Source organism: Pogona vitticeps, chromosome 3 (assembly GCF_051106095.1).
Source record: "Pogona vitticeps strain Pit_001003342236 chromosome 3, PviZW2.1, whole genome shotgun sequence".
NCBI classification, from domain to species: Eukaryota; Metazoa; Chordata; class Lepidosauria; order Squamata; family Agamidae; genus Pogona; species Pogona vitticeps.
In genome coordinates, this window is record NC_135785.1 from 115,374,050 (window position 1) to 115,485,199 (window position 111,150).

The following is a 111,150-nucleotide window of genomic DNA, read 5'->3' on the forward strand; positions in this document are numbered from 1 at the left end:
ACCTCACAGAAGCAGAAGACATCAAGAAGAGGTGGCAAGAATATACAGAGGAATTACACCAGAAAGATCTGGATGTCCCGGACATCCCAGATAGTGTGGTTGCTGACCTTGAGCCAGACATCCTGGAGAGTGAAGTCAAGTGGGCCTTAGAAAGCATGGCTAACAACAAGGCCAGTGGAGGTGACGGCACTCTAGTTGAACTATTTAAAAGATGATGCTGTTAAGGTGCTACACTCAATATGCCAGCAAGTTTGGAAAACTCTGCAGTGGACAGAGGATTGGAAAAGATCAGTCTACATCCCAATCCCAAAGAAGGGCAGTGCCAAAGAATGCTCCAACTACCGTACAATTACACTCATTTTACATGCTAGCAAGGTTATGCTGAAAATCCTCCAAAGGTAGGCTTCAGCAGTATTTGGTCCAAGAACTCCCACAAGTACAAGCTGGATTTCGAAGGGGCAGAGGAATTAGAGACCAAACTGCTAACATGCACTGGATTATGGAGAAAGCCAGAAAGTTCCAGAAAAACATCTACTTTGCTTCATTGACTATACAAAAGCCTTTGACTGTGTGGACCATCCATAACAACCTATGACAAGTTCTTAAAGAAATGGGAGTGCCTGACCACCTTATCTCCTGAGAAACCTATATGTGGGACAAGAAGCAACGGTTAGAACTGGATATGGAAACAGTGATTGGTTCAAAATTGGGAAAGGAATACGACAAGGCTGTATACTGTCCCCCGGCTTATTTAACTTATATCCAGAATACATCATGCGGAAGGCTGGACTGGAGGAATCCCAAGCCGGAATTAAGATTGCCGGAAGAAATATCAACAACTTCTGATATGCAGATGATACCACTCTGATGACAGTAAGTGAGGAGGAACTAAAGAAGCTTGTAATGAGGGTGAAAGAGGAGAGCACAAAAAATGGTCTGAAGCTCAACATCAAACAAACTAAGATCATGGCCACTGGTCCCACCACCTCCTGGCAAATAGAAGGGGAAGATATGGAGGCAGTGACAGATTTTACTTTCTTTGGGCCCCATGATCACTGCAGATGGTAACAGCAGTCACGAAATTAAAAGACGCCTGCTTCTTGGGAAGAAAGCGATGAAAAAAAGCAGAGACATCACCGTGCCGACAAAGGTCTGCATAGTCAAAGCTATGGTTTTTCCAGTAGCGATGTATGGAAGTGAGAGCTGGACCATAAAGAAGGCCAACAGCTGAAAAATTGATGCTTTTGAATTGTGGTGCTGGAAGAGACTCTTGAGAGTCCCCTGAACTGCAAAGAGAACAAACCTATCCATTTTGAAGGGAACCAACCCTGAGTGCTCACTGGAAAGACAGATCCTGAAGCTGAGGCACCAATACTTTCGCCATCTCATGAGAAATGAAGACTCCCTGGAAAAGACCCTGATGTTGGGAAAGTGTGAAGGCAAGAGGAGAAGGGGACGTTAGAGGTCGAGATGGTTGGACAGTGTCACCGAAGCTACCAACATGAACTTGACCCAACTCCGGGAGGTATTGGAAGATTGGAGGGCCTGACATGCTCTGGTCCATGAGGTCACGAAGAGTCGGACACGACTTAACAACTAAACGACAACTGCTATCATGAGGACAGCAGTTACAGTGCAGTAAGATATGAAGACTCACTCCTGTGTTCTAAAAAACACTATATAACGATGAATGGTGACTTTTACTGGCATCACATTATTCAATTATGAAAACTATTTTCTAACAGCTGAAAGCAGAGATGGGCAATGTGTAAAGGCCCAGAGGCTACACATGCCCATTCTCTGACTGTGGAGGAGTGTCCCTGCAGTTGCTCCCACAACTCCCAATTTTTTTCGCAAAATATCCTTCCTACTGGAAAGCACATTTGGATTCTCTAGTGGCCACATATACATATATGTATACATATACGTGTATATATACGTGATGAGGAGGTCTCCAAATGACACTCAAAACATGGCAGGATTGCATCCCAGGACCTATAAAGGGCAAAAGAGGACTTTATGAGATAGAATGTTTCAAAACATTCAGGGTCTAGGGGCTAGATTTGGGTCCATGGGAGCTGTACAAGAAGGTGACTTAAGTCGAAATTACCTCTGACTCTGATGAGCAGCGTAAGAATGTCTGGATCTCCTCAGCACAAGCTATGTCACTGAACTCATTCTGCTTCCAACAGGCCATCATTAATGACATCTCTGTGAGACATTCTGGTTCTGTAAAAAAACAGGAATCTGTAGTTAGTTTAATAGGTATGAATCAATCACATAACTGTTAAGTGAAATAGGGAGGGGCATAAAAAGAAAATAGGACAGGAAGGTGTTCTGAGACTTGTTTACTACTACTAGCTAGAGAGAACATTCAACCTACGACTTTTTCTATTGCTGGTGTTTTATGAATAGGGAGAGAACGATTGCCATGTTTTATAGTGTTCCAGTTGTGAAATTCACTCCCTCTGGCTTTTGGCCACAGACATGATTTGCTGTCCCCAAGAGCCCTGTACAAGCAAAATTATTCAAACATTCACATTTTATCTGTTTTCATACTTGTGCATGTATATACACATGTCTGTTTTAAACAATGGAGGCTGCAATGGAAGTATTATTGCAAACTTGGATCTAGTTTCAGTTAATGGCATGTGGTCAATATATATTGCAGATGAATGCAATGTTTATGTGTAAGCATAATATAACTGTCAGCAAACAATTTGGGTGCAATTGCATGCACAGTTATCTGGGAGTAAGCCCCACTGCACTCAGTGGAACTCCAGTCAACTGATCAATCTCTATTTGCCTAAATGAAAGGTAATCACAAAACAAAACTTTTATGCATAGGATTTTACTGTTAAAAACATAGTTATCAGTATTTGTTCATTAAAAAATAGATCGCTAGCAATACAATTATTTATTAAATGTGACACTCTGCACTTTCAGGATACCTACTACCAAATGATATCTTAAAATAATCAACCATATTTAAAACACTGAAGTCTTCAAAAAAAAGGAGGGGAGAGAGAAATAAAATATAGAATACCACTATAAAAGAAAATATTTGCAATCTGACAGCTATACAGTATTCTGAAAGCTCAGAGGAACACAGTTCTCAGCCAATCAATGCATGCACACAGCAACCATTAAGACATGTATGTACAAGAGATGGTATTCATGACAATCACTTGTTTTACAGGAAAACTTTAGGCAATCTAATTTAGTCCATTATCACTTCAAAATAGCCAACTAGTTGCACTACTAGGTTTCTAATAGCATTTGAAGGAATTCAAAAGCACACTAGTTATGTATTGAAGGGATAAGGCTGACACCCATGATTAAGAGCCATGTTCAGTCGGCCTGTTTATACTGTATAGGTCTTCTCAAATCAATAAGACACTACTCTGAGTCTATAAGAATCTTCTACTGAATGGATGAACTTCATGCAGATAGATCAATAAACATGCAGAGCTTCTGCTTGTGTGAATATGTGGTCATGAGAGATGGCAAGACTAGATCACATGGCTCTCTCTTATATCCTCTAAAACTGTGAGGGTTTAATCTTTAAATTGTTATATGTGACACTAATATACTTACAAAACAGCAATGCATTTCTTATTTGCCATCTCTGTTACTCAGGTGGGAAAACAGTGCAACACATGGAACATGGCTGCATAACGTTTCCCACTGGAGTGAAACAATTTTAAGCAGTTTCAAGACTCTAGTTAGTGGCTACTTGTAAATCACTATGTATTTACTGCAATGTAATCACAAAGAGTGATTTTTAAATGGAATAGTTTGTATTTTTAACTCTTAAATCTGTTTTATTAATGTTTTTCACTAACATTAAATAATGTTTATTTAATTCTTAAAATATTTAATTAGCTTTTAATATTATGTTTTTAATGAAACAAGCTGTCTTGGATCCTTTTTTAGATGAAAGGCAGGGTAGAAATAGTTTAAGTAAGTAAGTAGGTAGCATGGTTACCAACCTGACCATAATTTAACATGACAGAACAAAATGGAGAGATGCAAATGGATAGTCTGCAGACTGACCATGAGACACATATATAACTGGCCAACAAGCCACATCCCTGCCTCCCCCCCCCCAAAGGCAATTACTGTATGCTGTATCCAACCAATTAGGGAAGCAGTAGGCAAACTAGAATGTTGTAGGAAAAACATGAGCATTCAACATTGTCAGATTTATTTGGTGCAAACATATTCACGGGTTAACACCCACTTTGTGAGATACACTGAGTGTTGCACTCAGTTAACAAATACATTTATATTTTAAAGAAGCAATAAATACATAATATATAAAGCAAGATGTTGCCTCTTAAGTTTCATAACCTGTTGGTCTCACTATTTGCAAATTTTCTCTCTAAACATATGCATACTGTGCTTATTAATAAACCCTACACATGCAGGTTCAATCTGTGGCAGTTCTAGTAAAAAAGACTAAGGGCAGGTGCTGCCACAATTTAAACTTTTTTTTTTTTTAAATGGATGGTAGGAGTCTCCTGGCGAAGTGGTTAACCTGCCTCTCCGAAGAGGCAGAGGAACTCGAGACCAAATTGCTAACTTGCGCTGGATTATGGAGAAAGCCAGAGAGTTCCAGAAAAATATCTACTTCTGCTTCATTGACTATGCGAAAGCCTTTGACTGTGTGGACCACAGCAAACTATGGCAAGTTCTTAAAGAAATGGGAGTGCCTGACCACTTTATCTGTCTCCTGAGAAACCTATATGTGGGACAGGAAGCAACAGTTAGAACTGGTCATGGAACAACTGAGTGGTTCAAAATTGGGAAAGGAGTACGGCAAGGCTGTATATTGTCCCCCAGCTTATTTAACTTATATGCAGAATACATCATGCGAAAGGCTGGACTGGAAGAAACCCAAGCCGGAATTAAGATTGCCGGAAGAAATATCAACAACCTCCGATATGCAGATGATACCACTCTGATGGCAGAAAGTGAGGAGGAATTAAAGAACCTTGTAATGAGAGTGAAAGAGGAGAGTGCAAAAAACGGTCTGAAACTCAACATCAAAAAAACTAAGATCATGGCCACTGGTCCCATCACCTCCTGGGAAATAGAAGGGGAAGATATGGAGGCAGTGTCAAATTTTATCTTCCTGGGCTCCATGATCACTGCAGATGGAGACAGCAGCCCTGAAATTAAAAGGCGCCTTCTTCTTGGGAGGAAAGCGATGACAAATCTGGACAGCATCTTGAAAAGCAGAGACATCACCTTGCCAACAAAAGTCCGAATAGTCAAAGCTATGGTTTTTCCTGTTGTGATGTATGGAAGTGAGAGCTGGACCATAAAGAAAGCAGACCGCCAAAGAATTGATGCCTTTGAATTGTGGTGCTGGAGGAGGCTCTTGAGAATCCCCTGGACTGCAAGGAGAACAAACCTATCAGTTCTAAAGGAAATCAACCCTGAGTGCTCACTGGAAGGACAGATCCTGAAGCTGAGGCTCCAGTACTTTGGCCATCTCATGAGAAGAAAAGACTCCCTGGAAAAGACCCTGATGTTGGGAAAGTGTGATGGCAAGAGGAGAAGGGGACGACCGAGGATGAGATGGCTGGACAGTGTCTGCGAAGCAACCAACATGAACCTAACACAACTCCGGGAGGCAGTAGAAGACAGGAGGGCCTGGCGTGCTCTGGTCCATGGGGTCACGAAGAGTCGGACACGACTAAACGACTAAACACACACACACACTGCAACTAAAACTCTGCTCACAACCCAGGATTCAACCCCAGGTAGTCGGCTCAAGGTTGACTCGGCCTTCCATCCTTCCCAGGTTGATAAACTGAGTACCCAGCTGGGGAGGGGGGGGCAATGCAAAATTAAATTGTAAACCTCCAAGGAAGTACTTTAAGCACTATGGGGCGGTATATAAACAGCATACTTCGCCCTAAAATAAATCCACTTTACAGGAGGCCCGTCGATTCAATGAGGTTCTGCCCAGGAAAATACCATGATAATTAACTGCACCACTTCGGAAATAAGTGCTTTTCTACAAGTTATGCAGTCAGTTTCCTCCATAAACCTGCATTGATTTTATTGCAATTGTAACTTGCTACTTACTGAAGTAAACTGCAACGAGAGTCCGCCTACTTAGAGCGTCAAAGGGGCCTACTCTAGCTGAGGCTTAAGCAGCAAGACCTCAGCGGTTACCCGTTGTTGGCCGGTGCCCTTCTGCTCATATATTGTACCCCAGGCTAGCCCGCTGTCGGGTCTTGGGAGGAAAACACTGCAGGAGCCAAAAGCGCCTGTGCTCAGAGCCGCGGTCCTTGGCGCAACCCGCTGCCCCCCACCTACCCTGCGAGTACTGGGGAGGGCGCCGAATCTTATCGGCCAGCGCCAGAGGATGAGTACACCGGACCCAGTGCCGCTTGTACGGGATCTTCTGACCCTGGGCCAAGTAAAGCGCCCAACGAGGGTACGTCGGCGGCGCGGCCGCCATGAGGGCGCTTTTGCGACAGCCGAGAGCCCGAGTCGTAAAGCAACACGCACACCGCGACCATCATGAGACGAGGCAGAGATAGAAAATAAGAGAGTCGTACTCTTGTTTCTGAAGAAGGGACGATTCGGGTACGCTTCCCTTTTTCATCTCCGCGGTCAAATGTGACCGGAAAAAAAAAACACAACATCGGGCAGAACAGGACCTTTTCCTTTTTCGAATGCTAATTTGTTACGCTTTTTTGTACGTTTTTATGGAAGATGTGATGAATTTTAAAGAAGTTTTTAAACAGTTTGAACAATTGCTCTGCCCGTGCAAATACCATGAAAATTAACTGTACAATATTAGTAGTTTCTGAGGCAAGCGCTTTTTCTACCTCTTATTCAGCAAGAGGTCTTCACGCACACCCCGGGAACGTGTGGTCTTGACAACCTCCAGCAGAGAGTGGGGCTCCGTCTTCCTGTCTCCCCCCGCCTTTAGAGTGCAGTAGATAACGTGTTTGAATAAAATTAATATCTGTGTGATTAATCTATTAATATCTCATTTATCTTATATACTTCAATGGGATGCAAAGCATTCTATGATCCTAAGAAATTACAATTCTCATGTTAATTGTGAGCATGAAAAATTAGACTAATAAAATAACAATAATAAAAATACTTAAACAGATACCCTTCTTGATGGCCAGTCTATCAGATTATCAAGAGATTTGTCTTGTAAATTTAGGTAAAAGATAAAGGTTCCCCTTGACATTTTTAGTCCAGTTGTGTCGGACTCTAGGGGGCGGTGCTCATCCCCTTTTCAAGCCATAGAGCCAGCGTTTGTCTGAAGACAGTTTCCATTGTCACATGGCCAGCACGACTAGACACTGAACGCTGTTACCTTCCCACCGAGGTGGTACCTATTTATCTACTCGCATTTACATGCTTTCGAACTGCTAGGTTGGCGAGGAGCTGGGACAAAGTGACGGGAGCTTTGTGGATTTGATCTTATGACTGCTGGTCTTCTGACCCTGCAGCACAGGCTTCTGCGGTTTAGCCCACAGCGTCTGCTTATACTGGCATAATTAAGCAGCTGACACTACCATCCCATACATGTCTACTTAAAGTCCATGGGGATTTGTTGTTATTATGTAATGTGAAATTATTTCCATCTTACGGTGACCCCCACAAATGAGTGACCTCCAGAAGGTCCTGTGCTTGCCCTCAAGGCCATGGCTTTCTTTGAGTCAATAAACCTCTTATTTGTCCTTCCTCTTTTCCTACTACAGGATTCAACTTTTGTTACATTGGTGGACTTTCCAAATTTCAATAAAGTTTTTGTCTTTTTCTACATGTATGTGTTCATTTTCACTACATTCCAAAAAGAACCTTAGCAAGACAAGGTCAAGAAGGCAATGAAAAGAAGAGAGGACATGAGGTGCCTCAAAAAAGATATAGTGGAACTGGAAAGGGTGCAGAAGAGAGTAACTAAAATGATGACTGGGCTGGGGCACCTCCCTTCTGATGATAGGCTACAGCATTTGGGGCTTTTTAGTTTAGAGAAAAGGTGCCTGAGGTTGGACATAACTGAGTCATATAAAATTGTGCAGGGGATGGATAAAGAGGATAGAGGGAATCTCTTTTCCCTCTCACGCAATACCAGAACCAGGGGAAATCCACTCCAACTGAGTGTTGAGAGAGTAACAACAGACAAAAGAAAGTACCGGTATATCTTTACCCAGCATGTTCTCAGTCTGTGGAACTCCTTGCCACAAGACGTGGTGATGGCATCTGGCCTAGATGCATTTAAAAGTGGGATTGGACAGATTCCTGGAGAAAAAGTCCATTGCAGGTTACAAACCATGATGGGGATATATAATCTCCAGGCTTCAAAGGAAGGTACCTCAAAATGCCAGGTGCAGGGGAGGGGTACCAGGAGACAGGTATCTAGTTTTCTCGTGTGCTCCCAGAGGCATCTGGTGGGGACACTGTGAGATACAGGAAGCTGGACTAGATGGGCCCGTGGCCTGATCCAGCAGGGCTCATCTTATGTTCTTATGAGGTTAGCAATCCTGAGAATATCTGTCTAGATTGAAGAAAGGTCAGCAGCAGGGCAGAGTAGGAAACCCATGATCCTTCCCTTCCTATCATCCCTATGCAAATTGCAAACTTCATCCTGAAGTGATGACTTGCATATGTGAGGGTTCGTATAGAGCCTCTTTCTCTTTTTCAAATAAAGCAGAAGTGATTTTTAAAGTTAAATCAAAACTTGGGTTTATTGAGTCATTTAACTGTAAACCGTTGTTCAACTGTTCATCCTGTAACTTCTCTCTTGTCACCAACGGGCGACGCAAGGGCAACCAAACATCTGGATCAAAGGAGTTCAATGATTTGTTCTCCCATGGCCCGGGCAAGAAGGGGTCACTGTCTTCATTAGGGAGCTCGCTTTCTTCAATCCCTAGTAACGGTAGGGTCTCCTCATCTCTGGTCTCCCCCCCATAAGGGTTCCCCTTCTCTCTCAAAGGGTGCCCAAGGTCCCGGAGGTATTCCCTCCTCCAGACTTCCTCCGCACACCATACCCGGCATTCCTCCACTTCCCTCTCTACCGCCTCCTTCTCTTCCTTCAGACGTCGTCACCACTCCCAGGCTGCAGACTCACCCCAGTACTGTATGATGGTCTTTGGGGTAGTCCTCTCCTCCGGCAAGAGTTAGCCTCCTCGCGGGGCATCTTCACCTTTTCCCATCTGCCCATCTAAGGATCTTCCACCCAGATGAGCTCCCAGCCCGCCCCCCTGGGATTGGGTCTCTCTCCCCTTTGATTTCTCCCATTCCGCCTCTACCACAGACCTCCTCCATTCTTCTTTTCCTACCAATTCCCACTCAGTTTGTGTGGCAACTGTTATTCTTAATAATCTCTCCTCCAGTTCTCGGGTGTCAATTCCCTGATGGACAGTCTCTTGGGGTGGTGGAAGCACAATGGTTTGAACCTCCTGGGAAACCTTAAGGACGGACGGTACTCCCAAAGGGAGCCTCTACGCTCTCGTCTTGCATCTCACAGTATAGGATTACTAAAAATGTACAAAAAGTGTGTAGAGAGATTAAAAAGGATGAAAGTTTTCAAAAACATTTCCCCTTAATCAGATGTTAAAAACAATCACTGTGTTGGGGAGGGACTGGAAAGGAGAAAATTTAAGCTTAAGTTATTTTCAGCAACATAGTCTTCTGAGGTAAGATGGAGGATGGATGGGGCAGACAATGGAATAGATCTCATCAAGTGATCCACCAGTGTTAGGTTTCACTTGGGGCAGCCCATAGATTTACAGATGAATGGAAATTTAGAAGCTTTATCTCGCAATAAATTCAGAATTGCATCTGTCCCATGTCAGCACATGGACTCCTTGGCTGTGTATAGAATAACTTTTTCCACATGATTGATTTGTAAACATATCAGGCAAAATCCAAAGAAACAAAGACAAAAACATTTGGCACCTTAAAATCAATGTAATAAAATTATGGAGCTTTGCCTAATGACGTACTGTAAAGTGTCTGGTGCCCTAAATTCCTGCTATAATTGCACTGCTGAATTAGGTTTCCAGAAAATCACTTTGAAAAGCATTATTATCTGTGTTGACACAATATAAATCCCAAAGTACATATGGGGTTGGTACTGTTAGAGGCCAATCAAAATTATACAAAAAGTGTGTAAAGGCTGCACTGGTTCCAAATTGTATTTTGTACATAGGTACATATTGGTATCCATGGTGAATAACTGGATTTGTTGGAAGGGGCTCTGATTCAGTTTTCAATTGAGAAAGAGCGGAAGGATTAGAGAGGCAGACATTGTGCTTCCCTTGGGAATGATTAGGCCCTTATTGTCTTGGTTTAGGTAGTAGAATCTCAATATCTTTGTGTTGGAGAGGCACTGGAAGAGTGAATCCATGTATGATCTTATGAATTTCCATTTGTATTTTATTTTAAGGCTTTGAATACTGTACACTAGGAGCTATTTCCTTAATGTTGTGGATCTCTTACCTAATTCCCATCTGGGAATTAATTTTTATTTTGCTTCAGAGAGACATTTGCATTCTTCCTTGTTTCTTAACATAATTCCTGCTCTGGTGCTGGTGAAAAGAACTTGGGGTGTATGAATTGTAGCATCCAGTATAGGGATGTGTTTATATCACTGTTATTATATATAAGCTGGCTGAATAGCTTAGTGATTTAGGTACCAGGATGCATATTTGCAATACAAGTATAAAGTATATATATATATGACCCCAAAGAGTGTTACAGTCACATCCTTATTTTATTACTTTAATTTATAAATCCTAAATTTTATAAATTTAGTTTTATTATGTTTGAAAATCAGCAGTCATGAGATACTATATCACACATACTGCTGGCCTACACTGGGACACTTAATGAAGGCTGTGTCACCAGAATAACACAGGCTGTTTATGCTTCATCAAAAGTTCTTACTCTTTAAAAACACAATGTAACTTTAGCCCTTTGCTGTGGCTGTGTTTAAGTAGCAGTGAAACAGGATTTTTCTGTGTGCCTGGGACTGTTTGGGAACTTAAACTTTCAGGCAAGAAATCAGACAGAAATAGCTTGTTCACACCTCCTGTTCCTGTATGCCTGTCCTTGGGCAACGTCAATAAAGGACTGAGATCAAAGCAGGAGTCTAAAACCTTGCCTTTATCTTTTGTATATCAAATAATTCATCAGTTGTATTTATGGAATAGGAATTAGCTTGCTTCCTTGCCTGAGGGTTATGTAGATTTCAAAGCTGGTAAGAATGATCAAAGTGGATTAAGAGCAATTATGTGGTTTGCCTCAAGTGCTAATGGCAGATTCATTTGTATAAAACAGGAATTAAGAAACTGAATTTTTGAGTCTAGCATATCTCTATAGAGACTGTGCCTTACTGCCCAGCTACAGTGTTACATATGATGAAAATATCTACATACTGTGCACAAAATATGTCAGGGAACACTTGGGAGTATCCCCCAGACCTATTCCATCTCTCTCTTAAGTATGAGTAAATTAAATAGGGTAAATTAGCATTTATTATTTTCTGATGTTTCTGCTTTTGAATGCTGTAATCCTGTAACCACCATTGCTTTGTACAGTATATGTACCTGTTTCCCTTTTTGAATTGTCCTTCCCACACTATTTTTCTTTTTAAATAAATTACAAAAAACCAGTTGTTTGGAGGGTGAATGAGAGAGAGGTGTAGTATTAAACATCCAGTCCTGTCCTCATCTAAGCTACAGAAATTTTAAATGTTTTTATGGAGCTGATGGCAACCTATTGTTTTGCGTATTGAACCCCCTGAGCATGCACTGCTAAGAAGGCTGATGCACGCACCCTCCACCTGTATGCTAAACCGCTCTACGGTGCCAAAAAGGTTGAGGCCACTGCTCTAACATAATCAATATTAGCATGTGAAGTTATACATTTTTTCACAATAAGCAGAGTTGGACCCAGCCATCTCCACTCTTCATAAAGACTCTGAAGATGTGCAAGAGGATAGGAGCTCCTCTGACAGTATATTCCTCTCAGTCGTAAGTAGAAAACACCGTTGTTTCATAATGTAGCAGGTGCAGTAAGAAAATAAACTGTTAGAAGAATTGATATAAAACCCATCAAATTGCTGCTTGGATTTTAATGTCTGCATGAGAGGCACAGCTCCTAAAGCTATACCTGTCAAATGATTCTCTGCTTCAGAGTTTTAAGGTCACAGGGATCTCCTTTGGGCTTGGAGCTTGCAAAGAGGTCCCCACAATGGATTTGACAATGCTACCTCCATTAAATACAGCACTTCTAATGGAACCTTAGATGACCAAGACAAAGTTTGAATTTCCATGCCAAACCATCCCCAGATAAGACTCGCTGCTGCCTCTCTGATCATGCTATTCATTAGACATGTCCCACAATTCTTTCTGAGCTATTCTTCCACATTAGTCTTTCTTCCAAGCTAACCTGTCATTTCCATGTCAGGAAAATAAATGTTTTGGTGGAATGTAGGCTAGAGAATAATAGTCTATATTATCTGAACAGATCTAGCTTTTCTTTGATATTTCTGTACTATTTAGAATTCTGAAAGCCACAATAATGGCATAGTGGATGCCTGAGGCAGCTAGAATATCTACAGTCCCATCACTTTCTCTCTCTGTGTGTCCTTCAACGGCTGATTTATCCGTGTGCCTTATGGTGCCAGGTATGAGATAGTGTCTGGGTCCATCAGTAAAAAGCACTTCATTATGGTATGGCCTATCTTGGCTCAGAGCATTAGTCACTAAAAGGGTTCAATGTCTGATAAATTTCATCTCATCGGTGGAGGTCTTCAAATGGAATGAGAAACACTATCCTCACCAATTAATCTACTACCTTTAATGTTATTCCAGGTAAAGTAGCTCTCTAGAATTAAAAGACAATCCACTAGTTACTGGAGTGTCTCTTCGAAGAAAAGGAAATAGTGTGCAGTACATTAATACAGTATGGGAGAACAGTGGCTAATACAGCACAGGAACAGAACATTTTAGACTGAGCAGGACATCTGTTAGCTCAAAACGGAACCAGAGTGGTAGGCAGATATTTGTGAGTAGCTGGCTAAAATCCTGTTGCTTATCACAGGAAATAACACCAGAGATGGCTCACTGAATCAATGGGGATTTATTGAGTCAATTCCTCTGTAAGTTCCATTGATTCAAATGAGCCTACTTTAACTGCAACTTAATTCAGTACAGTAAGTCAGAGTGAAAGTAAGCCTATTTGAATCAGTGGAATTTATGGAGGAACTGACTCATTAAATCCCCCCTACTTTAGTGTCATTTACTATGTTAAGCAACAGGATTTTGGCCATTGTTTCTAAATCCTCTTAGTTTTGTAAGAAACAAAAAGAACAAATCAAATTAAAATAAAAACTTATTGGGCACATACTTTATAGCCCTTTTCCAGTCCCATAAGGGGATCAGCTATTTTAGATCTGATCTTAACCAAGAGGGATGATCTTAACCCTTGTTAATGGGGTTGAAGTGGTGGAATCTTTAGGTGGGAGGGACCACGCTTTCTTGGAATTTGTTATATAGTGGGAAAGGGAAGCCAACTGCAGCCAAACATGCGTTCTAGACTTTAAGAAGGCCAATTTCAGTAAACTTAGGGAATTACTGGTTGTAATTCCATGGACAAAGACAGTGAAAGAGAAGGGAGTTCAGGATGGATGGGAATTTATTAAAAGGGAGATACTAAAGGCACAATCTAAAACTGTTCCAATAAGAAGGAAAAATGGGAGATGTCTAAAGAAACCAGAATGGTTGACTAAAGAACTTTCAACTGAACTAAGTGTTAAAAAAAACATGTACAAGAAATGGAAAAATGGGGAAAACACCAAAGAGGAATACAAGCAAATAGCCGATATATGTAGGGGGAAGTTAAGAAAAGAAAAAGTGCTGAATGAACTCAGGCTTGCCAGACAGATTAAAAACAATTAAAAGGGATTTTTAGTTATGCCCACAGCAAAAGGAAAAACAAGGAAATGATAGGGTCACTGCGTGGAGAAGATGGCTAACTGCTAACAGAGGACAGGGAAAAGGCTAAACTTCTAAACACCTTCTTTGGCTCAGTTTTCTCCAAAAAGGAAAATAGTGCTCAACCTGAGCGGCAAAGAGCAGGTGATGTAGTGAGAGAAATGCTGCACAGATTATAGGTAGAGAAGTACCGGTAGTACAGGAATACTTGGCTACTCTAAATGAATTCAAATCTCCAGGGCCAGACGAATTACATCCAAGGATATTAAAAGAACTGGCAGAAGTAATTTCAGAATCATTGGCAATAATATTTGAGAATTCTTGGAGAACAGGAGAAGTCCCCACAGACTGGAGGAGAGCAAATGTCCCTATCTTCAAAAAGGGACCCTCCCCCCAAAAAAGAAGAGCCAAATAATTATTGTCCAGTCAGTCTGACATCAATTCCTGGAAGAAATTCTAGAGCAGATAATTAAACAGACAGTTTGTTATTACAGTACTTAGAAAGCAATGCTGTCATCACTAAAAGTCAGGACAGGTTTCTCAAAAACAAGTCATGCCAGACTAATCTGATCTCTTTTTGATAGAGTTACAGGCTTGATAGATGAAGGGAATGCTGTGGATGTAGCATATCTTGATTTCAGTAAGGCCTTTGACAAAATTCCTCATGATATTCTTGAAAGGAAGCTATTAAAATGTGGGCTACTGTTTGGTGGATTTGTAATTGGTTGACTGACCGAACCCAAAGGGTGCTCAGCAATGGTTTCTCTTCATCTTGGAGAGAGGTAACTAGTGGGGTGCCTCAGGGTTCTGTTCCAGGCCCTGTGTTATTCAACATCTTTATCAATGACTTGGATGAAGGAATAGAGAGTATGTCCGAGACCTGCTCGGGAAATGTGTGGGTGCTGTAAAAGAATCACTCATGGACACAAGAAAAACTTTTGCTTAAGTTCTTTGTTAGTTCTATCCAGCATGGCCAGGGAAAAAGACTTTCTCTCTGTCTCCCTGTCTCTCATCCTCCCTCCAGCAGCTTTTTTAGTTAGCTAGGAAAAGACTGAGTCTGACTCTTAGCTTCTCTTTTCAGCGTCTCCTTTGCAGCTCTTTGTTCTCTCTGCTGCATTCCTTCGTCTCCCCTTTCTCCACACACTGTCCGAGAGTGATTTATTGCCTCCATAAAACGCCTCCAGCAGATTACAGCCTGTTACAGTTTCTAGGCATACATATGCCCGCCTACTAATCTACACCACACAATACAAGAAGAAATGAGAAAACACTTCTTCCTGTTCCCTTAAGGACAGGCCCACATGGCACATAGATATATGGAAAGTACATAGACTAAGGAAAAATACTACACTAATTAATAATATGCTCTCTGTTCTGCCTACAGCAGAATCATTTCCCTACAAGAGTATGCCGATTAAATTTGCAGATGATACCAAATTGGGAGGGGTTTCTAATTCCCCAGAGGACAGGATTAAAATTCAAAATGACCTTGACGATTAGAGCCCTGGGCCAAAACTAACAAAATGAATTTCAACAGGGAGAAATGTAAGGTTTTATACCTAGGCAGAAAAAATGAACTGCACAGATATAGGATGGAAAACACCTGGCTAGACAACAGTACCTAGGAGTCTTGGTAGACCACAAACTGAACATGAGTCAGCAGTGCAATGGGGAATGCCAATAAAGCCAATGCAATTCTTGGTTGCATCAATAGGGGTACAGTGTCTAGATCAAGGGAAATAATAGTACCACTCTATTCTGCTTTGGTCACATCTCACCTGGAGTATTGTGTCCACTTCCGGGAACCTCAATTCAAGAAGGATGTTGACAACCTTGAACGTGTCCAGAGGACGGTGACCAAAATGGTCAAAGGTCTGGAAGCCATGTCCTATGAGGAGCAGCTTAGGGAGCTAGAAATGTTTAGCCTTACAAAAAGAAGGTTAAGAGGGGACATGTTAGCCATGTTTAAATATTTGAAGGGACATTGTGTCGACGAAGGGACAGGTTTGTTTTCCACGTCTCCAGACACTAGGACAAGGAGCAATGGTTTCAAACTACAGGAAAAGAGATTCCACCTGAATCTCAGGAAAACCTTCCTGACAGTCAGAGCTGGTTGACAGTGGAATATGCTGCCTCGGATTGTGATGGAGTCTCCTTCTTTGGAAGTTTTTAAGCAGAGGCTGGATGGCCATCTGTTGGGAGTGTTTTGCATGGCAGGGGGTTGGACTTGATGGCCCTGTGGTCTCTTTCAACTCTGTGATTCTATGATTCTTAACTAGGTGGCTGCCTACCTGGGTCTAGATGGGGGTCACACTCCCTCTGAAGGATCAGGTACACAATTTGGATGTGCTCCTGGACTTGGCCTTCTGTACAAGCATAAGAATGAACTGATGCAAATCGATCAAAGTGCAAATGACAATGAACAAACTGCATTACAAAAGTTCATCAGCAGAGTTGTGCAAAATGACATAAAAACAAGAAGGATGTAGTTGCAGTTAATATTAATTAAAACTGAAGATGATATTATTTACCAAGTGGACTGAATTACTGTTTACCAAGTATTTATTATTGTCCTTCTTTCTCTGTCTTTTGCATACACAAACACATATAAACAAAGGCTAGTTTCTGTTCTGAGGGGACATACTGTTCCAAGTTTAGCTTAGTCAGGATTCCTTCCTGACAAAGAACTCCGTACAACTGAAAATATTATTTGTTTATTGCTTTTCTACTTAACTAGGGCACCTAATGTAATGCACAATGAAATAGATACACATATTATTTTAAATTAAAAAAAAACCCTCTAAAAGCAAAATTCAAAATCAGTGTTAAAAATCAGTATTTGCATAGAATAGTACAATTTGGACACCAGCCCAAAATTCTACAAGGAGGGAGCCACCCTGAATGATCATGGAAAGGGGGTTCCACAAATGAGGCACTGTCACAATCATAGCCTGTCATGAGTACCACCAAACTAGACTCTTTGGGGCTTATGGACAAATACCACAACCACTTTATTAACAAACTCCTTTATTACCAGCATAAGAATATAGCATTTGATTCACTAGGACTGAATCATCAGCTGGTTTCTACACAATAAATCCAGCAAAAGAAAGTTTACAGCTGGGCTAGACTAAATCAAAAGTGAACAACCTCCATTCCTTCAACATTTTCTTGTACTACTCGATCTCATCTCATCACTACTTTGATGCCCACCCCTCAACCTGATTTGTCCAATCTTTGTTCTTCTTCTTTCACATAGCCGTTGTGACCCTTAAATTAGGGACAGCAAGCTTGTCAGATCTAGGGGCCAATTCCCCCCCTCTCCACTGTACCCTCAAATTTTGGTGGCAAATCACAAAGCCTTAAAACAAGAATGACAAGGATGTATTAAAGTGATATTTGATGTAGTTTGTTGCCAGATTTCAGCACAAGAGTTTGTGGGGGCCTAGGTCCAGTAAAAGCAGTTGGGGAGGGGAGCTGCATGCTGTCAGTTCCTACTCTAAATATAAGATCAATTACATGTTTATCTGTAAAGAAGCATGAACAATACTTGCCCCAACTGTAGACATAGCAAAGAAACAGTTCACAGGGTCACAAAATTAAAACGGACCAATTTTTTCTATGAAATGCTTCAGTGCCCTGCAAACAGAATTATGTTGTCTAAATAGCTGCCCAGTTCTTGCAAGGATGGAGAATATGTGGTCCTCCAGATGTTGCTGAACTATAGTTCCCATCATCCTTTCACTGCTAGGTGTGCTGAGTGGGGCTATTAGGAGTTGTAGCCCAACATCTGCAGGGTTATACTTCCCTCCTCCATTCTTTACCATCTCCAACATATTTCCATACTGTCCCCACCCATAGGCATACATACTTATTTTAACCACCTGAGGAAAGAAATAAATCCAAATATTATCTGACTATAAATACTTGGGTTCAGAATAATACTTATATATAATGCTGTGTATTTATACTTTAACGTATATTACTAAATCTTTGACTTTGCAACACAATCTGAGTTGATTTACTTTGGCAGAAAGTATAATCTGATAATACTATTATAAGAGCATCTGACAAATTTGGCAGAAAAAAATGAACTTTAATGTATTTACAGTTTTAGGAAGGCCACGGAGTGATCTGTGCAAAGGGAAATGCATATCTGTTATGGAAATAATACTTCCCAGAGAGAACAATCCAGTCAACAGTTTCAGAACCAATTATCGTTTTCATAGTAACAATTCCTTTCTTGAAACAATTCCTCAGTATCACTCTGATAAAAACTCTGTATGAAGTTTTTGGAAAACTCCACTGATTAATGTAGAATATTTATGAAAGGAAGAAAAGTCCCTGAAATATAGCTTACTGTAAGCACAATAGCCCATGTTCAAAGTAATTCAGCACATGTGTAAAAATAATACCATTTTTACATCACCATATGCACTAGATCTTTTTCTTAGGCTGCAAGGTGATGTTGCCCTTTTGGAAGCACCAGGAAATGAAACAATGACAAAATCTGGTCTGAAGTTGAACTCTTTGAAGCCATGAAAAAGGTAGTCTCCAAAGTCAGAAAAACATGTAAGGGATTATCTCCATGTTGTCCCAGAACTTCAGTTTTATTATGGTGACAGTTGTGCATATCTTGCTCACTAAGATTTTATTTGTTCATTGATGTTCCAAAATGGCTAGCTTGTTTTTAATATGAAAAAGAATATTTCATTGATAAAGGGTCAGTTTTGCCCAGTTCTCTTCAGAAAGACTTTGTGCATGTAATCCCAAAATTTCCCTTGTTGTGATTCGTTGTGGTGAATCATAGCCGTGAGAGCTTCACCTTGATCAAGGCTCTGCCAATAATCCTGGAGCCACATTTCCTTCCAGCTGAAATACAGAAAAATATATGACTGCAACAAAACACTCTTACCACCTCTTTCTCCTCCCGAGAAAAGGAGAAGATGAGAAGACTGCATTGTCAGAATACAACATTGTTTATAACCTGAGAAAAAGGAGCAAGATAGTCACAATTTTTGCCATTCATGAATTTTCCTATTGAAATCTATTAAATAAATATAATCCCTCTTCGCTCTTCTCCCAATACAGTGGATCCTCGACTTACAGACGGCTTGACTTACAGATTTTTCGAGTTACAGACTTCTCTGGCCACACAATTTAGGTTCGACTTGTAGCTGGAGAATCAACTTACAGACCAGGAAAAAAACAAAATGCAACAAAAACGGCCGGTTACGGATTAATCAGTTTTCAATGTATTGTAGGTCAATGGAGATTCGACCTACAGACTTTTCGACCTGCAGCCACCATTCCAATACGGATTAATTCCGTAAGTAGATGGTCCACTGTACATTCTAGTTTATTGAACTCTCCACTGCCACCAACTGTTCAAGATTTCACCAGTTCAGCTGCCTCAACTAAGAAAAGAATAAGGTAAGCAAGAGTTGTAAGCATATGACTTGGCAGGAATCTGACAGCTAAGGAAAAACACTTTGTAAGATAAACAGATATTACAACACATTGCATACAATGTTACAACTTCAGAATGTGGGTTATATAGCTAGGGATTTGGTTTTGTACTCAGCACGTACATGAGTAGGTTGTGGTGCTAAAAATACTGCTGATGTAAGATGTAATCTTTTCTACAGAGATTGTAAATTGCTTAGTCCTGGAAGCCGAACAATTAGTTCGACAACATCCCAATAGTTTTAATTAACGAGTCTGCAGTGCCTGCAGATATTTTGGTGAAGTAATAGAAACCCATCAGAAGTAAACTGTGAAAATCCCAAACCGTTTTCCTAAAGGGCAACATTTCATGTCATAAGCAATGCACGGGCAGACAACTGTTAGGCTTCTGTATAAGCAAGGTGACAGGAAACCATAAGGGTTCAACAGCACTTCTTGCAAAACTCTGAAATTAATTCTGAAGTGTGCTTGCCCTTCATTGTGCCATTTTTGGCCTATGAATCTGGAGGATAAACAAAAGTCAAGCAACTTTCTCTTCCTGACAGGTCAGGCATCTATCTGCTCAAGCCCTTGTGAACCAAAGTTCAAAGACAGAAGATCCACTCTCATTTGTTCCCTTCTCCCACCTACTCAAATTAGCTTAAATATTTTGGGAGAAACACAAAGTGCAGTTTTCAAAACTGCTTACATTTGGCTTGAGCAATCCTAATAGAATAAAACAGTATTGTAACATTGGCTTTAACAAGTATATAGCAGTTAAATCTATAACAACCAACAGTTATAAAAGAAACATCTTCACAGGGAAATATTAAAACTGCTCTAAGTAATTGCATTTTCATTTTAAAGATAAATACCAGGGTGCGTAAAGATTAACGGAAACGTGGATCCCAGCTCTTTTTTCCAATGTCCATAAATATACAACATTCACGCACAAAAATGTTATGTGTACAATATACACTTACATGTTTTCAAAAAACATATAGGTGCATACAGTGTATGTATATTAAGTCATCTGATCACTGTTTATTACCAGGATATTGGTATTAGTTTCTTATTTTGTTCCTGTGGTCACGCATGCAACTCTCTTTAAATGTGCTAAAACTTCAAGGCAGGGAACAGCTGTATTAGCACAAGGGGGTTGCCACCAGTGTGGTGGGAGGGCTGTGTGTTTTCATCCTGCTGCTCTGTCTTTGAGCTTAGTCTTTGGCTCCTTGTTCCCCTGGTGGGTGGGAGAGAGGGATGACAGCTGCCCATAGAGAAGCCAGCAGATGAGGGACCTGCAGAGGGAGCGGGCAGTGGCCAGAATAAAGGGGAAGGAACAGGAGTACTCAGGGGCTTCCTCAAGAGGGTTGGAGGAGGATGTAACAACCCCGGAGGAGGAAACCTGGGGGGACGCTGTTGAGGATTGGGACCCCCACTTCTGCTCCTTGGGAGAGGTGGAAGGCAGGTTGCAGGAGGAACCCCAGGCACAGGTCTCCACATCCCACCAATTCAGCAAGCACTATAGCTGAGAGGCCCTGTGCCAGGACTGCCAGAGCCCTCAGCACTGCCACCATGATCCTGGCACCCTTGTTGGCCAACAGGGGCAGCAGTGCCTATTCTGACCCAGCTACAGTGATGGCTTTGAAAATGTCAGCACAAGAGGCAGAGAAGGCTCCAGGAGGGCAAAGGAGTGGAGTCCGGTACCCACTGTGCACTTCTATCGGCTGTCATTACAAGGGCTCTGCCCCGAAATTTCAGAGACCCCTGTGATGTTAACAGAGGCCCCTCTGGAAAGGACACTACTTGGAGAATTAAGTGCAGGAAACTCAATCCACTAGGAAGCTCACAGAATGACTCGGAATCTCTGATTCTCTCCTGTCTGTCCACCGGGGGAAATAAAGGCTGGTTTTGGTCATCTACTCACAACCTGGTGCAATGGAGTTATGGCACCACCAGGGATGGGACTGAGAGCATTCACAACTGGTTTGTTTCTGCAAAAGCAACAAAGAGTTTTCTAACATCATATAGACTAACAGATGTACTTTGGTAATTCTCACCAAATATTACAGATTGTTGGACACAGAGAGTGGCTTGCCAGTGAGTTCATTGCTGGTCTGAAATCTAATTCACAAATAAAACCTGCTCCAAGAGTGACGGAAAGTAAGGAAAATAGCTGATCTCTCTGAAAAGAATTTTAAAAAGGGGAAGTAAAGTTGAAAACAGCAGCAGACTCAAAACACAGAAAATATTCTGAAAATAAAATCAGCCATTTACAACACCCTTGGATTTCACCCCCCCTCCAGTTTCTTCAGAGATGAGATCTGAATTAGATTTCCAGGTCATGATTCATATTCATAGCCATTAAACTACAGCTATTCCACCTCTTTTTCTAGATAGCTGAAAAACTGTAGGATTCCTGACGGTTTTTTTTAAAAGATGAACAAGAATAAACTGTACAATAACCTCATTCGCAATGTATTCATTCATGCACCACATATAACTATATCAGGACCGGCAAAACATAACCATAAGAAAAATCAAATGAATTTTTTTCCAGGGCTTGCATTACACATTGTAGTTGTGCTAGTCTTGGCTTCAGAATGTTAAAGATACCACAAAATGATTTATATAAGAATTTTCATAAAGCATTCAGAAAATCGTAACAGCTTAGTAATATATGCAGTTATTAAAATTGCTTACAAGAATTAGTACCTGTCTCCTGCAGGAATATCTTCAATGTTTCCATATCCAGGTGCAGGCGGGGGACACCCCATGTGTGTGAACTGGGCTATATGAGGTTCTGGAGCGGGCAGTTTCCCATGAGTCCTCTTATGGTCCTTCTCCGCATTGATTCTGGCATTCTCCCTGTCACAGACAAAACACTCAAATCCATTCAAATAATTAGGCAGTGTCATATCATTCACGCCCCATTCACGTCTCTCCATGTTATCTATCAAGAACTGGTTTGTAAAGCCACCTGGATTCTTGTACTCTAGATATTTCAAGTACTCATCAGGATTCCTGTCCAAGAAATCAATATATTCAGCTAGTTCTTTGGGGCTTTCAAAATCATCAATGAGAATGATGGAATGGTCATTAGGCATCCAGTCTCGTACTGATGGTGAACCACGATAGATTGGAACCGCTCCGACATGCATCGGCCGCCAAAGTTTCTCTGTCATGTAATCGTGGCATATGGCATTCTCCATCGCTAGATGAAACTTGTACTTAGAAATAAATGTCATAAATTCAGAATCCTCTGTAGTTGCTGTAGAAGTGTCTCTCAGCCTCATACTGGGAAACTCCCGATTGTTCAGGCATTTACCATAAGAATCCACCTACAACAGGAATAATTATCCTGTTAAAAAGTTGGTTTTTGCCTCATTTCTCTCCCCACATCCAATCATGTTCCCAAGAAGGAACCTTTGACTGTCTTTCTGCTGAACAAGAAGTACTGTACTAAGAAAAGCAGCAGCTAGAAAAGTTTTATACATTCTATTTTTGTTTCTCTCATCTCATAAATCAAACCATAATTCAAACCTGGGTAAGCAACTGAGTAAATTCAACTCATCTTCATATGCAAATATTTTGTCCCACAAATTTTGTCCATAGTTATTTCCCAACAGTTTAAAAATAACAACGGAGAAAAAATGCACAACAGGGAAGCAAAAGAGGAATCTACTAGGAGGTTGCCAATGATCTTCTTTGTGCTTAGGCTGGGGGTGAGGTGGGGAGTCACAGGGAAGTCACACAGGAGAATCTGGGTGTGTTCGATTTAAGTGTCACAATTCAAAGGAGTTTCCTTAACAAGTTGCAAAGAGAATAAGAAAGCTTTTTCCCTGTCATTTCCTCATCTGATCAGCTAAGACAGCTGTTAAAAAGTCAAGTTGTAGACCTGCAGCCTTTAAGCTTTGCTGGAGAGTAAACACCATCAGACTCTATGCATAGATTAGGTTTAAGGCTTTGCATGTCAGAGAAGTGTCTTGATTTGACAGGGAGAATTGGCAGAAAATTTGCCTTACAGGAAAGAAAGATCTGGTCTCACTGTTTTTAACATTTTATTTTAATTCGGATAATTATGATAGTTATGGGAAATGCTTCCTCATCCCCCCCCCCCCACTACAACTCTGTTTCATCTCTTGCTATTCTCACATACCCACCCTCCTTGCCTGGCTTTTTTTCCTGCAGAGTTTTGCTGTGAAGAACAATGGATAACCTGGACTGAAAACGATACAGGTGAAAAAAAAACCTTTTTTACACTGTCCTTTCCCCTAAAATAAACACCCTACTTAGCTATTTGTTTTTTAAAAAAAGCTTTGCTCAAAGTTCCTAGCAGCTTGATGAATGGATGTGAATTGACTCAAAGTAAAAAAAGAGACGCCCCACTGGGGGAGAGAAAATTATGGATTTGGGGAGAGGGGACTCTGGATTGATTCTCATTTCCCTTTGCATCACTTGATCACAGGGGAAGAAAAGTGAACCAGCCTCTTCCAAATCCATAGGATTTCCCACATTCCCCCTCCCTTGTAGTGGCTGGTACCAAATTTTCCCCCCAAAATACCACTGATTTCTAGTTTGGCATTTAGGGGTTGGGATTGTGCTGATCACTGAGACTGAGAAACAAACTGTCGTTTGGTGAATGAAACTGCCATTTGGTGAAAGAGTGTATGAATGAATTTTAAAAACCCAAGAGAATACAGTGGTGCCTCGCTAGACAGCTACCCCACATGACAGTTTTTTCGCTAGACATTGGCTTTTTGCGATCGCTATAGCGATTCGCAAAATAGTGATTCCTATGGGGGAATTTCGCTGGACAATGTTTGGTCCCTGCCTCGCAAACCGATTTTCACTAGACGACGATTTTGACAGCTCCATTTGCGATCACAAAACAGGTGTTTTCAGGACCTAAGCTTCGCAAGACAGTGATTTAAACAGCTGATCGGCAGTTCGCAAAGCGCCTTTCCAATGGCCAATCTTTGCTAGACGACGATTCTTCCCCATTGGAACGCATTAAACAGGTTTCAATGCATTCCAATAGGGAAATGCTTTTTGCTAGACAATGATTTCGCTAAACAGCGATTTCAGTGGAACGGATTATCATTGTTTAGCGAGACACCACTCTAACTCCTACTAGCATCACCCTTCAGATACATTTCTGAGCAAATACGATAAGGAATTCCCTTTGAGTGAAGAACCAAGTCCATTATTTAAACTGTAATGTTGAGCCACAGGGATGCTTACACGGTCTGGTAATTTTTCTGCAGTTACTTGGCAAGGCTCTTACAAAACCAGGCCCTCCACCTGATACCTCTTTCGAACACCTGGGCCACTTGCCCACCTTGCCAAAAGCAGCGACGGCGGTCGATGGTGCTGGAAGGGAGGGAGGTAGGTGGTGGGGAGGTCAGCGGCACCAATGGAGGCACGGGCTCCCGGAGGAGGAGGAGGAGGGGCCCACCGTCGCCTTTCCCTCCCAATCTCCTGCCGTGGAGGCACCTGGGCCCTCTCCTGCTCACCCCCTCGCCGCTCCTGCCGCCTCCCTGCCTCTCCCTCCCCCCCCCGCTGTTTTGCCCTCCGAGGGTGGGGGCTTCTTTCTCTCCCGGGCCCCCCTCACGTCCCTCTCCTGCTCGTCCCTCCCGCCTTGCACCTGCCGCCTCCCGCCGCCTCGTCTCTCCTCAGGAGCCCGCCGGCGCCGCCACCTTCATCCTGCCCGCCCGCCCGAGCTCCGTTAAGCGGTGCCAAGAGGTACAAACCGGGGAGAGCAGCCGAGCGGCCGGGCCCTACTGGAGAGCGGGAGGCGAGGAAAAGGAGCAATGAGAGGCACCCCCGGGAGAAGGCTGGGGTTTGGGGCTACAACGCCCATGACCCACCCAACCACCCAGCCCCCGACGCCCGGGTATGCAGGCTGGGGCTGGGAGGGGGGCGTGAGAAGCCACCGCCGGGGCCCTCCGCCAGGCTTACCGGGATGTATTTCATGAGCTCCCGCACGTATCGGTCTCGGTCCGAAGGCACGTCGCAGTGGGACTGGGCGTAGAGCACGGGGGCCAGGCCGCCCTCCCTCCTCGGCCGCCGCCGCCAGCGCTCTTTCTCGGCCAGGCTGAAGGCCGGCCTCCGGCGCAGGTAGGCCAAGTCCGGCAGCCACTGGAGGCTCAAAGGGTAGTCGGACTCCCGGCGGAAAGTGGCCGTGTAGTTGAAGAGGGCGATCCCGGGCCGGTGGGAGAGGAGGTAGTTGTTCATGGGCGACTCCTCGTGGAACAAGGCCCAGGTCTGGTGGGGCAGCCGCGGCAAAGGGGCCTCGTAGGCCCGGAAGTCCGTCCCGTAGAAAAGGAGGGCCCGCGTCCGCCGCTGGAGCCTCACCCGCCGGTTCTTGGTGGACAAGCAGGAGCTGCGCGGGCAGTCGAGGCGCTCCGTGTCGCCGGGGAAGTGCGGGAAGAGGCTCCCGCTCCACCACAGCAGGATCGGCAGCTCCTTGTTGCGGCGGGTGTCGTTGTTGCCCGGGCCGCGGAAGGAAGGCGCCGCCGCCGCCGCCGCCGCCGCCGCCATCAAGAGGCCCGGCGTCACCTCGGCCGGTTGGAAGAAATACGACGACGACGACGCCTCGTCAAAAGCGCCCACAGGAAGCTCGGCCGAGGGGCCGCTGCCGCCATCGTCGCCATCCCACACCGATGGCCCGGCCGGTTCGTTCCCCTCAGACGAAGCGGGCCTCCGGTCGCCCTTTCGCTCAAAGTCGGCCAGGCCGGGCCTTCCTCTTTCTTGCAGCGCCGAGACCGGCGGCAGAGCCCAAAAGCAGCAGTGAGCGAGGAGGGCCAGCGAGGAGAAGGGTCGGAGGAGGAAAGCCATTCTCCTCTGGTCGCCTTGGGCCCTTCCTCCGCGGCCCTCCCTCCTCTTTCCGGCCGCCTAGGCAGAGCCGTGCCGGGGTTCGGACGTTTTCCCGGCACTGTTAAATCACATCTGGGCAACCTTGCGACGCCGCCTCTGGCCGGCTGGCTAGCGGGGCGTCACGGCCCCAGTGGGGGCTGCCTTGGCCGGATGCTGTTTCTGCCACCGCGACCTAGTTGAATACCTAGGTGGACTCACGGAAATCAAAGCAAATTAGTTGAGAGTAATTACCATTGATTTGCTTTTAACTCACTTCTCATTAACTCTATGATTATCAGTGATCTCCCAAAGCCTTGATCATTTTCTTCTTTTAGAACATTCAGGCTTGACCTGCTCTGGTAGTCCATGATATTTATAAAACTCTCCTACAATACATTTTGAATAAATTCAATTTTTTACTTCAATTTCTTCACTGTCCATCTTTCACATCAATGCAAAGTAATTGGGAGTATCACAGTATGGGTTATCTCCAGCGACAAATCCTCCAGTTCTTTCATGGATGGCCTTCCAAACCTATTCTCCCGATTTCTTGATAGCAGTCTATTTGCATTGGTGATTGAAGTGAGGTACAGAAAATCTTTCAACTGCAGTATTTTGAATTTTCATTGTCACCATCAAAGTTACATACTTTTTCTGTAATCCTTTTTGTTGCCTTAATAACTGTTGTTGCTTTTGCATTCATTTTAAATTTAGCTAAGGTTGCTGCAGGTGCAGAAGGTCTTTCTCGGCCAGGGTGGTGGCGGCGGCGGCGGTGCCTCAGTCTCCCTGCTGAGGCTGGAGCTGCAAGGGGTGGAGAGAGACAGGAAGCACAGCTGATGGGTGGGGCCATGGCAAAGCCCCACCGATCAGCTGTGCTTTGTCTTTCTATGGGCAGCTCCAGCCTCAGCAGGGAGACTGAGGCGTTGCCGCCGCCGCCGCCACCCTGGCTGAGAAAGACCCTCTGCGCCTGCAGCAACCTTAACCTAAGGTTGCTGCAGGCGTAGAGGGTCTTTCTCGGCCAGGGTGGTGGCGGTGCCTCAGTCTCCCTGCCCACGAAGCACAGCTGATCGGCGGTTCCAAAATGGCCGCCCGCTGTTTTGCCTTGCTTTAGAGACACCGAAAATGGCCACCGCTATGGAGGATTTTTGCTTAAGGTGAGTTTTAAAGCCCTTAGGAACACATTAAACGCGTTTTAATGTGTTCCTGTGGGCTTTTTTAAATCGCTTAGCGACGTTTTTCCTGGAACGGATTAATATCGCTAAGTGAGGCACCACTGTATTTGGAAGTAGTTCTCCATTGCTGCCTTCTGTTCAGTGTTAACAAGAGAGTGTCACTGCAGTTATTTGTGAAAGACTGCTAGTATCACCTTCTAGTGCTGCTGCCCAGTAGGTGCCTTTCTTTCAACTTCTCTGTCACTGTCAATTCTTTTCTGCTAATGTGACCATTCATTCTTGAAGAATAGATGTATCTTAGTTTGGTATCTCAGCTTTGACCATTCCATCTTGGATCATCATACTAATAATCTACACTTGTAACAGAATTTAACGTCCTGATACCATTGCCCTCAGCTTATGACTCACTCAGGTGCCACTCCAAATTAAGGTATGCACACCCTAGGTAGTGGCTCCACTCATAGGAGGACCAACTGAAGTACTCATAATGGAAGACTAGCCTGTTCAGTCATTCCCTCCTGTCAGTCACCTCATAGATTTCTCATGTTTTAGGGTTCTGCAGGCTTCATGTATCCCTTGTCTCTCCATTGCCTTCTTTTGAATACTGTATAGCCAATCTGCTTGAGTCTCTTTGCCTCCTGCCAGTTTCTCCTACTCCAGTCGACACCTGTCTTCTGTCATCCATTCTGACTGGGCCATTTAAGGAGCCCATACTCCCAACTCCCCCCCTTTCACATAAGACATAGCCAAGGTTCAAGCCCGTTGCTGGGTGATTGTGCAGTGCCAATCAGTGGCATAGTTCACAGACATCACAGATTCCTATCATCTTGCCTATATGAAGACTTTATAGGGAAAAGGGCATTCATCCAGATGGACACGAATGTATTTTTAAGTGCAAGATGATGTCTTCACGACGATCCTATTGACAAAGGATAGCTTTTCATAGAGATCATCGAAATGCCTGAACACAGGTTTCCTTTCAATATAGTGTTAACATGCTACACCCTTTCAACAAAAATTACTAACTGTTCAAGCCATCGCTAATGAAAAATGATTTCAGAAAACTGAAGGCCAGAATATGTTTGCTTAGAAAGAAACAAAAGCTTATTAAGCACCTTACGGAATTCTTTTCACAGATCATTGCAAATAACATTTTTTATTTGCCATTACTGAATTTGATTTAGTCACCTGCACACCAGTTCATTCCCCTCCCTAAAATACAGGGCTTGGAAAAAATAATCAGTATTTATTTACTAACAGTGACATAAAATACATCTTCATATAATTTCTTTACAAATTAAAAGATGAATTGAAAAAGGTGAAGACAGTTATGATTTTTTTTCCTTTTATATACTTCTAGAAATTAGTCATCTGAAAGTCTGGGTACTGAACTGTGTTCTGGGGAGTGAGTTCTTCACTGGTTTAATGTCTACATTTTTGGTGGAAGAGAGTATGTATGTTTGGGGATGGGAAGAAGCTCAATTACACTTACCCATGTGTTATGACAGTACTGAAAACTCTTGATATCTAGTCACTTTCAGTTCTCAAACATCCCCTTTTACTGTGAAATGAAAGAAATGAAGGGGAAGACAAGCTAGGTGCAATAGAGGGGAAAATATTTACAAATGCACACACTAGAGGTTATGGGATGGAAACCACACTCCTGGATTATTTAATCGGTCATGTACATAAGGTTTCAATTTCAGTTTTCAGTGCCAGATGGAATAAATGGTTTACCACAATTCAGTCTTAATCATCCATTTGCCTAAGCAATCTCTTTTCCTTTTTCAAGTTTTAATGGTGTTGTTCCCTCACTATATCTTGGGCATTACAAGAATACTTGGATGTAGCATTCTTTTTTCTAAAAAAGCCTCTTTTTAAAAATTAATGAGCCCTTTGACAACTTGAATTCTGAAACACACCCTGTCTTTGCAAAATACCTTTGCTTATCATTGGAGCCATAAGATCACAAGCAGTCTTGCAACAGATATGACATTGGTAGGCCAGTAAGAATTACTTGGCATGTCATCATTTTAATTGCCGTATGTGATTGCTTCAAATCTGTTAAGGATTTGAACTCTAAAAAACATTGTGGCATGATCTGAACTTTACATTATATGAACTATTTCATCAACGTGTTGCTACAGGTCTCCTCAGTACACATGGGTACAAATCAAACAGGTGCTCTCCAACTATCCTCAGTCATTTCTGACACTTGGTGTAAACATTACTTTCTACAGGATGAGAAAGGGAAAGCACAATCACCTAAAGAGGATATTCCAATAAAAACTTTGCATTTGAATGGAAAGAGACAGCAAAACACAAAGCAAGATGGTACTGGCAAAAGGGGCCAGGGGAAGGGGTGCTGCTTTTCCCAGAGGGGTGGCAGCAATACTTATTTATAACAGCGCAAGGTACATTTAACTTTCCCAGACGTCTCATCTTTCACTGATCCCAAGGCAGACTTGCACAGCAGTACAGCTACAGTGAAGGCATGTTTACTCTGGAATCCTGGCTCAGAGTTCAGGTGCTGTTTTCTAGAAGACACCTCTCTCACAGGCTTACAGCATCTTCCTAGCTCAGGTGGAAGCAAACTGCTTGACTATGCAACATCCACTTTTTATCTGAGCAGAACCTGCCATCCACTTCATATCTGGCTCCTGCTCTTACAGAGTATCACATGAACAAATACAGCAGCCACTGTGCAGTTTGGAGAAGCACTTTTTCACCTTATACTGAGTTGTGTACAATGACCTCAACATACATTTCTTATAACAGATTTGGGGTGGTGCAAGGCAGGGGTCCTGCCAATAAGAGACACAGGTCTAAGACCTGAAGTCAACAAATCTTTTTCTTTCTGCCACAAGGAAGTGTTTTGTTTGTCCAAGTCTCACTCAAAGGGTTTGAGAGATGCTGTAATTGTTTATGCACAGTGTATTAAAAATTATGGAATTGTACAGGTTTCTATATTGTCCTTGAAGGAGCTGGGCTCATTCATCAGATGGTTAGTGAATATAGAGGTGTCAGTGCTGGAATCCAGCATTACTCCAACTCTAGCTCAGTAACTGGCGGATTTCCTTGTGCATGTGACAGAGGAAGTCCACATATGAAGCTCCTCCATTCATGCTCTTATCTTCCACTAAGAAGTGCTTGAATAGCAGATCCAGTTTGTCCTCTTGCTTCACAATCACGAGCTGCAACCAAAGAATAGAAAAAGAATTAAGGCATGAGATAGTGGTGACTTCAGTGCAAAATATTATTGGAGACTCGGGAACGTTTACCCCTATTTAGCTTCTCCACAAAGAAAGAGCTGTACAATCAAAAAGATAGCCAATGCAATACATTAATGCTGTTCTGGATGCCTGAATGTAAAAGATGTGCTGTAAAAGATGTGTGGAAAACACTGAGTCAAAGACCAAAGAAACAGCAGCCACTACAATCCCATTCTTTAAGAGCAGTACTGTGCTATTTCTCCTCAAAATTGTCCAAACACAAATTTATATAAACACCTGAAACTCAAAGGTAACCAAAAGAAAGTGATAATTTCCACAGATTTAAGCAGGAACCTGTTACCTTCATGTAGCGTGGCCTTTGAGACTGGAACATATCAATGATAGATCGCACTCTCTTTGAGAAGGGATGGTCCAAAATCGGCAGCGTGCACTACAGTATAAAGAAAAACATTTCAGAAAAGACCAAGAATGGTTTACCTCATTGACTTGAATTCTCACCAAACACAGCAGATACGTTATGTACTAATCATTACAATCCAAATCATGGAAGCGCTAAATAAACCCATAGCTTGGAACTTTCCATAGCTGGCAAGAAAAATCTCTAGTCCACACAGGATTAATGTATTACAATTTTTGTTCTGATTTATAACCCACTTTAACCTTGAGGAAGGATTGGGTTTTCCAATAGCATTATCTACTCCAGCCATTGAATATGATTATCCAGATCTTGGCAGGAAACTGGAAGCAGCAAAGATCAGATTTGATCATACTAAAGAATACAACAAATTATCCATTCCATTTCATTTTACTCACCATAGAGCTGCTAATCTGGCTAAATGATGAAACTCCAAAGAGGTTTTGGATCAGTCCCTGCTGAACATTTACTCCTATCCACAAAAACATATTCAGCCCATTTTCTAGCAGGTATATATCACCCTTGGAAAGACGCTCTTCAGAGTTTCTGATTGCGGTTGGTAAGGAGTCACTGTTGAGGTCTAATTTGGTCTGCAGAGAAAGAATGGAGTCATCACTGGCTACATACTTCCATATCATAGGAACATTTAAGCAGGGCTTATACTTCAGTGTACATCCACTGAACTTCTTACAGACCGGGGCAGAACCGGAAAACTGTTGGAAAACATGGAGACCTTGCTTTAGTTTTGAAAAACAAATTAATGACCTTTATGCTTTCAGAGTGCAAAAAATGGTCTGAAGCTCAACATAAAAAAAAACTAAGATCATGGCCACTGGTCCCATCACCTCCTGGCAAATAGAAGGGGAATATATGGAGGCAGTGACAGATTTTTCTTTCTTGAGCTCCATGATCACTGCAGATGGAGACAGTAGCCACGAAATTAAAAGACGCCTGCTTCTTGGGAGGAAAGCGATGACAAACCTAGACAGCATCTTAAAAAGCAGTTGTAGTGTGCCTGCAATTCTGCATTTTTTTTTTTTTTTTTTGGCTGCTCTTGCAGTAGCATAAGCAGCACATGATTCCGGAAAAACTGCCAGGCTCAGAAAGTAGGAAGTATGTGCAAATGCCTCTTATTTGTAGACATTTTAGAGATAATTAAGAATAGTTCAGTGACTTAGGTATCTAGATGTGGACCCAGAGGTTGGGGGCTTGATTCCCCATTATGCCTCTTTGACAAGGGCTGGACTTCATGATCCATTGGGTTGCTTCCAACTCTGAAGTTCCAAGATGGTTTGGCATTACATGAATTAATGGTTATGGGTCCCAGTTATACCTGCTTCCTCCTCCTCCTCAGAGACCACAGTTTGAGCTAAATTTTCAAATTTGTATACAAAGCAGATTGCAATGCCACAATTTAGTCCCACTTTGAAAGCAAGAAATTGTTCATTGGATGCAGGTGAACAGCAAAGTACAGTTTACACCTAAAGATGGAAGTTTCCCGACACCGTACCCAAGTACAACCAGGGAGGTGTTTGTTTGCTTGCTTGCTTGCTTTGGAAAGGAGGGGAATCAAATTTCTACCAAAACTCAATCAAAATATACACAAGTTAACATGCAGAATCAAAAAGTGCATGCATGAACTGTATTAGCTATATTCAATGCTCTGATATATTTGCATTTTCACAATTTAATCCACATAGAGGTTTCTCTTGAAAACATTCTAGAGGCTGCAGTTGGTACAGAACGCTACTGCCATGGTAATATCAGAAGGAGAAAGAGGCAAACACTTCACATGTTCTGAGATGGCTGCACTGGTTGCCAGTAAGTCACTACAACCAATTCAATGAATAGCAGTAGTGTACAAAATTCTGAATGGCCCAGCTACTTTGGGGACTTGCCTTCACCAGTATCCACCTAGCTAGAATTTGAGACTAGCTGGCGGACTTTTCTTGTCCCCTAGAGTAGCATATCCTCCAGCCACCACACATGACAAGAGGTTCAATTACCAGAGATCCAATTGTCACCTATACTATTCTCATTCAGGTGCCACTCCAGAATACATTTCATTGCATGAGTTTCCGTCCCCCCACCCAATTTCTTGCAATGTGTTTGTACTGTTTCTGCTCTACGTTATTATATATTTGCTAAATCAAATATTTGAAATTTAGTATTTTTATGACAGCTGTCTGGAACCCCTGTAAAGAAAGGCAAGACATAACCCTAAACCAAAGCTCCACAAAAGCATTCTGCACTTTTTCGCACTCTAGATGAAACAGCCTCATCTAACGTTTATTTCCTTGTATGCGTATTTTTTTTGTTTTTTGCTTATTTTATGGCCTACGCGTTTAAGCAATCAAAAATTTTCAATGTGTAGTAGCACTTACCAGTGGTAAGAGTCTGGGGTAAAAGAAAACATTTGTTTCTGCCACATCCATTGAGGTGACTAGCTGGCGGATATAGGAGCGGTCATCAGTGGTAACTTCTGACCCAGGCTGAAGAACATCACTTTTCAAAACACAGTTCAAATACACAGGGAGAAGTTTCATGCATTCTGGGAGAATCAACTGCACGTAGAAAGACAGGAAATTACAGAGAGAGAAGTGTTAGAAAAGTAATATGTATATAAAGAGTAATCATATAGGACTACTGCATTCCGGACTGGAAGAAGTGTTTCTGAGGGCTTTTCCTATGTGAGAGAAGAAAGGGCAGATGGCCTTATAGCTGAGGAGAAGGAACTGAATGTTCTTAATATTTTAATAGCTGAACTGACAGGAAGACTTGAAGTTTTATGTAGGAGCAAGGCTAGGCAACTTATCTGATGACCAGAATTTTTCACAGGTCAGATAGGCAATAATCACAAGTTGTGGTGTGGCAATGTTGAAGCATAAAAAGAGTAAGTCACTTACATACAAAAAGATTCAACAAGAAATACATTATCAGATTTCTAGATTTCAAACATTTTTCTTCCTAAGGAAGCTGCTATGCATTACATTTGAGACTTCACTTGTTTGACAAGACTGGCTGTCAAAGTGTTCTGAAACAATTAAAATTTATCTCAGAGCCACAATATACAACATTAGGAAGTAGCAGTAAATGGATGAGGGTGCATGAGAAACACAGCACATCTGGCCCCTGGCAGCTGTCACAATCAACCATTCAAGCATGTATCCAAACATTTTTTTCTTCGAGAGGCCTAAATAATGTTACTGAGGCTGGGGACAAAACATGCATGCATGCCAGAGGGATAACGTTGATAGAGCCTTTAATGGGTATGTAAGGCTCAGCACAAAGTCTGACATCCCTAATGTCTTCCATGCCGAATGCAGACCCTTGGAACTCCTATTTCAGACAGGGGTGTTACCTTGCTGGAGAGGCAATTCTGTGGAACTGGCTCTCCTTCCATTTTTGTGTAGTTACATAAATCTTTTCTAATTATTTCTAGTTGACAGTTCTATGTATCCTACAACCGAGCTAAAAAAATTACCTGTCCAGCAGAAGAGGGGCTAGCACAGTTTTTCCGGTAGCAAGCCAAGATCTGGGCACACTGGTTGATCAGTGTATCTCTCACTGTTTTGACTGGATTGTTCAGAACTCCACGATATGCTTCAGGAAGAAGTAAAGCAGCAACATTAGGATTTACATGTTGATGTACAAAGTTTTTAAACAGCTTCCTGACCTGTAAAAAATCTCATCAAAAAGCTGAGGAAAATATTCTTGCTCTCACTGTACTGCTTTGCAACATGAAAATGGGAGCTGCATGATACAAACTCAGTCCAGTGATCTTTCTAATTCAATGCTATCTATTAACTGGCAGTGGGTTTCCAAGGTCTCTGGGCTTTTAAAAACATCATAAAGGCTTGTGGCACTTCGAACACTAAATGGTTTGTTACAATACAACTTTTGTGGACAACAGCCTACTTCATCTCATGTACTTAAAGATCTACTGTACCCCCATTCACGTATTTCAAGTGAGGATGTGATAGCAAACATTCCATTAGCTGGGTTGAAAGTTACTCTAATAAGGACACCCAGTTTCCACATACAGAAAAAAGTGAGGAAAATGGAGAAAGACAGATATTTGTGCCCAGGGAATATTCCCCTGCACAAGGTTAAGAATCTGATGAATGATTTAATCATTCTGCAGGTGGAGAGCAAGGTGTCCAAAACACAATTATTAGGCTACATGCTCTTCTACAGCCAGAAGAGATGCAGTAGCATCACCTCAAAAGACTGCTTCCTGCTCCAAATTCTGTTAGTATATGTAACATGAACATGTATACTACAATCTCATTAGATTAGTTCATTGCAGCAATGTAAGAAGTCTATGTACACTTCCTCATTAGTTCTCTCTTAATGAGCTATTATTATATAAGTCAGATGGCATATAAACGAGTCAAAGGTAGAGATGGGCACAAACTTCGGTTCAGAGGTTTGTGCTGGTTCGGCGCTGCACCCACACAGGTGGTTCTGCGGGTGCCACGGACTTCACCCTCCCGCCTCCTCTGTGTGCTCACACATTCCCTAGGCAAAATGTGTCTCCCTCCCTCCCTCCTCCTCATGACCACCCACTCATCCTTTGCAGGCCTTTCCTCCTCTACCTCTTCCAGCTGCCACCCACTCAGAAGAGGAGGTGGGGCAGAGATACTTTGGAGTGGGCAGCTGCCAAAGGAGGCGGAGGAGGGAAGCACAGTTTTAAATGGTGAGAGGCCAATCATGTGGAGAAGGCGGGAGGGGGAAGTACGAGGTGTCCGCATAACTTCTGTGCAGGCACAGTGCTGAACCAGCTCCAGTCAAAGGCCTCAAAGAGAGTTGCTATTTTTCATAAAGGATAGACAAACTAAAAGAGAATGAAAGATTCTGTGTAATTCTTATCTGGAAACAATTTTTCAACTTTGAATTTAATAATTATTCTATAAAAACTTTTGTTGGAAATGAAGATTATGAATAATGCCATCTGAAGCACGATAAATGCATTCTATGTGCTCACTTGTAGCCATCTCAATATATTAATACATCCCACATACTGAAACCATCTGCAAATGTCCTTACAGTACAATTTTGTACATCACCATACCATAGGTCTGGGTGAATACAGACAAGGTGCATTGTTTATAACCACAGTGTGAAGTCAATTATATTAACCAGTGTTATGTAGCATATATTTCTTTACTGCTGAGCACTTCTGTACTGAAATCATCTAGTCATAATACAATCTGTCCACATAATTCCATCAACATAGAGGGTAAGGTCCCATTTACTTTCAGCCACATCTACAGCAGGATAAACGATGGTAGATATTTTCCTGTAACCTCTCCCATACGAGACCTGTTTGGGACTCGAGGCGTCCTCTCCGGGAATCCAAATGCCCTTACCAAATTTGGCTAAGTAGTTGATAAGTGTGTCCGTCTCACAGTTTCTGTAAAGATCGGCCAACTGTGTGCAGCAGTTCAAGGATAGGTTGTGGATACGCAGTCGCCTTTGTCCTGCACAGCTTGTATACAATACAGCACACTAGACAAAATATTACAATCAGAGGTATTAGAGTCTATGTGCGAAATACTTCAATCATTGCAAAACAGTCCCCACTGTTTTCTGTTTGACTTAACAAGGGTCCTTCAACTCTTGCATGCCCGAATACCACAACATATCTTAAGGCTGGAAATATTTAATATCTCAGCACAAAACTATATTCCTAAAGAATGGCACCCACTCCCCTTTATTACACTTCTCTGCAGTTCACCTGAATAAGTGCTCCACTTTCTTCATTCAGCTTATCATCATGTTTGAACTCCACTGTGATTGTTTTATCACAGTCTAGCCCTGCTAGCTCCACATCTGTTGTATTGCTCATATAGAAAGCTCCAAAGAAATCTGTTGCTCGAATACCTAGGAGGCAAGAGAAAACCCTTGGTTTTTTTTTGAAGGCATCTAAAAGGCTATGACTTGGCAAAAGGTGCTGATAGTACCAAGACAAACTGCACCCTAGCTTCAGCAGGTCTGAGCACCCCTGTGTGCTCTTAAGACACTGAGCTGCATATACACTATATGTTTACGTGTACTCACCGGTGCTCGTGCGCACCCTCATCACAGCATCAAAGCCCACTTCTTTCTGAACATCTCTTCGCAAATCATTCAAGAAGCGATCCTGATCTGTTTCCACCTAGTGTACACAAACAACAAATGGGTTGAAACTGCTGGCATGGAGGTGTCCTATGGACATTAGAGTCTTAGTGGCCTTCAGAACCAATATCTATCAGTTAAATACCCAGATAACGCACAAACACACTTGCAAATTTAAAGATCCTTAACAAGAACATCACTGCTCTATATTGCCTGCAAAAACAAGACCAGGAAAGAACGACAACACAAATGGTCAATATCAAAACTCAAGCTATCAATATCAAAACTCAATAGTAGAGTTAGAGATGAACTTGCAGTTTTAAAAAATGAAGTGAAAGCTGCTCTGAAAGCACTTGGAAGGAATAGATTACCAGGGTAGATCAAATACCTACAGAACTCAACCTGCCAAAATCCTAACAAGAATATGCCAACAAATACAGTGGTGCCTCGCTTAGCAATGTTAATTGGTTAAAAAAAACATCGCTATGGGAAAACATCGCTAAGTGAAACACCATTTCCCATAGGAATGCACTGAAAACCGGATAATCCATTCCAATGGGAACGGATTACCATCCTTAAGCAAAAATTGCCATAGGAAACATTGCTAAGCGAAATGCGGTTCCCCAATTGGAATGCATTGAATAGGTTTCAATGCATTTAAATGGTTTTGACAGGTCCGTTTTCGCTATTTTAAGTGTGTCTTAAAATGTTCAAAAACTGTTTAAAATGCTTGGAATCGTTAGTGTGCCCTGTAAAACCTTTGCAAACTTAATTTGGCTTTGTTCTGAGTCTTCGTTAATTTTTGGTGAATTTGTCCCCCCATTGGAATGCATTGAACTGTAGGATTGACAGCTGATTTCGCTAAACAGCTATTTCAATGGAACGGATTATCATCGTCTAGCGAGGCACCACTGTATTAAAATATTTATGAAATGTGAGGGGGTGTACTCACTTCTGTGATATACGTACTGTATGATAAAAATGTCTTAATGATTGCTTACTAAGCTAGTTTGGATTTGTATTTAAGCATATCAACCTGCACATGTCAGAGCAATCTTCAGGCAGGCCAATGTCTAAAAAGGTCACAAGAAAACCGCTCTTACTATAAACTGAATGCAGCCTGCGTAATCCCACATCAGACCAAGTTGGTTTAATAAAAAAGATTTTTACCTAGCTTGTTTTTTTTCCTTCTTCAAGATCAGCTATGACTACTGTCTACCAAAAATAACTTTTATTGAGCATGCATCAAAACTCAAGCAAACTATACCTGGAAAAAGGTGTACTTATAAAGGGAGCCACCTGTCTGGTAAGGAACCACTCCTAATGTAGCCACATCCAAATACTGATTTGGAAAAAGAAACAGATCCACACAGCAGCCTTGTGCTACGCATTCCTTGGCTAAATTGCTGTAGAAGCTTGTCTGAGGCTGAAACAATGTCTAGGAAATAAAAACAAGTAGACACAGAAATCAGAAAGGCTGCTGAGCAATTAGCATATACTTGTTTCTCAACTTCTGACAATATAACAGGTTCAGGACATCCCCCCAGTTCTTGCCATGTGACCAATAATAGAAAGGAAAATCAAGCATAATTTTTCCCCAGTCATTCTGCAACATTCACATGCTTCTGCCACATTTGGAAGCAACATACTCTGTCAACATTTGGATAAATATCTCACACAGACCAGGTTCCAAAATTCTTGATGACTATGCAACAATTCGGTTTTAGCAAAGTTCTTTAAAGTGGCCAGGCGAAAGGGAAAGAAATTTGGATGGGGACACCACTGGAATGTGTTTTTCTAAACTGTGTTTTAGTCCAAACAAGCATGTCCTCTCACAGACAAAATGGGGAAAGTATTTAAAAGCAGGAGTCACAAGCCAAAACAAAACAACTGATAGCATAGCTTGACTGGCTCAAATCCTGTTGCTTAGCATAGTAGGTTGCAACAGTACAGCTGCTGAATAAGTGGTACTTTGAAGGAGCCATCTCACCAAATCTCCACCAATTCAATGGAACTACTTTAGTTACAACTTACCATGCTGAGCAACAGGAATCCAGCCATTGTTGTAAATTGCTGTGCTTTAATTTAATAAGCTAACCTTGGGTGAGTTAGCTTGATTACCAAGAAAATGATCATAAAGAGAAGGTGAAAAGGACTAAAATAATGAAAAGCCACAACATGAATTTTCAAAGAGCAGATGTTGGATCTGTACACAGATGCCCTTGCTCAGAATGAGAGCCAGAAGTCTACACATAACCCTGTTGTGAGAAAAAGTAAGGTATCTACAAATTTTCTCTTTATAAATGCTATACAATGCAAGGTGATAAACAAAGCCTTTAGTACTACAGTAGCCAAGAGACACTGACTTGAAATCCTGCTGCTTAGCGTAAGAAAATTTATAACTTTCAGTCCATTCTTAACTAGCAAATAAAAACTATGTGGTGATTCCTGGGAGTGCACATGTCTGCATTAAGCCAATAGTGCACCAGGTACTTTCTATTTGACATTTAGGAACAGACTGAGATGTATTCATTTTCATATGCTAAGCAACAGGATTTCAGCCACTAATACTTAGAATGTTTACACTTGAAATTTGCTTCTCAGGTTTCATCTGCTGCTCTATTCTTCATAAAGTTTTTATTGTTGTTGCTTATCTCTGGTCGTCAATGGAGGAAAAAGGCAACCAAATATTTCCCTACTACCGTTTTCTTACTATAGGAATCCCCACATTGCTGTGTGTTTCAACAGGAGTTACAGCTGACAAAGGAATCCCTATAGCTTCTTGAACTGACAAGTTCCTTTGATGTTAAAACTGACTGTGGTGTTGAGAACCTCAGTCAGTTCTTGGAAAAGAAAGTAAGACGCTGGGAGTTGCTGGATACTAAAAGTACAGATTCTGTGCAGGCAGGAGCAGAGTGGTTAGGGAAGAAGGAATAATTGTTACTTAAGAAGGCATTTGGATCAACTCTGCAGTGTTTTCTCCCATCTTTCCAGCTGATAAAGAAAACCAGGTACAATCCACAGAGCACAGAACCCTCACCTTTTCTTTATCTGTATTTATCAGTTTCTTGTCATCTCTGTTCTTCAGCTTCCCTGGTGCCTCTGCAATAGGCAGGGATGTATGAAATATGAAGAGCTTTCCAGCACACTCTGCTGCCTGTAAGCAATCAAAAGGTCTTTGATTAGAAATAAAAATGGCAGATGAGAGACTCAGGGTTTTCAAAGATCCTTCTGTACATTTCCACACCATTAAAATATTAAAGATCTGTTTTATAAAAAGCTATTTGGTTTTTTACCTCATTCATCTTAAACGACAGCAGAACTATGGCACAAATTGTTCTAAAAGTGAGCTATAATATTAATGGTTTCCAAAGTGGTTGCCATGTTATCTATCTCAGCAAAAACAACAAAGTCCTGGGACACTTTAAAGACTAAATCTTTAAATCTGCTAGCCAAGCAGAGTAAGGATACTCATTCAACTGCTAAATAATATGTCAAAACATATGCAAATCCCACAGGTTCAATGGGCTTACTCTAGTTAGGCCATATCATCATATTTAGAGAGCCTATTAAGATGTAGCACATTTATTAAGATGTAGCACATCATATCTAGTTAGATGCCATATCATCATATTTAGAGAGCCTATTAAGATGTAGCACATTTATAAAACTATATTTATGCACTGTTGTCAGCTATGTAGATTTTTTAATTGTAACAATCTTACTGGTTTTCAACAACCCATATAAGATCACTACATAGTCTTCTATATGTTTCAAGAATATTTGGAAGAAGGTGAAACTCATAACAGATTCTAGTTATCACAAGCTGCCTTTCCTGATAATTACTGATGTCCACTGAACACTCCTTAGACATTAGATAGAGTAACTTGGTAGGTTTGCCAAGGTTACAGTTGACTCTTGAAAAGTGACACTGTTATGAGAAGTTGTATGTATGTATGTATGTATGTATGTATGTATGTATGTATGTATGTATGTATGTATGTATGTATGTATGTATGTATGTATGTATGTATGTATGTATTTATTTATTTATTTATTTATTTATTTATTTATTTTTACCCCGCCCCTCTAGACAATGTCTACTCGGGGCGGCTAAAGAAATATAGCACCACATTCTTGACTACTTTTCACCAACAGATCTGAAAGGGCCCAATGTAATAAATATTAGATAATTTACCTCTTTAAAGGGGAAAAACAAAAAACAAAAGTCTTATCATAACTTAAAGACCAATGCATTTATCACATCATATATTTTCATGGACTAGAACCCACATTGTACAATGCATGTTTTCCTTAGTTAGCAGATATACATTACGGGTACATGTCGCCAGTAAGAATTTAAAGTGCTGTAAGGTGCAACAGGTACATCAGGTCCACTATTCCTCTTTAAAAATTCTTACATGATGTGTACAACTGCAGTCCACAAAAGCTTAGATGGAAGAGTATTAGTTCTGTAATGAGCTGAACTCTAGTATTTGTCAGTTTTTAAACAGATTATTAGAAATAACATTAGGAAAAATGTTTAGACTGATGATTAACACCAAACATACCTTTAGAGCCTCCATGCCTGCCTGAATCACTGGTCCAAATACTGTTTCTGTCTCTCTTGTATCAGCAAACATTTCTGGTATCTGGTCCAGCAAACTGCAAGTCATGAAAATGAAAGTCGCACAGTATAATAAGTTTCACCATGTAAACTTCAGACAGAAACTGGCATTGTACTTTGTGGATTCAGGACAGTGCTGTGGTTATTTTGTGGTGTTGAGGAATCTTTTTCTTTCCTTCATCTATGTAATAGAACAGATCTCAAGGCAGGTACTTAACCTTGCAGCCTGCCTAATATTTTGTATATTCAAGGGCTAATAGAGTTCAGTTTCACTGTGTAAACTGTTCTAGAGAAAAGTCACTGTTTTATGGAGCTGTATCTTGGAATTCTTCTTCTCCTTGGTTTATCAGGGAGCTATGTGCTATGAGGTACAACAAGAGAAAACTAGAATGCTGATAATGGAAATGTCAAAACAAATTCAAGTGGCTACAGGAAGAAACACATTACCAAGCCTCCTTTTTTTGGTGGTGGTAACACTGAGGAAGCAACCACTTCTTCCTCAAGATGCTATCCAGCTGAGCTTTTCCTAAGTTGTCCAAGTCTACCTCAGCTTTGCTGATAGGCAGACATTAAAAAAACAAACAAACCTCAAAGCCCAATTGTAGCATTAAGGCTAAAGTCACTAGTATCTGCCTCAATCTTCTTCAGTAACTGTTTGGAACAGCTGTCAAATGAAGTGAGACAGGAAGTCATGAGAGAGAGGGCCTTTTTGATATTGCCACACCAGTCATGCACAATTTTCCCAGAGAGGTTTCCCTGAATGTGACTGTTTGCCCAGGCCTTTTAAACCCATACAGTTTAGACTCCTCAGTTTTAATTTTATCTGCTCTGGAATTTTGCTCCCTGGTCTAATGATGCCACTTCTGATTTTAGATTTATTTTGTACATAAATTGTTTTTATATTTATTTTTTTGAGAGAGGGAAAAAAAGTAAAGCAGAGCTATGAGAACAACTGCTTCACTTTCCCCCAACTGCCACCAGACTGCAGAGTTGAGGGACAGAAGAGATATTTCCTTTCTTCACCCACCTATACCCATACATTGATTACTATATGTTCATGCACATAATACACTGTCTTTCTGTAGCTTAAAATCAATAAAAAGAGAGCAAGAGCTACTATAAAGAGCATGGTAAGATGCCAACTTCTATTTACCTGGTAAAAACTGTGCGAGACTCATTCACATTCACCAAGAAACCATCAAGCAGAGGTACAAACATGTCTGCTACATCTGACACAACCATCATTTGTGGCTGTGCCAGGGAGCTCTTCACATTATAGAAGTGCAGAACTTTGTTGTAGGTGACAAAGCCCACACGGATGGCTGACTCTTCCATGTTTCCTTCTCTGTTTAAAAACAAATACATGAAGTTATTAAGTATACCCTGAAATGGCCCCGTATAGTCAAGCAGAATAAGTTCAATCATATGGGGGGGGGTGCTGATAAGTACTGAGCCTTTCCCAGAAAAAATTGAGCTAGGAAGCTGTAACTGCCACACTATTCTACATATTCCCCCAGGAAGTCAATGCACTTGCAACATCTGTCCTGCAGCTTCTAAAGTCCCTGCAAATAAAATTCTTCTGACTGCTGGTGTAACCACTCATTTGCAGCATTAGTTGCCTCCAGAATACTCCCAAATTGTTGTCCCTTTAAGTGTTTTTTGAGTTTGGGGAACAGATAATAGTCAGAAGGAGCCAGGTCAGGAGAATAGGGTGGATGGGGCATCACTTGAGAGCCTAAGGACATCAGTTTTGCCATTGTTTCACCTGCAGTGTGTGACAAGGCATTGTCATACATCAGGATGACACCTTTGGAGAGCCTTCCTCAACGTTTTTCCTTGATGTCTTGCCTCAACTTCGTCAATAAAACACAGTAATATTTTGCATTGATGGCTGAACCCTGTTAGAGGTAGTCCACCAGCAGAACTCCCTTCTCACCCCAAAAAACTGTTGCCATTTGCTTTCGCACCGACCTTTGCACTCAGAACTTATTTGGCCTGGGGGAACCACTGTGCCTCCATTCCTTAGACTCTTCCATTGTCTCAGGATCAGAATAGTAGATCCATGTCTCCTCACCAGTTACCAGTTTTCCCAGGAAATCTGACTCATTTGTTGCAAAAAGTTCCCAAACAGCCACCGATGACTTCACATGTTTCCTCTTTTGTTCGGTTGTCAAACGTTTGGGGATCCACTTTGCTGCCAGCTTTCTCATTTCCAAGTCGTTGTGGATAATGGCACCAACTCTCTCACATGATATTCTCAGATATATAGCAATACTTTTGGCTGATATTTGACGGCCCTCCATGATCATGTCATGGATGGCATTCACATTTGCAGGCACAGAGACAGAAAAAGGCCTTCCACTGGGTTTCTCACTTTCAACACTGAAATGGCCAGTTTTAAAATTGACAATCCAACGTTTAACTGTTGCTTAACACTTAAGGGCCATTGTCACCCATAGTTTGTGACACTTCATCCTGGATCTGCTTTGCACCTTTCCCTTGTAGAAACAGGAACCTCGTTATGGTCCTATGCTCTTCCACACTGAACTTTTCTGGAGGTGTCGCCATGTTCAATCTGGACCGGAAAATGAAAGATGTTAAAATAATAGGTAGTTGATTTTGCACCACTGAATATAGGCAAATTGGCCAATACAGCCTGCAATGTATAGCTTCTTAGCTCAATTTTTCCTGGGAAAGGCTCAATACTTATCAGCACCCCCTTGCAATGGCATCAAGAGATGGTTTGGTTTCTGCCTCTACTGAACAAGTTCTACAACAAGAGCTCAAGTGAACTCACAGCAGAGAATAGAACTGCCAGATATCTATTCCAGATAACAATTACTATTCCAGATAACAATTCTCTAAATTAATTAATGATCTGTTGTTGTTTAGTTGTTTTCGACTCTTCGTGACCCCATGGACCAGAGCACACCAGGCCCTCCTGTCTTCCACTGCCTCCTGGAGTTTGGTCAAATTCATGTTGGTAGCTTCAATTACACTGTCCAACCATCTTGTCCTCTGTCGTCCCCTTCTCCTCTTGCCTTCACACTTTCCAACATGAGGGTCTTTTCCAGGGAATCTTCTCTTCTCATGAGATGGCCAAAGTATTAGAGCCTCAGCTTCAGGATCTGTCCTTCCCGTGAGTACTCAGGGTTGATTTCCTACAAAATGGATAGGTTTGTTCTCTTTGCAGTCCAGGGGACTCTGAAGAGTCCCTTCTAGCACCACAATTCAAAAGCATCAATTCTTCATGGTCCAGCTCTCACTTCCATACATTGCTATCAGAAAAACCATAGCTTTGACTATGCGGACCTTCGTTGGCAAGGTGATGTCTCTGCTTTTTAAGATGCTCTCTAGGTTTGTCATCGCTTTCCTCCCAAGAAACAGGCGTCTTTTAATTTTGTGGCTGCTGTCACCATCTGCAGTGATCATGGAGCCCAAAAAAGTAAAATCTGTCACTGCCTCAATATCTTCCCCTTCTATTTGCCAAGAGGTGATGGGACCAGTGGCCATGATCTTAGTTTTTTTGATGTTGAGCTTCAGACCATTTTTGCACTCTCCTCTTTCACCCTCATTAAGAGGTTCTTTAGTTCCTCCTCACTTACTGCCACCAGAGTGGTATCATCTGCATATCAGAGGTTGTTGATGTTTCTTCCAGTAATCTTAATTCTGGCTTGGGATTCATCCAGTCCTGGTCTTTCGCACAATGTATTCTGCATACAGTTTAAATAAGCAGGAGGACAATATATAGCGTTGTTGTACACCTTTCCCAATTTTGAACCAATCAGTTGTTCCATATCCAGTTCTAACTGTTGCTTCCTGTCCCACATATAGATTTCTCAGGAAATAGATAAGGTGGTCAGGTACTCCCATTTCTGTAAGAACTTGCCATAGTTTGTTGTGGTCCACACAGTCAAAGGCTTTTGCATAGTCAAAGAAGCAGAAGCAGATATTTTTCTGGAACTCTCTGGCTTTCTCCATAATCCAGCACATGTTAGCAATTTGGTCTCTAGTTCCTCTGCCCCATGAACAGAAACAAAAGGCTAAAATTAATGATTACAATTCTCTAAATAAATTAATGGGGAATCAAATATGGAACTTCTGCTCAAGATCTCCTAGGAATCTTGCTTCACAGTTTCATCCTGTTTCAAGCTCTCATCACCTCAACCTCATCTACAGTTACCTGGGCAAGTAATCTAGGAGAGTCTTCAGCTCTTCACAGATCAGCCTTACCAGGCCGCTTCTTATCGCGTTGTACGATACATCAATCATGAAAATAAAAGCAGGGGGGTTGGGATACTTGTTGTTCTGAAGAATAGGGAGGGGGGGAAACACTGTTAGTAAAGTTATCATCCTCATCATGTATTACTAACATAATAATGTATTTCAGTGCTAGCATAACGTACACATGTCACCATTCAACAGTCCTATTTGCAGTGAGTTACACAACATGGAGATCTTTGGGCTTCTAATCTTGCCCTAATGTACCAGTTTGTTAATCTGCAAAATATACTCAAGCAATTTGAATCAATGTTATCACCAAACTGTAACAAAGCAATATGAAGAAAGCTGGTAGAACATATGTCACAAATAAGAGTCTACCTTATGAGCTAAAATGCAGAGGATGGCTTTTTAAATCATTTGAGCTCCCCTCCCAGGAAAACTGAAAGGCTGAGGATCTTTTAAAATATTTAAAGATATTTGGATTGGGTGGGGAAAGAAATTAGACAAAGGTGGCACTCAAGATTTTTGAAAATGCACATTTTTGGCTGTTTTAAGCAGTTAAATGTTAATAATAATAAAAAAGTGTAAAATGTTATACTATCTACACATGATGTTTTTGGGATGGAATGGAGAAATCAAAAAATAGAAAGAGAAGGAGAAGTGGCTAGATGCCCTAGAAACAGAAACAATAACAAGAACTTTCCACAGCTCACATCCTGAAAGGGATTATTTGTGTTTAAAACTTCAACACAGGCTGAATTTAACAATGGGTAGTCACGCTATTAGGTAGTAAACAGAAAACCACTTTCTGCTTGTACTTCCTCAGGTTCTAGTTTGAAACAGCCAACAGTGGCAACTTGGTACAATATTAAAGATTGTATTATATTATTTCAGCCAACATAACAATCATGAAGATATTTTTCCCCTTGGACAGATAATTGATACAATCCTGTTTTGTCTGGTGCTTGAAACATTTAGTTTAAAGGAGAAAACTGTTTATGATCGGAATGATATTCTCCAAAGAAACACAATATTGAGCAAGAAGGTAAAAAAATAATCACTTGAAGGATATTTGAAGGGTAATGAAAGGTGAGGAAAGAAGATATTCTTACTTTTCAGCAGTATATAATAGTTATTCCAGAATAGATTTCATATTCACATCTCAAGATCTAATTCCTAAGATAGTTAATACTGAGATTGATTCTATAAAAATAACAAATCATGCTCTGAGGTCAATGGAGATTGAGATTAAAAAAGATTATAAAGACTCTAAAAGACGGAGAATGGATATTTTCCAGTACCCAGAGGTAACAGAAAAGAGAAAGAAAGAAAGGTTAAAATTATGGACAATAAATGAAGCAGGAGGTACGAAATTAGGCCTGTTGTGGGACGACACGATGAAAGCAATTTCAAGAGGAATAAGAATAAGGGAATCCTGTAAATTGAAAAAAATTGAATATGAAAAAACTGGAAGAATTGAGAAATTTAGAAAGCAAGTTTTAAAAGAAAAAGATAGAAGGATATAGGCAGAAATTCATGCAAAGAGAAATGAACTAGAAAACTTAGAGATAGAGAAAGTTCAGAGAGATTTGATGTATATAAAGAGGATTTGTTTTGAATTTAGCAATAAAAATACAAAATTATTAGCTAGAATGTGTAAAAATAGAAGATTAAAAACACGATTGGGGTCATTAAAGAGAGAACAGGTAAGAGGTGTAATATAATGAAAGATAAATTGAAGATTTTTCAAGAATTTTATCAAAAATTATATAAAGGAAACAATGTACTGAAAGAGAATATAGTAAATTATATAAATGAGAATTTAAAAACTAAATTATTAGAATGTGATAAAAGAATATTAGAAAAAGAAATTAAAGAAGAAGAAATTGCTGAAGTCATTAATAAACTGAGAAATGGATGGATGGATGGTTTTATTTATTTATTTATTGGATTTATATCCCGCCCTTCTAGACAAAAGTCTACTCAGGGATTGGGTCCAGAATATTATAAACATACATCTTAGTTCCATTTTGATACCTAAGCTAAAAATGTTTTATAATAAAATATTGGAAGGAGAGACAGGGTCATCTCGGAAACACTCATTAATGATTCTTATCCCAAAACCCAACAAGGATCTAACAGATCCGGGATCTTATAGGCCTATATCTCTAATAAATCAAGATGCTAAGATTTTTACTGCTATATTAGCAAATAGATTAAGCAGATTTATAGCAAATTATATTAAAGAGGATCAATGTGGTTTTATAAAGGGAAGACAAATGGATAATTTAACTAGGCAAATTTTGAACATTATATATGAGGTAGAAAAAGAAAAAAACAAAGGCAACTGTTTTATCACTAGACATATTTAAGGCCTTTGACTGTGTGGAATGGCCAACATTAAAGCTGCTTATAAAGGGTTGGGGATTTGTATTCGCGAATACTTTCACGGATCTAATGATTGTTGGGGGTTTTTTGGGCTCTTCGGCCATGTTCTGAAGGTTGTTCTTCCTTGGGGATTTTGTAGAAGATTTATTGGGGTTACAGATCAATTATATTCAGATAATTTTTCAGAAGCAATAGTTAATGATGGTTTAACAGAACAGATTTTTAATTGGGCCAAGGTACAAGACAAGGCTGACCACTTTCACCAATATTGTTTTGTATGGTTATAGAACTGTTAGCTAATGCAAAAAGAAATGAATTAATTAAAGGATTGGGTAAAAATGATGCAAGTGAGATTAATTTATTTGCTGATGATTCATTATTAACCATTAAACCCATTAGAAAGTATGGATAAAATTGAAAATCATTTAGAAAAATTTGGGGAAATAACAGAATTAACTATTAACTGGAAAAACACAAATAATGATATTTAATTACAATAAATATGAACAAGATGGTTTTAAAATGTGTAACTATATTAAATATTTAGGTATAAATATAGTTAAAGTGACTCAAAAATTAAAGGAGCAAAATTTTACCTAATTAAAAAACGATATTAAAGATAAATTGCAGAAATATTCTAAATTGAAACTATCGTAGTTTAGGAGAATCGCTATGATCAAAATGAAAATATTACCAAAATTACTTTTTTATTCAGGATGCTCCCAATACAATTAAAAGAAGATTTTAAGTACTGGCAGGGATTAATTAATGGATTTGTATTCAAGGTAAAAATCAGGAATAAATAAAAGGCTCAAAAATGGAGATTTAGGTATTCCTAATATAAAAATTATTATATAGCGAATCAACTAAGATTTATTGGCGATATTATATATAACAAAGGAAGGTTAATTTAGTGGGATATGGAATCTTCAGAAATAAATGGGAATATTGAAAAATATTTTTTAATGTAGTAAAAAGAAATCCAATAAATCAGGTGAACAACCCTTTTTTAAGAAACATGTTAAATGTCTGGAATAGATATAGAAAGAAGTTACATCCCTTTACTTCACCACTAAAATTAGTGACCGAAATAGAAACTTTCCCAGCAAACTTGAAGGGTTCAGCTGATTTGTTTAAGGATAAGAAAGTTGCCAGTTGAAGGATTGGATGATTAAAATGAGATCGAAGATCAGATTATAGTTAAACTTCAAACTAATAAACTATCATGGTATGATTATATCCAATTAGATAATTAGATAAATGAATGGTTGAAAACTAATGGCAAATGTAGAGAATGGACTAAGTATGAAGAATTTCTATCATCACATGAAGACATGCAGAAAGATGCTTTGAAGAAGGGAGAAGTAAGTAGAATTTATAAACTAATTTTGGAACAAGAAGAAAAAGACTGAAATAGAAGGCTTGAAATCAATTTGGGAACATGATTTAAAAACAGAAATTAAAACAGAGGATTGGACTAAAATTTGGAAGAGGAGCGTTTTAAGATTAATGTTGGTAAGAATAAAGGAACAAATTTTAAAAATTAGTTTAAGGTGGTACATAACTCCGGTGAAATTGAACACAATTCAGACTATTCTAAGGCCTGTTGGAAATGTGAGGAAGAAATTGGCATGTATTATCATATGTGTTGGGGAGTGTAAATTGATTCAGAAATTTTAGAATCTGATTTTTAAGGAAATATGTGATATATTTGGAAAAGATATCGAATTTAATTCTAAAATTGCTTTGTTGTCAATCAATTTTTTATAAGATAGAACTTGATTATTCCTCAAAGGAATTGATTTCCAATTTTATGACAAGTGCTAGACTATTAATAGCTAGATTCTGCAAAGATAAAAATGATGTTAAATTAGAAGATTGGTATAATGAAGTTTGGGACATTGCATTAAATGATAAATTGACTACTGAACTTAAGATGAAAAGAGGGGAAATAAGTTTAAATGTTTCATGCTATGTGGGCTGGATTTATTGAATTTGTATTAGTGAAAGGAAAGGGTAAAACCTCTAAGCAACAATAAATACAATTTTAAAAAGGAAGTTCGTAATAAAAATTATTCCTCCAAATGGTTCCGTAGGTTTGGGGGTGCGCTGTGTTTTAGACTGTATTAGTAAGCATTTTGTATTTTTGTATTTGTTTTGAAAAAATTTTTAAAATGCCAATTTTGGACCTTTAAAAGCTCCCCTGCCCCAAACCCTGAGGCTCCCCAAAGCTTTCCAAGGGCAAAATGGGGCCCAAGGGAGCATCAGAACATAAAACAACAGGAAGCTTTTAATGAGTGTAAATTATATGTTTTTGGTGTCTGATCCAACATGCACCAGTTACACATCAAGATTTTGCCCAATGAGATAGTATCAAAAAAGCACCAAAACCCGAACCATAAATATGAATTATTTAGTGTTTAGCTTGAGCAGCAGTCCTATACAGTGGTGCCTCGCATAACGAGCGCCCCGTTTAACGACAAATCCGCACAGCGATGCGGATTTTGCCATCGGAAAAGTGATCACATTGCGATGGTTTATATGGCTAAATATTGCATTGCGATGATCAGTAAGCGTTTCGCTTACCGATCTTCACATTGCGATGTTTTAGAAACAGCTGATTGGTGGTTCCAAAATGGCCACCGGAAGAAAAAAATGGCCACCCGCAGCATTTTCGCACCCTTTCCCTCGCATACTGGGTGGCGAAAATGGCGGCCGTATGGAGGATTTCTGCATAGCGGTGAGTTTATCCCCCATAGGAACGTATTAAACGGGGTTTTCCGTTCTGTATAGCAACGATTCCGGATAGCGACAATTTATCCGGAACGGATTATCGTCACTTTGTGGGGCACCACTGTTCCCAATCTGTCTGGGTAGCTACATTTAACCCTTTCTTTACCACTATCAGATCCCAAGTATCTACCCCTTGATGTTTCCACCCTTTACTTCTGTTGATCTCCTCCAGCTCCTGTGTATCTGTGCTCCGGTGTTCTTTCTTAGGAGGAGAAGGTGGTGGGGTTGTCTGAGTCTCCCTATTAACCGCGGGGAGCGGCGGCACCCCTAAAAACGCCTCCTATCTCTGCTCTGGGGCTCCACAGTAAGTTGATACAGGACTGCAGGCTTACTAACCACTGCCATGTGCTTATAAGTGGTCCTACCTTGCAGTAGTCAACGGTTGCCAAGAACTCATAGGATCCCAAAGATAACTCAGGTCTGTCATAGTAGTCCACTCGCCTCCCTGTGTGATCCAAGTGCTGGAAGTAGTGAGATGGCACTGGAAAAGTGGAGGAGTTCAACAGCTTAAATAAAAATACATTTTCCTATAGGGGTTAACGATACTTGTACAAGTTCAATCAGAAGGGGCAAAAACTGCTCAACAACAAAATCAGAAGCATATGTAATCTTTGGGTCAAGTACCAAAATTATCTGTCCAGAATATAAGACAGAGGGCAATGCAACGATCAACATTTAAACTTATAATAGTCCATCTTCAGGGTCTGTTATGTGATTATGCCACTGGATAACCTTTCGGCACTCCTTTGCAACAGACACAGAACCACTTCCCTCCTCATCTTCCCAACATGCATCTTAGTAGAAAAACCTTACCCTCAGTGATACAGCTACAGAAACAGCACTGAAATCTTCTTCCACCTTCAATAAATTGCATAAAGGGACACATATAGGCTTTGCACCTATTGCACCGGATGGGGCCTGATTCTCCATGGTCTACCAAATAAGGAGGAGTCTGGAAAGAAAGACAAAATAAGAATACTAGGGCTATTTAAAGCAACTTTCCTTTTCTTCTCCAACAGATGATATATCAAAGCATGCCTCCTGCACTTTGCTCTAACATTCCTGTGAGCTAAACAACAAGCCTTTCACTACATCTGTCCCATAATGTATGATCAGCCATGTAAAACTATACCAAACACTAAAGCCTACATCTTCTTCGGGTGAGGAAAAGGAGAGGAGAGAGAAAAACAACCCTTCTCTGAAAATCCTATTGCCACCCCAAAACTAACAACCGTTAAATTAATCCCATTTAGGGAAGTAAACCCATTTAATCTTTTATCACAGGAAGCTGTGTGACAAAATACACCTTGGGAATAAGACACAAGCATCAGCATCATTCTTACAAATGGCTCTGATGTTTTGCTATTTAGCACCTCTTATTTACAGGTGACCAGAAAGATCATACATAGTGTGATCCATTTAGTTATGTTTAACAAAGAGAATGATAAAAACCTTTACAGAACTTAACTTCCGCAGACACAAGAAAATTTAGTTTCACACAGTTGTTCATTAGGGCACAAGTTATATATACAAGCTCTTTCTGAACCAGTTTCTATATGACTAAACACTGGACAAAAGAAACACAAATGTATCAGTTTTATTCTTACTGGAGAACTAAAATCAAAGTTTCTAGAAAAATGTAGTGTAGTATCATTGCTGAGGCTACAGAAGTAACCCAGGAGGCAACATGCTACCCCATTTTAAGGCCTCCAAAGTCCACTTGCACTAAGGAACAAATATCTCAGAAAGACAGGTGCTACATTTCAACCATTCTGAAAGTTGTTTTTTGCTTCAACACCCTTCCTTCCATATACTTCTAAACATTAACTCATTTAGAGTGTCCAATTTCCCTTAGCAGGTGCAGGACACAGCTGTCCAACAAGTTCCTGAACGCTGGAGGCAAATGTAGCCAGTTTTAAAAAAGGCTCGTGTAGCCAGGCTTTGTTTGAAGATAGCTGAAGTCTTCTGGCTAACCATCACAAATTGCTTGTACAGTGGTGCCTCGCTTAGCGATTGCCTCGTTTAACGATGTATTCGCTTAGCAATGAGGTTTCTGGAGCGATTTTGCGCTCCGTTTAACGATGTTCCCTATGGGGAAAATTCGCGTAGAGATGTTCGGGACCTTGCCTCGCTTAGCGATGATAGTTTTAGGTCCCCTGTTTCGCTCAGCGATGTTCCGTTTTTGCTATTTTTAAAGTGTCTTAAAAGGTTCAAAAACGGTTTTAAATGCTTGGAATCGTTAGTGCACCTTCTAAAATGTGTGCAAACTTAATTTGGCTTTGTTCTGACTCTTCGTTAATTTTTGATGAATTTTCCTCCCATTGAAATGCATTGAACCCGATTTTGACAGCTGTCAAACGGGCACTTCAATGCTTTCCAATGGGGGAGAAAAAAAATTCACCAAAAATTAACGAAGAGTCAAAACAAAGCCAAATTAAGTTTGCACACATTTTAGAAGGTGCACTAATGATCCCAAGCATTTAAAACCGTTTTTGAATCTTTTAGGACACACTTAAAATTGCAAAAACGGACATTGCAAAACCTTTGAAATGCATTGAATAGGCTTCAATGCATTCCAATGGAGGATACATTATTTCGCTTAGCGATGTTTCCTATGGGGATTTTCGCTTAATTAACCGGTTCTCAATGCATCTCTATGGGAAAACGTGTTTCCCTTAGCGATGTTTTCCCATAGCGATGTTTTTTTTGGAACCAATTAACATTGTTAAGCGAGGCACCACTGTATCTCTCCCCAGAAAGCATCTAGTTTCTACACCAGCAGATTAGCAGACTGGGACAGTTAATTTTTAATTCAATATCACTTTGTGCTAATGAAGAATCTGTATATCACATTTTTCTACGGAAAACACTTTCTGCAAATATGATGGCAAAAATCCAGTAGTAACTCACAACTAAAGCAGTCCCATTTAATCAGGGCACTTATGGGAGAGTCCAATCACCAAATCATCATTGATTCAATGGGTCTACTCTAGCTGTGACTTACTACTGGATTTCCACCAATGCACTGAGTAGATAAAACAGACGGCAATTATTTTGCACATCAAAGGTGGCTAATGCATTTTATTTTGTTGTTGTTCTGTAGCGTGACCCATGGCAAAACAATGCAGATACCAAGTGCTTCATTCATCACTCATTTCTATGAAAGACAGTAAAGCCAGGGATTCACAAGGTCAACGTAAATTTTGATTCAACGTAAACCAGCCTCCATATAATGTGAGCACAAGAAACATGGACAAAACAGGAACTGCCTATTATTTCTAACATTTAATATTCATGGCTATCAACATACCCATGATCTTAAAAACATGCATGCGTACATACGCACACCGTCCACTGCCTATGAAGAACCAGGCACAGGAAATTGTTTTTTTTCCTCCCTCCCAGAAAGAACTCAGCTTTTCTCCTTACTTCCTTCTCCACTTCTTTTTCCTTCTGTACTCTGTATACTAAACTGTGAGCCTGTAAGGATGGTCTTGCCTTCTAATCACCCTATAGCACCGATAAAACTGCAGCACTCTGATAGTGACAACTTATCAGCCTCACCACAACCATCACTGTCCCATCTCCTCAACTGGCAGCAAAAGCATAAAGTTGTGTTCAAAAATAAAACCTCCTCCTAGTACAGAGTTTATTTCTTTCAATGGCTCTTTTCAAAAAGAACAGCAAATAAATTCAGCAAAGTCCTCTTCTTCATTTATAGATTCAGTAAGTGCCAGGAGACACCAGAAACTACAAGGTTTGTGCCCTATGAAATATGACGTAAACTACACAATCAGGAAATGGCTATTGTCTTGTGAAACTTCACATTAATGGGTTTTCATCATAAAACATAGCACTGTGAAACAGAAGAAGAAATGAAATAGAAGGAAATGAGACAAATCTACCAAAGTGCAACTAACAATAGATTAATTATATTATGTAAAACCAGTAAAAAATAACGCTAATATAGATAGTGCTTAGCTAATAATTTTCTTTGATCAGATACAGAAAATTCTATCACCTATAGTTTGGAACATATCTATGTGAGTTATTTAGGGAAGTTCAACAAATAAAAATTAAAGATAAGCACCAAAAATTGAAACAAGCAATACTTACTGTATACATAAATTTTTAATCTCCTGTTCATTCACCCTTACCTCTTCTGTAGGAAGTGTGGCCAATGGTTTTATGACTGCAGCAAGAGGAACTTGAGACTGTTTAGCCATATCTGAAGTGCAGGGGATATTATAGGACGTACATCTTATGTAGCGGGGACTTGCATTACCTGAAGAAGTAAAAAAAAATCTATCTATACATCTGTATCAAACTGATAGGATTTATTTATGTGACTACTACTAATCCATAAGAGCTAACAGTCACATAAAAATCAATATAGGCCAGAAAATTTGCTCAATCAAACCAAGTAAAGCAGTAAGGTAATAAAACTCAACAAACATCAACAAAAGGTTTCTGCTTGATTCCATATAGATACTGTTTTGAGATTTCCTTTTAGATTTGGTGATGGATTTGTCACCCAATGTGAGTGGTGGACCAGGACACAGGAGACCTCGTTTGAAATCCCCACTTGTATTTATTTTTATTTATTTATTTATTGTATTTATGCCCCGCCTATCTAGTCATTTCGACCACTCTAGGCGGCTTACAACATAAGGATAACAAGTTCTAAAAAAGGATAACAAGTTCTTGGCCATGGAACCTCACTCGGGGCTGTGCAGCACTCCCGAATATCTCACTTAATTTGAAAACTATTAGGGTGGTTATAATTCAGATGTGATTTGTCAAGACATCACACACAGGCAGAGGATGTCTCAGGAAATAGCAAACTGCAGTACTGCAGATTTTATTAGATTGCAACTCCCAGCATCCCTCTCCACTGGCTATCCTGGTTAGTGAAGTTTCAGGCCGACAATATCTGGACAATCCCTGCATACAGAAATTGTTTTAAATAAATAAAGAGCTGGGACAGAGCAAAATCATTTTAAAAAGGGAACAATGCCATTTTAAAAAAGGGAACTACTACCCACTCAACCTCTTGGCAAACAGAACCTTTATCCAGGAGAAGGTACTCCTATATGAGCACATTCTGTGGGGACATTATGTTAAGATTTCCTGATGTTTCATAGCTAAGACAAATCTGTTTAAATCAAGAGATGTCAAACATGTGCCCATAATTTAAAGCAGAAGCAGAAGGTTGGTTATTGCCACCAAGTCACCAGATTTTGGCAGGCTTAGGGTGACTGTGGTCTCCAATAAGTCCGGATTGGTGAAACAGCCTTCAGACATACCAACATTACCTTTTCTGGTCTAGAAAAGTTCCATCCTCTGATGGCTAACAGAAAAATTAGAGCTGGCCAAAGGAACCGTAAAGAACAAGCAAATCTACCTGCAAAAGCAACTTGGAGCATTCATAGTTTCCAATTCATGCATCAGACTGTAGCCCTACATCATATCATAAACATTTTTCAAAGGTTCCTGAAATCAAGATCAGCAATGGCAGGATAGTACAAAGTGATGGAAGAAGAAAAACCCCATTCATTGAACTAAATTCCATTTGAAATTTGTTGGATCTAAGCCTAGAAATTACGCCTTTCGCCTTATTTGTCCATAAACACAGATGAATTTCACATCCAATCAAACTTCTTTGAAAACTGAGTTCTTGGGTTGGATCAATCAATTATAATTTGGGGGATGTCATCTGAGCTGACTTCTGACCAGAAGTTCTCATGGAATTAAAAAATAGCGAACATGAAACTGAACACTAAAAATGCACTAAGCACCCAAACCAGAAATCAACTATCAAAGATAAAATAGCCTATACAATTCTTCATCACAAAACCAATGCTATCTATTAGCTGAATAAAAAGGGGTCCAGCAAGAAATATGTGGATAACTTGGAAAGTTTTGACTCTGTGACTTTAGGGAAGGGTTCAAGCAGTCATGTCTCAAGCTGCCATCCAGTTCATAAAGAAAATAATAATCCTGTAATCAAAACAGCTTCTTGTACGCAAAATTATTGTGTACTGTAGATTCCAGTATAGCTTCTGTCTGTGTTGATCACAACAATCTATGGATAATTCTAAAAGCAGTGGGATTCCATAGTATTTGATTGCCTTGACACTCAACACAAGAGGTGCTCAATCAAATGAAGCCTGAACTTCCATAAAAACTAGAATGACTAAACTGATGTTACTGTACATTGAGCATAGCATGTGAAGACAAGACTTGCTGGAAAAAAACAATAATGGTTGGAATCCTCTGGGTATTTGCATAAAGTTTATGTAACTTGCCACACTTAACTGTGGCTGACCAACAAACTGCCCAGGTGCATTTTAGTGGTGCAGTGCAGCTGGGCTCATGCCCAGTCATGCAAACAAGATGTGATCCCATACTTCGATTAGCAAGTTACGCAAACCTTGTCAAAGTTAGGTAGACAGTAGGAACAGCATAAAAGCCAGTGTGATACAGTGGACAGAATGTCAGACTAAGTCTCAGGAGATCTGGATCCAAATCCTTCCTCAGCCATGAAAATTCACTGGAGGGTGGCAATGTGGTAAACCACTCCTTGAACACCTAACATACCTCGAAGATTCCAGAAGGGTTGCTAAAGGTCAGATGCAACATGACAACACTAAGAAAGATGAAGACCTAATGTGAGATGGATTTAATAAAAGCAATTATGGCTTTTAATTTGCAAGACCTGAGAAAGGTTGCTAATGATAAGATTATTTCAGAGAACACGAATTCTTTGGGTCATCATAAATCAGAAATGACTTTGTGGCAATGTTGAATTTTATTCAAATTTTAGCCAAAGGCCATTGAAACACCGAGTCAATACACAAAACCAATGACAAGTCTTGATTATAAAAAGTTCCTAAACAGCTAGAATTTAAAATATACAACATACAGTGGTACCTCGCAAGATGAATGCCTTGCGGGACGAAAAAACCTGCAAGACAATTGGTTTTTGCGATTGCTATGGTGCCTCACAAGACGGTTTCTTCTATGGTCGTGCTTTGCAAGACTTTTTTTTCCCCAAGACCGATGCCTCTGAAGACTAAAAAAATTCATTCATCTTGCAAGGTTCCCATAGGGAACCTCACAAGTCGATTTTTTCGCAAGACAGCGCTTCTTGCAGAACGAATTACATTTGTCTTGCTAGGCACCACTGTATAGCTATAATACTATTATAAAATTGAGAACTCTATTTTTATACTGTTGTCCTTTAAGGACGTAGTGGCGCTGTGGGCTAAACCACAGAAGCCTGTGCTGCAGGGTCAGAAGACCAGCAGTCGTAAGATCTAATCCACGCGACGGAGTGAGCGACCGTCGCTTGTCCCAGCTCCCGCCAACCTAGCGGTTCGAAAGCATGCAAATGCAAGTAGATCAATAGGGACCACCTTGGTGGGAAGGTAACAGTGTTCCGTGTCTAAGTCGCACTGGCCATGTGACCATGGAAGATTGTCTTCGGACAAAACGCTGGCACTATGGCTTGGAAACGGGGATGAGCACCGCCCCCTAGAGTCGAATACGACTGGACAAAAATTGTCAAGGGGAACCTTTACGTTTTACCTTTAGTGACCTGAGGGGCCTTTGCTAGCCTAAATGGCCTTAGTCACCATACACTACTCAATGGGGTCTTTATCCATTTGATTAATCCAAACTTGCCTTAGCTTGATGGCTAGCCGGCCAAATTTGGCCACATTGTAAGTTGTGGCCTTATTTCTATCTTCTAGCAAGGTCTGAAGACAGCTCTTCCTGTCACCTCCATCCATGTCCAGAATAACTGGACTGATGTAGCTTTCCCAGATCTGTTCATAAATTTTGCAGTCCAAGAGTACATGCTCCAAGGTCTCTATACTTCCTTCACCGCATAACACAGACAATTCAAATATGGAATTTTCTTATATCTGCCCTCCAAGATGGCAGAAGGAAACATGTCCATATGGATTAGCATAAACATTGGGTGTTTATGCTAACCCTTCTACTTTCAGAATTTTTAAGTTCGCTTACGTAAGGCATTGATGTGTTTCTACTGATACCAATGATATCCCTTATATGTGCTTTAACTCTATTTAGATCATGCTGCCTTTCTATGTCTAAGATCTTTTGTTTGATCAGACTTTTGGCTTGGCCGTAACTCATAGAATTAGATATTGATGTGAGAATCCATAGTACTCCAATTTGTTCTCTAACAGTTCCATCCACGGGGAGACAGAGTTGTCCTTTAATATCAAATGGGCAAGCCCAGAGTTAGTGTGGTTCAATTTTATCCAATATGACAGGACAATTATCCAAAGTCTAGTCTCTCTAATTACTAGTCCTGTTTCCAGACGAACCATTGCATTTGATGCTTTGGTTGGCAGCAATAGTATGGCTTTTAAAAATTTAGTTTGAAGTTTTTCCATTGTGGATCTGTTTGCTACAATTCTAAAAGGAGCACCATAGGTCAATTGTGCCAAGGATTTTGCCATAAATAGTTTGATGGCTGTTGTCACATTTCACCCCCCTTTGGTCCAAAAGAATTTTTGTATTGCACTAGCACTTTTTTGAGCATTAGATACAACATACTTTATATGCAAGGTTTTCTTCCCATTTGCATGTATTGTTGTACCAGGTATGCCTCTTTGGTCTATTAGCAAAGGATATGACCTTTGTTTTATCATAACTTATCTCCAATTGGTTTTGTTGGCAATAGTTAGAAAGTGTCCACATCATTCTCTTAAGCCCTATTGGTGTCCTTGAGAGAAGCACGGCATCGTCCACGTACAACAGTATAGCAATGTGATGGCTTGCCAATTTAGGGGGTTGATGTTCCAGAAGATTTAACTGAGTTGCTAGGTGATTTATATAAAGCTTGAATAACAGGGGAGCCAATATACATCCCTGTTTTACACCTTTCTCAGTCTTAAGAGGAGCTGTAAGATGGCCTTGTGAGTTGGTTTTAACTCATATTGTAATATTTTTATGTAGAGCTCTAATCAAAAATGAGAGGCGTTTGTCACTAGTAGAACCTCTTAATTTTGCCCATAGAATATTCCTTGAGATTGAATCAAAGGTGGCTCTAAAGTCAATAAAAGCTAGTTTCAGATCATTACAGGAACCAATGGAATAGGCCAGTGGTGTCAAACTGTGGCCCTCCAGATGTTCTTGGACTTCAACTCCCAGAAGCCTTCACCACCACCTCTGCTGGCCAGGCTTTCTGGGAGTTGAAGGCCAAGAACATCTGGAGGGCCACAGTTCGACACCACTGGAATAGGCAGTGACTATCAATACACTCATTGTTAATTTCTGGATCTCCACAGCAAATTTGATGTTACAATCAAACCTGACTATTCTTTGAAAACGAACCTCTTTTTGTTAAAAAAAAAAAAAATTTAAAAAGAGCAACTCCAAAAGGTTAACCATTTACAATGATTTGCAGCCAACCAGCACTTAATCTTGTTTAATTTTCATCTCAATTATGGTCTGAATCTCTTTATTTCATGACTCAGTTTAAGATAGCATACAATGAATTCTCAAGCAGTCTTCCATCCAGACAGTGACCACACCCAGATCTGTTCAGAGTAGAGTAGCTGCTGCAGCAAACCATGCCCTGGGACTTCTGCAGGTAGAATATACTTAACAAATTTAAAAGGTTTCTATCCTTTGAAGCACAATTTAAAGCAATGCGATCCAAGAGCCAAACAGCCATGCTACACCCCCTTCTCCAGAGGGATTATAACTTATTTTTGACTTTATAAACATTAAATTACCTTGATCTTTAACCAAGAAATTGGTAGTGACAAGGGGTGGCACTTGCCCACGGACTCCTGTGACAAATGGCTCTGACCCACGATTATTTCTGTCATCTTCAATTACCTGGATCTAAAATAGGAAGCAGCAGATTAGCAATGCGACCGATGCTGATAACAATATGACTAGTTAGATTGCAACTGAAGAGGATTTGCAATCAATCTCTAAACGAAAGGTTTATATTAAACAAAAGACATTTATATTAATTTTCTATGGATTTGCTTTTGGCAGCTTCAGGAATAAATAAAAGCAACCTCTTAAAGTCAATGGTACGGACAGGCATATTCCAGCCTATAATTCAAGATATTGGCTGATATTCTGCTCGTAGCATAAACCAAGCCTAGAGAAGCAGGGCAGGGGTGCTTGTTTACTAGGGAGGAAGGGATGGAAAATTACGATTTGATTTATGCTATGAACTGGTTTTCAGCTAATATGCTTTTTAACCTGAAACCAAGGAATCAAGAAAAATCCTTCTCACTGGTCATTCAGCTGAGTCCAACAATTTCATGCCACAGCACTATGTTAATATTTTTGCAAGCAGTAGCTTGTCATCTCTTCCTTGTGTGTGGATTTTTTATGAGGCACCAGAAGTTTCAGATTAGATAATAATAACAACATGAAAAGGCTTCTATAAACTACAGTCTGGGACTACAAATTCTCAATGAGATAACAAAAGCTATTTCTCTATTTCAGACTACAGATGGGAGCTCATATGTTGAAACATTATAAACAAACAAACAAACTGATCTAAAATCAGATGCCTGAGAGAAAGTTAAAGTGGATGCTACTTCACATTCAGCTGCCCCACTTCCTTTCTTCCTGCATTTCATACTGTACAATCTGGACACGCTAATCCCAATGCCTGGAAAATAAATCCTCTCTCAGTCTTCCAAAAACTTCCTCAAAAAATTCTTATCTGCAAATTAAGTATAACTGTCCTGGGTTATTAATTAATATAGACACGCTACTCCTTTATCAAATTTCTGTCTCACTTTTACCCTGTCATTCTTAGATCACAGTCTTCTGAAATCATGATCCCTATTACTTTGAAATCCTGTTCAAAGCAAAGAAGAGGGGCAGCATTATATAGTGGTTAACTAGTCATTCTTGTAGTCATCAGGAGTGGTTGGGAGAGAAACACGCCATAGAAATATTTTAACTAAAATAAATAAATAAATTTCAGGGACCAAAATAATTCTGCTTCTAAGACCCCAACGTAAAAGTAGTAGAGGAGTTTTTTTTCATTGTATTCCATGCAGCATGGATTTGGTAAAAACTAAATCAATTTAAATCAAGATTTAAATTTTTTTTTAAAAAAATGACTTTGACAATTAAACCTGGCAGATATGCTTTGATTGTATTCCTGCACTGAGCAGGGGGGGGGGGTTGGACTTGATGGCCTTGTAGGCCCCTCCCAACTTCACTTTTCTATAATTCCTATGATTTCTAAATCAAAATTTGTATTTTTTTTTAAATTTCAATTGTGATTTAAATCATTTTTTAAAAACAGATATCCACCTTGATTCCATGAAACTATTTTACTTGTGCCTCCAAAGAAATTATGAAGCCTATAGCTGTGGTGAGCTAATTTAAATCCCTTTAAATAATATTGTGGCATTTTCTTTCCTATTAGAACAGTTAGCCCTCCCCTCCTCTGATTAATATACAGGCATGAACATAGGAGGATAAGACAGCTTACATTTCAAGTTAAAACACAACAACTAAGATACCATGTACAAACAGTGAGTGACCATACTAAGAAGATTTTTTTTTCTGTTCTAGATCTGCAGAAGAACTGAAGTTGGTAACACCACCTCTGTGTTGTAACTAACTTCAATCTGTTCTCAAGACAAAACAGAATAAAGACAGTAGGCAAGTGACATTCACATATCTATCACAAACCAAGGTATTTTCTCTTCTATTAAAATAATACTGCTATGCAATATTCTTGTATTAGAAAACTTTATTTAATAGCTTGCTGTTGTGAAAAAATACAGCAGATAATTAAACATATTAATGATTTCCACCTTCTCTCTTAAGATTTACTCATGAATTTGTATTAGGAGGAAGCATTAACTGAATGACAACTTAATCTTACTAAAAATTAGACCTGGATAGCTTTTTCTTTAGAATGAGTTCAAACTGAACACATATTCAATAAAATTTTTGCTAAGGCAGAAGTCATACATATATAATATAGGCTATATACCTTTCAGTGGCAACTTCTTTTTATTACAATAGGTGAAACCGTATGTTCAGAATAATTCGACAAAGCAGAAATTCTTAGCTGATTAGACTAAATTCATAGAACAAAACAGATAAATTGAATATCAAGACATATTTAGTTTGTGAACAACGCGATTTCAGGAAGGGAAGATAACCATATGACTAGGTTACATCCTGAAATGCCAAGCTTCTATTATCCCTTGATTTGAGATGTGAAGAAGATTTCAGAGTATGTGGCATTTTATTTGGTTTATTATAAGGTTGTGAGGAGAAAGGAAGGTGGGATAAGGATGAAGGACTAACACCACAGAGGAGAGGGGTAGCAAGGGAGAAATTACTTTGCAGACAAACACATAGGCAGCCACCAACATGCAGACAATAGGAGACAGAGAGACACTGAACTTACTGGGCTAGGAATTGCATCTGGATCTATTCTGTGTCTGGGTTTCTGCTGAGGTGGCAGCTCATTGAGTTGCTTTTTTGTTTGTTTGTTTGTTTAAAAAGAGAAGAAGAAGAAGTAAAATTGCCACAAAAAAAGGAAAAGAGATAAAAAGAGTAAAACAAAAGTATCAAGCAGCGTTGCTCCTATCTGTCCCTACTTCCATCACTGTTAGATACAAGCATACTGGACAACAATTCATGCAACAAGGAGGAAAATAATACCAGCTTCAGTTCTACACATTATTTCTATATCTTGCTCCCAGTCTGGAAGTGGCTTAAAGTGAGCACCATCTGGACCTAATGGGCAGCTCACATGCTTATTTCACTTGGGGCAATGCTGCAACATCTCTGAGATTACACTTAAAAGAAGCATACAGAAGAAAGGAAAGCTGCTAGCATACCTGTCAGCTCCAGACTTTACTATAGAGAAGTAAATCCATTTTCCAGAAGCTAAGTTAGTGTGATAACCAGAGCTAGACATACAAGAGTTACTTTGAAGAAAGAGCTGCCCCAGTGACCACCCAAACTTATGGCTTTTGGAATAACAATTTCATAAATCCCACAAGAATCGAGCGGCCAATTCTTCAGAATCCATATTATTCAGTCAGTCCCAATCAAGGCAAGTCAGGGTGCCATTATCTTTCACAAACTAAAGCAATGCAGCTCTTGCTTCTGGGATGTAGCCAGCACCTAAAGCTAAGGCTTACGTTACACAGACTCTGAGCTCCTATGTATTATGCTGTCATACTGAATGCAACTGAATACACAGGCAAACAAATCCTCATATTTTGTACCAGGATTTCTACCAATCTTGTATTCACTGGTTAAGATAGAATAAAGCGTTTTGACATGCCAAATTGAATTTTTGAGTTTCTTTTGAATATCTAAGCTTTGTGACATATGCCAAGTTGCTTCTGAACTGCTTTAACTTTTAAAAGGTTTTCCACTGAGGACTGCTGTTCAAGGTAAGTGAGTCCAAAGCTTTGCAGGATATGTGAAATTAGTACATGGTTGTTTGGCGCTGGTGCATGTTGATCAACATACTGTAAAGTTAGCCAGACATAGAAATCTGATACACTGCCATTATGCTTCATCTATACAAGTAGCCTAATAAGCAGTTAAGATATTGTCAGCCTCTATTTTATACAAACCTTTCATCCAATTAAAAAAAGTTTAAATCACCTTTCCTTTTTATGCATGAGCATTTTGGTCAATATTATTCATATGAAAAAAAATGAGTCAGGCAATCAGAGACATAATTCACTGTGATGCCTGTGATCTTGTTCCAGAGCTGCAATTGTAGAAGTACTGTAAACAAAACCTATACTGTAATATTCCAAATGACATACTAAATTTGTCTATAGGACCGCATTCCAAAAGATAAGGACTACCGACAGACAAAAAGTAGTGTGTGAACATGCCATAATATCACTAAACAAAAGTGAGTGAAGCAAATGGACAGAAGATACAAAGAAGAACATTTTTTCCTCCACCATTGTTCACTCCCTAGACCAGGATTTTTAGTTATCAAACTGATGCTACTAACTTACTGGACTAGGAATGGAATCTGGATCTAGACGTTTCGGTGGAGGTGCTGGAGCAGGCTGACTTCCATAATTTGCTGGCCCAGAGAAAGCTGCACCATAATTTGGCTGGTTGCCTCTATTCTGTCCAAAGGACCCTGAAAGACAAACATACAAAATTAATTACAGTGGTGCCTCGCACAACGAGCGCCCCGTAGAGCAATGAATTCGCTCTACGATGACGCTTTTGCGATCGCTAATGCGATCACAGAGCAATGGCCCCAATGGGCGAAAATTGCAGAGCAAAGGTCGGTAAGCGGTTCGCTTACCGACCTTCGCTTTGCGACCCGCCGATCAGCTGTTCCACGGCTTCAAAATGGCCGCCGGAACAGCCGAAAGGGCCGGGCGCAGCGTTTTCGCGCCCTTGGTAAGCAAGGGGAGGGCGCGAAAACACTGCCAGAACAGCCGAAATGGCTGCGCGCAGCGTTTTCGCGCCCTCCCCTCGCTTACCAAGGGCGCGAAAACGCTGCGGCCAGCCATTTCGGCTGTTCCGGCGGCCATTTTGAACCCGCCGGACAGCTGATCGCAGCCATTTTCGCGCCCTCGTAAAGTGAGGGGAGGGTGCGAAAATGGCTGCCAGCCATAGAGGAACATCGCACAACGGTGAGTATTCGGCCGAATTGGAACGCATTAAATGCTGTTTAAATGCGTTCCAATGGCTTTTTACTTTCCGCTGAGCGATGTTTCACACAGCGAGGGTTAATCCGGGACGGATTAACCTCGTTGTGCGAGGCACCACTGTACATAATAGACTTAAAATTAAATATATGCACATTTGATAAGCAAAATATCTTATTTATCTTATGATGAAACTTTCCTGAGAAAATTACAGTCATATTTCAAGACTAATAAATCCTGTATGCTATTCCAGTGGTTCCCAACCTTGGCTCCTCAGACATTCTCCAAAGTACATAAATCTAAAAGTATAAAACACTTGGATTCTTCTGCAACAGATTGACACTCTTTCATTGTTTGTATGAATGGAATAGATCAGTGGTTCCCAGCCTTGGGTCCCAAGACATTCTTGTATCACAACTCCCAGAAGTCCTTGTGATCACAGCTAGAGGTGAAGCCTTCTGAGAGTTGCAATCCACGAATGTCTCAGGTTGGGAACCACTAATCTATTCCATTCATACAGACAATGAAAGAGTGCCAATCTGTTGCAGAAGAACCCAGGTGTTTTATCTTTTTAGATTTATGTACTTTGGTGGTTAATTTTTCCTAAAGTACTATCTGCCATTCTCTAGAATACCATGCTGCAATTGATACCCTCTGCATATTCTTGCACCCTTTAGCTATAGTCTGACTAGCAGCTGCAGGAAGATAACTTATATGTTTATGGTTTATGTAAAAGTTATTCATTCTCCCCTAAAAAAAAGATAGGTGGTGCTAATTCCAGGGATTTAGTAATGAACTGATTTTTAGCTATGAAGACTCTTGGATATTTAAAGTCTTTATTAGTAAGTGGGACTTTTACCTATGAGATATTAAACATTTGTAGCGATGGGGGTATATTGAAGCACATTAATCTAATTTCTTGAAAATGACTTGGGAGGCCTGAAATCTCAGATAATTTCACTAATTCCTTTAATATATGGTGGACTGCTTTTACATGATTCCTTAATATCAGTATCACGTCATCAGCACATAAACTAATGACATGAATTGAGTTCTGATATGCCCTTAAATGCTCTCAAGCATTCAGTAATATCAATATTTTAATTTAGGAACGAAAAAGCCCATAGGAACACATTAAACAGGACAGAAATTACCTGCAATATTAGGAAGGAGGACAACCCTTTAAAATCATAACAGAAGCTGTTTTCCAAGATGTATATAATAAAGGAAACACGATTTCAGTAGTCAATTATACTACTTCAGTGGTTTCCAACCTTGCGTCCCCAGATGTTCTTGGACTAAAACTACCAGAAACCTTCAGCACTAGCTGTGCTGGCCAGGATTTTTGGAAGCTGTAGTCCAAGAACATTTGGGAGACTCAAGTTTGGGAACCACTGTACTACTCAATATATTTCACAGATAAATAGTACAATTAATTAATACAGTGGTGACCCACATAGCGACGATAATCTGTTCCGGAAAAATGGTCGCTATGTGGAATCGTTGCTATACGGAATGAAAAAGCCCATAGGAACGCATTAAAACCCGTTTAATGCGTTCCTATAGGCTTAAAACTCACCGTTATGCGAAAATCCTCCATCTAGCCGCCATTTTGGCTGCCCGGTAAGTGAGGAAAGGGTGCAAAAACACAGCGGGTGGCCATTTTTTTTACTCGGCAGCTATTTTGGAACCGCCGATCAGCTGTTCTTAAAACATTGCTTTGCGAAAATCGGTAAGCGAAACAGCCTACCGATCATCGCAAAGTGATTTTTTGCCATTAGGAACATCGGAATGTGATCGCTTTTGCGATCGCAAAAAACAAATCGCTATGCGGATTCATCATTAAGCAGGCCGCTTGTTAAGCGAGGCACCACTGTATAACTATTATTAAAATCCTACAGGCGTTTACACACCGCCAACATACTAAACCTACCATTTTGTTGTAATGCATATCCTGGTTGGGGAGGATGAGTTGGAGGTGGTCCTTGCAATCCTGTCATTGGTGGCCCAGGAGGTGGTGGTCCGGGGGGAGGTCCTGCCATAGGTTGTTGAGGTGGTGGTGAGGTCACATGATTTGGTTGGGAAGTGATGATCAACCCAGTAACAGCATGACCAGGTAATGATGTGCCCTGTATTGTGGGAGGCCTTGAAACACCTGCAGCAGAAGGGTAACTGGAAGATCCAATTCCAGCAGACGTAGGTGGTGGTGGGGCAAAGCCAGGAGCTTGAGAAGAAAGGTGCAGGGCAGGTGGAGGACCAGAAACAGAAGGCTGAGCCATGGAAAGACCCTGAGCCAAGCTGGTGGGAGGCAATCCATGGGGCATATTAGGTGGTGGTGGTCCTTGGCTTGAATATGACATGTATTGCCCAGATCCGATTGTAGTAAAACTTCCTGAGGCAGGTGGAACTGATGTGGTAGGGCCTGAGGAACAAAAGTTAAATTATACACACATTCCACATCTAATTCTTGAAAATCTTCCAGCATCTATACATTCCACACTACAATATCTATAATATTGCTTCACTTCTATTCTGAAACGTTGTATTGGTAAATTCATCTTGTGGGAGCCAATGTGGTGGAGAGGCCAGATTAGTATTCAGGGAAACTAGGTTCGCATCCCTGCTCTGCTATGGAAACTGTCAAGTGGCAATGGTCAACCTAAAACATTCAACATGCCTTAAAAACCCTATGCATATCACCATTGGTTGGAATGGACTTGATGGTTCATGTTCACACACAACTGGACATGAAGATGGCATAGCAAGTTAAGCAGGCAGATAATCTCCTATATTTTAAACAATTATTTGAAAGATCTATTGTTTAAAGAATTCTACTTCCATTTGGAACCAAAGAATGGACATATCAAAGCCACATGGTTTCTATCATGCAAATCTTAGCACAAGGAAAGTCAACCCTCTCTAGATATTTTAGACTGGACTAAGGAGTATCGAGGGGTTAATGAAGATCGCAGGACGGGCTTCAAAGACAACTACTGGACAGTTTGAGACTTGGTGATTGTTGTTTTGTTTGTCGGATTGCGGACTGCATGTGAGTCTGATAATAGAGCTTGCTGAACTTAGGAGAAGAAGGAAAAAAATTGTGCCATGGTTCTATTTGACTCTATCTGCTGGGTTAAAAGTTAATCTTACATTATAATATTTGGATAAAGATTGGAGGGAGATCTAAAGGGAGGTTTATGATGAGGGGTTTGGATTGTTGATAAAATTGTGGAAACTGTGGGAGGATATCTAAGGGGTGATTATTGTAGTTAAGGGTATAGTACTATCTATACAAACCCCAAAACCTGAGATGGACTCCAGAAATACAAGAGAACAAATGGAGACTTGCTCTGTTCAATCCCAAAGCTCTGGAACAGTGGTACAAGAAATAGGAAAGGAATGGCAGATTAATATGCAAAGGATAATAATAATAGGGTTTCAGCAAGTGAATGAAAGTCTTAGCAAAACAGAAGATTTGATGAAAGGGACGAAAGAGGGGACAGTAGATGCCAAACAAAACTTAAATGAAGCTGTACAAACTTTAGAACCGTCTGTATTAGGCATGACTCCAGCTAACATAAATGGGATAGAGAGTTACCCAGTGACCTATGCAGGTTCCAAAATGAAAAAGCATTATGTCAAAAATCTCAAGGAAGCAGAGATACTGAAACCAGAGAATCTTATGGTGAAAATATGGGAAGTGAAAAAAATGGATACTCTGTCAGATGGGCTGAAAGACTGTTTAATTCAAAAGAAAGCTAAACGATGGGCTGTATGGTATAAATGGCAGCAGTTACCAGACAGTGTTGGCGTAATATAGAATAAAACTAAAATTAAATGATAAGATAAAAGCAGGAGGGTAATCAAATGGTGAAAAAGCAAAAAGTTGATTTGTATTTGTAATATGAATTAATTGGATGATGGTATATTTTATGTTCTCCTATCCCCCAAACCCTTTTTCCCTTTTCCCTATTCCCCCTTACTTTTTATATTCTCCATCCCTGTTCTTAAATAAATACTTAAAAATGAAAAAAATATATAGATATTTTAGACTACAACCACCATAAGCCCTGTCAGCCATGCTGTCTGGGGAAGATGGATTATAAACAGTGTAGTTCAAAACTTCCAGAGGATACAAGGCTGCCTACCCCTGCCAGCACGAGGGACACAAACACATTGAAGCAATGAGGCATTGATGTGATGCTGTCACAACTAGTCCCACTCCTTAGCCTGTGCAGGGCTTAGTACAGACAGAGCTGTAGCAATGCCAACACATAACCTCCAAAGTCAGTGGAAGCAGAAATTTGGGAAACAGTCCAAGAGAGAGATGGAGGAGCCTTATGTGTTGTTTGGAATGCCCAGGGACAACAGCCTAGTTTGGTTTAATCAGCAGTTACCATCACATAGACTAGGAGGCAGGGCGAGAGTCCTTTTTGTTGTAGCCATATAACCAAGAGCACAGGTACTCCATCTCAGTATTTTTTAAAATCTCAAAGCAAATGTACCAGCTGGGCAGGGGCTGAGGAGGACAAAATAGGACTAAGAGCTCCATGGATGTTTATCATTTTTGCTGTGGCTGTGAGCCAACATAGTACTGAATACATTTCTTAATTCTTCATACACACTGTATGTTTGATATTATGAAATGTTCCAGATATATACTCCTAGACCTTGAATTTTTATTTCTGTGATCTCACCACGTTTACAATGGGTGAGACCTTAAAACACATACTTAGGGAGGAGCTTTATAGTAGTTGAAATACAGATCAAACAAAATAAAATCAACATGCATCTTACTGGATTATCTCTGTACTCTTCTGTGGTTTTAAATACAAATACAGTGGTGCCTCGCAAGACGGGCGCTCCGTTTAACGACGAATCCGCATTACAACGAGGTTTTTGTAATCACAAAAGTGATTGCAAACTGACGTTTTGAATGGGGGAATTTCGCTGCACGATGATCGGTTCCCTGTTTCAGGAACCGATTTTCGCTTCCCGACAATCAAAACAGCTGATCGTCGGGTTTTCAAAATGGCCACCGGGTACTCAAAATGGCTCCCCGCTGTGTTTAGGAGCCATTTTTCGCTTCACAGGCACCCGAAAATGGCTGCCCCTATGGAGGATTTTCGCTGGACGGTGAGTTCTTAGCGGATTGGAACGCATTAAACAGGTTTTAATGCGTTTCAATGGCTTTTTTTATTTTCACTTTACGACGTTTTCGTTCTACAGCGATTTTGCTGGAATGAATTAACGTCTTAATGCAAGGCACCACTGTACTATGACTACAATGTTAGCCTCTTCCAAAGTCAAATTAATAACTGAAGGCAGGTTTAATATCTTCCATCTTTAAATACTCTACTATAAACTTCAGTCAGAACTTGATATTATAACATATAGTATTTGCAATGTACAGTATAGATCTGTTTTATATATTGTATGCTATTTGTAAAATCAAGAAGCAACTGATTTCTAGAATCTTAGAGGCAAGAGTCTACCCAAAGAAACATCCAAGTGAATCTATCCACACAAGCAAGCACTATTCATTAACTCACCATAGCCCAGTCCAGCTGGGCTGGGAACCGAGGATGAAACACTGCCGATCTGCATTGCTGCCATGTGATTCGTCAGTTGCTGTGTACCTGATGGAGGTAGCCCATAATGCTGGAAAGTAGCTGGCTGGGTAATAGGAGCAGGGGCTGTGCCAGGCATGAACTGCTGAGGAGAAGGTCTGGTGGGGAGGAGTAGATAGATAACTCTTAAGTTACATGAATCAATCTCCTGTTATTGTTCCGGTGCAATCTTGGCTAGAATCAATAAAGAAGGGCTTCCCACTGCTTCAAAGGCTTTCTCTGAAATTGCCCTGTACTTCAGGGATGGGCAATGTCAGGGTTTTTCTACTTCTGGATTGAGGACATGCCACACCATTCTACCCATTTTTAAAATTATTATTTTACCAAAACAGGACATTTAAGGTCCGTGTACATTTAATTCAAAATACTATTTCCCCCCCATAAATACAATTTTCAACATTTTAAAAACTTTATTCAATACATTTGGTACTTTTGTTACAAGATTAAAACACTTAACATTAAATTCTAAGTCAAGGTATATATCTACTGGTTTCCAATAATTTAACTAAGGTAAATTACTTTTCTGAAATCCTGATGCAACATCACCACTGCAGTAAATGAGTAAACACAAAAATATAGCAGCTTCTGTGCTGACAGGGGAGTGACATTAAATCTTTTTCAGCACAAAACTTGATACAGATATACACATGCTCAGAGCTGGAATTAGTTTCTATTCTTGTTACCTGTATGTGCCTTCACACATGAAGAGCATTTAAAACTGGCTTTTGGTACTGTTTAATTTATTCTGATTGTTTCAGCTATTTGTAGACTTGACTGCTGAAGACCAATTGTACAACTTAACACTGCAGAAGATTGATGACATCACCAGCATTGCATGTCAGAAATTAAAGCAATAGGACTTCAGCCACTTACTTAAATAGCTTTTATGGACAAGTTTTATTTAAATTCATTTCAATCATTCCACACTTCAGTCTGTTTTTCTTGTTTTTATTAAGTTCAATGACAATTATAAATTACCTTGATCACTACCTAGGGCTGGAAATGTATGTTAAAAATGTAAAAAATAGTAATAATTTTAAAGGTTTTTGAAAATATCTTGGTAGCATTTACTCAATCCACTCCTGTTCCAATCTCTTTGCTTGATAAAAGTTAGTTGTGAAGTAGCTTAGCTGCAACATCAGTTTATTTTCTCTATCAAGTAAAGTAACATCATGAAGCATGTCTGACTCTTGTTTATCTTCTTGGATACCCTATGCATTCTTATTCCCGATTCTAATTCTACCGTATAGTAATTGTCAATTGGCACAGAGGTATCAATCATCTGGTACACTCTGTGTTTTGTCTCTGGATGTTCATGTAGTAACTTCATACTTCTTTACTAAGTTTCTGTTTAAACCTCAAAGTAATTTTTCAGCTAGACATTTGCTTCCTTTCCTTCCTGCATTTAAATTTGCTTCAGTGATATTCTACAGATCTGAACTGAAGTGAGGAAATCATCCAGAACTCATTCTTCCTAAATCCTTATTTTCCAGTTTTCCATGGAAAATGAGCCACGATTTCCACAATCTGTTGAGGCTTCTTGAAACATTTATCTTCTTCAAATTTTAATAGGTCTTCTAGGTGCATATTGTTTTCAAAGAATCTGTCTCTAATAAGACAGAGGACACCCCAAAAGCTGAAGAGTGACATGTAGACAAACAATATCATGGGGGTTACATAAGTAAATCTATGATTGATTGGGTCATGAACATAGTTAATTCATTGCTAAGGGAGGGAATGCTCCCCTCACAGTTAAAAGAAGCCATTGATTGACCCATTATCAAACACCCCCAGTTAGTGATGGATGATCTTAACAACTTTTGTCCAATTGTCAATATAAAATTTCTCGGCAAGGTAATTGATGGGTGGTAGTAAAGCAGCTACAGATATACCTGGAGGAGTATGATTGCCCTGACCCATTCCAATCTAGATTTAGACCATGACAAAGTACCAAGATGACACTGGTCACGGTGCAGGATGACATTTTATGGGAGGCCGACAGGGGCAGATGTACCCTGCTGGTTCTCCTGGATCTATCAACGGCTTTTGATACTGTCGACAACCAGGTATCCTCCTGGACAGGTTCTCAGAGGTGGGGACTGGGGGCCTAGCATTGAGCTGGCTCTTCTCCTTCCTTGAGGACCATGTCCAGAGTTCAGCTAGAGGTGTTGCCCCCTTGGACCCCAAGATATGTGTTTCCTCCAATGCTGTTTATTTATTTTATTTATTTATTTATTGGACTTATATACCGCCCCATAGCGCTACAAGCACTCTCCGGGCGGTTTACAATTTTAATTATAAAGGCTACACATTGCCCCCCCAGCAAGCTGGGTACTCATTTTACCGATCTCGGAAGGATGGAAGGCTGAGTCAACCTTGAGCCGGTTACCTGGGATTTGAACCCCAGGTCGTGAGCACAGTTTTAGCTGCAGTACAGCGTTTTAACCACTGCGCCATCTACATGAAGCCACTGGGTGAGGTAATCAGGAGTGCTGGAGTAAAGTGTCATCAGTATGCCAATGACACGCAACTCTATCTCTCAGTCACCTCCTCTGCATTGAATGCTGCCTAGACGCTTGAGCACTGCTTGGCTTCAGTACTGGAATGGATCAAGGTTAACAGGTTCAAACCGAACCTGGCAAGTCAAAGATTTTGCTCCAGAGGGTGGAATGCCGCTAGGCCGAATAGCATTCCTCTCCCACTTAGGGACCAGCTTCGTAATCTGGGCATTCTTCTGGACCCGCTCTTTTTTGGGGAGTCACAGATCACAGCCATGTCCAGATTAGCCTTCAACCAACTTAGGCTTCTCATCCCACACTGCCCCTAACTAAACAAGGGCTCCCTCAGGACCTTGGTGCACACCTTAGTCATCTCCCAGAAGGACTACTGCAATGCTCTGTATGTGAGGCTTCCCTTGAGCCTGATCTGGAGACTACAGTGGGTCCAGAATGTGGCAGCCAGACTGGTTGTTGGTGCAAGCAAATTTGATCATATCACTCCAGGTTTGATTTGCCTTCACTAGTTACCTGTTGAGTCCCAGATCAAGTTCAACGTTCTGACACGTTCCATGGCTTGGTCCTACATTACTGGTCAGAGCATTTTTCCTCTATGTTATCTGCCTGACCCAGTAGATCATCACAGGCAAGGCTCCTCTGGGTCGCCACCCCGAGGGCGGCTCCTGAGTCTTCTACGAGAGGTAGGGACTTCTTTGCAGAGGCTCTAAACCTGTGGAACCAGCTTCTAGAGGAGTTTCACCTGGCTCCCCACCCCCAATGGATATTCAGGAGACAACTAAAGACGCTGCTCTTCAGGGAGGTTTTCCACACCAACCAAGCCCATTTTTTTTCTGCTTTTGTTCTGTGCATTATTGATTGGCATCATCTGTTTTTATAATTATTGTACAGTTGTTTGCTAATTTGTTCACACTGTCTTTAATGTTTAATTTTTATCTGTCTGATAGATTATCTATTGTAAACCGCATAGAGTAGTGCCTTGGCATTAATGGAAGTAGCACACAAGCTAAACAAAGAAAGAAACAAAAGGGAGAGCTATCTTTGTTCCTTTTTCTTACTTTAACCAGTTAACTAGGTTCTACTAATTGCAGCTAGTCATAAAATCATAATCGGGGGAAGCACCAGGCACATTTAGTTCTTCACCTTACAAACCAGATCTAGCTGAAAGTACAAATCCACACCTGTGTTGCTACAGATCAAGGTGAATAAAAAATTTAAAAAGCAATTGATTTAAATAATGATTTAAATAATTTTAAAATTTAAATCAATTTGATCTAAATCAAATCCAGCCTGCTACAGATTAGAGACTTGAAGATCTGCACCCACCAATTAACACAACCATTATGTTGCTGCTGATGCCACCAGATAATACTGTCCTCTATCACTGTTTATCACCAGCATTTTCCTCCCCAATTTTCACGGCAAAGAAATTATGCCACTTCAGTTCTCTTTAAACAGCTGTCATTCTTACCAGAATGTTGTAGGGAAAGTCAAGGGAAAAAAAGAGAATATAACCCAGCAGTGCTACACTTCGGTACCATGGAGAAAGTTAAGAGTCATAAAGGACTAGGAGGAACTGGGCAACCATTTACACTATATGTAGAGCATATTCAGAGAATAGTTCATGTCAATTTGATCATGTCAATACGGAGAACCAAATATTGTTTCCACAATTACCTTTGCAATGAAACTGTAGAAGCAGGAATTCCATTGCGTACATCTCCTTGTCCAAACTGAGTATAGGCAGGCTGTCCAGGAGGAACTAATGCTCCAGATGTTGATGCAGGAGCTCCAGAAGTGGAAGGAGTTCTCAGAGAACCTAGAAATATTGAAATGTGTGTTATAAATATACTAGAGACCCAGAATGGGGAACCTTATATGAGGACAGTCTTAAATACACTAGGCATGGGGACACACACAATGAAAAATAGAAATTGTACTTGTTAAGCGCAGTTTATAGTACATGTCTATGATACTCAAGAATTTCAATAGCGGAAACAGAAAAAGGAAGTTTAAAAGTCTTCTTGTAATAAAAAATCCAGTCATTTAAGAATTTAATTTAATTTAATTTAATTATAAATATGCATGCCTTTGTACATGTGTATATGAGAGAGAAAGGGAGAGTTTGGAAGAGAGAGATCCCAGAAAAGAATATAATTTATAAATGTAAAGAATAAAAATGACTTTTAGGTTATTCAGAGCATGAGTGATCGACTGATCAATCTGTCTGTTTTCATTTGTATGCTGCCTTTCTCCCAATTAAAGAAAGCAAGGCGGCTCACAGGTTATATTAAAAAAACCCACAATGAATTATAACACTAAAAACAATTAAACATATAACAGTATTAGAACTGTTAGTTAAATCTATCTAAAACCCCTTGCAAACACAGTAAGAGGATAAGTAGAATAATAATAATTTCCCACATGCAAAAACCTGCCCAATTAGTTAAAACATGCACCAACAAGATCATTTTCGCTTGTCGCTGGAGGGACAAGAGGGAGGAGGCCGAGCCTCTCAAGGAAGAGCATTCCACAGCCTGGGAAAAGCCACTGAGAAGGCCCTCTCTTGCACTCCCATCAGACATGCCTGTGAAGGCATTAGGAGCAACAGAAAGGCCTCCATTGAAGATCTTAACAACTAAAAGGGCTCACAGAGTGAAAGACAGTCTTTCAGATATCCTGGACCCAAACCATATAAGGCTTTATAAATCATAATGAACAGTTTGAATTGGACCCAGAAATGGGCAGGCAACCAGTGACATCCCTGTTTTCTCCTACCAGATGTTGAAGAACCTCTGATTACCTGATAATTTTCACTAAGAATTCATTTTGAGAATATTTGTATCAACAGTTGTGAGAAACCACTACAGACCAACCATGCAGTTAGAGAAACAGCTTTACAATTAAATCAGACAGTTGCTAATAGGGGTGTTCTCAGAATGAAGCTACTGGTGAGCAATCCAACATTGGAGGCATTCAAGATATCTGTCAGACATACTTTGACTTGGATTCCTGCACTGAACAGAGGGCTGGACTCAATGGCCTTATAGGCCTCTTTCAATTCCATTATTCCAGGATTCTCATATGTAGCTTTTTGGCCATTTGAACATTAAATGCAGAAAACTGGCAGGTGAACATGAAACTTGGCAAAAAGAAGCCACCTCAAGATAGGCAAATTAAGTTTCAGAGCAAAAATGGTGTGCGTAGTAATGGCAGACTCTATGGGGACAAGGAAAGTTGTAGAGGACATATGGAAGGACATAAGATCGGGCACAGATGGGCTTTATTGCAAGCATCTGTATTATCCTGTGGTAGCACAAGGGGAAAATGTCATACAGTTATTAGCAAATATGAATGGGTTAGATATTTGGCGCAGTTTGAATTCAGAGAAAATAAAATAGAATCTTAGAATTTACAGGGCAAGGCAGAGTCCTCTGTAAAAATTACTTGGGTTACTTTTGTTCAAACATACATAATTGTGCTCTGTAACTAAGGTAAGTTGGACAAGAGGTTGGTACCCCAAATTAAGAGTTTGCAATAGCAGTGCTCTTAGCTTTTACTGAGAATTTGCTATATTGACATACTTCCACCTGTTAAAGAATCTTGTAACTACTTGTATGTTACCACGTGGGTAGCAATACATACACATTTCTTCTGCTACAACACTGGAGAACAACAGTAACTACAAGCCATTTATAAGCTTTAACCTATCCTGTTTCCCCGAAAATAAGACCTAACCTGAAAATGAGCCATAGTATGATTTTTCAGGATGCACGTAATATAAACCCTACCCCCAAAATAAGCCCTAGTTAAGTGAAACCCCACTCTCCACCATTGTGCAGCATTGTGCAGCAACCAGAAGATGACATGACTATAAAATAAAACATCCCCTGAAAATAAGCCCTAATGTGTTTTTGGAGCAAAAATTAATATAAGACCCTGCCTTATTTTGGGGGAAACACAGTACTAACTACCACTAACCTTATACAAAAACTCGTATTTTAAATATTTTCCCTGGAAGAACTCATGAGGTCTCCACCTTCTAGTCTTTGCTAAGCTTAACATTTACACAACGGGTGACATCTTTTAGATCAATGCCTTAGAGACTGTCTTTTCTCACAGGAGACACCACATGAGAAGGGAAGTGTTTACCTATGAAGTTAGAAGCAAAAGAAGCATCAGAATCGAGAGAAACAGGAGAGCCCTTAGAAGGAAACCCCAGTGAAGGAAAGTAACCTGGAAAGACAATATACATGTACAGTATATGCATATATACACGCACACATATATCAACAAAACGGCATTTGAAAAAACTTTCAAGCAAATGTATTCACAGATCCTAGGAAGGTGAATTTTTTCCCCTGTGGCTGCCTGGCAACATGTCATGAGAGCATGGGCAGGAAATAACAGAGCCAAGTTCAAATTGTGCTTTCATTGCCATCTGCTATTCAAATGTCTAGTTACACTGTCTGATTTCCTTCAAACATATATATTAAAGATCGTTATTTACAGAGGCATCTCCAACAAGCTCAGAAGTGCTCTATTTAATTTTATAATACAGATAATTTAATATACATAAGTAGCATAGCACAGCCATAAACCAAGCTGAAAAAGTTATCTAGCTTGTGCTCAATAATACTTTTTCAGGCAGATTCTACAGCTAGTTCCAGTTTCAATGCTGTTTCAAGTGAAAGCCAATTTGCTTTCTGAATTGCATATGGTTTTTGGTCTATCTGTGCCAGGAAGGAAAAAAAGGACAAATTGTGCTTATTCATTGATTTCAATTATCATGCAGCACTGATAACTCAACTAAACTGTAGGACCCAAAAAGATAATTGTTTTGTGTCCCTATTTATTTCTCTCATAGCTCTCTTTTACTACATGAACAGTTCTACTGGTATGCAGCAAAATCAACAAGATTAAGTAAGCAGCTCAAGATGCATTGCTGGGTGCTACAAAATGACAATTTAGAAATGACACCAGCCCCAGTGTCTCCCCTACTAGTCTCTGGTAATACTTGAAAACTCATTAAATGCAGGCTAATGGAAATCTAGTTATTTACACATGAAAGCTCACAGCCTTAGGTGGCTCCTGGATGCCCCACTGCCCTTGATCATCTTTTTCCCAATTTCACCAGTGCAGAAATTTGTGCCAGTAATGTCCTTTAAATTTCTGATTCTCACAATATGATTTAAATTCTTTAATTAGACATAGGCTATTCACATTCATATCCCTGAGGATATGAATACGAATAGCAACATCACAGGTGCCACAGAGGTCCATTCCCTCCCCCCGCTCCCAGAATTGGCTGGTCCACTTACCAGTCACTGTACAGAGCTGGGCTCCTTTGCGCCAATCATGGAAGAAACCCAACTGGCTCCTCCCCACGCAACCAACTACTCCAGCAAGGAGGCAGGATGGAGAGTTTCCCTGCTCAACTGATAAATGGTTGGCTGTGCAGGCAGGTGGGGAAGAGCCAGCCAGGCTTCTTCCACAATTGTTGCAAGGATGACAACTAAGGACCCCAGCTCTGCGCAATGACCGGTAAGTAGACTGGCTGGTTCGGGGGGGGGGGGCTGGGGGAGAGAACGTACCTTTGTGGCACTGTGATACTGCTAGTATTTGTATTCGTATTCATCTCCCCAGGGATACGAATACCCAATGTCTACTTTTAATACACTGTATAGTCAACAATATCCAAACTCCTACTGGAACCAACTGTTCTTCATTTATAATACCAAGAGCAGAGAACTCTATAACAAACTAGATGGGGATCTGTCATCTCAAATATAGCTTCAATAACATGAAATCTACATACCTGAAAGTTGGCATACCTTGTTTCCCCGAAAATAAGACAGGGTCTTATATTAATTTTTTGTTCCAAAAAACACACTAGGTCTTATTTTGAGGGGATGTCTTATTTTTTTCATGTACGGCAATCTACATTTATTCAAATACAGTCATGTCATCTTCTTCTGGTTGCTGCACAGTGGTGGAGGGCGGGGTTTTACTCAACTGGGGCTTATTTTGGGGATTGGGTTTATTTTCAGGGATACAGGGTAGGTATCGAGGCAGCTCTAGAGATATTCACCAGTAGGTGTATATGGCCTTTTAAAACATATTAATTCAGTTTAACATATATGTGTGCTTGAACATGGTAATACCTTCTCCAAATTCTGGGCCAGAAATTTGGTGAAATATCTCTGCATTCAACAGTAACCACACAAGCGGTTTGAAACCTTTGACAAAGTGTCAGTTGTGCAAACAGTGTGACCAAACACAAAACAGGTGTCCCGCCAAAAGGTACAAACTACCTGCAGAATTATTGTAATGCAAACAGATATTTTCAACAGCATTTGGAATCTGGTAAGTAATTAGTTTTCCTGAAGTTTACTCTTTAATTGCTACTCCTTCAAGTGGCTTTCCACCAATTTCTGCTAACAGTGAATCCAGTTTCTTTACATACTTTCTGGTTTGCAGTCAGAGCTTTGTAATATCCTCTATCCCAAGCCAAACAACTAATTTGCCCTCATATTTTTGGTACTGGCAGCACCTCAACAAATATAAATTTTACACATCTGACAGTAGCGGGACTATATAAAATATAACCCACCCATCCCCATGAGTAAACATAAAACTCCACCTCTAGTCCATCTGTAATATATAATAGTATGCACAGGTTTTTAAATCAGAACTGAGCATTTAAAAACATTCTCAAAATACATGACACATAAAACGAGTTTTACTCCCAGCTAGGACAGACAGTATCAAATCAACTGATTTCATGTTACTTTCAACTGACAAGTTCTTTTTATTTCAATGAACCTACTCTGGTTGAACTTAAATTTGATTTAGCTGAATAGCTTTCATATACTTAGATTTTTGTCAGTGTCACACTGAGGGCATTGCCGAGGCAAGATACGTACAGTGGGGTCTTGACTTAAGAACGGCTTGAGTTAAGAACATTTTGACTTAAGAACCACTCTCATAGGAAAATATTGACTTGACTTACATACTTAGATTTGAGATAAGAACTGAAAAAAAAACCACGTGGGAGGCAGGGAAAGTGCAAAATGTGAACTTTCAGTTAACTGTTGGCCAGTGAAAAGGGTGCCTGTCTGCTTCCTCACTCCTCCCAGCGTTTAGAGAGTGGATTGGGAGACAGTCTTCAGACTGCCTGGTACTGTACTGCCTGGACTGTATTTTCCCTGCCTTCCCTGAACCTTTCTTGACCTAAGAAAAAAAGAAACAAAATATCCCCCTCTAGTGGTCGAAGGCGGAATAGCAGCTTCCTATTAGTTTCTATGGACGGAAAAGAGCAGATACGGATCAAATGGTTTTCAATGCATTCCTATGGGAAATACAGATTTGACTTGAAAACTTTTTGATTTGAGAACCGCCTTCCAATACGGATTAAGTTCTCAAGTCAAGACCCCACTGTAATTTGCAAATGGAAATTCAAATAAGCTCTTGATCTCTAAATAGCAAATTAAGAGTACCTTGTGGGGGACCAGGCTGCTGATATGCTGTCACTGGACCATTATAAGCACCATACTGAGAAACAGGAACACTTGGGATTTGTTGTCCTCCATAAGAAGGCTGCAGGTATCCTCCATAGCCTGCCTGCGGTTGGCCATAAGGCGGCCCTGTGTGAGTCTGTTGGTTTACACTCATTGTGTTCACATCCCCAGACTAGCGTTTATCTGCAAGGACAAAAAGAAAAGTAAAACACATTTTTAAAAAACAAAACCAAATGGTTGCCATAATAAAAAAAAATCAAAAATCCATATAGCTATAACTCCTTCATCAAGCCAATCAACAAAATTATGCAAACTACCATTCAATAATATCTAATTCTTATAATGATGGGGAAGATTTCTATAACATTTCATCTTTTCTCTGTAACCTACATTTGAACCCATAAACAAGTTCAAACATGTTTATGAGTAATCCGGCCTTTCTCACCAGATTACTCATAAACATGTTCAAACTCACTCATAAGCTCAAACACAGGTTACAGAAAAACATAACATGTCATTGAAATCCTTCCCCTACTTATAACATATAGATTTGAGAGAACCCAGCACAATAGCATCTGTAGTACAGAACAATAAATATTATTATCTGAATTAGAGATGGGCACAAATCACTGATTTGGTGTGACTTGTTTACTGGCCAAACATCTGATCTGTGTGGTTCAGTGATCCAGCTCTCCTGTGGGCACCCCCTCAGAGGCAGGGAGGGGTACTGTTGGCAAGTGGGTGCTGTCTGGAGGGGGGGAGGCAACCGAACCACAAATCAGCTGTTCAGCCAGTAAACCACACCAAATTACTGATTTATGCCCATCTCTAATCTGAATACATTACTCTGTGTGTGCGCGCGTGCACGGACACACATAAACTATCCTTTCATCACGATTGTTCAGGGTTGGTTTGATTTAAATCATGATTTAAATTTTAAAATTAGATTTTTTTATTATTTAAATTGTAAAAACCAATTTTCAAAATTTAAATCATGATTTTAAATGATTTTTTTAAAATTTATTTTTATCCACCCTACTACTATTGATACCAGTACAAGTCACACATTAAAAAGTCTCACAGGGCCAGAAAAGGAATGCAAGCTAAACACAACAACTAGATTACAATGACATTACTGAACAAAGCACTCAGACATCATACCGTTTCCCCAAAAATAAGACCTAATCTGAAAATAAGACCTAGTAGGACTTTTCAGGATGCTCGTAATATAAGCCCTACCCCCAAAATAAGCCCCATTCAAGTGAAGCCCCGCCCTCCACCATTGTGCAGCAAGCGGAAGAAGGTGACATGACTGTAAAATAAAACATCCCCTGAAAATAAGCCCTAATGTGTTTTCTGGAGCAAAAATCGATACAAGACCCTGTCTTATTTTTGGGGAAATACAGTGTAATTAATTCTGGCATTCCCACTGAGCTGCTTTTCCAATGTAACCAAAATGTGTTTCTTTAAGATAAGAGATGGCAACCATGTAGGCCTGTGGGGCTTTGTCTATACCAACCACCAAATAAGCATCTGTGAAAAAACACCATTTATATTTTACTTGCTTTAACTAGTTTTTCATGTTTCCTTTTTTTTTTTTTGCTGATTTTCAGCAGTGAACCACTACAAGGCATTCAAAGAAAGCAAAATGATTGCCTCAAATATCCCCCCCCCCCCAAGAAAACACAGTCTGGATAGGGCAGAAGGGATAAAGCAGCCAATAGCAAGTAATTAAGCTGCCCACTTTAATGAATTTGTAAAACATTTTTAAATGTTCCCATTGTAATGTACAAGGAGTTAAATGGCTATAAAGCAAATTAAAAATGAACTATCAAAGCACAGTATAAAAGAGAAATGAGGAGGAAAAAAAACTGACAAGCAGCAAGCACACTTCACAGGAGACTAAAAAATTACAGTATAACAATCAAGGTTGTTTTCTCGGTACCAAAAAGCCATCAATATATGTGCCAGGTGAGCTACCTTGTGGACAGCATTCCCATTATTATGCAGGAACTTTTGCCTGTATTTATGAGATATATACACACCTCATGTCCACCCACAGTATAGACAGATTGTATAAGAAATCAGTAAGGACAATGATGATTTTTTTTCATACTGCAAAACTATAGGTAGAGGTATATTAAAGCAAATCATTGCAAGCCTACCAAAATGTGTAATTTGTTAAAAGTGTTGAAATTTATAATGATACATAAAATATCCACTGCCATTGGAAAGAAGAATAATGCACAAATAATGAAGAGTGAGAAGCCAATGTTAAAAAACGGAAGGAGGGGGGACCTGGGAAACTACAGGCCAGATAGCCTAACGTCTGTTCCAGAGAAGATGGTGGAAAGCCTCATCCAAGATAAAATCTTAAAACACATAGAAGAACAAGCCTTGCTGAGGGAAAATCAGCATGGCTTCTGTAAGGGTAAGTCTTGCCTCACAAACCTTTTAGAATTCTTTGAAAAGGTCAACAGGCATGTGAATGCGGGCGAACCAGTGGATACTGTCTATCTGGATTTTCAGAAGGTGTTCGATGCAGTCCCTCACCAAAGGCTGCTGAAAAAACTCCACAGCCAGGGGATAGGAAGACAGGACTGAGAATTGGTTGAGAACCAGGAAACAGAGACTAGGTGTCAATCGGCAATTTTCACAATGGAGAGAGGTGAAAAGCGATGTGCCCCAGGGATCTGTCCTGAGACCAGTGCTTTTCAATCTGCTCATAAATGACCTGGAGATACAGATAAACAGTGAGGTGGCCAAGTTTGCAGATGACATGAAACTTGCAGAAGAGAGCGACTAAAATGATCAGTGGGCTGGGGCACCTCCCTTAGGAAGAAAAGCTACAGCGTTTGAGGCTCTTTAGTCTAGAGAAAAGGTGCCTGAGGGGGGACATGATTGAGATGTATAAAATTACGCAGGGGATGGATAAAGTGGATAGAGGGAAGCTCTTTTCCCTCTCATGCAATACCAGAACCAGGGGACAGCCACTCCGATTGAGTGTTGGGACAGTGAGAACAGACAAAAGAAAAATTTCTTTACTCAGCATATTGTTAGTCTGTGGAACTCCTTGCCACAGGATGTGGTGATGGCATCTGACCTAGATGCCTTTAAAAGAGGGACTGGGCAGATTCCTGGAGGAAAAGTCCATTGCAGGTTACAAGCCATGATGGAGATGTACAATCTTCCGGTTTAGAAGGCAGGAGACAGGTATCTAGTTGTCTCATCCTAGAGGCATCTGGTGGGGGCAGTGTGAGATAAAGGAAGCATGATCAGTTGGGCCCTTGGCCTGATCCATCAGGGCTCTTCTTATGTAAGTAACTGGGACCACTTTCTAATTAAATGAACTAAAGGAATATCTCTGCCTCACAAAAAGCATATTGTATATCTCTGAGAAATGTGAAGAAAAGAACAAGCAAAATTATTAGCTAGAGGTTATAACCTCTTGCAAAAAAGGTTAAATATTCATGGGCTATTTATTTTCTAAAGATGGCATTTAAGAAGAGGAGAGCAACTTATGAAATGATTAATGATGTGGAGAAAACTAATAGGGAGCTCTTCTCTCTTTCTCATAACGCCAGAATGCAGGGACTTCCAGTGAAGCTGCATGTAAATACTGCACATATCATATGAATTGTAAGTTCCATTTCACAAGAGAATTGTAGGTTCTATTCCACATAAAGAGGAAAAATAAATCCAAGATAAAATAAAATTAGGCAAGGCAGTTAACAGCCAAAAACTTTCCTATGTTTATTTATCACCTGTTAGAATACAGAGGCCAAGAGCCCACTGCTTAAGTCAAATCATAACTTTCAGTCCGTTCCGCTCCTACTAAACAAACTGTCCTTACTGCAGTTTGAATGGGACAGGGGGTGGCTTGGCACATGTGTGTACACCCTGATAATCATGGTAGGGTTGCTTTGTTTACTAGGGAGGAACCAAAGTTATGATTTGCCTTACACTAAACAACAGGATGTTGACCACAATACCCTAAACATAAATATAGTATCTACACATGCTTACGCTAAAATAAATCAACTTACTTCTCAGTGGATTTGAAAATAATTTTGCCAACCTGAAGTAAGTTTTAAACAAGGAAACAGTTATCATTTAAGATATGGGCAAACCATAATGTTAACAGATTGATGTTACAGAAACTACAGTATGTGTAAAGTGAGATTAAGTCTTTAACAGAAACTGCCAGCAGACAGAATTGTACACATATTTAGTCTTTAACATACAGCTCATAAGAAACACAGATGGTTTCAACCTAAGAAGGAGATAGCCCCATCCTGTGCCAAGGTGGATACATTTAATACAGTGATTTAAACTCGGCTTTTAAGAAGCCAATCTAAATTATTTTAATCACTTTTCCAGTTAATATTTCATATATTTCCCAAACAAAAACACAAGCCTGATGAGTGATCAATAATCTATGTTAAAATTAAATAAGAGTATTGTTGCTTTTCTGCTATTTCTTTCATCCAGATACTGATTAATTATAATTAATTGACATGTATATATTTGCAGTTTCCTTTTGCTAGTATAAAGGAAATGCATGACACACTGGTCCTTGTTCTTTCTTTTGCTTCGCTCTGCCCTCACTCAATCTCACCCTCAGAAAAAAGAGAACAGAAACAACAAAAAACTATCAGGGTGGATTTGATTTAAATCAAATTGTTTAATTTAAATCAAGATTTAAACAAATCTGATTTTTAAAAATCATCACTATTAAGTCAAAAGAAAATCTGATGGTTGTTGGGCAGAATAAAACAGTATCAGTATAAGCAAGTAAAAATAAAATGCCCACTTTCTGGTGTTGCTGTTGACATTTGTATGTCACACTAACCCAGTTTATTATGAGAACCAGACATAGAGAGCACTGAGTTAGTACACTTCTCCATAAGGAGAGAGGCTTTTACTTCTAATTTCAATTGAACAACTATGACTTATTTAATTAAAGCAGCCCACAAGTAAGTTGGCTTGTTTCATATGAGATAACGTTCAGACATGGTAACAAGTTATGGTCCAGCAAAACTGGATATGAAAGCTCCCATTCTCCCCAGAGTGGTTCAAGCCCAGGGAAGGCTATGGTCATTCCTATAGCAACAAACTACAATGTGGCATGTGGCTTAAACCACTGTAAGAGCAAATGTTATGCTCTCATATTTCTGTTTAGATTTATTATTTAACATAGTTATTCTTAGAGAAGAATTTAGTAGGAATGGGATTTTTGGATTTTCTGGACTACAAATACAGTACCATAGTTCTCCATTCTGAGAGCTCTCCCTACCCTCTTCACAAACACTACCCACAGAAGGCCAAACTGGGCCATCTTTGCTGTAAAGTAAAGACTTTTCAAGCAAACTGTCCCTTAATGACTGGCTGCCTGAGTGGCATTCTTAGATAGATTCCGGTGCCTTACCACTTTGAATGTGTTTTGAACTTGCTTCTGCTTGCCATATTTTACTGTGATATTTGTTTGATCTTCTTTAATATTTTATACTTATTGTTTTTAGCTTTAATTATTGCCTTTGAATAATGTAAGCTGCCTTGGGTCCTTCTCAAGAAGAAAGGTTGGGCAGAAATATTTCAAATAAATAATTAATAAATGTGTTAACACCTGGAAGAAAGGCCTAAATTGAAAGCTTTCAGGCCAAGCTAGGCCTCAATGTACTCATTCCTGCTCAGAAAGAAAGCATTCAGTTAGCACTCAGGCAGGAACACGAAGCAGCTCCACGTTTGCCATATTCCATGTCTCTAGCTCTGGAAGTTGAGGCCACATTCTACAATATAGGACTTGATCAGAGAGAAAAGCAGCCACTCTCTAAACGTGGGGGTGGAAACTTTCCTGCAGCAGACAAGGACTGGAGCAAAGGGCAGTCCCTTTCCCCTTGTACAGAGTCTTGATTGTGCCAAGCCTCTCTCTCTGCATGGAGAAAGGGATAAATGGCATCCACAGGTTGAGGGCTTCAAGGGTGGGCCCAGAAGGCAGTTCTCCACTCCTGCTTTAAAAACATGCAGTGGTATTATCCACAGCTGCCTCACTAATCTGACAGCTCGTGAGACTCTACTGAAACACATTCCTATCCATTCTTCTACAAACCACCACTGGAGCAGATGTCAAGTTTACAAAAAGTGTACTCAAGAAAAGTAGGTTGTTGACCAAGACGTGACTGTTACTCTTTATAAAGAAACCACATGGTTTAAACAAAAGAGGGTTATTTCACTGTCTCCCATTTCATTCAGCTTATTGTGAGACTTTCTCAAGGAAGAAGAAAAAGTAAGTAGATCTGCAGTTTAATGTTTCAGTCCCAAGATCAAAATGATATAAGCCAGATGACATGTAGATTAAAATAACACAAACATGCATCAGAGATGGGAAATACTGTATGTGACAATTCACATGTTGGCAGGATTGTAACTCCACACATTCTTCATGCATAATTCACCTAAAGAAAGAACTGCTTGTGAGAATACCACTAGCTTCATATCTCTAAGGAATGCAAGTCCAGGCTGATCAAGGGAGTAACTGGTCATGTAATGAATACAGCTCCTATTAACCCTTCATCTTCTGCAGCAAAAAGTATGTGAGCCATGAAAAAATGGTTCAAATTTTTGCTTTATACTTACTTACTATGCGACTTCAGATAATTAATCATCTCTAGCTCACACCCATCAGCAACTTAACAGCCTAATATTGCAAATGGCACTGAGGCTGAGAAATCGCTGTATACACCTATAGAATTCAAAAGCAGTCTGTAAAAACACAGTATTAGTACTTACACTAAAGAAGCAACCAACAGAATAGGGTTTTTTTAATAAAATGCAGTCAGAATGCTCTACAACCCACCTACAGACACACAATGCTGCTTTACCTCCAGTTTGCCCATCAAACCTTTGTTGGATATTCCACACACACACACACACAAACCCAAGTGGTTACCTTTCCTGGATTCCATTCTTTTAGCTTGAACATGGCATAGTGACATACTTTCCACAAGCAGAATCTCTACACATAGGCATAGTTAGCACATGGGGGAGAAAAGTTTTGTTGAACTTTCTACCAGAATCCTACTTATTCTACAGTCAAGGGGCCCCGATGGAGAAGGATCTTGTGTGAGCCATAAAAACCATCATCTCACCTGCGGTTCAGCAGAGGTATCCAAGAAAAGCTTTACCGCTCGGAGACTGCCAAACCTGGAGCAGAGTACATGTCAAACTGAGCATCCTTGGCGCAGCTAAAGGAAGGAAAAGGCGAAGGGAGCACCTGCTGTTCCCGATTCCTGCCCAAAGAAATGAGGCAGGGAAAAAAGAAATCGGCAAGCAAAGAGGATCGCTCGTCACTGGGGACCTGCTCGAGCCAACCCGGGGGGGGGGAGTGGTCCCTCCAACAACAGAGAAGCTATATCGGCGATGCCATTAACGGAGCTCGAAGCAGAACTCGGCGATACTAAAAAAGAAAAAAAAACTAGGCCAGAATCAGGGCAGAGTTCCTGTGGAACCGGAAAGCTACTCAGCCGCCAGGCTCGTAACCCTCCCTGCCCATCACGGAAGGAGATGCCGGGCCCACCGACCCACCGACCACCAACCCCCCTCGACTTGGCCACACACTCACCCCAACCGGCTGCCCCCCTGCTGATACCAGCGCGGATGTCGAGCCACCACAGGCGCCGACTTCCGCTTCCTGGACCCGCCGCTCCTGTTTCTCCCCCCCTCACCGGAAACACCCCCTCCTTTCCCAGGTGGCTTTGCGTTTCCTCTTCAGTGCCACGTCCTCAGTTCGCTGGCGATCCTTGTAACCCGGATGCTGCGCGAGAGTGCTAGGGAGAAACGCGCGAGACCGAGATGGGGGAAATGACGTTCAAAGGCGTCTAGGCTGCCTTGCGGTACTTCCGGTAAAAGGGATCCTTTGCTGCTGCAGGCCGTGGCTTGTCTTTTCATCCCTTGGGAAGACGGCTTTGTGGTGTTGTTATTCAGTGGTCTTCGAGCAGTTGACTAAGCCCCGGTTGTGGTGTAGGAAGATACTAAGAAAGCGACAGATGCTATTGTTACAGGCTAATTATGGGTTCAGGTCCCCAGTGAGGACAACAGGTTAAGAAACATGCGACTGATCAAGAGCCAATTTATTTAGAAAAAGAAAAGAAAAGAAATCAGCCGGGCCTCTCTCTTAATGGCAAAGAGATGGCTCTGAGGAGATGCATATACAGTGGTGCCTCGCATAGCGATGTTAATTCGTTCCAAAAAAACATCACTATGTGAAACCATCGCTATGCGAAACACCATTTCCCATAGGAATGCATTGGAAACCGGTTAATCCGTTCCAATTGGAACGGATTGCCGTCGTTAAGCGAAAAAACCCATAGGAAACATCATTAAGCGAAACAATGTTTCCTCCATTGGACTGTATTGAAGCTGACTTAATACATTTCAATGGCTTTGCGAAGTCAATTTTTGCAATTTTAAATGTGTCATACAAGGGGCAAAAATGGTTTTAAATGCTTGGAATAGCTTCTGCACCTTCTAAAACGGGTGCAAATGTAATTTGGCTTAGATCTGACTTTTCGTTAATTTAGGGTGAATTTTTTCCCCCCAACTTTTGACAGCTGTCAAAATCTGACAGCTCCATTATTTCCTATGGGGGAAGAAAAAATTCACAAAAAATTAATGAAGACTCAGCAACTGTTCTAAATGCTTGGATTCGTTAGAGGACCCCCTAAGTCGTGTGCAAACCTGATTTGGCTTTGATCTGAACTTTCGTTAATTTATGGCGAATTGTTTTCTCCCCCATAGGAAAGCATGGAGCTGTCAGATTTTGACAAGTCCATTGGTTCCTATGGGCCGAAAAAAAAATTAACCATAAATTAACGAAAAGTCAGATCAAAGCCAAATCAGGTTTGCACATGACTTAGGGGGTCCTCTAACGAATCCAAGCATTTAGAACCGTTTTTGACCCTTCTAAGACACTTTTTAAATTGAAAAAGAAAACATCGTTAAGTGAAGCAGGGGACCTAAAATCGCATTCGTTATGCGAAGCATGGTCCCAAACTTTGCTAAGCGAAAATCGCCCATAGGAAACATCGTTATACGGGGCATATTATTTTCTTAAAAAAACATCGTTATGCGAATTCATCGCTAAACGAGGCAATCGTTAAGCGAGGCACCACTGTACATACATTTTATAATAGTACAAACAACGAGCTGTAAAAGCACCACATTGCTATTGGTCACTTGTACTTTAGGACCTCAGCCCCGATTGGACTTCAGGTGTTTCTGCAGTTGAGCTATTGGTCAATTGTACTCCAACTTTCGATCCTGCTCCTGGTTGCATCTGAGATGCTAACTTGGCCTGTCAGAAGAATATATCCATTTTATGTCCTGACTTCATCTCCGGATACGCCATGCAGTCTGGGTGTAATGACAACTATCCTGTTTTCTTATTGATATGTTTAAGCATGTCACCCATCAATCACAGTGACAGATAATCTCTCCCTCTTCCCTCCCTCCCTCATTACAACAAAACCATGCTGATCACACTATCTCCTGAAAAAAGACAAAAGCTGTTCTCATAGCTATAAATACTATCCAACAAACAGAGCATGGACAGAGTTCCTACTCCAGTCCTCTGAAGATGCTGGCCACAGAGACTGGCGAAACGTCAGGAAGAACAACCTTCAGAATACGGCCAAGGAGCCCGAAAAACCCACAACAACCATTATCTTGGTAATGTTTCTTCCTGAGTTCTCTGTCCTGCCCTTTGTCATTGTCGTTTAGTCATGTCTGACTCTTTGTGACCCCATGGACCAGAGCATGCCAGGCCCTCCTATCTTTCACTGCCTCCCGGAGTTGTGTCAAATTCATGCTGGTAGCTTCGATGACACTGTCCAACCATCTCATCCTCTGTCATCCCCTTCTCTTGCCTTCACACTTTCCCAGCATCAAGGTCTTTTCCAAGGAGTCTTCTCATGAGATGGCCAAAGTATTGGAGTCTCAGCTTCAGGATCTGTCCTTCCAGTGAGCACTCACGGTTGATTTCCTTTAGAATTGATAGGTTTGTTCTCCTTGCAGTCCAGGGGACTCTCAAGAGCCTCCGCCAGCACCACAATTCAAAAGCATCAATTCTTCGGCGGTCAGCTTTCTTTACGATCCAGCTCTCACTTCCATGCATCACTACAGGAAAAACCATAGTTTTGACTATGCAGACTTTTGTTGGCAAGGTGATGTCTCTGCTTTTTAGGATGCTGTCAAGGTTTGTCATCACTTTCCTCCCAAGAAGCAGGTGTCTTTTAATTTCGTTGCTGCTGTCATCATCTGCAGTGATCATGGAGCCCAAGAAAGTCAAATCTGTCACTGCCTCGATATATTCCCCTTCTAATTGACAGGAGATGATGGGACCAGTGGCCATGCTTTTTAGATGTTGAGTTTCAGACCGTTTCTTTCACTCTCCTCTTTCACCCTCATTACAAGGTTCTTTAATTCCTCCTCACTTTCTGCCATCAGAGTGGTATATCTGCCTATCAGAGGTTGTTGATATTTTTTTCAGCAATCTTAATTCTGTCTTGGGATTCCTCCAGTCCAGCCTTTCACATGATGTATTCTGCATATAAGTTAAGTAAGCTGGGAGACAATATACAGCCTTGTCGTACTCCTTTCCCAATTTTGAACCAATCAGTTCTTCCATATCCAGTTCTAATTGTTGCTTCCTGTCCCACGTATAGGTTTCTCAGGAGATTGATAGTCAGGCACTCCCATTTCTTTAAGGACTTGCCATAGTTTTTTGTGGTCCACACAGTCAAAGGCTTTTGCATAGTCAACGAAGCAGAAGTAGATGTTTTTTCTGCAACTCTCTGGCTTTTTCCATAATCAAGCGCATGTTAGCAATTTAGTCTCTAGTTCCTCTGCCCCTTCGGAATCCAGCTTGTACTTCTGGGAGTTCTCGGTCCACATACTGCTGAAGCCTACCTTGGAGGATTTTGAGCATAACCTTGCTAGCGTGTGAAATGAGTGCAATTGTACGGTAGTTGGAGCATTCTTTGGCACTGCCCTTCTTTGGGATTGGGATGTAGACTGATCTTTTCCAGTCCTCTGACCACTGTTGAGTTTTCCAAACTTGCTGGCATATTGAATGTAGCACCGTAACAGCGTCATCTTTTAAGATTTTAAATACTTCCATTGGAATGCCATCACTTCCACTGGCCTTGATGTTAGCCAGGCTTTCTAAGGCCCACTTGACTTCACTCTCCACAATGTCTTGCTCAAGGTCAGCAACCATATTATTTGGAAGTATAAGGTACAACACAAAATAAGATTCTAAAATACAATTGAGATAAACTATAATTCGTACTGTACACCCAGAGCATTTGTGGTATAGATACAGTGGAGCTATAATATTGTTACAATTACATTGTGAACAAAATGTTAGTATATAAGAAATTCTCAAGTTTATTGATACCGTTGGTAGTAATACCTCTGTTAAAATACAGTGTCAACATCTCCCCCTATCACTATGAGGTCTGTTTCTTCGTCAGAGGGGAAGGCTTAAGCTGCATAGTTTAGAAAAGTCTACAACTGCTAACAGCCCCCTGCTAGTTGTGGGAAGTTGCAGTCCGAAACATGTGTTGTTAGCTCTGCTTGTAGGTTCAGCCTCTTCATGCTGCAAATACAGATTAACGTGCTGGAACGTATCTGTAGTTTGCAATTCAGAATCCCTGCGCAGAGCAGGTTGAAAAAGATGCTAGATTGGGACAACCCCATCCACTGTTTTCTCTAGCACGCCACTTTTCTATACACAGATATGTTGAGGTATGTAATCAAGGTGGGATAACCAGGGTGTTGTAGTGGAGAAAGGGATGGGATAGGATTCAGGAGGCTTTGGTTTGAATCCCTGTTCTGTCCTGGAAGTGGACTGGGGATGCAAACTGGTAAAACCACTCTTTACACATCTCACTAACTTTGAAAGCGCTGTTAGGGTCGCTATGAATCAGTTCCGATTTGAAGACTCATAAAAACAAGAGGTACAAGTTCTATAAATCAGTGCCTGAACATCAAGATAGTGGCTTTCAGCCTGTTAGTCTGTTTCAGCACGTATCACAGGAGCACAGAAGAGCCTCTCCAAAGAATTTCAGCAGTATGAACACCTTTGGGCGATGACAGCACACTGTTGGCTGACTCTTGTGTGCCTGATGCATCATTCAGTTGCTTCTGACATGAAGAAGAAGCATGTATAACAAAGTTGTAACACTTTAAGGACTAACAGATGTATTTTAGTAAATGTCTTCTCATGGATTACAAAACACTTTATCACACACCATTCCAAAGCTAAGGCAGTCATATATGATTACTCATTGCAGTGTGCTCCAAACAGCTCAGATGAAGGGACATTTTCTCAAAGTACACCTGGACCAACATTACTGTGACTATAACCTGTTTGAACTTAATACACCATCCCATACCTTCTTTTACTGTTTGAAATATGCAACAGAAAGGGGGCAATTTCTCCAAAAATAGCTATTGAAGTATTCAGCCTTCTCGGATACCACGAGACTAAAAGTACTTTTGATCAGTCTTTGCAAAAACTGTGTTGTAGATGTAGCAAATTTCTGTTTTAACACATTTTAAACTAAAACTTGGCATATTGTATAGCCCATGGCCTATTACATCTAAATAAACTTGAACTTGAACATTGTGTCTGAGAAAATGGATTGTAGTCCAGAAAAACTCATACTGAAATACATCTACTAGTCTTTCAAGCTGCAACAACATTTTTGTTTTTTGTTATATATACTCCCAGGTGCAGTGGTACAATCTGGATACAGGTCTATCACCTAAAGGGATAAAGGTGTTTATCAGATTTAGGGCAAGGGCTTAGTGACTGATGGCTTCCTATAACTGATCTCATTAAAACAGCAGAAAGTTGATTAAGTAATTAGTACACTTGGAATGTTTTGTGATGTAATCTCATTGAGTTTATATCACCGTATGCATTGTAGTTAGTACTGTATGCCATTTGTAATCCTGAAGAAGATAGGATGTGTTTTCCTGTTGAAAGCTTAATTTTTTAAATTGTTTTTATTAAAAAAAAATACTTGGAAGCTAAACCTGTGAGGTTTTTTTGAGCCAATTCAGTCTGTTTGACTGAGATTGATCTTCTTTTTCTGTTTAAAAACATTTGTAATGGCTATAAACCCATATTCTATAACTTTTAAATCTTGTGATCCCACAAGGCCCTCTGCATTTCGTATTGTACTTCGTTCAGATGAGACCCTTGATTGGCTTGCACATGTTGCTGAGAATATCCAAGAGTAGTTGGCTCTGTGCCTCATTCCTATCACACTGAGGCTATGTTTGGTGACTATTAGAAAAAGGAAGGTCAGATTGTTCTGTGCACATGGAGGAAGCCATTATACTAGCTGCATTTTCTAGAAACAGCAAGTGCAGGAAGAACAGTAATACTAGAATCACATTCTAAAATCACTAGCAACATGAGTATATTGGATAGGGTTATGTCTCTCTCAACCTATCTTTGCAGGGCAGTTACAAGCAATGTGTTTGGTTGGTGCTAATCCCAGCTGGAGGACACCACAGTCCGAGGAATGCATTTCATGTCTTTGCAGCTGTCGGTGGGGTGGAGACCCCCAGGAGTGGAAGACTGATTCAGCTATACATTTCAAGATTCTTAATTCTTACAAAGAAACCTTTAAAAATATTGCCAAGACAAAGGAAGGAAATTATTTGTGTGTTTAGTTCCAGTGGGAACTTTTTTCCCCCATTCTAAGGCTAATTGTCATGCAGAGGGACAGTTTTTTCAACATCCAGAAAATAGAAGGCTGAATGATTTAACACTATGGTCTAGGGTTTTTTATATATATACAGTGGTGCCTCGCTTAACAAGCGCCCTATTTAACATTGAATTCACATAGCGATGGAGTATTTGCGATCGCAAAAGCGATCGCATTGCAATTTTTTAAATGGGGAAAAATCACTTTGCGATTATCGTGGGGAAGCGCTTCCCCACGATAATCGCAAAGGCCCTGCCGAAAGAGAGCCCCGAAGCACAGCTGATGGGTGGGGGGTTTGCACAGATCGCGGGGAAGCCAGCTTCGAAAAAAACCCACCAACTTCGGCGCACGTCCTCTCTCGCTCTCGCTGTCTCCCCCCTCGCAACTCCAGCCTGGGCAGGGAAACCCTGGCCTCAGTCTCCCTGCCCAGGCTAGACCTGCAAGGGGTGGAGAGAGGGGGGGGCACCGAACAGCTGATCGGCGGTTCCAAAATGGCTGCCCGCTGTGTTGCCTCACTTTAGAGGCACCGAAAATGGTGGCCAGATGAATAATTTTTGCTTAAAGGTGAGTTTTTTCCCCATAGGAACACATTAAACGTGTTTTAATGCATTCCTATGGGGTTTTTTTGCCCTGCATAGCGACGAATCTGTATAGCGATGATTTTTTTGGAACGGATTATCGTCGCTATGCGGGACACCACTGTATATATAATTTTTTATTTTTAAACTACTAGGAATGGGGTAGGGAATACAAAAGGTAAAAAGGAGTGTAAGGGATGGGAAAAAGGTTTTGAGGATAGGAGAACACAGAATATACAATCATCCACTCTATTCATATTAAGTATACATGCCTCTGATCTATTCATTTTTCAATACAAAAAACAACTTTGTTTTTTTATATATCTGTATACTATTTGATTATCCTGTAAATAACAGCTTATATTCATATTTTAATTGAAGTCTAAGTTATTCCAACTCTATCAAGAAATCGAGACCAATTATAAAATACATCCCCTCTTTCATTTTCCTTCTGCCTTGGACGTACATTCAGCCTGTCTGGAAAGATATCCATTTCTGGCACTTCCCATACTTTCTTAGTACCCTTCTCTCGTTTCTGTGCCTCTATTTACTTCCAGTTTTGGGGAGATAAAATTAAATCCAGGACAGTATTCTGATTTTTAACATCACCTTTTCTGACTATTATAGCTGGGTAGCTCCCATGGTAACTCTTAATCCCATCTATGTTACCTGGCATCGCTCTCAATAAAAACTGTTCTGGAGTTACAATTTCATTCAGTTGTTGTTTAACCTCTGATGGTTTCCCTTTCATCAGGTCTTCTACCTGGTCGAGGTGCTCATTTACCTGCTGAAATCCTGTTATTATTGTCATTTGCATGGTAACCAGCCATTCTTTGTCTGGCAACATTCCCACTAGGTATGTCATCTTCCTCCTTGCCCAGATATTATAGCAATATTCTCAAAATCCACACAGTCCAGCCAAAAGAGAGTCCAAAGTAAGCATCAAACAGGGAACCAGTCTCTCCTAAAAAGAAAACTGTCGTAGTCCTTTAATAACTCCAGACCTGATTTTCTTAGGTCCTTCGTCTATTCTGTTAAGTTCCTCTTGCTGATCAGCTGATAATTTACTGTCCGTTGCTCCCAGGGATTTATTCTTCTTTCCAAAACCAAAGACACTTCTATTATCAAAGTCCCATTCGACTGGCTTCTGCCACTCTTCATTCTAGGTTGCCACACTGATGATTCATCACCTGTTTTTTATTCTCAAAAGCTTATACCTCCTGCTCCAAAGACAAGATTTAATTTTCAAAGTCCCACTCAAACTAGTGAGAAAAGTCCAGATTACACAGCATTGACAAGATTTCAGTCCCTGTTGAGTAGTATTTCCTCTGGGATTTTTTTCCAGAAACACAAAATTTTTCCGTCTCACAGTGTATCTGAATGACCTTGAGCCAGCTTACTAATTATAAACTTGCTGTTTATCAGACAGTTCGCTTTGGGGAAAAAACAAGCTGGCATGCACGGTTCGCCGCTTCCTCTTTCTCCTTTCGGTCAGGTATTTTCCCTTTAGTTTCTTTTACATCTTAATGAGGTTATTCATAAATCAAAGGCTTACTTTGTTGTTGTTTCTGTTCTCCTTCCTTGGGAAAATTGGGGGTGGAGTTTCGTGCAGCTTTCTGCCATAAAATGGCCTCCCATGTCCGGTCTGTGCGTGGGTGAATTTTCAGAGGGGAGAAAGACCCAGTTGCTGCTAAATCTTCTACCTTCTGGGCTCACCATCTGCTCAGGGGTGACCTCTCCTGGCCTCCCCTTCCGTTCCCCCCCCCTTTCTAGCGGGACGACAGGCTGGGCAGTTCCAACTTTTCCTGGGAGCTGTTTGCTGGGAGCTGCTGGCTTCTCTCCAGTCAAGCTCCGCCTCCTAAACTGTGGTCTAGGTTAAAACTGTTGTCTGTCCAACCTCAAGCACTTGGTATTTACTTTTTAAAAACACACATATATGAATTCTAATCACACCATTAATGTATGTTGTGGCTGGGGCAAGGAGAAACAAATACAACCTGATCCTGAAGGACTGATATTAAGTCACAGTGCCCTTATCTCTTTGCACATTACATCTCCATGGTACATCGCCAAATATTCTAATTCATCAGTCTGTCTTCATTAGAATCAGGTAAATCTCTACTGCTTCTAATTATTAAATGTCATTCTCCTACTTAGACATATTTTAAAAGTTAAGATTCAATCCAAAACTAAAGATACCTTAGTATAAGGGGTATAAGATTCAAAGACAAACCTGCCATGCTGATAACAAAAGACATATCAGCAACTGTGTCTCCACCCTATATGCAGTGACTATTATGTCTCAATCAGGGTTTGGAAATAGGCAAAATCTTGTGCAGTTACATCAGAAACATAATTTTTAGAATCAAAGTGTTGTAAGTTAATAACCATCTGTAGGCATCTGTTGCATGCTGAGTTGCATAACAGATAATGTCTATAAAGATTTCTTAGTACTATTTAATGCTAAACATTATGTCTTTTGTGTATCTATGCAACAAGATTTCAGCCAACATACTAATTTCATTCATTAACAATAGAATAGTTACTTCCACATTATACAGGAAGATAAGTCAACTGATGCATCTAGACTAGTGGTTCCACCCTTGGGTAACTCAAGGTTGCAATTCCCAGAAGCCTTCACAAACAGATGTGCTGGCCAGAGTTTGTGGGGGTTGCAGTCCAAGAACATCTGGGTTGCCCAAGGTTGGGAACCACTGGTCTAGATAGTAAATATAACAAATTTAATATGATAAAGTAGTAATGCCAACATTATGACAGTAAATTAATATGTTGCTTCCAAGTTCTAATCTGAATACTAAGTCTTATCTGCATTGTATTGTTCTTTCATATTTCCCATTCCTGAACAAAGAGTAGTGTCATAGTCGCTCTAGCATAGAGGTAAACTTCCTGTTAGCAAAGACTGCCACTGTTGTTCAAACATTCAGGGCAACTTTTGACTTGCAGGATCATTGGATGGAGAAGGCTGGCTGTTGCATATACTGTGCAATGTTTCATTTTAAACCCAAAGAGAGATTTCTAATCTTCACTTCCAGTGGTGGAGAGTATATTTTTTTATTTTTTTATTTATTGAACTTTTATGCTGACCATCTAGACATAGTCTACTCTGGGCGGCTCGCAGAACACAAAGTAAAACAATAGAAATAAATTAGCTGTTAACAGCACATAGAATGATAATAATTCAAGATGGAGAGAATAAAAGAAAATTAAATAGTGCCCGGAGGGAAGGCCTGTCTGAATAACCATGTCTTAAGTTGGAGATGACGACTGAAGCATTGTCACTGACTGAGCATCTGGGTGGAACCAGTAGCTCTCCTCTCTTACTGCGTCATACGCACCAAATGTCTCTGCAGGTCCATGGATTGTGATTCGGCTGCTGACTTTATTCATAGCTTTTTTGTTTCTATCTTTCCTTCTTGTCTGAACCATGCAAGAATTGTATTCTTGATTGGCTAAAGGATTATTTTTCCTATTATGGGACTGTACTTTAAGTTTGAGCCATGTATCTCTAGTTTATATACTTTACATTGTAGGCAGCCTTCCTTCTTAGGTGGGGCACACACATTTACAGGATGGGCATTGGGGGTATGGTGTGGATAGGGCTAGCTAATCCTACCTGCATTCATTGATGGAGAGCACATTGTTCCAGATTTTTGAAGTTTGATAAAATTCCTTTTGGTACATAGTAGAGGTTCAGAGACTCACAGAGAAGAATACTTCCAAGTTCACAAGATATTTCACCCCTTTCTTATTAACTGGCTCTTAATGTTTCAATAAGTCACTCTGAGAAATTTGTAGGAGAAATAATTTTAAAAATCTTTACTTACAGTTGCTTGAAATTACAGACTTACTGCACACATACAGCGGTACCTCGCTAGACGATGATAATCTGTTCCACTGAAATTGCTGTTTAGCGAAATCATTGTCTAGCAAAAAGCATTTCCCCATTGGAATGCATTGAAACCTGTTTAATGCGTTCCAATGGGGAAGAATCGTCATTGTCTAGCGAAGATCAGCCATAGGAAGGCCGCTTTGCGAACCGCCAACCAGCTGTTTAAATTGTTGTCTTGCAAAGCTTAGGTCCCGAAAACACCTGTTTTGCGAGCGTGGAGGAAGCTGTCAAAATCATTGTCTAGCAAAAATCGGTTTGCGAAGAAGGGACCAAACATTGTCCAGCGAAATTCCCGCATAGGAATCAATGTTTTGCAAATCACAATAGCGATTGAAAAAAGTCAATGTCTAGCGAAAAAACTGTCATGCAGGGTAACTGTCTAGCAAGGCACCACTGTACTTAGTAACATATTTAGCAACCAACTACTGTACACTGATGAAGAGCAAGCAAACAACTGCCACCAACTTAGGAAAGAGAGGAAAAGAAACAATCAGGGGTGGGTGGGTTTCAAATTCAAAAGCTGAAAGGAACACAAAAATACCAAAACTCACAGCAGATGATCAAGGCAAGACCTGGAATTAGTATTGCAAACCTTCTGAGCCAAAATCCTTGCTAATTGAATGAGTTTTTTGTATTTTATTAAAGACAGGAAAAAGGCAAAAAGATTCAAGAAGCTTGTAAGACTGACAGTGAGAGCCAAATTCCTCTCATGGGAGTGGCGTCCCTCTCGCCTCTGCCGACAAGTGCAAACACCACCTATTCCCCCTCCCAGGAAGATAAGACCACCCAGAACAGACCCGGGGATCGTAGAAGAGTAGTTAAAAGGAATTACTGTTAAAGAAAGCGGGAATGTTTTGGCGGGAATGGAATGACAGCCCCAGGTAGAGGTGGAGGCGGGGCTTGTTGATATAAAGAGGGGGGACGGGAACCTGCCTTATGGTTGGGAGTGGATTTGGTTGGAAGATTCATGGATGGGGAAGGTAGAAAAACTAAGGGTCCCAAAGGAGTAGGTGGACTTTAGAAGGAGAAGTGAGAGCACCCCTAAACCATCTTATTGGGGGGAACGAGAGACCAAAGAGTGGAGAAGGAAGTTAAGGGAAGAGAAGAAAAATGTGGAGAGGGAGAGGAGAGAAAGACTGGAATGGAGGGTGATGGAGCTACAGCGGAGGGGTCCCCTGGAAGATTATGGCTGGAGGATTCCCCCTCAAGAGGCCAGGCTTGGATAGATAACCTGGATGAAGACACAGTCCCCATACTGGAAGGGGAGACAAGACAGTTATTGAACTCAGACTTTGCTCTGGACTGGCAGGGTCCCTGGAACACTCAGGAATGTAATCCCTTTAAGACTGGAAGCTCCCATCTAACCAGTTGTTAGAGGGAGGAAGTGGTTGGAATACCTTTGTTGGCACAGGTTATTTGTTAAACAATCCAATAAATGTTGCTCCTATATCCAAACTGAAGAAGTATGTCAATTTATTTGAAGAAAAATTGGAGCCTGAAGCTGAACCCTCACAAAGCTGAAAAACACATTTGGGGCAAAAATACGATAGAGACAAAGCTAAGGCAGTCAAGAGAACACACATGAAAATACAGTGGGGTCTTGACTTGAGAACTTAATCCGTATTGGAAGGCGGTTCTCAAGTCAAAAAGTTCTCAAGTCAAATCTGCATTTCCCATAGGAATACAGTGGTGCCTCGCTTAACGAGCGCACCGTATAACGATTAAATCGCATAGCGATCCGTTTTTTCGGATCGCTAATGCGATCGCAGAACGTTGTTCCCATAGGGAAAAATTCGCTTTGCGAAGACCGGTAAGCGTTTCGCTTACCGATCTTCGCAAAACGACCCCCGCCGATCAGCTGTGAGGCTGCCAAAATGGCCGCCGGAAGCCGGGAAATGGCCTAAAATGGCCGCGCGCAGCGTTTCCGCGCCCTCGTTAAGCGAGGCGAGGGCGCGAAAATGGCTGCCGGCCATCCTGAAGCTTCGCTGAACGGTGAGTATTTGGCCTATTTGGAACGCATTAAACGATGTTTAATGCGTTCCAATGGAAATCGCTGCCCCGTTCAGCGATGCTTCAGCATAGCGAAGGTTAATCCGGAACGGATTAACCTCGCTATGCGAGGCACCACTGTACATTGAAAACCATTTAATCCGTATCTGCTCTTTTCCGTCCATAGAAACTAATGAGAAGCTGCTATTCCGCCTTCGACCACTAGAGGGGGATATTTTGTTTCTTTTTTTCTTAGGTCAAGAAAGGTTCGGGGAAGGCGGGGAAAATACAGTCCAGGCAGTACAGTACCAGGCAGTCTGAAGACTGTCTCCCAATCCACTCTCTAAACGCTGGGAGGAGTGAGGAAGCAGACAGGCACCCTTTCCACTGGCCAACAGTTAACTGAAAGTTCACTTTTTGCACTTTCCCTTCCTCCCACGTGGGTTTTTTTCAGTTCTTAACTCAAATCTAAGTACTTCAGTCAAGTCAATATTTTCCTATGAGAGTGGTTCTTAAGTCAAAATGTTCTTAACTCAAGCCGTTCTTAAGTCAAGACCCCACTGTAAGAAAACTGAACTAGTCTACCTAAAACACACTAGTGTAGAAGTCAGCATAATTCTGAGGCATACAGAGTGCATCCTTCACAGCTAGACAGCAACTGAAGGTAGCATCTCTTAAGACATAAGCTAAGCCCACTCAAGTAACTTCTGATCCCTTTTTGATATACTAATGTCCTGTTCTAGACCCTTCCACCAATCAGGCATCGAGTTTCCCTCAAATGTTCATGAAGACCAGAGTACTTTCTGCCCCTTCTCTTCTTACAAACCTAAATCATATTCTAATTAGACCAGGGAACCAGCCTGCTTGGCTTTGAAGGCCTCTCTCTGATTAGACAACCTGCAAATGTTACCCCTTCCTTGTTACCAAGCAGGTATTGATCATTAGAGTTCTCAGCCAACCTTACCAGGCAAGTCTTATTTTCTTGGGACAATAATTCCTAAGGAGCTAAGTGGATTTTTTTGCTCAAAATGCAAGTCATCCAAAGGTGCCACTGCAGTTATTTTTTCAATTGCCCTATGTAGTCTTCTGTTTGCATGATTACTGTGGCATTCTTCCGGAAGAAAAAGCACAAGCGGGGGGGGGGGGGGGTAGGTGAAGTGACAAGGATCCTATGAAAAGCAAAAACTCCAAACAGCAACATAACAAGAAAGGAGAGAAACACTATCAAGTCCCTAAACTCATATCCTGACATCATCATTCTGCCAGCAGACAGAGGCAACACCACAGTAATCATGCAAACAAGAATGCAAGGAAAAAATCAGGGAACATCTAGACCCCACCACCTACAGAAAACTGAAAAAGGACCTAACCAACAAAATCAGAAAACAAACATGCTGATCAGGAGTTCCTCCCTGCATTCCAACATCCTTCAATGAATCTGCAAGACAGAAGCCCTCCCACCAAGACTATACAGACTCCCCAAAATCCACAAAGACTCAATCCCATTCAGGCCCATTGAAAGTGCCATTGGCTCCCCAACATATGAATTAGCCAAACACCTAGCGACCCTCCTACAGACCCACATTGGTCAAACCTCATCCTACTTCAAAGACTCAGGACATTTCATAAACAAGATCAGCACCCTAAAACTCAACCCCAAGGACAGACTGATCAGTTTTGACGTAGTATCCCTATTCACCAAGGTGCAGATAAAGGACATTCTGACACTCCTCCAGCAGATTTTTCCAGAAGACATCATAGCCCTTTTCCAACATTGCCTAATGAGCAGCTACCTTCAATAGGATAATGAGTTCTATGAACAGACAGATGGAGTGGCCATGGGGAGCCCCCCCAGCACAGTTATAGTGAACTTCTGCATGGAATATTTTGAAAAACAGGCCCTGGCTTCGGCATCCTTCGCACCCACAGTCTGGTTCCGATACGTGATGACACCTTCGCAATTTGGAACCACAGTGAAGAAAAACTAGAAGAATTTCTAAACCATCTCAAAAGCATCAACCCAAATATACAATACACCATGGAAAAAGAAATAGAGGGCCAACTCCCTTTCTTAGATGTCATGGTCATACACAAACCTGACCTATTGGGACACAAGGTCTACAGAAAACCCACTCACACAGACTGGTACCTACACAAAAACTCCAACTACCACGCACAACAAAAAAGAGGCATAATCAAAACACTAGTAGCCTGTGCAAATCGGAACTGTGAAGCTCAATTTCTCAGCACCAAACTCAGCCATCTGAATTGGGCCCTACAGACAAATGGCTATTCCAAAAATTAAATCACAAGAGCCATAAAACCAAGAAAACAACACTGAACTGAAGAATAAAAATAGCCACCTACAAATAAAGTATCTCTGCCATACATCAAAGGGGTTACGGACAGCATGGGGAAACTTTTGAAAAAACACAACCTACAAACAGTATTCAGGCACACCACAAAAATACAACAAATGGTATGGTCAGCAAAGGACAAAAGGGACCCCCTGACCACTGCAGGAGTATACCGGATAACTTGCAGTTTTAGCGGGGTATATATTGGGACCACAAAATGCAGCATCCACACCAGAATCAAAGAACGTGAAAGACACTGCAGACTAAAACAACCAGAAAAATTGGCTGTAGTTGAACATGTCCTGAACCAAGCTGGACATGAAATCCTATTTCAAAACACAGAAGTACTGACCAACACCAGTAATTATTATGTTAGACTACATAGGGAAGCCATTGAAATCCAGAAACATCGGCACAGCTTCAACAAAAAAGAAGAAAGTCTAAAACTCAACAAATCCTGGCTCCCAGCACTGAAAAATACAGCCTCCAAAAAGGTCAACGAACTTTACCCAGCCACAAGGACTCGTGATCACTGCACACAAAAGACTAGCTAACGACACACATCAATCACAGTGACAGATCATCATCTCCCCCCTTATCACAGCAATAGACCCACAACAAAAAGCACCCTGATCACCATAATCACCCAATCTCCTGAAAAGGAAAAAAGCTGATCCCACAGCTAGAAATATTCAACTATCCCATACAGTACACCAGAACACAGACAGAGTTCTAACTCCTGTCCTCTGAAGATGCCGGCCACAGAGACTGGTGTAACGTTAGGAGGTACGGTGGACCCTCTACTGACGGAATTAATCCATATTGGAACGGTGGCTGCAGGTCAAAAAGTCTGTAGGTCAAGTCTCCATTGACCTACAATGCATTGAAAACCGATTAATCCCGTAACCGGATGTTTTTGTTCCATTTTTGTTCCATTTTGGTTTTTTTTCTGGTCTGTAGGTCGATTCTCCGGCTGCAAGTCGAACCTAAATTTTGCGGCCAGAGAAGTCTGTAACTCGAAAAGTCTGTAAGTCGAGCCATCTGTAAGTCGAGGGTCCACTATAAAACCTCCAGAACATGGCCAAACAGCCTGAAAAACCTACAACAACCATCGGATCCCAGCCATGAAAGCCTTCGAGAATACATACATACATACATACATACATACATACATACATACATACATACATACATACATACATACATACATACATACATACATACATACATACATAATAAATAAATAAATAAATAAATAAATAAATACAGTATTAATGACCTTAACCTAGATATTTTCATCTTGTTGACTTTTCCCTCTCACTTTTGTCACCAATCTTTTATGTTAAAACATACTTTTTAAGGATTATATCCAGTGCAATCAGGTGTGCGCTTTTTCAGCCATCTGTTTACACCCTGAGTTTTTCCATTGTTGAGCTCCTCCAGCTTTTTAGCTTTCTGAAGCACTTCATGGAAAGTACAGTATAATTGTTTCGAAACTGTTTCTTTGTTTATAATACTGAACTGATAATGGCCACAGAGTCCTTCAGCCCTGCCTCTTAGGCTTACAAGATCTTGTCTGCAGATACAGGAATCTCAAGAACTTTCATCATCAATACTAAATAAAAATAATAATTCAAGTTCTCTCAGGACAGCAAGTAGACTTTCACTATGGGTCAACATCATACAGTATGTGTTCAAGCTGTTGCATTTTAGAAAACATAAATAATGGCTGAAATCCAGAAATGTAATTTTATGCTGAGTACGTCTGATAAGATAATTAGCTGTGACCATGTTTTGATAATCAAAAGTTTGCTACCTGCTGCCCTGCCCTCTGTCCCCAGTTCCAGGCCCTCCTCAGGGTCCCTTTGGTCTTGGGAAAACCTTTGGAAGCATCAGGAAAGAGGTGGGAAGTCTGAAATATCTGAAAACTGCCACTGGTGAGACTACTGGGACCAACAGCAGTAAATTTCAGATACTAAAGACTCCTGTCCCCTATCCTGCTTTCTCCAAATGCTTCCTGAGGGCCAAAGGGATCCTAAGAGAGCCTCAGGGGGCGAGGGGTAGGAAACTTTCGATTACCACAATGAAGCCATGGCTGATACGTCGTCAGATTTAACGTGCTGTAATTTTACATTACTGAATTTTAGCCAATGTTTCTACAATTACAGCAATGTTCCAACGACCTGACAAGGTTCCAAAAAGCAAGGCAGGCTTTATCTTTCACACAAATGTGCAACTTTTCATGCTTAAAAATGTATTAAACGTAGCATATGGATGAAAATACTTCTTGGCAGGTTTTTATATCATCTTCATTTTCAACAGACAAAGACTGCAGATGGGGACTGCAATTACGGCAATGAACATATGGGACTTTTCTTTCAAGCTTCTGTCAAATTGGAGCTTATGCTCTTCCTTTTCTGTCAGATCAATTCTGATGTATGGTGACCCTTTGTTCAGGGTTTTATAGGTAGAGAGTACTCAAAAGTGATTTACCATTCCCTACTTTTGGGGACACCCTGGGATTGTGCAGCTTGCCCAAGGACACACAGGTTGGCTCTTCTGGGATGCACAAGGGGGAATGAATTGAATCACATGATCAGAGGGACTGCTGACATCATCTTCAGGACTCAGCCAATCCTGAGGGTGCTGCTGCTGCTGCCATGGTAACCCAACCCCTTTTCTCCTGGGTCTTTGTGACCTCACAGGGGCCCCACCTCTCTGCTGGCAGATAAAAGGGGCTTGCTGGGCAGGGCAGGGGACCAGAAGGGAGGCCAGTGGCCAGAGGGCAGTCTGGCAGAGGGGGCGCCAGCTGCTGGAGGGGACCCAGCCCTTCTGCCCAAGGCAAGTTCTCTCCAGAAAGCAGAGGAACTTTCTAAGCGGGCTTGCAAGTTAACAGCTCGAGGCTGGTGGAGATCCGTGGCTTGAAGCTGGCTGATGGCAGTGATGGACCGGGGGGAAGTCAGTGGATGTTGGCAGACAGAAGCTGGTGGAATCTCCCTGCGGAAGCTGGCTGAGGCTGCAAGGCGGAGGCCGGCAGAAGTGGGCAGATGAAGCCGGTGGTGGACGTTAGCCTCCTCAAACCAGCTTGGGGAAGCTTGCTGGATATCGGTGGATGGAAGCCTTGGCGTGTGTGTGAATGGCTGGTGGAGTGAAGGTGTGTGTGTGTGTTGGGAGGAGCAGCTGGTTTCTGCCTGTATGTGTATCAATGTGTGTGTGAATGGGCTGGCTGGCGTTCCGTGGGGATGTTGCTGGGGCATTCGGGAGCTGGTGGAGGCTGGCTTCAGAAGCGGAGTGGAAGAGATGAACGGGTGGATATTCCTGGTGGAAGCCAGTGGATGTTGGCAGGAGGAACTTCGGGATGAAGTTGCAAGAACATTGGTCGATGGATACGCCTGGGTTGAAGCAGGTTGACGGCCGTGGACGAGCTCACCCGCTAGTTGCTTTTTTCTCTCTCTCTTTCTCTTGCAGGGCCCGAAGCTTCCTCTTCCCCAGGGGGATGCGAGGGACCAGAAGGCAGGTGTCCTGCTGGAGCTGAACCAGGCCTTCCTCTCTGCTGAGGATACCCGTTTTGGCTCTTTTCCAAAACCAATAAAAGGATTTTTCCAGAATGGTTTTGAAGTGTTGTCTTGTTTGTCAGGGGCTGTCATGGGATTATCTTCCCCATCCCCTCATTATATCTGGGGCCCTTTGCCTGGGGTAGGTCTTTGTGAAGTCATGGCGTGGGCCTTGTGATGTCACAGGAATTGGGAACATAATATTTCTCCATGCATGTGTGAGGGAGTGAGCTAGGCATTGTGGGTTCCCTCTCTGAGCTCCTAAGCAAGCATATTATATGTCGTGTTGGACAAACACAGGAAGCCAGTGAGCCCTGGTGCCATTTGGGGAAGGTTGGAGTTGGGTACCCAAACACTATGGCCGCCCCGTAACAATAAACAAGACTCGCTCCTTCCCTTCCATCACTGCTCCTCACATTTGTTTGCCTGGCCTGGATATTCAGGGGAGCCCAGCCATTTCCTGGCACAGCAGCTCATTCTCTGAGACCTGGCAAGCCTCATCTTCATCATCAACACCATGAGCACTCCAAGGACAGCTCCTTGCAGAGTACAAGTGGGGAGAAAATATGCCACTTCAAAGAAGCTTACAGTCCAACCTCTCACGAAAGTGCCACAACCAAGGAAATGGAGATGGGCAATGATTTGGAGATGAGCGTACATTAAAATTGATGAGGATCCATGCCATGGAGAGATGGCAAGAATACATTGGTACTGCAAAATTTGCTGCTTGAGGATAGTGGCTGCCTCTGAGTGCCTAGTGCAGTGATGGTGAACCTTTTTAACCCCAAGTTCCCAAACTGCAACACAAAATCAACTTATTTATTTCAGGGTGCCAGTACTGCAATTAAAACCTGAATGCTGAAGTTTTAGTTTAGAAAAAACAACAGCTCCTGCACTGCAAGGGTTAAGTGCTTGTTTGTTTGTTTGTTTGCTTGCTATGGGCAGTATTAACAAATAAATACTTACTGGTCCTCCAATCCCCCATTGGGCTAGACTGGTCATGGTTGCCATTGCACCCCTCCGCTGGACCACTGCACCAGCAGAGGGGAGTGGCGAAATCCAGGATCAGAGGATGGGTAAGTATTTCTCAACGGCAACTTATGGCTTGTGTGCCCACAGAGAGGGCTCTGTGTGCCAGCTGTGGCACGTGTGCCATAGGTTCGCCATCACTGGCCTAGACGATGCAGGATCCAAAGTAATGGCAATTATTGTGCATAGCAAAGATTAATAAAATTGTCATTTTTCACAAACCAAATTCCTAAAGCAATATTTTCACTCTGCATCTCTGCTGCAGGGGTTCTTAACAATAGTCTATGAATCTGTATGGGGTCTATGGATAGATTTTGGGAGTCCTTGAGCAAGGACAATCAAGATAAATGTTTAAACTTTTTGCTATGTAAATAAGTACTGACTTGAGAGCCCAGTAAACTGGAGTAAAGGTAAAGGTTCCCCTTGACATTTAATCCAGTCATGTCCGACTGCAGGAGGCAGTGATCATCCCTATTTCCAAACCATAGAGCCAGCATTTGTCCAAAGACAGTTTCCCTGGTCACGTGGCCAGCGCAACTAGACACGGAACGCTGTTACCCTCCCACCGTGGTGGTACCTATTTATCTACTCACATTTTTCATGCTTTTAAACTGCTAGGTTGGCAGGAGCTGGGACAAGTGATGGGAGCTGACTCTGTCGTGTGGATTTGAACTGCTGATCTTTTGACCTTGCAGCCCAGAGGCTTTGCGGTTTAACCTGCAGTGCCACCCATGTCCCACATAGTACCTGACTGCAAAGTCTGGTGTCAGGAGCTTGATTCCCCGCTATGCCTCTCAGAAGAGCCAGCCTGTGTAGCCTTTGGCTATCTGCATGGTCTTAGAGCACCACCAAAAGAAAGGGCTGGTAAATCAGTTTCCCCACAGTACTTTATACCTTGGGAACTGTAAAAAGAATTGCCCTAACTTGGAATCGACTTGATAGTGCATAATTAAATTTAGTATAGAAAGAAGTAAGTACTGGTAATTGGAAACTAATTGTGAAAAGTGTTTTTAAAAACCCACAAACCTTTGGTTACTGTGTTTATTTTTCTGCATAGAAATCCTCCAGAGGCCACATATAGTTCAGGTGACCAGTCAGCTAACTCCAATGTACACAGCAGTGTTTCTGTCCCTGTAGAGTTGTTTTCATTCATTACCATCAATTACTAAATAAAAGGTATACACTTTTATTACTTCTTACATCTTCAAGCAGACATTTATATTTTGGTAGTTGGATTGAGAATACAACTGAAAATTCAACTGAAAAGCAGAGCAAAAGAAAGTCCATTGAGTGGAATCTAATTCTTGTCTTAACATAGTGTTCTAATATTTAACACTTCAAGGATTCCATTACTACACATGCTGGATTTTTTTTCAGAACCAGCTAAGTAATTAGGATGATTGTTAGGCAAAATCCTGAATGAGCATGACTTGAGGGCTTTTCTAGAACAGGATATTCTTGGCCACTTCCCCTTCCTTAGTCATTGAATTTTTACAGAGTTGCTTATACCAAATTGCTCCTGTTCTTAAAATGGGCGTTGATTCGTTAAATAGATGCTGTCATTGTTCATCAAAGATTAAAAAGAAAATTATCTGACCCCTCCAAAAAAATTAAAAGAACCAAAGGGACTGCACAGACCTGGGGGGGGGGCACTGCATCCATTTGCCTCACCTTGGCTACAAGGCTAAATTCCTCTTGGACAGTGCTCCTAGCATCTACTGGAATTGGAGACGAGGAGAACAATGCCCCATGATCCTATGCAGCATGTGGTCTGGAAAAGTAGAGGGAGAGCCTCACTCCATGAGAGTGGCATGAGGCACCACTAACGTTGCTCAGACCTTAGGCCACCATTGCCTATTATTTGCCTGATCCCTGTGGCTAAGTGGTTGAAGAGCTACTGTCACACCATTTGCAGTGTGGGCTCATGTTTCAGGAGTTTCTAATCTACACTCCCAAGTTTGCATGTTGGAGGCGGGGTACTGTTTTCCAGCTTCTCCTCTCTCCCCCCCCCCAACATTTATCTCTGGCATTTCATCCAATCATTATTAAGAAATCTGTCAAATATCAGCTTGGTGTTACCTATTCCCTTTCCCATATACATTATCTATTGTTCTAATTTTAATTGAGGTAAACTAGGATTTTATTACATCACTATTTTACTTATTTCTCTGTTATTACTCACAGAAGACTCTAATCCAGGCATTGATAGCTTTAAATTTTGATAGCAGGATTTCTTTTTAACCCTTGGAGGATAGTCCAATGGAAAAGTCTCCTGCACCAACTTCTATGGAAATAATGACTGGCAACTTTCATTGATTTCTAAATATCCTATGCTGACCAGTTAC

At 40.8% G+C, this 111,150-nt stretch overlaps 3 protein-coding genes and 1 long non-coding RNA gene across 12 annotated transcripts in view; 1 reads left to right on the plus strand and 3 right to left on the minus strand.

Annotated features, from left to right (window-relative positions):
• Positions 1 to 6,530, minus strand: part of CHCHD1 (coiled-coil-helix-coiled-coil-helix domain containing 1) — a 10,808-nt gene extending 4,278 nt beyond the window's left edge. Inside the window, exons 1-2 of the mRNA XM_020791156.3 lie at positions 6,334 to 6,530; positions 2,111 to 2,229 (exon numbers count right to left, since the gene is read on the minus strand). Of these exons, the coding sequence (XP_020646815.3) occupies positions 2,111 to 2,229; positions 6,334 to 6,478 (264 nt within the window). The 5' untranslated portion in view covers positions 6,479 to 6,530. The remainder of the gene's footprint in view (positions 1 to 2,110; positions 2,230 to 6,333) is intronic.
• Positions 6,531 to 16,686: 10,156 nt separating this feature from the next.
• Positions 16,687 to 26,422, minus strand: POFUT4 (protein O-fucosyltransferase 4). Of its 2 annotated transcripts, none has more exons than XM_020791197.3 (3): positions 25,395 to 26,422; positions 22,149 to 22,774; positions 16,687 to 18,860 (listed from the first exon to the last, which is right to left on the minus strand). In XM_020791197.3, exons 1-3 carry the CDS (start codon positions 26,271 to 26,273, stop codon positions 18,713 to 18,715), a joined length of 1,653 nt encoding a protein of 550 aa, XP_020646856.3. In that variant the 5' UTR covers positions 26,274 to 26,422; the 3' UTR covers positions 16,687 to 18,712. The 2 variants fall into 2 exon arrangements, with proteins under 2 accessions (XP_020646856.3, XP_020646857.3); XM_020791198.3 differs by having other exon boundaries at positions 16,999 to 18,860; positions 22,137 to 22,774.
• A 2,178-nt stretch (positions 26,423 to 28,600) lies between these two features.
• SEC24C (SEC24 homolog C, COPII component) lies at positions 28,601 to 89,353 on the minus strand. Of its 8 annotated transcripts, XM_072994958.2 has the most exons (26): positions 89,229 to 89,326; positions 88,756 to 88,810; positions 81,587 to 81,790; positions 78,240 to 78,323; positions 75,765 to 75,906; positions 71,497 to 71,672; positions 67,878 to 68,366; positions 65,294 to 65,424; positions 63,709 to 63,777; positions 61,037 to 61,148; positions 55,421 to 55,548; positions 52,077 to 52,215; positions 51,629 to 51,744; positions 46,042 to 46,166; positions 43,012 to 43,203; positions 41,803 to 41,896; positions 40,272 to 40,388; positions 38,499 to 38,669; positions 37,175 to 37,271; positions 36,852 to 36,997; positions 36,484 to 36,622; positions 34,596 to 34,714; positions 33,496 to 33,675; positions 31,510 to 31,701; positions 31,037 to 31,126; positions 28,601 to 30,657 (listed from the first exon to the last, which is right to left on the minus strand). In XM_072994958.2, the coding sequence occupies exons 3-26, from the start codon at positions 81,759 to 81,761 to the stop codon at positions 30,517 to 30,519; spliced, it is 3,564 nt and encodes a 1,187-aa protein (XP_072851059.2). In that variant the 5' UTR covers positions 81,762 to 81,790; positions 88,756 to 88,810; positions 89,229 to 89,326; the 3' UTR covers positions 28,601 to 30,516. The 8 variants fall into 8 exon arrangements, with proteins under 8 accessions (XP_072851059.2, XP_072851058.2, XP_078247244.1 ...); XM_072994957.2 differs by lacking the exon at positions 88,756 to 88,810 and having other exon boundaries at positions 89,229 to 89,353; XM_078391118.1 differs by lacking the exon at positions 63,709 to 63,777.
• Positions 89,354 to 89,395: 42 nt separating this feature from the next.
• On the plus strand, positions 89,396 to 107,830 carry LOC140705853 (uncharacterized). Its single transcript, XR_012085428.2, has 2 exons — positions 89,396 to 89,499; positions 107,691 to 107,830. It is a non-coding gene; the product is annotated as an uncharacterized LOC140705853 (long non-coding RNA).
• Positions 107,831 to 111,150: the final 3,320 nt, after the last annotated feature.

Coding starts and splice junctions, on each gene's coding strand:
- SEC24C (XM_072994957.2), bottom strand. CDS start 81,761: ATGAGTGTAAACCAACAGACTCACACAGGGCCGCCTTATGGCCAACCG. Junction 55,549..61,036: donor TTTCTTGGTTAAAGATCAAG/GTAATTTAATGT, acceptor TTACTTCTTCAG/GTAATGCAAGTCCCCGCTAC. Junction 30,658..31,036: donor AAAGGCCACGCTACATGAAG/GTAACAGGTTCC, acceptor CTTTGGTTGCAG/CTCGTGATTGTGAAGCAAGA.
- POFUT4 (XM_020791197.3), bottom strand. CDS start 26,273: ATGGCTTTCCTCCTCCGACCCTTCTCCTCGCTGGCCCTCCTCGCTCAC. Junction 22,775..25,394: donor AGCTCATGAAATACATCCCG/GTAAGCCTGGCG, acceptor TTCCTGTTGTAG/GTGGATTCTTATGGTAAATG. Junction 18,861..22,148: donor GATATTCCTGCAGGAGACAG/GTACTAATTCTT, acceptor TCTGTATTTCAG/CTGGAAGGAAATGTGGCTCC.